The sequence below is a fragment of the Malaya genurostris genome, chromosome 1 (assembly GCF_030247185.1).
Source record: "Malaya genurostris strain Urasoe2022 chromosome 1, Malgen_1.1, whole genome shotgun sequence".
Lineage (NCBI taxonomy): Eukaryota > Metazoa > Arthropoda > Insecta > Diptera > Culicidae > Malaya > Malaya genurostris.
The window spans coordinates 62,531,547-62,652,547 of NC_080570.1; the positions used below are offsets into that span (position 1 = coordinate 62,531,547).

The following is a 121,001-nucleotide window of genomic DNA, read 5'->3' on the forward strand; positions in this document are numbered from 1 at the left end:
CGTATTACGTTTAATACTATTGAACCTGTCTGAAAAAGAGTATGCAGTATTCTCTTTTCTCTCAAATATAGGCAATTCGTTCAAATAATTCATCGGTAGTATAAGTGATTCAAGCACACTATCGCTGGTGAACCATTCATCATCAAAGAATACTGTTGAATTTGAATGTAAAAATAATTTATATCATTAAAGTATTTAAGCATAAAAAAGTTAAATTTAGAAGGTTTCACGCTGCTGTAGAATAGACTGTCCACGTCATCTTTCACTACCAGTAGCTATAATTCATGTTTTTGAGTCAGTTAGAGCTTGTACGGAATAAGGAAAGTTTCGTAATGAATGGGCACTGTACTGAAGGATATTTCTCTCATTTCGGAAGATGATAAGCTTGATCGATAATGTTGCGCAATACGGTTTGATTCAATGCGTGTGCTGTTTAAAGCAAGCAGGAAGCACTTGCAAGCACTGGTGGACATTCATGAATCAGAATTAAAAATTAGAGGGTTGTATTCAAGACACGACCGAGCACAATAACATTAAAAATGGAACGTTTCTAGGGTCTTCATAATAAATACAAAAATAAAGATGATAATGATGAAACTAAAAACTTTTTCAATTGACTAATTACAAACTTTCTCTAGTTGAGGCGCTTAGATTGTTAGCGAATGATAAAATTGACAATTAGATTCTTTCTTGATAATTAATTATATTCAATTTTGATCATGTAAAATCGCAAGTAAACTTACCTTTAGTTTATCTTTGATACTATATGATATTGCATCTAATTGTACTGTATATGTGAGCCTGTGGAACTCATTTATACTACCAAACCGAGGAGGCCGCTTTTAGATAAGTTTCAGAATTTAATTTTGAATCTTTTGAAGCGTTTAATTCCTGGTGGGACAACAACTTGTTCAGTCACATATAATGAAGAAGAAGTATCTATGATTATCATCATAACACAACTTTATACTGAATCCATTTTCGCGCCACCGTTTTGTTCGTATGGGAATGGAGATTTAAGTATGCAAACCGATCCGTTGACAAATTAAAACATTTTTAAGCTTACAATTTTGAAGCTATGGAATCATTTAAATGAGGGAAACCCATTAACAAATCATCGAGGAACAAGCGCTGCAAATTAGATCCGAATTAGATCTAGTGCCGTTAATACTAAATTAGCCTGATAGTTACCAGAGAACCAAAATAAAATACTCAATTCAAATAAATTTTTCAATGGAATGCAATTGAAATATTCAAATGACGTTATCTCATAAGTTTAAGTTGAATGTTTCTGAATCGATTGGTTGTTGAATTATATGAATCCATCAACAAATGACTGAGGTATGAGCATTCAAAATTATGGCAGAAAAATGTTACGCGATTAGTTTTGCATGTTTTAATTTGACACCCAACCTCGGGAAGCGAAGTGTAAGGCATTTTTAATGGCAAAATCGACCAACAATTTGCTAAATACATGGGATGTTTCAAAAGAACCGATAACCACGCTGATTCGGTTCTTCAATAGCTAGATGATATATAAGATATTCAAGCGAACACGAAGCGGTGTTGCGCTGATAGCAGGAAATATCACCAACGCATAATGCAAAAGCGACAATCCAGCAAGTGAACGCATATACAATCCAGTCATCAGCTCACTGGACGAGCTACTTGTTTCATTCGCAGTCAAACATCAACTAGGCAAAGAAATATTATGCAGCCTATATTTATAGATTTCTCTTCATACTACGCAGAACGATGCGGTGTTTTTTATGCATGACGCAAAGCCTCCTATGCCGAACAAGAAGTTGACGTCATTTTGTACAGCAGGGATTGGTGGATGAAAACATAGGTCGATTCCAACCATTTTTTCAATGGTATGCTATTGAAATACTGAAACGACGTCGTCATACATGTTTAAGTTAAAAGTTTCCGAATCGATTGGTTGTTAAATTATAACAATCCATCAACAAATGACCGAGTTATTAACGTTCAAAATTATGACACAAAAAGGTTACGCGGCTATTTTTGAAACTTTTATTTGACACCCGGCCCCGTATAGTGAAGAGTAAGGCATTTTTAATGCCAAAATAATTTATCTGCCGTATGAACATTTAGCAGTACTTAAAACTAAAATTAGCGGCAGTGGGATTGATATTATTTATAATCTCTCATTGGCTCTCTTATCATACTGAGCACTTTTTACTTCAATGTTGGTCCCTTTGAGGAACGATTTTTGCTTTTTGTAGCCATAGACATCACAACAATACTGATACTATTAAAGCTCAAACAAAAGTGCGAATGCGAGCGAAGTTTGATCAATATACACCGAATGTGAAAGGGAAACAAAAAAGAGCTTTTCATATTTAGGTTCATTCGTTCTTCAAGTCGTGGCTGCTTACGATGCAGAACGAACGATATTCGCTCGTAGCTTCGCCTTGTAATGGTGAAGAGAATGAGCAACTAATACCACTTCTATACGCTCACCTTCCACGTCCAGTAGTGCGTTAATTCACAAACACAAACAAATGTGAACCAAATGCATCAGACCAGAAGTGGATGATGAATGGTTCAGTTGCTAGCAGAGATGGCATTTCACCAGAGAGATACACGCTAGAGTCAGATTTTTGCCACACCGAGGATGAAAAAAACGAAGCACCGCACAAAGCGGAAAGCGCACTTCTTCTCAGTGTCGAATAGACAGCATTTGAGTGTGTGCTTGTGGTTAAAGCAGCTGGCGCGAGTGAAACACATTCTCTTCGCATGAATCGCTCACACGCGCTCTCGTTTAAATACACCCAAGTGACCACTGGCGCGTGATGTTGAGCGAACACTTCTGTGAACTTCAATTAATAGAGAGTAGATCTGGCCTTGCTATGAAAAATTTGCAAGGAAAACCGAAAATTTTACGATAAATTGTTTTATTTTGCTGATTTTGCGTGTCCACGCTTCATCTACGCAAACCATACAGCAGAGTGCTCACCGGCGTGTACACCTCTGTGAAAGTATCTGCACCACCTCAGAGAATTTATTAGCTAATGCTCTAGCACTTTGGTGCGATTCAGTGGAAGAGGTAAAAGGAAATGAACAAACGCACTCATGATGCGTGTACACTTTACACAACAGTGGTGTATAAATGTGAAAGAGAAGAGCTCTCGTTGAAGTTGTCAGTGCGAGGGGAGAAATTTTGCTTGCTCTTCGTCACACAGAGGAGATAGACATCTCTGGTTGCTAGTACATTCATGAACCAAGAAGCGTATGAAGGATATTCACTCTAATTCGGTTCATTCGTTTTCCAAGCACTGTTGATATCACTATTCTGTTTGAAAGTCGAAAGTTTCGGGTATCATTTCATGCAAAGAGTTGAGTGATGAACGTGGACACGGCTTGGTAATTAATAGAAGAGAAAGTAAACAAAGAGAAACTGTCACTTGCTTATACGCCCTTTTGAAAAATTAACCGAGAATTCTTGTTTTTTAATGACCCTCACACTCCCCCGCACCAAAGAGCTCACGTTCGGATTCCCCTGGTAACGCCAGAATTCCGACAAAAGTCTGCACAACCGTTTCAGGCAGAGAATTTCGCCTAGCGGTTATTATCGGTTCTGTTTCTGTCGGATTCTTGCATACAAGATTGGAAGAACCGTTTTGAATCGGTTCTACATTTTCCGCGTCTTGTTTTCTTTTTTTCATTAAAAAGTACATATGACAAGCAATAAGTTTTTGCCCTTCCTATATACTAATTATGGAAAATGTTACTGCCAATAACATTGCTTTCTCACTACCAAACATACCCATATTTCAATCTCATTTACCTCGTCTCAAGTTTCGTTTTTTGTATGTACATGCTGGATTGACGAATATCAAATGAAGTAGAATAAAAAAAAAGAAAAAAGAGTGAAATAAACAAGACAACGTACGGGGAAATAATGACGCAATTTCGCTTGAACAATTTTGACAGCAGCCGGAATGCAGCCAGCTAGAGATGTCGTAATATCGATCGATTAATCGAATAATCGAGTAAAGGCACAGTTAATCGAATGAAATTTAATCGATTGAATTCTTTCAGATAATCGCAGTAATCGATTAATTTCCTACGATTATTGGTTCGATTAGTATTGTGAATTTCAGCTTAGCATAGAATGCGACGAAATCGTCGCAGAATAGTGAAATAATGAAGGTCAGAATCACAGATACCAAGTTGCAGATTTTATGTGAATTTGATGAATTTTCTTTCTTAGCGAACTATGCAGTTTTGCAGACTTTTTAGAGGTTTTCGAAGTTTTTTCAGACAGTAATCTAATCTAGATCGATTAGAAAAAAAAATCGCATGATGAACCAAGGGCAATTACAGATTCAACATGCAATTTTCTTTTACGACAAGAATTATTTATTTGTTCATTTGAAGCCTCAATGAGTATATGTATAATTTTTAGTTAAAATCGAAAGTGTTTCAAGTAAAGCAGTAGGTAAACACAAATAATAAGTATTCTTGTATAATTATTCTAGTTATAAAAAGTTTGGCATTGTAACGGTCAATTTAAAAGTTATGTTTGTGACTTGGGGTCTCGAAGAGGATGAATTGATGCGAAAGACAGGTTCGCTTCGCAGTCTTTGCTAACCGCCAGTGAAAATTACAATACAATAAAATGAAAGAAATGACTCCAGTTTCACTTATGTTCATTATAATCTTTGTTCATGAGTTGAGAAGTTTTAATAGATGCCATATGCACAAATTTTCATTGTACACAGTTATCAAAAACTGCACAAAATTCTGTTAATTTTTTTTATTCTAATAGATAATCTCAGGTTCATCAAAATTATTTACACTGCTTTTTTATCAAAAATATTGACATTTCTTTATTTATATTACTAATCGCACAATATTTTTAATAAAATTAAACCAAAATTGTTTTGAATCATTTACCTATAAATCGTCTGCTTAAAAATTTTAAACCTGAGATAATTCAAGTTTCCTGAATTGACATTCTTAAAGCTTTAGTTCTATGCTGTCACATTCACCTTTTCGAAGGATATGATATGTCACATAAACCTTTGCGTTACTCAAAACTATGATTTTAACAGTATTTTACTATTTAAACGATGAGAATAGTAAATTAGGTTTGCTACATAGGATAGGATTCGCAACAAACAAACAAATGTATGTAAATAATGTATATTGTTTCGGGTGATTTTTTGTTTTTCTTAGTTTGTTCTTGTTTGAAAGAGCCATATTTTGATTAAAAGCTATTATATACTTATTTCCTAGTTTATATTACTAGTTTTTGAGTTTATATACCTCAAATTGGTTTATTGATTTCTAGTAATCTTAGTGTACGAGGACCGAGAGCTTAATTAAGTAATTTAAACTTCATTCAGAAAAAAACAGTATAATGAAAACGATGAAACGGTTAGTTGCTCATCAAACATCAAATCAATAGATTCAAACTCGAATGTTATAACTTCAATCGAGGACATGGTTGCTCCAAACAAATTGTGCTTATTACAAAAATATGTCGTGTTTGTTTTAAAGTCACTAAGCACCCTGCCACTTACTTGAAGATCTGTTATGTACTGGCTGAGTGTATATCATCACCCTCATTCTTGTTTACGTCCGTATCCGCAATACGACGAACGGGTACTTTCGAACGAATACGAATAAGCCATTCTTGTTTTCACTCGAATGAATTCGAACGCGACTCGTTTGCCACAAAATATTCAAATATCAGTAAACTTCTTAAAATAAATGCTAAGCCTTGATGTAATCAGTCCAATTCATGTGATTAACCATATGCGAAACGCTAGAATGTATGCCATTTTAGTTTCAAACGAAACGTGTGTTCGAACATCATTCGTACGAACGAAATGTCCCATTCCCGTTTACGGACGAATAGACGAAATGCCGTGGTTTCGATTCGTCAGTTTCATGTTGCGAATCAACGATTCGAACACATTGAAAAAAGTTTAACCGATCTCTAACAAAATTATTTTCGAATCTAAAGGTGATTTGTAATCAAATCATAAATTTGTGTTTTGCATAAATCATTTAAAAAGCATAGCAGTATAGTAAAATGCTGTTTTTTTTGTGGGGAGCCTTTGAATATATGCGAGGTTCAAAGTTTTTACGCATCAATTTTGCATCTATTAAGTACTTTATGGAAAATACGCCATGGGTAAACATGCTTTATTTTATATTAAATGCATGATTTTACCAATGAAATAAATATGTAGGCTATCGAAAACATGACAAAATTGCAAGAAAAATGCAACATATTTTTCGCAGATACTACTGATCGGACTGATATTTCAAATGCTTTTTTTTTGCTTTGCACGAAGTTTAATTTGAAAATTTCATTTACCGACTTGAATAAAATTGGTCCTGAGTACGATATTTATTTATTATGTAGCATTCGTCACTTCCTTGATGCTTGGAATCTTCCTTAAAAAACTACCTGCGCTACCGATCCTTCTTTTGCACAGGAATCGCGTACGTACACGTTCGAGTGAAAACAAGAATGGCTTGTTCGCATTCGTTCGAAAGCATGTGTTCGTCGTATGATCGATACGGACGTAAGCAAACATGATGATACAAAATCAGTGAAAAAAACAAGTCAAATAACAAATGATATCAAAGATTTTTATTTACAACTCAAATCTGTACCAGAACTGATAGTTTAAAGTTGGATGGGCGTTGTTTTTATGCATGTACGATGTTTAAAAGTGTAATTGATTCGAACGTAAACGGGAATACGAATTTGCTATACTTTCGAACGTATCGCATACGGCCGTAAACAAGAATGAGGGTGCATAACAGTAATCGAAGAAGAAAAGTTCTCCCTTTCGTTTGGTCGTTAATAATATGCTCTATTTTGAATAGTTCGCCTGCATTTCTTCAAAGAAAATTTTGCCATGTGACTTATTGGTGTTTATAAAAACGAGACCAATATTGGATTCAAATTAGAATATCTATTCATTCTAATTACTAGGCATTTGTTTAATTTTTGTGCGTGAAATAAGTAAGTTGTTTCGAAAACAATCTGGCACCACTTGAAACAACAAATCGACTTAAACAAAATTGACAATCGAACGTAGAACTAATTTCACCTGACGCGCCATCTAAGTTTCATTATTTGAACATTTCTTAAGATTGATTTTTTCTTATATAATTTCAATTATTTTGTAGAATTCTAGGACCTGTTATAAAACTGTTTTTTTAATGTAAGAAAATTTATTTTCTTTCGTTTCGTGTAATCATTTTTACCTTTTTTATATATATAAAAAATAGGTATAGAATTCGCTCAAACTTTCGAAAAATTTTCCGAGGCCTGGAGGGCCGAATGTCATATACCAATCGATTCAGCTCGACGAACTGAGCAAATGTCTGTGTGTGTGTGTATGTGTGTGTGTCTGTATGTGTGTTGTCAACTAAGAGGTCGAGATCTCAGAGATGGCTGGACCGATTTTGATCAAACTAGTCGCAAATGAAAGGTCTCCCCGTCACTCAGAACGCTATTGAATGGTTTTGAGATCGGATGTTTACTTTTTGAGTTATACGAAGTTTTATGTCAAAATTTTCAGTTTTTTGACAGTATCTGTCACATTTGACCTTGAAAAAAGAATATGTTTCCAGACTTAGATTTCGCTCGGTAATACCTATCCAACAAGCCATAGATTGTTAAAATCCGTCCATTTTTAACGGAGATATCGATATTTTTGTGTAAGCCTCATTCCAGTAGAAGGAATTTTGAGCGCTGTATGAAAAGGCAATGCTTGGGAGCAACATGAAACACGATTTTTTATACTGTTACATATAATTGTTTCTAAGTACCAAAAAGACTGTGTACAGCATCCTTTTTTATGACAATTTGCCTCGGACCAATTTTAGCTCGGTTCATTTTTGGCAACATAATCTTTCGAATATGGCATATGTAAACCAGATGATACCAGCATTATCGAGTTGGAAGTAATTCCATAATTATATTGATTTAAACTATTTACAGCAATAAATGCTGGAAGAACATGACTTCCATATACCATACGACTCAGTTCGTCGAGATCAGCAAATGCGTGTGTGACAAATAATTTCACTCAATTTTCTCGGAGATGGTTAAACCGTTTTCTACAATCTCAGATTCATATGAAAAGTCGTATACTCCCAAACAAGGTTCCTGAATTACGTTTGGATCCGACTTCTGATTGCGGAACCACAGGATGATATGTGAAACGAAATTAAAATAATGCAATTAATTTTTCTCGTAGATGGCTGAACCGATCTAAGATTCAAATGAAATCTAAGAATCATCTATGATTCAAATGAGAGGTCTTGAAATCCTATAAAACCTCTTACTTTTTAGTCAGATTCGACTTCTGGTTTAGAAAATGCAGGGTGATTAGTATAAAAATGTCCATTTCCCATAAATTAATCAGGTTTATCGGGTTTGCAGATTTGGATAGTCGATTACCAAATAAATTTATTTCAGTTTGAGCGGTATTCGTTTTTGGATTCGGAATGTACCCCCAAATTTTAATTCGCACTACAATTTCTCAAACATGTCTACACACTGCTCAGGTGAATTTAACTGATTTCGGCTACACCGATTTTAGAATTCCGGTTCCAGTATCGAATCGATTCTCAAAGCTCAATCATTTTCTCAAAAAAGACCAAATCGAACTTCAAACACAGATATTACAGGACTTAAGGTCCCATACAAAATTGGTGAATTTTATCCGATTCTGGAATTACAGATGATGAGTTTATAAATTTCATGTAAATTGTTTGGCGTAATAATTTATGGCCATTCGAATCATTTTGGGCTATTCTAATTCCCGAATACCGGCTCTGGAAGTACCATAAATAATGACGAAAAACTCTAAAGTGGAACTTACTTCGACATCTCATAGAATGTTCAATCGATTGTCACACGCTAAGATTGAAATTCGATATGTTTTGCAGTTTCGGCATTACAGGGTAATGAGTGATTAAAATCTCAATTTGCCGTTTAAAACGACGATAATTAAAATAATGTCATGAGAACTAAAACACCGAAGAATATCCATGCAAAAACACATGCGTATTGACAAAAAAAGGTATCATCTCACTGCTAGGTGGATTAATCACGTTTTGTTTTTATAGGATGATATGTTGATAGGTAGAAATTGATTTTTCTCACACTAAAATAAACTTTTCGCTTGAAAAAATGACGCTGTATGTAAGTTATAAAGGATTTTACAAGAGAAAATTTGTTTTCCCCTGTATTTTGACAGCTAATATTGCAATCATCATCCTCGCACACGTACGCATCTAGCAGTGAAACACAACGTTAGATCGCCCATCAAATTTAGTCATGCTTAATCGCAAGCTAATCGATTAATCGAGTAATTCTGTACGATATATCAAGCAAATCGATTAGTTTGAAAAGTTGTATTCGATTATTTACTAATCGAGTATTTCAAAAAACGCGACATCCCTACAGCCAGCCTTCGGACGGTTGCCAGAATTCTTCACAAGCGGAAAACAACTGTCCAACTCCTGGGCAGAGATGCCAGGTAAAATTAACCCTCCAAAGCAAGTGTTAAATTTTATAAGTATGACAAGAAAAACCAAGCAAGAAGCTCGACGCAATTTAAAAAGTCTGTAAATTGGACGGCTGTATATAAAGGTTTCAAAAACCTGTAAAAAGTCTGCAAAATTGCAGTCTCTTTACAAAAGAAATCGGCCAATTTACATGCAAATCTGCAACCTGGCACCTGTGATTCCCGCGCTCATTATTTGGCTTTGGCTTGCGGCGATTCCGTCGCATTCTATGGTACGCTGAAAACCACAATAAAAATATTTCAAATGTTTTTTCCGGATAATGGTCATTTGTCAACACCTACTGCGAGGAGTAATTTCTGAAGTGTTTAAATCAGCCAGATGAAAGATAAAACATTTCGTTTTTGATTACTGTTATAACTGACTACCAGTGAGCGCCAAGTCATTCAGAATATTTCTTTAAAATGAATTCTGACAGATGGATCATTGGCCGTTTCCAGAATAAAAACCCCAGATTTAATTATTTCCCGTAGATATCTGGAGAAATAATGCAAAATCCGTAGATTTCAAGAGGTTCATCCGTAGATCCGTAGAAGAGGCAGAAATCCGTAGATCTACGGATAAATCCGTAGGGTTGGCATCGCTGCTTATGTAATCGCACACTTCAAACACTTTCGTACCGTCTACTACGTAAACTTGGATTTTATATTCAATGTTGTTAAGGAGCAAGACTCTTTGCAAGCGTATGAGTAATGTCAACAATGTGTGCGTAAAAACAAATCTCGGCGCTTCTTTTCCTGATTTTAAATATTTTAAATATAAATCTTCCATATGGTTAAAAAATAAACCAATCAGTCATTCTGATTAAAATTGCAATTCAAGAAATGTGAAAAGCTTAGTCGAAAACTCTTCCGTTTTCCTTGAAACTGCTAGAGAAAAATTATTTCAGTTTCAGCTTACTTCCACTAACACATTTGATTAGCAACAAACACATTCTTGTATGGATTTTCTCTTGCAGAAATTATTGCGATATAAAGATTTACGTACCTACTATTGGTAATCCCGCAAAATAGGAACCTTTAATTGACCATGCGAAAGGCAATGGATAAGGAGTGTTGTCGTAAAACTATGTATTTTTTCGGGAAACTGCTTTTGTAACAGAAAATATTTAGTTTTGTTTGATTTGTGTAGAGCAATCGAATACAAATGGATTGAAGCAGTGTTGCTACCTTTTTTATTAGGGAATTAAAATCTACATTCATAGCAATTTTTCATCAAACGTTGGTGAACAATTGATCAAAACTGATATTTCATCCAAAAAGTCAGGCCTAACATTCATTTGAGAATAAATTATTGTTAAAAAAGATTGTTCGAAACTCAATCGTGCAATTCATAACTGGTTGCTTTGCATATATGAATACATAGACATGACATACGTATCAAATAAAATGTACGTAATACACAAATTACCAACACAAGTAAACTTGGTTTACTCTTGATCCTTAACCGAAGCAAATGATCATGCTCATGTCCAAGCTTAGTATACATTGAGTTGCAGTATTTGTTAAGTTGTTTTTTTTTATACTGGGTATGCAGTAAAATATTGTCAAATTTACAGACGACGCAAATCCACATAAGCCTAAATTCCTAAGCACTTAATTAGTCTGGGGACGAGTTTAGCGTGACGGGTTAGTGGATGCTTTCATGCAGACACACAGGTTCGATTCCCAACCCCGAGAATAGAGTTAGGAGTTTTTTTGGCCCGAAGAGGCGAATGACCTTAAGGTTAAAACCTCTATAATCTAAACAAACAAAAACTTAATTCGTGAAAAGACTGAAATTTACTATAATGAATCAAATATGTGTCAATCATAACCCAGTAATTTTTGACGTTCGAATCTGTCTCAGAAGACGTATATTTATACGATTTTTTCTAGGAGTTTATATCTCATTCCAGCTAACAGGCAAAGTTGTTGAGAAATAATGGAAACACTGAGCAGAATATGAAAACGTTAACCCTATAATCCATTAACCGAGTGAAGATACTGCTTCCTACTTTATATTGTTCGCTTCGTTTTCTACTCCCCAGTGCCTAGCGCTGTTCAACTGTTTCTTAAGTTGCTCTAGCAGTAAAATTCGAAATGATGTTCCCAATTTATCCGCAGTGTCAGTAGGTTTGTCTGGATACAAGCGTGCGAGCGCATAAAAGCTTTTAAAAACAACTGGCGGAACCATAGTGTTCAAATTTATTTGAAAATTCTGCACCGACACCGGATGTTTATATTGTAGAAACTAGAACCTAAAAGGATTACCAGCGACACGAAGCTATCGTCATTATCTGGCACTATAAAAAGAAACAATCGTCTCCCAATGGAACAAATTCGATGAGCTCATTCCCGTCCACTCGACGCCGGACTACGCAAAAGTGCTTTTCTCTGTAAAACGGTGGACTTACCTCATCGACGAACTCGAAATCGCCATCCCCGTATTTGTTCGGCTTCTTTTTGGCATCCGCCACGAACGTTCCAACGATGGCCAGAAGCAGAAGCAGAAGCTTCAACGTGAAGCTTAATCGGCCCATGATGTGGGTGGAGAGGGGTTGGCGGTTCTGGTGTTGTTCTGATCGAGATGGGATTCGCAAAACTTTTCAATAAATCCAAATTGGAATGCAGGTTACACTCTCACACGAACACCGTTGGATCCACAGCACACCAATTGTCCACTTGCAAAATTACAGAACGGTATCCACAAAACTAGAGAAGATTTATTCCAACTAGTTACGAAACTCCTGACAACACTGATTCGCACAACGCTCGTGAAAACTTTTCGTCTGTCACTATTCCAGACAAGATGCAGACTGCGGGAAACTTTCCCGATTGCAGATCTTCACTAGGCTTCTATGATCACTTTGAGAAATCCTGAAAAATACACAAATTTTCAACAATTCACTATTTAATTTTGAACTCACAACTTGGCTTTATTTTAGCCAAAAGAAAGTCCAAAAAATTCCACCAGATTACAGTAGAGAAATACCACCACGGAATAACGCACCCTGATGCGAAGAACGCAGACGAACTTCCGACACCGTGAAACGCACGATTCCAATTGAAGTGGTCCGTTGCGGCCTTTTCGGATAGGAAAAAGGGCTACTGTTCGTGTTATCCAACCGTAGTAAACTTCGGTTTCGGTTCGTCCTTTGATTCGAGTAGGGGCGAAGAAATGGCGTGTGGTCATGCGCATTACAGGGAAAACATTGCATGTCCTTGAGCAAGGGGGCCGAGGTGGTTGGTGATGCTGTCAACATTACTCGATGGGTGGTGATTTCTATCCAGCAAGGTAAGTGGGCTTTAAGGAAAGAGCCGATTGAAAGCAGGAGAACGGTTTAAATTTGCCGTTGTTTTGGTTTTGGTTCACAATAGTTAAAAAACTGAAATCGTAGCGTGTAGTGATGAGCAGCAATTATAAAACCATTTCATCCCCTGGCGATAAGGGAAGGCTGACGTTCAGCAAAGGAATGTAAAGCCTCACCCGAAGTATTCAGCATTTCATAGTTCCAAGAGGATGAAGGCATGCAGCCCAAGATGTTTTAGAGAAAGCACGTTTGTCGTGCTGTAAGGAAAAACGTTTAACGGAAGTCCTCCGTTGGTCCAATACGTGATGATCCTTGGTCAACTGATCTCGGCGGGCGACGACGGGCGGGACGACCGTGATGTGATGAACATGGTACCCAGATGATGCAGCAACTCGGCCTATTTATAACGGAGGCCTGCGGAGAGTGGTACATGTGCACTTGGATCATCACGAGTGTCTAACGCGAAGTCGAGTGGGATTTTTCACTTGATCGGTCTTTCCCGCCAAACCCTGCCGATACGTGGGTAGTGGCGTCGTAATTGGTGTCTTTGGTTTTGCCAACACTGACCGTCTATTCAACTCGCGGCGTACGACTCAAGGAAACGGCAACCACACTGATCCCAACTCGACTCATCGAACAGAAACTCACGTTCGTGTGGATCTTCTGCACATTTAAGATCCTTTTGGATCAACTTTATGGATGGCTTTTCAAACGCACTGTCAATTCTTGCCTGTGACTCGCTGCTGCGATCTTCACTCTTCCGGGTGTGAAAAATACTAGCTGCCGCGCAAAGGTTTTCCCGCGGTTTTATCTGCTTGCAGTCCGTTTTCCACCCCAATCCCACCGCCACCTTCAAAGCAGGTCACCCCGCATTTTATGCTGCGATGATGACGACGATGACAGTGTGTGGACAGATAACGGTTACAATGATTTATCGTTTGTGTTTCAGGTTGGTGTCTTGGATTATATATGTATCTACTACACTTGTTTCCTTTTATTGTATTAATATGTTATATAATTTGATATGTGAATTGTATTGAACAACTAGCTGACCCATCGAACTTCGTCTCGCTTGAAATTTTTTTTTAATTTATGTTTTCGGACAGTAAAATTGTCTAACGTTAATGTTTTATTCTATTATTTTAACGATTACTTGGCCTACAATAAATGAATTGCGACAAATTCATATTCAACACATTGAACTCGGCCTGAAGAAGAAATATCATAAAAAATTATTGTGAACGCGTTAAAAGCTATTGTAACAAAAAAATTAAACAAATGCACCATCTCATCCTTTGAGTCAAACTAATGGGTGGAGTAGAACCCCACTTTCAAACTTGAAGGGTGGAGTATAGATGACCAAATTTATACTTTAAATTGATTCCGCAAATGTACAAAAGCTGCCCTCGCAACTTCTTGTTTGTAATTGCATATTAAAGCCTTATTGTAGACTGATTTAATGGCAAATCCTTGGGATTATCGGAGGAAATAAAATTGTTTTGAGCAGTTTTCCATAAATTGGTTCACCGCTAGTCTGGTGATGATACTTAGTTGTGTTTTATGAATGTTCGAAGAATGGCAATCATGGTATCAGTTTTCGATTGACAATTTAGCAATAAAAAGAGACATTCATCTTGGACACTCGAAAGTTCAAATTACCATTTTATTAAATATTGTGTCCAATAACTTTTACAGAATGCTTAATTCGTTTAATAATTGTATCAATACCGTCTCATTAGTCGAATCACCACATAATTTTACTTAGTATCCAAAATTAACGAATGGCGTTGAGTTCGGTCCTGAGAATCAATATTATAATAAATTATTTAGAAAAATGAGCAATTCTTCTGTTCTAGCGGAGTGAACATGATGACTGATTCTACAATTTTTCTTCTTATCGTGCAAACTAATGCATAAAACAATAACACCAACTAATGGTTTTTACATACCACAACTTCTCCTTTATGTATGATATTCACGATTAGCATTTGGTAATTCGTTAGGAGAATGGAATGATTTGGTTCAAGCAGCTTACAAATGTCATGAATAGCATTCTGAGCAGTTTTTAAGTCATCCAACCTTGAAAAATTACCCGAAATGGTTGAACGAACTTCAGCATACTGAATGCAAAGAAAATCTTTTTTTTTTTGTTTCGATTATAGAGGTTTCAAACTTAAGATCATTCGCCTCTTCGAGCCAGGAAAATTTTATGACCCTATGTTCGGGGTTGGGAATCGAACCCAGATGTACTGCGTGAAAGGCATCGACTTACCCATCACGCTATCTCCGTCCCTGTATTTGACCTCATTATTATAGCTAGAACAGCCATATGCGTTCCACTATTAAGACATTTGGCATAAGCTATAAAGAACGTGTTTCAAAATGACGAATCTTCTGGATCAAGCATGCATGTGAAGTCTCCACCCAAAACTACTCGTTGCGCGCCAAACGATTTTCCAACGATCTAGTATTCTTTTCTTCAACGGCGAAATACTGAGCATCTCGTTGCGCGCCAAACATCAATCGTAGATCTAGTACTCACTGACAACGGAAAATTCCATTGTCCATACAAATCAACACTATGGATTTTCCCACTTTTCCAACTAATCAAACAAAAAAAGATTCATGTAAATCTGTCCATCCGTTCTTAAGTGATGCGATTACAAAGAATGATCTCTGCATTTATATATATATATATATATATATATATATATATATATATATATATATATATATATATATATATATATATATATATATATATATATATATATATATATATATATATATATATATATATATATATATATATATATATATATATATATATATATATATATATATATATATATATATATATATATATATATATATATATATATATATATATATATATATATATATATATATATATATATATATATATATATAACAGTTCGGCTGAAAAGTTCGTATCGTTTAATAGAAACACACATTTTTTGCCAAAATTCGTTTTTATTATTCAACATAATTGCCATCAGATGCGATACAGCGATTATAGCGATCTTCCAACTTTTCGATACCATTTTTGTAGTACGATTTGTCCTTTGCCTCAAAATAGGCCTCAGTTTCAGCGATTACCTCTTCATTGCTTCTAAATTTTTTACCAGCGAGCATTCTCTTGAGGTCTGAAAACAGGAAAAAGTCACTGGGGGCCAAATCTGGAGAATACGGTGGATGAGGGAGCAATTCGAAGCCCAATTCGTTCAATTTCAGCATGGTTTTTCGTTGTTGTTTTTGATCGATTGTGAGCTCACGCGGCACCCATTTTGCACAATGCTTTCTCATATCTAAATATTCCCCCCACCCCCCCCCCCCCGCTGCCCAATATTTTGGCAACTGAAATGTTTATTAGAAAATTTGCTAGGAATATCTTATGATATAAAACTTTTTTCAGTTATCCCCGTAGTTCGTCTCCGGAATCTTTCACATTTCTTAACTAAGTTACTAAAAATTTTAAACGAATTTACTATAATGTGAAATGTGCTATACTGTACCACTTCCGAATATTGGTTATTACTGGAATAGTAGGGAAAATGTTTGTGATTTTTACATGGTTGCTTTTTATTTGCTCTAAGCTTTCCGATTCCTTTATTTCTGTTTATTTATTTCTGTTTATTTCTGTTTATTTATTTCGTCAAGCAAATGTAGACTACATATAAATTGTTTACAATGTTCACTTACATACTACACATTATTTCTACGACAAAGCTTAGATTTGATTTAATTTTTTGACATAGTAAGGTCAAGATGTTCGCAGTATTGATTGTAATGGCGCATTATTCGATTGACTGGACTGTATTTTGCATAATTTGTTCTAGTGTTTCTTTCTAAAAATAATTTCCTGGTTCGTAATTGACGGCTAGGTGTATAAAAATTTAGTTGCGATAATAAAGAAGGTGATTGAATGCGTTGAGAAATAATGTCGCTGATAAAATAAAGCATTGCAAGGTCGCGGCGTTCTTTAAGTGTTTGTATATTGATGAGCATGCAGCGTGCTTCATATGATGGTAGAGGAAATGCTGTCCAGTTTAATTTACGAAGTGCATATAAAAGAAATTGTTTTTGAATAGATTCGATGCGTTCTTCGTGAATAATATTGTATGGATTCCATACTAGGCTGCAATATTCCAAAATAGGTCTGACATATGTAGTGTATAATAATTTAATTGTGTATGGATCCTGAAAGTTATGACTGAAGCGTTTAATAAAGCCCAGCATGCTATTAGCTTTATTGATTATGGTATTGTAGTGTTCCACAAAAGTGAGCTTGGAGTCTAAGATTACGCCTAAATCTCTTACAATTTTACATTTTTCTACAAGTTGATTTCCTAGATGTATGTTTATAGGTATAGTTTCATTTTTCCTACTGAAAGTTATTGAGTTACATTTTTTTACATTGAGTTGGAGTAGACTTTTGCAGCACCAAATGTGGAATAGATTGATTTCGTTCTGGAATATTACAGCGTCGTTGATATTTTTAATTTCCATGAAGAGTTTCATGTCGTCTGCATATATAAGCACTTTCAGATTTTTTAGTATGAAGGAAATGTCGTTTATATGTAAAATGAAAAGGAGAGGCCCTAAGTGAGAACCCTGAGGTACGCCAGAAGTTACATTAATTGGTTCAGACAGTATGTTTTGGAAGCGGACTACCTGTACACGATTCGTTAAGTATGATTTGAGCCATTCAAGAAGAGTATGTTTTATGCCATATTTTTGTAGTTTGTGTGGAAGTAAAGGTATGTCAATACGGTCGAAGGCTTTGCTAAAGTCAGTGTAAAGAGTTTCTACGTAGTTGCCAGCGTCCATTGCATTCAGTGTGAATGTCATAAATTCTAAGAGATTTGTTGTAGTTGAGCGGCCTTTAAAAAAGCCATGTTGTTTGTTTGTTATTACATTTTTAAGTTGATGAAAAAGTTTTTCGTTTACAATTTTTTCAAATAATTTTGGAATGCATGAGATAATGGCTATTCCACGGTAGTTCCGAATGTTAGATTTTGCACCAGATTTAAATATTGGTACAAGAAAGGAAGATTTCCATGCTTTAGGGAAAGTACATTTATTAAGTGATAAGTTAAAAAGTAGTTGTAGTGGTAGTGTAAGTTCTTCAGCAAGATTTTTTAAAAATATTGGTGGTATGCTGTCAGGTCCAGGCCCTTTTGAGGCGTCTAAGTTTTTCAGTGCTGTCGAAATATCATGTTCTGATAGATAGTTTACAGAGATAGAGTTGGAAAATGCAGGTATGAAAGAGAAGTATTCACGGTCACGGTCAGTTTCTGAATAAGATGTATATACTTCTTGGAAAAAATTTGCAAAGTGATTGCAGATTTCTGTACTATTTTTCCCTACATGTTCGTCGAGGTGCATTTGAGATGGAAAATTGTTGCTTTTTAGTTTAGTTTTTGTGTAGTTAAAAAAGTTCTTAGGGCAAGTCTTTATTTCGTTTTCAATTTTGCGGTTGTATTCTTCGTGTGCTGTGTTAATGGCTATTTTGAGTTGATTGCATAGATTTAAGTAATTTTGAAGATGGGCGTCACTTTTTTCTTGTTTGTAAGTTTTGTGTGCTTTTTGTTTCCTATTTTTCAAATGTTTTAGTTGTGAATTGAACCATACAGGTAATTTGCTGTTATGATTTTTTCTTCTTCTTTTCATGGGCAAAGTTTCGGATAATATTTTGTTTATAATGTGATAGAATTTGTTTAAAATGCTTTATATATTGAAAAGTTTAATGATCTGTTGTAATAATTTTTTATGCCCCCCTAATATTTCATCGAATTTGTTGCCCCTGACCGTCAGAGTATTGCATTTTTGCTCGAAAGTGCAAAATCAGAGCAATCCATGCCACCAGTGTTTTTCAATAAAAAACGACATCAGTTATTAAAGGAATTATATTGTGTCCAAAGAATAACAGGTCACACCTATTTGTTTTCAAATAAACAGTACATATCTGTAGAATACTTATCCTACGGGTAAAATAACAAATATAATTTTAATATATCTGTTGTATCAGCGTTCAGAATACTAAATTCTTTCAATGTAACTGCGCTTTACTATGAACTATTTATCTAGATATTATGTAACATTCAATTAGTGTGTTCATGGCAATGACTACCTGTGAATAAAAGATAAAGGTATCTTCTGAGAAAGAGCTGGTCTCTTCTTCGATTGGACATTAAGCAAACAACATGTTTTATTTAACAACTACCGAAACACCCCCAAAAAGTTCTTTCAAGATAATTATTGTTTCGGACATTACAATATCTACAATCGTATTGAACATAAGAATCATAAGATAAGATCGTTTCGGCGTTACTGCGATCGACACTAAGGTCAATCTTCGGATGCCGAGTATTCAAAGCAAACTCACCAGACACCCAATTTTTGACAATTTCTTAGTAGGAATTGAAGTGCTGCTGGGTAAAGTCGCAGTTTCCTGCCAAACGCTTTGATCGTACCTTGGACCCGTTTTACTTTGTGTGCAGGGTGCATTGTCGTGTAACAAAATTACCTTGCGTAACTTCAAATTGATCATTTGTTGCCTGTAGCGCGTAGTATTTATAGTTTCAATAGGTTTCGCCAAACACAGAGCATCGCTTTCTTGCCGAATTGATCAGGTTTTGCAGTCGACGTTGATGGTTCATGGTTGTCCCTGATTAATCCATGATTTTTCTGTTTGGGGTTCTCTAAATGAATCCATTTTTCATTGTCACTAACAATTTGTAATTGTAATTGATCAGCCCATATCCTGGCAGAGCAGTATCCACCCGTCTTTTTGATTGGGGTTCTCTTATAGCTGGTTGTGAAACTGCTAAAACCTGACTGTTGATATGCACTAGACCATATAGCACGCTGGCTTCCTCCACCAGCAGGCGTAGCTCTGAGTCAGTCCCTCTGATTTCAGATACATTAGGTTAGGGATAGTGGAGATAAATAGGGAAATATAGCATTTATAATTTTACTAACTACTATGTTGAAAATAAAAATAAAACGCTAAACAAAATTTAATGTATTTAAACGAGCAGTCATGTTACCTAATGAGTGCTGATATTCCGAACTGTGACTTTCCATTTGAATATTACGTTGTTCATCCCATCCGCTTTTTTCCGTTTTGTTATTCTGAAATTATATACTATTATTTCTTGTTCTACTGTAATTTATATGATTTCACTTTGTTCTTCAAGTAAGATTGAACTTGATAGAGATGTTTAGAATTGAATAAGTTGTGTTTTGTTTAGGTGAACGAATGAGTTCTTAGATTCTAGTTAGATAGGTACAAGTTAGTTCGTTCCCTTTTCTCATAATGGAAAGAACGTTTCGGAAAAGTGAAACAAAATTATTCTTTTAGAGTGCAATTTATTTTCAACATTGTTTCCATCGTGAGTGAACTCTTTCGCAACTGAATTCTTTGATAAATCGAGCTAAAAATATTGTGAAATGATGTTGTTTGTTCGGGATATTTTCGTTACTTTCAGGCCAAATAATACCATTTTCCATATGGACATTTTAGTACTTATTTTAGGGTAATGTAGTGCCACTTGTCATCTGAAAATAAAAAGAAAATACAAGATCTAACATATTGGACAGGCCTTTTCGGATACAACACCTCTTGATTGGTGTTAACGGTGTTACTAAGTGTATATTTTTTACAATCCAAACTACTTGCTAATAACTAAGCAAAGAAAGTCAAACATTATAACTGTATTGCAAATTACTACATAATAAATATAAATCTACTGGAAGGTAAGCAGTAAAAGGCAACAGAATATGCAGTTGAATCCATCGTTCATCAGAAGATTAAACTACAGAATATTCCGGTCAGCGCGTTGTCTACAGCTTGGAGTAGGCATTCTCTTGGCGGAAGTGCCATTTGTGAACTGCGCGTTGGATAGGTGGAAAAAATAAAACAGTAATAACAGTAAAACTACTAAAACAATCAACTGAATGAAGGGAGTGAACGAATGTTGTTTGAATCTACTCATTAGTTGTTTAATGGAGATGGAGGTGAAGAGAGAACAAGGGTACTTACTGCTATCACTGAGAGGCTGCGATTCTCCACTGTTTGAGCTCTTAGCAAGTACTTCTAAACCCGCATCCGCAGCAACGAGGTATGGCGAACCCTCAACTGCTGTATTTAAACTGTTGAAAAACATGTTACTTCAAGTACAGTTATTTAATTTATGATTTGACGCTCAACTCACCATGAAATGCCAGTGTCTTCGATTTCCTTGCTAATCAGGGCTTGCCAGAATTTATGGGTCTCTTCTACAACCTTCGTCGCGAAAGCCGCATCCTTGGCCTCTCCGTTAAATGCGAACTGGTTTTCCGGTTTGCCATCAGGAATCTTGTAAATTTTGAACCACTCGACAGTTGCCTTCAACAGTCCCGGGAATACCTTTTCTACGTCACCGATATCATTTACCTGGGCGGCAAGTGGATCATTCACATCGATCGAAATTATTTTCCAGTCAGTTTCGCCTTCGTCGATTAGCGCAACTGTACCGAGAATTTTAACTTGTATCACGTCACCTCGTTTTGCCACACGAGAGCCGATCTCGAGAACGTCGATTGGATCGTTGTCGCCCTTACAGCCGGTATTCGGATCCAGGTGATCCGGATTTTCCCACGTCTGCGGAAACGCTCCATAGTTCCAAATGTAACCATGGTGTGGAAAGCAGTTGGCAACGAACCGAAGTTTGCCCTTTTTGACATCCTGTTTGATGGGATTCAATCCTTCGCCGAGACTGATCTCCATTTTGGCGTTGGTCCAACGGGGCACCTCTACGACCATGTTCAGTGTGGTCTTGGCATCGTTTGCGTACAGTGGAATGTCGTGCAGTGGCGATACAGCCTGACCGTCGGTGGTTTCTGAAATGATTCACGCATTTTAGAATTTAGCAATCATGTTGTAATTTTGTGGAATAGAAATTATTTCTGTACTACAGAAACAAGAAGGGCCAATAGCCATGCACGGAGTTTTGAGAATCTACGACGTAAATTTACCTCCATTCATTGACAGAGAAGCTCATTTACTAGTCATTGAAATTATTCATGTATTATATTGTGTAAGCGAATAATGATACCATGGAGCAATAAATTTATTATTGCACAAAAACTATTCGTTCAATTAATTTCTGCGAAATAAACAGCACTACATAAATTATTAGAAATAATTTCACGCTTGTTTATAAACGAAGTTTTTTGCAGAGAAAGCAATGATTGCTCGATATGTTTCGATATATAGAAACATTCATTTCAATACGTCAAATCCGGCTTCATCATCATGTAGTTGAGTGTTTTGAATGGTATGCGTGCTCAGAACACTTTGCCATTCGAGTCTACTTGAAGCACGAACATCGCGGAAACATTGATGCTGTGCAAGATCTGATTTCTGTTGACTGTTGACGAATATAGCTATGAAATGGAAAACTACGAAAAAGTAGCATTCTCGTTGTGCCAAAAAATGGTGCATGTAAATTAGTTCTGATCTCAATTTCGAAGATTTTTTTTACGTTTTTTGCATTGTTTGTCTAAACAACGATTTGAAAGTTTAAGCACACATCACCCTATAATCCCGGAACCAAATGAAACTCGGGTGTTTTGTATTAGAATATTAAAACTACAATTTAAAATATGCTTATGGTACTGCAAGGCCTCTTTAAATCTAATCATCTATAAAAATCGAAGTTTTTCACCACGGTTTGCGAATCTTTCGGAACCGGAAACTGAAAACTGATACAACTGAAGTGAGATTTTATGGTCATGTGCTAACACAAGAAATTTGTAAATGTTTAACATATGAAATTTAAATTTCTACATTAATCATCAGGTAATTCCGGAACTGAAAGTCCGATCAAGATAAATTTTAAGAATTTTCCAAGGTGTCCTGAGAGTTTTTGTTTAAACTACAGTTTGGGAAAATCGACATGAAAAAAAAAAATTCAGAAGAATCTGATGAAGTGTGGGGACCAAACTATGGGCTGCAGAAAATTAAAAAAATGCTTTTGTTTTAATCTTGAAATAGCAGACAAGGCTTTTCATTTGCATTTTAGTTTGTGAAAATCGGTCAAGTTATCTTCTAGTTGTATTTTGGAAAGATAATCGGTGAAGCAAAGTAAATTTTTGTGGCCATCTCAGCCACTAGTAGGATTCAAAAATGAAATAGACTTTTTAGCTAAGTTTAGAAGATTGTCTTTCATTTTTTACTAATCGGATCTGTACTCTATCCACGGTTATTCCGGTGCTCCACAAGAGAACGATATTGAACAACCCCTGGTCCATGCTATGACCTATGCAGTGAAAAGCCTCTGAGAATGCCATGTGAGTTACGTTTTGGAACCTTCAGCCGTTACTTCTGATACGTTCCAGTTTTTAACACTCATGAGTGTAAGCCCAAAACCGAAAGTCGAATTTAAAAGCAATATATAGAGCTACAGTTCAGACCAAAAGTTACACAATAAACAACATTTTTCAAGTTAATTTTTGCCTTTCTCATACAGAAAGGTTAGGCAATCACTGTGAAAACCAACTTTTGAACCGAGGCTTGGAGGACCAAGTGTCATACACCGTTCGACTCAGTTCGTAGAGTACGCAAAATGTCTGTATGTGCGCGTATGTATGTATGTAACATTTTTTTGCACTCACTTTTCTCAGAGATGGCTGAACCGATTTTTATGAACTTAGAATCAAATGAAAGGTCTTGTAGCCACATACAAAGTTCCTGATTTTTATTCGATTCCCACTGCCGGTTCCGGCATTACAGGGTGATATGCGAAAAAAATAAAAATGAAAGGTATAATTATCCCATACAAAGTTCCTGAATTTTATTTCGATACGACTTCCGGTTCCAGAATTACAGGGTGATTAGTGTAAAAATTCCTTTTTTAAATTATTTCTTCAATTTTCTCAAAGATGACGTAACGGATTTCAGCAAACTTAACATCAAATGAAATGTCTCATGGTCCTATAAAAACTTTCAAATTTCATCCGGATCCGACTTCCGGTTCCGGATTTATAGGGTAGTGTGTTGAAAATTTGATACCGTCACTCAAAGCGGCGATACAAAAAACTTAAACAAAAATTTTTAACTGTCCTCGAATCTATCCCAATCGGTAGCCATTGTCAGTAGACGGCTGAACAAATTGATTTCGGCTTATCTGATTCTCGGTTTTCGATTAACGACCGAATATTGTGACAATAGACCTAAAAATGGATCCCAGTCACTTTTTTTCGAAATTAATCACACATTTACGTACGAGAACATGAGAGATATAAAAAAGGCATCATTACACCACTAGGTGAATTAAAACATCACTGAGCCACCACCATGTTTAACAGTTGGCACGATACATTGAGGTATATAGCTTTCATTGACTTTGGGGCGAACGTATTGTTGTCGATGATTTTACATTATTTACAGGACGAAGAAAAGGTTTTTAGACGACTATTCGACCGATCCTACTTTTTTCTCGAAGCCGGCATTTGACAGTAGTTAATGAAAGCGTTGAATCCAAACACTCACTAATTTCGACACGAATATCTGAAGCGGATTTGCGTCGATCATCTTTACTAATAGCATAAATCTTGCCAATCCTCTATGTTGTTTTCCCAGTCGATCAGACCTTTTTCGGTCTGTGTTTACGTCAGTTTCTTGATGGCGCTCTATTGCTTTTAGAACTGCACCCAGGCTTCAGTATTTATCGGTATGAATACCCTTGTTTTTTCAAAATGATGATTTGAGCTCGTTTTTCTGCCGAATTTTTTGTTCGTTTTGCCATTTTACGCAGTAAGTAACTAATATTTATACTGAAGCACTAGCAAATATAAGCAACCGTTCAACAACTGTCAAGTATATTAATTTTAGGTTATGTTGTCTTAATCGAGGTCGCAATCGATCGGGAAGGGTTAAACAGCGAGAAATTCACAAATAATACCCTAACTATACACACAAATAGTCAAAACTAAAGAAAATCGTTTAAAGTAACATTTTTATGTTTTTTATGTTCTAAATTTATTCAATTTCTATAAAATAGACATAAAATGTCTGTACAAGGTTGAATACAAATAACTCAAGTGAATAAAGGGACTTGATTATAAAAAATAAACAAGTAAACTTGAAGAATGTTGTTTTTTTGATGTGGAACACCTCTTTGTTTTCTATTTAGTGGTGCAAATCAGAAACTCAAGGAAAAATACACGTAGAAATGAAGTCAGGTTTTGAACACTTACAGCTCAGTATATTTTGTATGAATTATTAATATTGTTTCATTATTTGATTGGAAATATTTCTGCGATTCGATTTGAATGTATCAAGTCACGTATTTTCAATTATAAATGATTGAAACTTTGATTAGTATCGAGCAGTGTCCTGTTTTGTCTGCTAAAAATCTCAGGCATACTGGGTATCCTTGCCATAGACGACGATTTTGAAGGAGTAAGCGATATAACAGAGGGAAAGCATCGCTCTGATTGGTAAAATTATCAAAAATTATCTTGCAGATAGTTTCTCTGAATAATGCACTTTCAGAAAGATTTACTATTCCTGTTGGTGTACCCCAAGGAAGTATCCTAGGTCCCATCCTATACGACATTTTTACATCAGACATCCCACCTCTTCCGGGTGGTGTTCTGTCATAATTTGCTGATGATACTGCCATTCTTTACAAAGGTCGTGTCATTAATGCTCTGAGGAATAAACTACAGACAGGTCTGGACGCTCTAACTGAACATTTTACAAGCTGGAAAATTGTGATCAATGCAGCAAAAACTCAGGTCATCTTGTTTCCACATTCAAGATCTCCAAAACTTGTTCCATCAGACGAATGTGTATTTTCCAGTGAAATTTATTTATTTATTTGAATCAACAGACATAATTTAGTCCAAATGATTATTTCTTAGTATATATAAAAAATTAGATCGTATGGCACGGCGTGGCAGATGGAAATCAAATCCTGATGAAACTCTGTTGAAGAACCGCTGCATTCCTGTAATAGCACCGTTAATTCCATAATTAGTGCGACGAAATGGTAAGCGAAGGAACAAACTGTTACGAAGAACACGTGATCGAACGTTGAGGTTGATTTCGCTAAGAAGTGCGGGGCAATCGATCCTTTCAGTTAAAATATCAGATATTGTCATTGCTCGTGATAAATCATGTCGAACATGCAGTGTGTCAATTCCAATTAACATCGCTCGACTTTCATAATTCGGGAGCTATTGTGGATTATTCCAAGGCAACCGGCGCAGTGCAAAGCGAATAAATCTGCGTTGTATCGATTCGATCCGATTGACACCGTTGAGGTAGTAAGGGTTCCATACCACTGAGTAATATTCAAGAATAGAGCGTATCAGCGAACAGTAAACAGTTTTCAGGCAGTAAATATCATTGAAATTTTTGGTTATCCGTATTACAAATCCCAAGCATCGGGAAGCTTTTGCAACTATGTAGCTAACATGTTGCTTAAACGTCAGTTGCTCATCGAGGAAGATGCCAAGATCTTTCACACATGTCGTCCTTTCAATTGGAGTGTCACCAATGCAGTATTCAAATCGAACTGGATTTTTCGTTCGTGTGAATGTTATGATCAAACATTTCTGGGGATTTAGAATCATTCGATTGATCTCACACCAGTCAGCAAAAATTAACAGTTGGCGTTGCAGGAACACAGCATCATCTATTTTCCGGATTATGTTATACATTTTTAGATCATCAGCAAATGAAAGCCGCGGACCTTCCAGGACAAAATTCACATCGTTGAAGTACAGCAAGAATATCAGTGGTCCTAGATGACTGCCTTGTGGAATTCCGGAGGAAGCGTGATGGAAGGAGTGATGAGGTCATCCAATGGTCCGACGAAGTTATCTATCTAGGACTCACCTTTGACAGACATCTGATATTCAGGTCACATGTTGACAAAATCGTTCAAAAATGCAGCTTACTCATCAGGTCTCTGTATTCGCTGATTTGTAGAACATCTAAACTGTGCCTGAAGAACCAGATGGCTGAATCATCTACCCCGCAATTGAATACGCAGTCCCTGTTTGGCGGGGTTGTGCACGAACACACAAACTTAGGCTTCAGCGCATTCAAAGTAAGATCTTAAAGATGATTCTAAAAATAACTACTTGCATACAAAACTTGAACACAAGCTTGGCGAAGATAGGCTTAAATATTAAAATCGTATCGCAAGTACGTACAAAGATATAATTGCATACATTTGGGATATTGGTGTAATTTCGTCGGCTATAAAACAAACAATGTTTGGTGCTGATTCCTAATCAAGATCAATCTAAGCAGACTCTCGTGCAATTGCGAATTCAAAAGTGTGACGATTGATTGAACTGTTTGATTGAAGATCATTAGAAATTTTGGTTGCCTTGTTCCACATCAATGGCTCGAACAACCACCTGGGGCTGATCCTTGTAGTTTTTTTGGTGTATTCAAACTTTTGGCCTGCACTGTATAAGATTATTCGTTTAAATCTAAGCTTGTTTTCGGTTCTTCCATTTCTCAGAAAATTGATAGCACATTTTTTTTCGTTTTTGGCAGTACTTTTACGTACCGCATAAAAAAACCGCATAACTCTGAAACTTCGCATAAAAAAACCCGCAGAAGGGAAACCGCATAACTCTGAAAATTCGCATAAAAAAAACCGCATAACTCTGAAACTTCGCATAAAAAAACCGCATAACTCTGAAAATTCGCATAGAAGTCGCGCAAAAAAACCGCATAAAAAAGACAAAACACGTCTACACCAGCCGCTACAAGACAGAATGTAAACAATGAATACAGCTGAAAATTTCACCATACATTAGGGACATATGTACCAACACAAAAAAAAAAATTTTTGACCACCGGACTCTCCAGACGCGCGCAATTAAAAAATTCCGGGAACTTTTTAAACAGACCTCGTACATCGTGGAATTAAGGGGGCGGGTATAGGGACTGTGCAGAGGGGTGGAGCATACGAGCTTGCGACGAAAGCGCCGCGCGTTGCGCAAATTAGAACTAGAACGACTGTAAACAAACGGGCAGCGGTAGGCGAGTGAATGCAATTATTAGCATTTCTATTGAAATACGGCTGATTATAAGTTAATATTGTGCGGTTACATTAGTTGCACGATTAGGATAATATCAATAAGTGTGTTCCGGGCATTGAGGATCAGAAGAATACTATCTACGAAGTAGCTGTGTTGTTAAATATTACTCCGAAATGCCGGCCTGTTGTGTTGTTGGCTGTTCCAACAGTCGTAAAAATTCATCAGGCCAAATATTTTACAATTTCCCGAAAATTTCTTATAAACAGCCACAGAGGATCTTGTGGGTGAAAGCTGTGAAAAGAATAAAGTAAGTGCAATGCATTACGAGTGATCTAATGTAATGGTCAGTGTTTAATAAATATCAATTTGTTCACTAATTTTACAGTGAAGATGGGACTCCTTGGCAACCGTCGAAAACATCTGTCATTTGCAGTGCACATTTTGTGGGAGGTCGAAAGTCAGATCATCCTCATAGTCCTAGTTTTATTCCGAAAATATTTCCTTCGGCTTACAGAAAAAAAGAAACATCGAAAAAAGCATTAGACAACTCCAAAGACAGGTGAGAAACTGGAGAATAATTAATTTTTGAATTTAGGCTAAGAAACATAAATTTATAGCCAAAAAACTGTCTATTTCAAAGATTTGTGTTTTATTGTCTGTTTTTCACGTCAAGCTTTCAAAATAATTGTATTGTCTTTGCATGTAGAATATATGTACTGTTTGGCTTTGTATGTTTCAGGAGGATAAATCGAAAGTTCAGAGGAAATTTATTTTTAATAATATGCTTTGGTGTATTTTCAGATTTCAACGCATTTTATCAAGGGAAATAAATGATTTTGTCTCAAAAAAGCTCGAGATCTTGAACCATGATCCAGAATTAAGGATCATGGAACCAGTACCAAGTACATTTGACGTGGATATGGAATGGAATAAGAAAGATAGCAGTTCTTCAGAACAGGCCAAGGACCAGGCGATTCAATGCAATATTTTTTCTATATACGAAGAAAAACATACTACAGTTTTAATGTGCAATCGAATGCGATATGATTACGACTGCGAGGCTGAGACACAAACCTTTTTACCATCCAAAATTATAACTCCTAGAACACTAGTGACTGAAGATAAATCATGTGGTGGAACTGTCCAATATTGTGATGCACGAGTTGGTCCAGATCCGCTAGATCCTGAAGATGTATCCGTACTTGAGTGCAACAACGGATTTCATGGATATCGGACACTAAAAAAAGACAAAGATGCTATTGATCTTACCGGTTTAAACATGGAAACCTTTTCATTCCTACTTTCATTTTTCAACAATCCTAACATGAGTAAATTTTCGAAACAAAATTGGCTATTGATTTTTTTGATGAAGATGAAGCTGGGGATTACTTTCTCAGCCCTTGCGATTTTGTTCAGTGCTCATCGGACAACGGTTTCGCGGATATTTTACTCCGTCTTAGACCAGTTATCGTGTAGCTGTAAAGAGTTTGTCCAATGGCCTCCAAAAGCAACCATTCAAGCTCTCATGCCACAATCATTCAAGGACTACAACCCGGACATTAGAGTAATCATAGATTGTACAGAAATTCCTGTCGAGCAACCAGCTGATATATCGTCCAGAGTATTTTTATTCTCTCAGTACAAAAAAGGTTTTCGAGTTAAAATTCTGGTAGGTTGTACGCCAAACGGATTGATTAGTTTTGTTTCGTCGGCTTATGGAGGGCGTGCGACAGACTCTCAAATAACCACTCAAAGTAATTTTTTGGATAAGTTAGAACTAGGAGACGTTGTTTTAGCAGACAAAGGATTTCCTCAAATTAAATCATTGATGGATCAATCACAGAAAGGAGTTCTAGTTGTTATGCCTCCATTCCTTCATGACGACTGTTTTTCAACTGAAGACGTTGAAGAGACCCAAACTATCGCTAGTGTACGCATTCATGTGGAGAGAATTATTCAGAGAATAAAAACCTTCAAGATATTATCGAAGCTTTCTATCCAAATGCTTCCTTTTGCGAATGAGATTATTTTTATGTGCTGTGCATTAGTAAATTTACAGGCAAACATTATAAAGCATGAAGCCTCCGAATAGAAACTTATTTTTCTCGACGTATACTTGAATATATGCATTGTAATGGATAGAATCAATATATTTATGAATGAATAAACATAGATAATTGCACATCATTTTATTCACAAATAGACAGCCATTGTTTTACATATGTGATTTTTATTATTGAGGAAACGAGCAACTACTGAAAAGAGAACTTCATTTATATTTATGTGTATCTTTATACAACGCAGGTAAATAATACTGTACATAAAAATTTTGCAGTTTAGGAATAAGAACGGACAAAAATTCATCATCGCGACGTACTTCTACGTTCAAATTTCCTTTGGGAGAGTATAAAAATAAATCGCAAATCCACGTGTTCGAAATGTACATCTGCAATTGTACTTGTGTGTAGTACTGATGATTTTTACGTAGATAAATTTCATTGTCAACAATATCTAAATATTTCACCCCGAAAGACATGCGTCTTTCGTCGAAAATAGACTGATCTTTACAATTAATTGGGCATTTTATTTCAAGTACTTTCTCAACTAAACCACTTTCCTTTCCGATTACAACGCCATCGAGCGAAGCACAAAGCCACGGTTCATATTCTGAAACTAGAACTCCTATTTCAAAAATGATATAATTATTATTTTGTTTTCGATAAAGATTCAAAGCTATTTTTTCATTTTGTGAGCCATACATTAAATTTGGGTGATCAACTGTTTTAGAATTAATCAAATCCTTTGCAAGATTATGAGCGGGTTTTCTCGAAGTGCGAACCTTTATTTTGTGTGCTTTCTCGCTGGCACTAATTCTTAGCTTTCGGGCAGCGAACCAAAGGCTAGTAGCATTTCCATCAGCCTGAGTTCTTGTTGAAACACACAATTCAAAAATTTGATCACTCCTTAGAACTACTGAACTCTCATAATATTGTTTTAGATCTGGAGAGGGAAAATCTATATTTAATTTGCCGTAACAGTTGCCCTCTGTGAACATATTTATTAGTTCCCAAATACAGCATTTAACTCCTTCTAAATCATTGTCAGGCCTTTTCATCCTTCTAGCACTATTACTATTATTATTAACAGATTTAGATATTTCAAAATTTTTAATAATAGTATCGCGCAACGGACCTACAAGATTTTTTACTTTCTGTTCAGTTAATGGAATTATCGGAGAATCTACAAATCCTCCCTTTTTTCGGGGAAATAACGTTGAGATTGGAATGGGTTTCGCATACAAAATGTTACCCAAACGTCGGGCAGAGGGAAGACCCCATTCCTGTTCTAAAGAAGTTTTTGTTTCGCTGCGATTCGCATTCACATAATAAATTAGCGCGTAAATGTGCTTACATTTAGCCAACTTTCTGGTAACACAAGTGCAGGAAGCATTCGTTAAACGGCGTTCTTTGTTAATCTGTAAAAAAATTATCATTTATTATTGAATTCAAAATCTAATCTAAGAGAAATAGAAACTATTATTGAAGAAAAATCTGATGTTGATGAACTGTATCATATTGGAATACTATTAAAACGTGCTATGATATAGTTATTATAAAACATAATGTCGAATTTTATTTTATTGTTCGAATATATACTTACAGCAAGTTCCACATAGTACGGATCAGACATTACAGATGTTTGTCGAACTACAAAACCGCTTATAAAAATTCCATTTTCTTTCCTGGCCTCCTGAACCCTTCCTACATGTTCCGTGTGTAATAATATACCTTTTTCAATCGTTGACGCTTTGAAGTGAATATCATAACTTATTGCAGAAAATCCCGTTCTCAGCACTACACTCATGTTTACTATTAAAAATGATTAACAACTAAACAGTATGCTTCGTTCTTTCTAAACGTTATTTATTGTTTTACTTTGTTTTGCAAATGGAAACTGGATACATCGCCTGCAGTCACAGTCACATTTTTGAACAAGCTGAGTTATAAAACTATAACTTTGTTGGTTTAAAACAGATCTCCCGACCTTTCGTGTTTGTTTGTAACTTTTCGGTGTAGTCGAGATGTTTCGTCTTGCCGTCAACGGCGGCGCCACTTGTCGCTCTGCACAGTCCCTATAGCGTGATGGGTAAGTCGATGCCCTTTCACGCAATCCACTCGATCTCAGGGTTCGATTCCCATCCCCGCACATAGGGTCAGAAAATTTTTCTGGCCCGAAGAGGCGAATGACCTTAAGGTTAAACCCGCTATAATCGAAAAAAACATCGTCGAATTCTTCAGTAACGCGGAAAATGAACAATTTGTGAAATACTACAGTCAAAACTGACTACAGACTGTTTGCTCAAAACCATTCTGTTGATATTACACCAATTAGTCAAATTATTCAACTGCTCTTGTAGGAATTCTGCGTCAGCTGTGGACTTGATGATATGAAATAATTTGAAGTCATCGGCGAACGATAGTTTCATACACTTGATCGAAAAATTTAGATCGTTGAAATAAAGTAAATAGAGAAATGGTCGAAAGTGACTTCCTTGAAGAATTCCAGAGGTAACTGCGAATGGTGAGGTTGTACAGACTTCTACTTTCACTTTCATTTCGCGACCAGTATGAGTGAAGCCAATTCAAAAATGATTCCTTAAATCACAGTCTACTAAACTTGGAGATCGTTATGTGATGATTAATCTTGTCGAATGCAGCGGAGAAACCGGTGTAGATAGAATCTACTCGTAGTCGTGATTGTAATGAACGTATGATGAAGGATGTATAGGATACTAAGTTTGTAGACGTCGAACGGTTAGGCATGAAACCATGTTGAGTCTCAGATATACAGTTAGAGCAATTATGTGTTATAAAATCCAGAACTATAAATTCAAACAACTTAGATACGGCGGACAAAGCTGCTAATTATATCGGACCCAGCACTAGATGTACGTTTTAACTTGGCACATACTGATCTCAAAGTAGCAGTCGAGATAATAGGAACACATCCAATTGAGAATGGAGAGGGACATTATTAGCTGCCAGAAATTTTCTTGATCAGTTGGGCGTAATTCAAAGAAAACACTACTAAAATGTTCGCGAAACAAATCGCCAATTACAAGCGTGGAATCTAAGTATGGAAAAATTGCTCATTGGATCTCTGATAAAACCAAGTGGCCATTTTTGTCACTTATGCATATACCCATAAATAAGTATGCAACAAGAAATACATACATAATCAATCATAAATAAGCCTATTTTGTAATTTGAGGGACCCTCCTGAAATGAAAAACTGAATACGGGCCTGAATTAAAAAAATATATTTTATCGAGTACATCACTTCAAAGATTATATCTCCGAAAATTGACATGTCAGCCATACGATCTTCGAAATCGACCCAAAACCCAATTTCAGTATAGAATTAGCATAAAATGACTGATATCGGTTAATCCATATACAAGAAAATTGAGCGCTAATGAATTTTGACGTTTACGTCACTTTTGCCAATATATCACCGGAACCGTAAGTAACAGCCATTTGCACTACAACCCTGTTCAATGAACCAAACGTATTTTTAAAATGAACCTAGTTTTGTTGAAATCGATTCAGCCATCTCCGAGCGAATTAAGCGGAGATAAAGTGCGTTTTGTTGGTTACGGCACTTATACAATTACTAGCTGACCCGTCGAACTTCGTTTCTTCCTGAAATTATTATTTTAGTTCATGTTTTCGGACAGCAGAATTGTTAAACTGATTACTAAACCTACAATCCACGGAATTCGACATACATTCGCTTTAGCTCAAAAAAGAAGTATCACCAAAAATTAATGTGAAAATATGAAATACTTCTGTTAAGCAAAAATTGAGCAGATGCACAGATTGTTATCTCATCTTTTGAATCAATGCACTGAACAGAGACTCCACTTAATGGCTTCGACATAAAGGATATAAGGTATCACGTTTTCTCTTCCAGATGTGATTCTTGCTTTCGATAATCGATAGAAATGCTCACTAACCAGAATTTTGTATAGATAAACTAAAAATAATGTCGAAGAGTTTCTCTTCTAGAGTTGTTCATTCGATAGAGTACGATATATTTACAATTTGTATTTAGCCTAAGTAACCTTTTGGTTCGTAAAAAAGATTTAGCTTAAGTTGAATACAAAGCATTCTGAACAGTCCATTTTAAGGAATTACTCATACGTGAATGTTCACCCGACAGAACAAACTTTGAACCAGTTCCTTATACAACTTTTAAGCAGCGAGAAAGTTTTCTCAGAACTTGTTCTTTACGTTCAAGTTGCCAAAAAGTACCACTGCACTACTTTAGAGTTCAAATAAAGTGAATATTTTCAGGTACTGTGGAACTTTTGATTACTTGGAGAGACGACGCTTAAATTTAAATTTGATATTGATCTTACCAATTTGAACATTCTGCACAGAATATGAAATATAAAATGGAAATCTCAATTCGTTATGGTAATCATCTTGAACATTGATATATAATCACCACCTATTGTGTGCGCTTAGTCTAATCTAAACCATTATACAGAAAAATGCAAGCAAAATCTCTTAGTTTGACCTTAGCGCATTTTGATTTGTTCAACTCGCGCCCTCGATGACCAATACTATTCACCTGAATCCATTGAACACAATTTATAAACCGGTAAATGATATCAGAACATTTTCTCTTGTCTACAGCGGTTTTCTAGTACAGTCATGCACTCCGTCATTGAATCATTTGGCAAAGCTGACAAATTTGACACTTCGTAGCGCAATAATATTAGATTAGATGTAGAAAATCAAAACTGCTTATCAATTTTAATGATTATTGAAGAAAAATATCATTATAATGCTCTATGATAGTGGCCCCAACCTTTTTATATCGCGGACAACAGGATAAAGTATATAAAATCGATGGTTTACCAAAACGCAAACAGGCAGCGTACAATTTACCATCCGAAAAAATCTCTAAATTCACACTACACTCATAACGGTTATTGATGGTAATAGAAAAGTTAAACGGATGAGAAAATGACGTTCAAATTGAAATGGCATTGTAGTTGGCATCGTTGGAATGAAAACTTTTTTTCTTCTAATTTGCTATTCAAAATTGTTATCTCGACATTTGCGATTAACTTTTAAACTTTTTATTTTTTTCTGTACTTGTTCCTCTATTGTCTGCACTTTATTTTGGCGCCCTTACCTAATTGAACATGTGATTCGAATTAAAGAAACATGTGAATCAAGTAGGCTCAGTGAAATTTTAGCACAAATCAGCTCGTTTGGCGCCAAACGGTTTTATTAATAATCTAGAAATCATATATTGCTTTCCAGCGGCCATCAGCATTGCATAACTCGATACGCGCAAAACAATCATTGGAGATCTAGCATGCATTGAATGGAAAATTTCCAATTCTAAACGAATCAATTTTCTAGTTTTTCTTTACTTTCCCGAAAGATTTTCCTAAACTATAGCCTAAAACCTCCGCATAAACGTCACCTTTCGAACAAAAAAAAAATCATTTGAAAATCGGCCCACGCATACCAAAGAATATTAGCAACAACACTTTTTTCGCTATTATATACAATTATATCTCCGGAATAAAAAGTCACAGCCATTTGATTTTCCAACTTGATCAATGATCCAATAGTGGTTTTCAAACAAGCCTAAGGTTGTTTAAATCGTTTCAATGATTTTCGAGAAAAGTACCAAAAAAAATTCATTAAAAAGTGCACTCACATTTTCCGATCTCGTCGAGCTGAGTTGAATGGTATATAGCACTATGGGTCTCAGAAACTCCTAATGTCGGAGAAAGACAAAAAAATATCTATTGTAGGTACCGATTCTTATTTTAGAGGCAGACCAAGAAAAAGTCATTTAGAAAGAGGGTGCTGTCTCCGGAAGAAATTTTAATTATAATCGATCTTATCAACATTTGCAGACACGAAAATATATCGAGCGGTGGTATGATATTACTGTCAACAACGACCATGTTTAACGATGTAATCAACGGTACCCTTATCTATTCTGTTCCTGGTAAAAACTATACATAGCATAGCAATGTAAGTAACTGTAATTAGCTTTAGATTGTATACAGGATGGAGTTAGGGTGAAAGTACTATGTAAATCTAGTTGTACAGCAATGTTCTACAGTGGTGAATATTAGTTTAATAGTTTTTATTAATTTTAACTTTAAAATTATGATCTGTGGCTGTATGGTAATTCAAATGTAGCAGTATGTATCTTGTGCTTCGTGCTCTATCAAATCGCATAACTAGAAAGTCACACATGAAGCGAGAAAATCGCATATGAGCAGTTCATAAGTAACGTCAAATTTCTGGAGAATTGTTTCCGACTAATTACATAGGAATTAATCTATTCGTCGCTTAATTCATTCGAAGAATTCCGTTATTATCTTTTGTAACGAATATAATCTAAGAAACTTTATCTTGACAAGCTTACCAAGAACTACGTAAACTGTGGTTCAGCATTGACTTTGGATTCCCTCATAGATTTTGTGAAATAGATAATAGAAAATGATGGATTTGATTCTGAAACTGCCTGAAGAATCCTCAAATCATTTTACGAAATTGTGAAAAATGTACCAAACTTTTAGTACATTAAACTGTGATAGCAGATCATGGTTTGAATATATGGGCAGAATAAAAAAACTTGGATGATTAAGGAACCTATGGTAAGGTTTAGCGAAATGCATATATGCCACATTTCTTTTTTTGAGAAAAATTGAAAACATTTCTCCTATGGATAATTGCAGTGAAAAATAAACAAGCAAATTAAGCTACTTTTGCTGGACGTCCGAAGATAGCTTAGAGTGCGGACGCTCCCTCACTCAATTTGATTAAATTACCAGATAAGCTAGCATCGTCAATCAGAACAGGAAGGTACTACACTCGTTGATAAGGTGTTCTGTGGCCGAAGGTCACCTCTTTTGATTGTATTAGGCGACACTGTAAAACACGCAACCAACTGATAAAGATGTATGCGTTCTGAACGTGCGACACGTGCAAGTAAACACTTTCATGTTTATCATAGCGCTTTCTTTAATGAATGTTTTTTTTATCAATTTACTAAATATCATCATTCATTGATTCTCTTAACCCATTGACAAAATACGTCAATAAATTGTACAAACACAGATTACTGATGTTGCATCATTAAAAATGCACGATTCACACGATACAAATAATCTTTCGTTACTTTGTAGATACAGTACATAATGTACAATTTTACACGTATACGGAAAAGTGCGTATTTCGCCTTAACATAAGTACCGGACTGATCATGCTCTATCTGAAAATTTTCTGCAAATAGTGAGCATAAACTTAAAGAATGGAAGAGAAAATAATTTGACCCCGAAAATACTAGCATTATTCAAAGTTGACAAAAGCTGTATGTATCGAGTGAATTGAGCTTGACATTCACCGACGAATGTTGTGTTTTGAGGTTATGCAATATAGCAGTTTGTTACTTCCTAATACTATTTACTGCAATAATCTAATCACATTACTGCTTAATGAATCTCGCCCATTTGAACGGTTTAAACAGGATAATTCACTACCCTCCCTGGTCACTACTGACGTAAGCATGTTTGATACTCACTGAAAAAAAGTCGATAATCGGTCGAATTCTGAGCACCTCGTTCGACAACCTGATACTTCCTGGTGCCGGTCATTTTAATGCAAGAGCTTCCCGTGACGGCTATCGTTGACCGAAATCCTCGAACAAGTTGCACACTACCGGTAAAAACACGACTCGGTGCGTTCCAAACTGGTGATAACTTTTCACCAAAGAACGAGCTACGAAAATGTCTCGCACGCGCGGCTGCTGTCGTTGACGAAACCGAAAACCGAAGTACCTTTTGCTGTTGACACGGTGTCAAAAGAAGTGCCGTCCGGCGGCAACCAACACACCACGATGAATACATGTTTTGCACTGCCTTTTGTTTGTTGGTGGTGGTGTCTATTTTCATTCGTTTCGACGCTCGCGAGCAGCGTTGCCCGGATGCCTGATTATTCTCGCTGAGTCAGACACTCTAACTTACCAGATCTTTCACCAGATTCTACGAATTTTACAAGATTTTAAAAATTTTCCCAAATTTCGTTCGATCTTTTCGCGTTTGGCCTCAAAGCGATAGATGGTGAGACCTTTTTGTCAAAATTTTCTTGTATATAGTACACCCAGACACATCAAGATAAATTTTTGTGTCAGAGATATATTTTTAAAAATGACCTGGCAACGCAGCTTGCGAGCATACGTTGCGTTTGAGCGAGGGGTGCACCAAATGTGCTCATTACCGTGTTGCGTTGAAAATTTATTTAAGGGCACAGATGTACACTGCGAGAATTTGAAGCACATGCGAAATGTGGGTTCAGAACATATGATAACGGCCAAGCTTCTGTTAGCACTCACTTTGAATCAGCATCTTCCTTCTTGCAGACAAACGATGACCAATTGAGTACTAAATTTAGTAACGGATGAAAAACAAAACTTGGATTTTTCATTTACAGCCATTGTTATAAAAAGATTAGTTTTTACAGCTTCCGTTGAATGCATATTCGAGAAAAAATAGTCTCATTGTTACATTATGATACAGAATGAATACAGTTCATCAAAAATAAAAGTTGGATCAGTAATTGGCATATTGTCGCAAAACTGAAATGTAGAGGCGCTGCTTGTTTAGAGATGATACTTTCAGCAAGAGCTCTCAAATCGGCAGGAAAATGTCTAATTACTCCACCATTTCAACGATTTCTTATGAAAACGGGCAAATTCATTCGAAAAATCATAGTAGAAGTTGAAGAAAAAAGTTTTTACTCTGAGGTGGTAATGTTGATCTTAATTTATTGAGCGAAAATTAACATTTATTGAGAATTGAGCATTATACTTGGTTCAATACCATTTTGCAAATGCCCACACGTAGAGAAATAGAACACATTAGATTCTAATATATTAAGTCTTCGAATCAACTTCAAGCAATTGTTTGAATCAAATGAAGTTATGTTTGAATTCAAACCGATTTCGGTTATTCTTTCAAGAAGAAAATTATTTTGAAGAATACCACAGTATTATACATGATAGTATGATTGATATGAGAAAGGCATCATTACACCACTAGGTGGATTAAAACAGGTTTTTAACTAGCGGTTATTTCGACATTGGTAACCTTAATGTCACTTCTGATTTGACAGAAACTTAGTTTTATCCTTCTGCTGAACGAAAATGATTTGGTATACGCTTGAGGAAAACGTGAAAATAGTGCAGTTTCATTTTGAAAATCATGCTAATGTTGCGGAATGTGTTTGCCAAAAAATCATCTTCTCGGATGAGGTACATTTTCATCTCGGCGGGTATGTTAATAAGCTAAATTGTCGCATCTGGGGGACGGAAAATCCGGAGAAGCCGATGCATCCTCAGAGAGAGACGGTTTGGTGCGGATTCAGGTCTGGCGGTATCATTGGGCCATTTTTCTTCAAAAATGAGGCAGGAGTCGCCACCACGGTCAATGGCGAGCGCTACCGCGCCATGATTAGCGGTTGGTTCTTCCCGTTACTTGAAGAGGAAGACTTGGACAACATTCGGTTTCAACAAGACGGCGCTCCGTGCCACACAGCCAACGCTATGATCGATCTTCTGCGCACAGTCTTCGAAGATCGAATTATCAGTCGAAATTCGGATGTCGTTTAGCCGCCTCGGAGCTGTGATTTGACGCCGTTAGACTATTATCTTTGGGGGGCTGTCAAAGATAAGTGTTATGTGGACAAGCCAGAGACAATTCAAGCCTTAAAGGACAACATTCGTGCAGCCATAGCTGAAATAAAGCTGCATACAATCGAAAATGTACATACTAAAAAACTGGACCGACCGTATGGCGTACTGCAAGGCCAACCGAGGCAGCCATTTGAATGAAATTATATTCCATAATTAACCGGAAGGATTGTACTTTAATATGAAAAAATAAAGTTTGAAATCAAATGAACCGTTTGTGTTTTATTGCATGTTTAAAAAAACGTTACATGGCGAACCCTGTATCTTTGAATTCAAAGTGAAATGTAATAAAATTTAAAATAAATTTTTCTGCGTGCAGAAATAGCAAATAAAGTATCCAAAATAAATAGTACTCGATCGCTATACATTCTAGTACTCGAGAAATCAACATTACACTAGTTTCTGTTTAAAAAATGTTGATCCGAAAAAACCTAACCTTACCCAATATCACACATTTCCGAAGATTTTCCATGTTTAATCGTAGTTTACACTAAAAAAAGTAGTAGTGATCACTTTAAAATCGATTTTCTTCTACTCCGAGGGTACTTTTATTGCTGATATCTATTTGTACTTTTGAATAAACGATAAAAATGTTGCAAATCACTACGGCCGATATGAAAATTTCCTAAAGAATCCTGCTTTCCTTGGTTCCATTTTTCATTGGCAGGTGTCGCTACCGGAAAATCAGCTTTGCGACAATGTGCCAATCGTGAACCAGTGAACTTGTAATACAATCGTTTTATGGGTTACTTCGTTAATTGCACGTAAACTAGAGATTTTTGGATCGATTCTCTCACAATAACGTGCCGGTTTACCTGAAATGCAATAGAAAGTTTTTTTGGGACATCAAGTGGAGGTAATTTTTACAATTTGAGTGTCGCGATGAGTGGAGCCCGAAACGTTGAGCCCCCCACGTAATCGGTGTTTGATGGATGTGGGGTTACTTTCATCGGGTACTGGCTACGGCTTAATGAAGACATTTGATTCTAGAATTTTTATTTCAACATGCTTTGGAAAATTATAATATCTTGATCAAAAATAATCTTAAAATTATACAGACAAACACATTTTTAGAATATCTACTGAAACTTTGTAGTATATGCTCTGTACATCGTCGTCTCCTTATTTTGCCCCGGGAGCCAAATTTCCTCGGTACGCCACTGTATACAAATCTAATACACGCTCTTTGAACATAACTCATAGTTTGAGTTGCGATTACTCAAATTCATAAATTTTAACAATATGTCAATATTTGAGTATGGATTTGAGTAAAGTGAACTCATTGCCTTGAATTCTCTCGCATTTATTCATACATTAGAGTAAGCGTTGAGTTTTTAAACATTTGAGTGAAAAAAATACTTCTTGCAGTTTAGAGCGTTTTCATTCTCAGAATTTTCTTATCGGAATAAAGAATGCAAGAATACGTCGTTTTCCATTGCCGTTTCTAGATCCGGTTTTGAAAACATGAATCAACGTCAATCATCGATGTTTTGTGGTTTCAATTATGCTTAGTGAAAAGCCCAACATAAGGATATCAAAATAATTCAAAATTTGGCTCCAACCCGTTCAAAAAGAAACGGGTTTGAATCACTATTTTGCGCATTCAAAAGAAAGAAGATTAACTTTGTATATGAAAATAACGAAGAAAAGTTTCTTCAATTTTGAGAACCAGGAACTCAAATTTTGAGTTGAACTTACTCAAATTTTGAACAAAATATTTTTTTATTATTTTGAGTAAAAATTACTCATGTTTTGACAATTTCGTCCCTTATATAAAAAATGAGTAGATAGCTGGTAACTCAAGTTTAGAGTACGTGCACTTTTTATGAATTTGAGTGATGTGTCACTCAATTTTGAGTTATGTTCAATGAGGGTGTAGGAAATTATGCATCCTTTCATATTGTATTGCAACTCTTAGAACGATACCAAAATTGTTGTGATATTACATCTTGAACCCGGGTTCGAGTCCTGTCCTAGCATTGACCATGCAATAGTCCTATACACTTATGAGTCGGCTGCGAAGTCTGTTGAAACAGAAGGTTAAGTTCCGCATCGGAATGTAGTACTCTGACTAGACTGTGACGTAGACTGTGGATCAACATTGACTTTCGATTCCCACATAGATTTTGTGGAATAGATTATAAAAACCCTTCTTAATCCACCTAGAGGTGTGATAATGCCTTTCTCTTTCTTCAAAGCAGTCTCATGAATTTTTTATCATTTTATTAAAAAAATTCTGACACTGATTGATTCGAGTGGTTCACGAGAGCATGCTTCAGTGTTTATGTTACATACTCGGTATCGTTTTTCCAATCAAGCGCTTGGCATTTACGTTGCCTATTTATATGATAAGAGTGATGCTAATCTAAAAAATCTGTTTTCATCCACCTAGTAGTGTAATGTCATATCAATCATACTATCATATATAATACTGTGGTATTCTTCAAAATAATTTTTTTCGATTCTCAAAAGAATAACCGCAATCGGTTTGTTTGACCGTCTACTGATAAAAACTATCAATTGAAAAAGATTTTAGGTCGATCTAGAAATTTTTATAAGGTTTTTCCCCATTTTCAGTGATGGTATACAATTTTTAACCCACTTTACCCTATATTTCCGGATCCGGAAGTCGGATCCGCATGAAATTCAGCAATTACGCATGGGACCACAAGACCTTTCATTTGAATCTAAGTTTGTGAAAATCGGTTCAGGCATCTCTGAGAAAAGTTAGTGCACTTATTTTCACAATTTTTTGCACTTTTTACCCCATAAATCCGGAACCGGAAGTCGGATCCAAACAATATTCAGGAATTTTGTATGGGACCACAAGACCTTTCATTTGAATCTAAGTTTGTGAAAATCGGTTCAGCCATCTCCGAGAAAAGTTAGTGCAAAAAACGTTACATACACAGAAAAAAATAATGAAATTTACACGACATGTAAATCAATAGTGCTATTAAATAGACATCAGTTGAATCGAGAATCTGATTTAAAATCATGATTGATGTAAAATTGAATAGGAATACATTGATTTATCAATAAACAATACTGTATGTTTCAACAATCACTTAGTTTAGCTTTTAAAGTACATTGAATAATGAAGAAATGTGAAGTAACTTTAAATTCAATTGCCTGCTCCAAATATGTGCATGGAAATTGATGTAAATTCACAAAATATTTTTATCTGTGTACACATACACACACAGACATTTTGCGTACTCGACGAACTGAGTCGAATGGTATATGACACTCGGCCCTCCGGGCCTCGGTTCAAAAGTCGGTTTTCACAGTGATTGCATAACCTTTCTATATGAGAAAGGCAAAAAGGTTGACGAGATGAATTTGATTCTGAAACTGGCTGAAGGTTTGATCTTATTCTTAAATTTCATTTTCATTTAAATCTAATAATACAGAATTTAAACAGTATGAGCAAGTAAAAATATCTGTAATACAGATAATTCCGTATAAATGGCATCCCGGTCCGGCAGTAGCGATCCTACACTTAGAGAAAAAATAGAAATAACCAAATTTTGGTTTCACACAATGATTTATCTTGTTGAAATAGTGACAAAAGAAACTTTGGTTTGATTTTGAAAATATTGTTGCTTGAAACTACGAAAAAAGGTAATTAATTTTTTCAAACACATTATCTTAAGCGTACCTGTCAATTTATTAACAACCAATTTACTGTAAACTTAATTTGAAAAAATTGTTTGTAACGAACAAACTTGTGGCATAGTTAATATTTGTAGTGCTTTAATTTTGAAAACTTTTTAGTTGAAATAAATGATAAGATAGTACCTTAAAATGATAAGGCATTTCAACTTTCGCTTTTGTATGTAAAAATTTTGTATTTTTTGTTTGTTAAAAAAATGATTTCTTTTAATTTAATTTCCAAGGTAATTTTTCAAACTACTTTTATTTCGAGTTAAATTCATTTTCTTGTATTCTAATGATTTCAACGTACTATTCTATCGGCATTCTAAATTTTCAATTCGATCGACCCACGAATTATTCTTATACCACGATCGAGCCCTGGTATATTCATTCTTATTACATCTAATGTTTGATACTCTATTAGTCCGGTCAAGACTCTGCAGCAAATACTAAAGAAACGTGTTTTTTAGTGATATCACTACTTATCCATACTTACACTTGAATTGTCAAAAAGAGCAGTAAAAAAAGACGGTAAAAAAACCTAATTAGCCTTTTAGGTTCTGATTTCGTCTCTGCAGTAGCTTTTTCGCAGTTTCCATTCCCTAGTTGTATTTGTTAGATACTTGAAGACTGTCCCAGAAAGTATGGACGCACTTTGGTTTCGCTGTAAATAATTCACAAGTGTAAGATATTCAAATTTTTTTCGATATACTGATAATATTAGACTACAACAACAGAATTTTATTCTCAACATTTGCCACTTAGCCATTGTAGACTAGCTGGCGCACCTTCTTGCGAACGTTCCTCATTAAATTACGTACAGACTTCTTGGCGACAAGTTTTGACATTTTTTCCAATCTTTTTCGAACTGTTGAATGGTTTCGGCTGCCGAGACATGTTTCCTAAGATGTGCCTCCGTTAATGCCCAAAATTTCGCAATTGGTCGAAATTGTGGGCAATTTGGTGGATTCGTGTCTTTTGGGACGAAAGTGACATTTTTGGTAGTATACAATTCTACCGTTGATTTTGAGTAGTGACAAGAAGCAAGATCTGGCCAGAAGACAACAGGATCCTTGTGGCTTCGAATCATGGGTAGAAGTCGTTTTTGTAAACATTCCTTGATGTATATTTCGCTGTTCATTGAAGCAGTGGTGATGAAGGGTTTCGAAATCTTACCGCAGCTACAAATTGTTTGCCAGACCATAGCTTTCTTACCAAACTTTTCGACTTCAGTCGATGTCTCGGACTGGTTCAACACTTGCCTTTCTCGCACCGTATAATGTTGTGGTCTCGGCAAGGATTTGTAATCGAGTTTCACGTAGGTTTCGTCGTCCATGATTATGCAGTTCAAATTTCCAGCAAGAATCGTATTGTACAGCTTTCGAACCCTCGGCCTGATCGATGCTTCTTGTTTCGGACTAGGTTTTGGTTGTTTCGGCTTCTTATAGGTTCGAAGATTCAAACGTTCTTTAGCACGAAGAACATTTACTTCGAAGTGCCCACTTTTTTGGCCACAACCCGAACTGAAACCTCCCTCTTTTGCTCGAACGCTTTCAGTATACGTTTATCCAACTGAGGGTTAGCAGGACCTTTTTTCGATCCGTTTTCGGTTTCTCCTCAAAGGTGTTATCCTCACCGAACTTCCTGATTGCATTTCGCACGGCTTTTTCACTTACTTCTTCCATTTTTAAAAGTCCACGCATTTCGAAACAAACTAATGAAAACGAATAAACAACTGCACAAGTGGTTAGAGATGAGTGTAAACAATAGGACGCAGCCATAAAAATTGACAGATTCAGAACCATTGCGAAATGGCAGCGGTTTTTGGTTGCGTCCATACTTTCTGGGACAGTCTTTACCTTACCTATCGAATTAGTTTTGTGGTGTTTTTGCTGTATCTAGCAAACGTCTCCATGTAGCTCGATTCATGGCCGCTCTTTGCCAGCCTCTCAAAGCCCGAATACTTCGGGATTCTACTTGATCGATCCGCTTCCTTGTCAGATACTGATTATATTTTAGATTATTTTAGTCAAAGGAATCTTCGGAATTGAAAATGTTTTGCCCATCTCAGACTAGTATTCGTTTAATCTCCAATAAGTTACACTTTTTCAAAATATCACTTTTCCCTGTGTTTCGGGAAATCAACGTAGATAAAAATTACTATTGATAAATAATAATTTGAACGATTTATATTCTTTCTATTTCTATATCTTACCTATTCTAAAAGACAGATAGATGAATTTTAGTTGGGATTGCAACAGTCATAGTTTATAGTATGATAGAGACATTGTCGGTAGTGCGTGGGAAAGTTAGATAGCGCTCCGAAATACGGAGGTTCTGAATTCATCTTAGAGTTTATCAGTAGAAACCAGAAGTCTGTAGATGAGACCTACCACCACGGTGACTAATAGTAGAACCGCGTTCCGGCAGGTCGTAGCAGAAGCGTCGGCTCCCGAATACGAGGGATCGGGAATGTTTCGCGTTTTATTCATCATCCAATAGAAAGCATCCATCTTCTGTTTTCGCTTTAGTTCATCGCCAACCAGTTGCCGGATACGGGCGTTGTAGTCGTTAATCCATTTGACCTACGAAGAAACGGAAGTTATAGGTACTAGTCAGAGTGCAGGTTCAAGTATGTTTAAACTAACCTCGGTTGTGCTTAACATCTCACTATCAATCAATTTGGGCTCGAACGGAGCCAGCGTGACATCTTGAAAGGTGAAGAATTTATGTCCAGACGGATGAACTGTTCCCGTATCCTGAACTTCCAGAACATTCTCCAATCGAATACCAAATTCGGATGGAATGTAGTAACCCGGGTCTACGAAAAACGAGGCTGGTAATCAAGTATTTGAAGGATGAAAATGTTTCTATTAGCTTACCGTATGCGAAGAAATAGCCTTCACGGAAGGTGTAACGCTGCTTTGCCGTATGAGTGGAACTTATGGGAGCTGTAAGATGCCAAAGTTGATATTAATGGTGTTCTGCTAAATCGATGAGGAAACATACATTCATGCACAGAAAGATATGAGCCAATCCCGTGCCCCGATCCGTAAGGGAACGCATTCCTATTTCCATGAACAGGTCCTCTAGCTAGAGCGTCTAGCTCAGTTGGCTTCAAGTTCTCCGGGAAGCTAGTCATGGACATGTGTATCATCCCAATCAGAACATTAGTATACGCTTCTATGTGGCCTGGTTTTGGATCTCCTAAATGAATGGTTCTGGTAACATCAGTAGTGCCATCTTGATACTGACCACCGGAATCGATAATGATCGTGTTGTCGTCGCCGATAACGTGGTCCGTAAGATTATTTATTGCGTAGTGAGGATCACCACTGTTGGGACCAAACGCAACAACCGTTCTGAACGATGTACCTTCCGAAAGATCTTGAATTTTTTTACTACGATCGATTTCTCGTGCAAACGATTGTTCCGTAAAGTCATCTCCTGCGATAAACTGAAAAAAACGATCTGTAAGATGTATTGTGTCCGCACTGCAGCACTGTGATATTCGAACCCGTTTTTCCAGATAGCTCATTGCTTCACAAAACGCAGCGGCATCTCGAATGTGAGCTCGTTTCATACCCTGTCTCTCTACTTCATTTTTCTGAGCCCGAAGAAAAATTATAGGCGACGGTTTGTTCAAGACTGTTTCTCGAGGCACAACCGAGTAGATAGCTTCCGATGCTCCCATGTCGAAAACGATCGTCGACGGAACAAGGATACGCTTCCAATGCTGCGAAAATGTTCGCAAATCTCGCCAAACATCCTCGTAGTCTTTAACTCTGAAAGTAACCTAATTAATAGGAGCTGTGAGTGAAATATACTTTGGAAGAAACTTACTGAACACAGTACTCATTGTGGCAGTTGTGCGATTTGAGATGATTGATCAATCCCGTTGTGATATGAGTTCTGTTAGTATAAAGAACGATCTCCCGATTACTAACAATCAGATAAGCTTTGAACACTGGAGTGTACGGGATGTCGCTACCTCGTAAGTTCAGAACATATGCCACTTCGGTGAGCGATGTAACGATCATAGCATCACAGCGAAGTGAGGTCAGATTGGAACGAAGTTTGTTGACTTTGCCATCCCAACGTTCTCCGGCGAAACGTACCGGATGTACTTTGATGGAGTTCGATTTGGGTGCCGGTCGTTGAGAACCCCAAACCAAATCAACTAGATTACGATTAACCTTGATGAGTTTGATCGAGTGAAGATTCAGCTGACGTTCCAAGCTATGCCAGAGAGAATGTGGAACAAGTTGCGGATCGGCACCAACTCGAGATTCCGGCGATAGTTCGTTCTAGAAAGAGATTGATTTCATGATTCGGAGTAACAACTAAGGCATTCAGAGTTTCTAACAGCAATCCATTCTCTAACGGCCGCATGTTCCTCGTTGTGGAAAATCTTCCAGTTGCAATTCACTTCATGTTCTGCTTGCTGGTAAAGTGATCGGTCGATCCACAAAGCAGCGGACCTAGTGGTAACCACTGCAAGCCCAAGGCCAGAGAAACCTGTCAGAAATTTTAACCGTTGATCCGACTCCATCAGTTGATCAGACATGTGCTCATCAAACGAAGTGATCACGTAGGCGTCCACTTCTGTCGACTGGGTTGACGACCTGGTGCGCATTTCGTTACGCAACGCTGTCAGTCGGTGGTGCAGAGTGATGTTATCTTGTACCTTGAAATGATCGAAAGATATATATTTATCTCGAAAGGAAAGTGATCAACTACTGATTCATCCCAGGGACTACCTTTTCACGGTTAGGGCTAAGACATTTGATTCGGTGAGCAGATCTGAGCTGGTTGGCCACTACCGTTGGGATTACTGCCAAAAGAATTGAAGCTGAAAATATAAACAAAACGATCGTTCCGTCAACAGCTAGAAATAATGAGTCATTTCGGAAGCAATTGTCATCGGCGGAAAGATATCATCTGAGGAGCCAGTCATCAATAAATGCACTATGGTTGATCACATTGGTTTCATTGTTTACAATCAAAGCTGGTGACGGAGCTGATGGGCGTGTTCGTTCCGATACAGATTCGCATTTATATACCGAGGCCGGGATGCAGCATGCTCAGAATTCCTAGCACGTGCTGCGCATTTGCGAATTAATCACGATGTGCGCGGTGTGAAATTGGCATCGTATCCAACACCGGTGCGGTCTTGAATTATAAATATTTGCCAATGTGGGGAGTAGAAGATTTAACTTGAGTTCAAATGTGTGCCGAATTTGGTGGATTACAATTATCTGTACACTTTAATTTTATTTTTCTTACATTCGTAGCAATGTCTGAACCATCAATAAGTGCTGTTCTTTCTCATCGTGTAGAAAAATTAAGTGAGAACAGGAATCGACGCTGCGCTAACATATGGAGACTAATAAATTAACCGCAAAAACTGATTCCAAGATCAATGCCAATGAGCACCGTCGGAATGTCGTATATGTGGAGATATAAATATTCAGCCACCTTGGTGGTGGTTTCCTCGACCAATATAAAACTGCACGTAAAGGGTTTATTCATCGCCTCGGTGTCATCATGTGACATTTAACTGGATTATAAAGCGATGAGTTTGCGAGGCATGCGATGCGATGATGCGATGATCGTGCGAGGCACGAGGTTTTCGCAAATCGTAGCGAAATTCGTTAACCACAGTCAAAATGTCTTTTGATACTTTATCAAAGTTGGCTCTGTTGCTATACGAGACAATTGAATAACACTTATTTTTTTGACGGATCTCGTTCAGAAAAATTCTTCCTATGCACATGTTTACGTTGCATTTGAACGGAGCATAATCATATGATTCTTTAGACATATTCGAAATTAAGATTTCCCGCGAGTGGCTAGGAAATAAAAAGTGTTTTCATGAGTGGTGTCAGCGGATCAAACGATGACGACAGCTGGCGGTTTCGTGTCATGCTGGAATGATACCCCACTGGCACCATTCTAACGGATATTTTTACGTTCGGATCCGAACAACAGAAGTCCGTTCACAGACCGGACCGTCACTCCGGTCCGGTGAAACATAAACAATCGCTGAAATTGTTTACATGTGAGTTGAGCCGCGCATGGTTGAGAAATTCCACTGAAAGAGAAGCGGACAAACATATTTGCCGACCGACCATTTGATGGAGTTAAAAAACCACATTATTTCCATTAGCTTGATTATGCCGTAAAGAAGCGCCGACCATTAGGAAGCATCTTTCACAGCGTAGTAACCGGAAACAACCTTGTAATCGATCCATCGCGGGACTTCGGATATGGATCGATTCTCCATCCGGAGTATGGAGGTGTGAAATGTTTTGAAAACTCCATTAGTGAAAATTGAATCTCAAAATGGCGCATTTTCATTCGTTCAATACCATTTGGGAGTGTTATTTGAATGTGATATATCGTTCATTATCCAATCAATAGAATAATGCTCCGTTGCTCAATGTAAACAGCACCCAGGATTGGCAAACCAATGTAACGTGATTTATGAAACATAATTCTGAAACACCGACTAGCAACCATGAGTTATCTCATCGAAATTGTAGGTCATCTCTCTGCTGCTATTCTCCCACGAGTACGAGAAATGCTGACTGGCGCCAGTGATCCTTGTGTCGTAAAAACCGTCTGTTGGCCTTTTCCGTATCCTTTTTCTATCCAGTCGGTCTGGGGTGCTACCAAAAGTCACAAATGACACCACAGACAGCAGAGATAGTTCTGGGTTGGCTTTGGATCTGGGGTGTGGGAAAGTGTCCCATTTTAAGCAGTTGCTTTATCGGTGACTTGCCCATTCACCATTCATTGATTTTATGACGGATTTGAAACCCAGCTGAATTTCGGTGTCAACGAAACAAGTTGGTAAATATGGGGAAACAGTCTACAGTTCAGAAAATTGCATACTATTGGTACATTAAATGAAGAAGTCACACTCTCTTTGAACATAACTCATGGTTTGAGTGGCGATTACTCAAATTCATAAACTGGAACAATATGTCAAAATTTGAGTATGGATTTGAGTAAAATAAACTCGTTGCCATGAGTTCTCTCGCATTTATTCTTACATTAGAACAAAGACATCATATTAACAAGATATCCAGCTCTCACATTTCCCGAACAAATCATTGGCAACATCCTTTTTTGCGGGCATGTCGCCCTCAGGCAGACCCTGTCAGCTTGGAGCGAAGTCAATCTTCAGTTCAACAACGCCATCGCACGGTATCACATTCAACATATCATGTCAATTGTATGGGCGCGCAACCCTGCTATTTTGGCGCGCACGAATTTGACATTTTTCTTCTCTACTTCTATGTGTAAGATTCGATGCGGGCTCGTCTGGGGGCGACATGCTCGCAAAAAAGGATGTTGCCAATGATTTGTTCGGGAAATGTGAGAGCTGGATATCTTGTTAATAAGATGTCTTTGCCTCAGGTGAATCCGCATCGAATCTCATATATAGAAGTAGGGGAGAGAAATGTCAAATTCGTGCGCGCCAAAATAGCAGGGCTGCGCACCCATACAATTGACATGATATGTTGAATGTGATGCCGTTGTTGAACTGAAGATTGATTTCGCTCCAAGCTGACAGGGTCTGATTAGAGTAAGCGTTGAGTTTTCAAACATTTGAGTGAAAAAAATACTTCTTGCAGTTCAGTGCGTTTTCATTCTCGGAATATTCTTATCGAAATAAAGAATGCAAGAATACGTCGTTTTCCATTGCCGTTTCTAGATCCGGTTTTGAAAACATGAATCAACGTCAATCATTGATGTTTTGTGGTTTCAATTATGCTTGGTGAAAAGAGCAACATAAGGATATCGAAATAATTCAATTTTCACTCCAAACCGTTCGAAAGGAAACGGTTTTGAATCATTTTTTTGCGCATTCAAAAGCAAGAAGAATAACTTTGTATATGAAAATTATCAAAGAAAAATTTCTTCATTTTGAGAGCAAGGAACTAAAATTTTGGGTTGAACTTACTCAAATTTTGAACAAAATATTTTTTTTCTTATTTTGAGTAAAAATTACTCAAGTTTTGACAATTTCGTCCCTAAACGCATGAATGCACTTTTTATGAATTTGAGTGATGTGTCACTCAATTTTGAGTTATGTTCAATGAGAGTACAGGTTCTGGAAATATAAGTTAACTTCTTATATATTTAATATATTAACAACATTGGTCAAAGCCGGGGTAAAATAAATGACATAAAAAAATAACAACATTAAATTTCCCGATTTTCGATTTACTTGTATGTAGTATGTAATTAAGTTTGTTTTGATTTTTTATAGCTAATAGACTTCAAAACAACAGTAAACGCAATTAAAAGTAATGCGGTAGCTGAAATTAATAGTTAATTTTGCGAATCGGTTATTAATTAAATGTGCATTTTCTAGCTGATCTGCCAATTGAGTTTACATCTTAATTTATAATTTCATCTTTTTCTTTTTTCTCTAGCTATTTTTAGTAGTTGAAAAATCCATAACGATTAGAAATTTTTCGCGAAAAAATATTTTAAATTTTACGAAAGAATTCTAATTCTCTTGGTTGCTAGAAGTAAATCTGTTTAGTTGGAGTTCGAAAAAGTTCGTCGTGATCGGAAAAATTATGTGAGTTTTGCGACAAAAATATGCACTTGGTTTTCTCGGAGATTTATGATCCTACGTTTACACACTAAGTTTCATTTGAAGTGTTTCATGACCCCATAGAACGCAATTGATTTTATACTGGACCCATGGTTTGAGTTGCGATTACTTAAATTCATAAACTGGTACAATATGTCAAAATTTGAGTATGAATTTGAGTAAAATTTACGCAGACCATGAGTTCTCTCGCATTTATTCATACATTAGAGTAAGCGTTAAGCGGCCCTTACACGAGAATTATTAATATCATTTATAATGGCGACCCTTACAAGATCATTAAAAGTGTCATTACTAAAAAGTAATGTCAGCAGTAATGATGAATTTTCACCGCTGTAAGGGCCGCTGATGATTACAAAAGTAATGACACTCCAAATTTGTAATTTGTACTTTTTAGTAATGACACTTTTAATGATCGTGTACGGGCCGCTTTAAGCTTTCAAACATTTCTCGGATAATTTTTCAAAAGGGCGTATACGCAAGTAACAGTTTCTCTTTGTTTACTTTCTCTTCTATTAATTACCAAGCGGTTTCCACTTTTATCACTTAACTCTTTACATGAAATGGTACCCGAAACTTTCGACTCTCAAACAGGATAGTGATATCAAAGAAAATCTTTTTAATCACATCACAATAATCGAAAGAGAGAGTGATTAAAGAGAAACTGTCACTTGCGTATACGCCCTAATGAAAAATCAACCGAGATTTTAGTGAAAAAAATACTTCTTGCAGTTCACTGCGTTTTCATTAGCGGCCATTACACGATCATAGAAAGTGTCATTACTAAAAAGTAATATTATTTTTAATGTACGTGTAAGGGCAGTAATGATGAATTTTCCATACAAATTTGAAATTTCATTTCTTATTTATCATTAAAAATGACAATAATAATTTTCGTGTAAGGGCCGCTATTGTCGAAATATTCTAATCGAATTCAGGAATGCAAGAATACGTCGTTTTTCATTACCGTTTATAGATCCGGGTTTTGAAACCAGGAATCATCAATCATAGTTGCATTCAATAAAAATTTTGTGGTTTCAATTATGCTAAGTAAGACGTCCAACATAAGGATATAAAAACCATTCAATTTTGACTCCGAACCGGTCAAAAGGAAATGGTATTGAATCACTTATTTGCGCTTCCCATTTAAAAGAAAGAAGAATGACTTAAACTAGAAATCCATGTATCTAAACAAGAAGAATTTCTTTATTTTGACTGCAAGCGACTAAAATTTTGAGTTAAACTCACTCAAACTTTTGAATTTTTTTTCTTGTTTTGAGTAAAAAATACTTAAAATTTGACAGCTTAGTCTCTTAACTAAAAAATGAGTAGATAGATGGTAACTAAGGCTTAGAGTACGTGCACTTTTTATGAATTTGAATGGTGCGTCACTGAATTTTGAGTTATGTTCATTGAGGGTACAGGGTTATTGCATGTTTATTTTAATTTGAGTCCGTGTTAATGAAAATGTAAACAAACTACCGTCAGCTGTCAAAGATGAATTTTATTCATCACGAGTGCATTTGTGATGTCATCTTGTAAAACTTAATAAGTAGAAAAATTAGCGATATCGCAACCGGGTGGGAAGCAGTGATGCCAGATAGTTGTAGTGTCATTTCCGTAGATTGACATTTCTCTGGAAACTAGCGGTGCCAAGCCGGAAATGTTTAAGACAAAATAGTTTCCGTAGTTTTCCGTAGAAAACTCAAATATCCAAGGCTTCCTGCAGAAAAAAAAACATATTTCCTTAGATTTTTTACTACGGAACCGTAGATCCGTAGAAGATTTCTCAATCCGACACAGTTCGAAAATACCTTTTAATTTTACATCATATAAGATGCACATAAATGGAGCGTCGTATTTCACACAAATTTATTGTCAAGAACATGTTAAATGTATAATTTGAAAATTACATGGCATGAATCGATTGAAATAAAAACAAAAAATCGATAGCAACAGCGCGACTTGAATCGAGTAAAATTAAATCACAAAGCATGCCAGCAAATCGGCTGAACCATCGAAGCACAATAATTGATAGATTCCCGATCAGATGCACATAACAAAATCATAACACAAGTACATCAACAGTTGATATGTATAACAATTTGTGTTATTTTGAGATATTTAACGAATAACAAAATAAGTTATGACGTTTTATTTTCATTTGCAAGACTCATGATGAAGTTCATTTATTGAAAAAATGAGTTCTTCCGCAGCTTTATATCGAAATATAATGATCAGAATGTCAATAAACGAAAAGAAGAAATCAGATCACTAAATCAATTATTCATTTAATGAAAAAAATCATTCAACAATTTTGGATTGAAACTATGCTAAAAGTTGGGATATAGTTTTCTGTGTTAAATTTGCTATCTAATTTCTTACAACTATTGTTATAAATTTCTTCCTTCGGACTTCCGGAAGTCAAATTAAATAATAATTGTGATACAAACGTTCTAAAATCTGTAACGATTTGGTTCCCGCTAGAGTTTTTTTGGTATGATTTTTGTTATTTTAACAGCTTACCAGCCAAAAATATTTCTAAATTTGTTACAAAATAGTTCTGAAATAAATAACTCCAGTTGTTATAATTTTGTTATTACCATCTGATCGGGTTTAAATCCATACAGCGACACTTGGTAGCCGAGTGCTCGTTACACTCGCAGCCTGTAAAATTCTGTACGAATGCAGTATTGCATTATTTGATAAGTTAAGTAGTTATGAATAGTATCCCAGACAAGATTATATAATTCGCGTTACGATTTTGGAGCCAAGTCTCGGAAGCCACTTTAACGTCTTCGACGTTGAACTGTTTTCTTTACTACAGGGCTATTCCCATCGTATTCGCAGTGTTTTATTTAGTATCAGACAAAATCGTTAATAGGGCGGGAATTGTGCGATATAACTATATCTGAACAGGTATAAGAAATAGTGAAATATTTCACAGACTAATGAACATTCATTGTGTAAAAACAATGTTTGGTGATACTACAAGATTTTAGATTCAACATGGCGTCAAAAACAGAGCAAGTGTGAAAAGTACTGTTCTTAAATCTTTCAATACACGTTTGACAACAACCAGGTAGGCTGGGAACGGAACAAAAACGCACCTCAGGAACCACAAGAAAAATTAAAATGTCTCCAATTTTTGTGAATACCTCCAAGCACCGGCAAGGTATACAATCGTTCAGAAGGAAAACTGTATCGAACCGTAATGATAAACAGAATGTGACGAGCAAGTTTAATCACCCAATATTTGACGATGTTAAAAATGTCTAAAGAAGCGATTGTTACCATTCATATGCAGCCATAACCAGTGCGGTAAAATTTCATGTTCAATCGAAAATTATAAGGTGAAAATGAAATTTTTATGGTCGCTGACCATCAGCATATCCTTACTAATTCATTTGACTTTTGCTGCCATTTTCAAGTGAAGATCCCATAATTCATCGTCAGTAGAATAATCCTACCTAGTCATTTGAAGTTTTGCTTGCTTAGTTTCAAGTGCCAAGTAGTCTAGCTGCTTCACTGCCTTCGCCCTTGGTAGTAAGCAAGTTCGAACGAATAGAATTATAAATGGAGTAAAGTATTAAAAATAAAAACTGAAGGAGGAAACAATTAATTTATGTGTATTCTGTAATTGATATTTCAGCTACCTGGTTTGTCTTTCATCTATTATGTTGAACCAATCCGAATGTTTACATGAACCTCATTTGAACGCCACTCTCACATTATTGAACGAGATATTTTGTTACTTCAAGAGATCAGCTGACGGTGGTGAAACTAAGCCTCGATTGAAGAGAAACGAGTGATGAACTGAATGCTGCCCGTTCGAGCCGTCAGCAAACATTGTGTGTGTCAGAGAGTGAAGTTTACTGCAGTAGAGACATCGTCAATGTGTTCCACATTCAGTTTCAATTGAATTGAATGAAGTTTTACTGCACTGGCCATGACGTTCTCTCGCTAATCTGGCCTAATTTGGTAGCTTGTCATTACGCCAAAGATGTTCTGAAATGCAAATGGAGTCCATGTTGTACCGAAAGAGAAGAATTCACCTAACTGTTCGGAGTTGCGACCTATCGAGCGGTATTGGACTCTCGCGAAGAGAGAACTCTCTCAATTTAACAACAATTATAGAAAAATTTCGAAAATCTAGGACAAAAGCAGCTAAATCGGTTGCAGAGAAAACTGCACAGGTAAGAAGGACAATCCGTTCGCGAACTGTTCAAAAGAACAAGTTCTTTTGGAAATATGAGACTGATGAGGCTCGATGATCAATTGGAACTCAATCGAGCCCCCAGTAACTCCATCTATTCGTGTTTTGCATCACTGCTATATATAACTGCTTGAAATGTTCAACACTCTTTATCCTGTAGCTCCAGAACTGGAAGACGGACCCAGATGAAATTAAGATGTTTTGTATAGTATCATAAGACCTTTCATTTGATTCTAAGTTTGTAAAATCGGCCACGCCATCTCTGAGAAAAGTGGGTAAGTTATTTGAAATTGGAATTTTTACAGTAATCACCGTGTAATTCCGGAACCGGAGTCGGATCAAGATAAAGTTCAGGAATTTTCTTTGGGTTCATAAGACCTTTCATTCGAATATAATTTTGTGAAAATCGGTTTAGCCATCTCCGAAAAAAATTGAGAATTTACTTTGCTGAAAAAACGATTATTTTTAGAGAATGTGTTTAGTTGGCGAATATCATGGACACAAACCAGCAATATTTCAATCCAGTACGAAATTCTCATTGACAACTAATTCTGTTATTAAAATCAGAACATTTGGTTCTATTTATCTATCACTGAAAGACCGCACAAAAAAAAAACAAAAATTAAATTGGTCTTATTAAGAAGTTTATTAGCCAAAAACTCATGAGAAGTGGCAAAGCAAAACAATCCATTAAAAAGGTAAAAAGGACAGTCTTATTGAAACTGCTTGCAAATTGTTTTGATGTGTTTCGCACGATATATCTATATACAAATTTCTTAACCGATTTTTAAAAATAAAGTAAACTCTCAGTGGAAATAGAATTTATTAAGAATTTGTGCGCATTTGAAGCGATTATGCGTAATAATGTTTTTACGCGAAACAGTGAAGTGGGTCTTGAATGTAGGACTCTAATTGTATATATATTCGGTTTATGCTTTCCGAGTGCTCAAAGTTTTCAGTGAGAAAGCCGATTTCGCAAAGTCGAATGAAGAAAACAGCGATTTAGAAGAAAAATTTTTAAAAAGAAGTTTATGTCTTTTCCTCCAATATAACATCGTATTTATACCTGCCAATATAAAAAAGACAACCGCGACTGAGAAATTCTTTTCGGTAGTTGTGTGCCATCTAGTGGCTAGAGTCAAAACGGTGTTAACGTTTATTCGGTGACAATGCGTCAAATAGCTGCAAATTGCAGAAGCCAATTCAACCATATATGTTAGTCGTAAACAACGTATTATTTCTCTAATTCAACTAAAAAATTAGTTGAATGGAAATGAAGTGTGTCTTAGCTGAGAAATGATAGCACGTTATTTTGGTGAATTCAACAAAAAAAAATAGCCATTTCAACAAATATTTTATTATTATTAAGGATATAAGAATTAGAAAATCTAAATTAGCAAAAATAAGATTTTTTAGTTGTCTCAAAAAATAACTAACTGAAATCAGAAAATCAACTAATTTTTTCGCCAAAATGCTGATTTCGGTCTTTCCGTGTTCAGAATTTGTGCGCAATTGAAGCGATTGTGTGTAATAATGTTTTTACGCGAAACAGTGAAGTGAGTTTCGAATGTTGCACTCTAATTTTATATGTCAAATGAAGTTTTTTGTATCTTACAACCTTTCGGGCTACGCCGTCCGGTGTACTACTTGTATTCGGTTTTTGTTTTCCGATTGCTCAAAGTTTTCAGTAAGAGAGTCGATATCGCGAAGTCGAGTGAAGAAAACAGCGATTTAGAAGAATATAGAAATATAGAAAAGACAACCGCGACTGAAATGTTTTTTTCGGTGACAGTGCGCCAAATAGCTGCGAATTGCAGTAACCAATTCAACCATTTATGTTGGTAGAAAACAACGTTTTATTGGAAATGGAGTGCTGAGAAATAACAGCACCTGTGCTGAGAAATGACAGCACCTTCAATTGGTGAATTCAACTAAAATAATAGCAATTTCAACAAACATTTGATTATTATTAAGGGAATTAGAAATAAAAAATCTAATTCAGCAAAAATAAGATTTTTTTAGTTCTCTCAAAAATTAACTAACTAAAATCAGAAAATCAACTTATTTTTTCGCCAAAATGCTGATTTCGGTCTTTCAGTGTGGGACTGCAAGACCTTTCATTTGAATCGAAGTTTGTGAAAATCGGTTCAGCTATCTGCGAGAAAATTTGGTGCACTTATTTTCTTATTTTTTGCACATTCTTCCCCGTAATTCCGAAACTGGAAGTCGGATCCAAACAATATTCAAAAATTTCATATGGAACCACAATACCTTAAGTTTGAATCTAAGTTCATGAGAATCGGTTCAGCCATCTCCGAGAAAAGTTAATGCAAAAAAACTTTACATGCACTCTTGTGACCTCCGGGCCTCGGTTTAAAAGTCGGTTTTCACAGTGATTGCAAAACTTTTGATAAAGAATAAATGCGGTTTATCGATTGCATCACTTTTACGATCATGTCTCCGAAATCGGAAGTATCAATCACCTGATTTATTAACTTGATATCCAATGGTTTCCAAATGAGTCTAAGCATTTTGAAATCGGTTCGGCCATCTTCGAGAAAATTGATCGTATACAATGGATGAAACGTGGATTCATCAATATACGCCCTAGTCAAATCGCATCTGCATCTGAAAACTCAAACATCGACAAGTGAAGGTTATAGTATGTGTACTTTGGAACGCAAATGGAATTTTGTTCAATAATTTGCGATTGATTGATTTCTGGTGAAACGATTGATAGTCAATAGAATGTAGCGTTAGAAAACGAAGATACTTTTTTCAGGATAACGCACCGTATCACGTCGTTACGGAGGCTAAATTCCCATTCGAATTGTTATTGCATTCGTCATACTGGCCAGATTCTCTCCCCAGAGACTATTTCCTGTTCTTAGATCAAAAACAGAAGTTTGCCAGAAAGAGATTTGCTTCAAATGATGAGGTCATCGTTGAGATTGAAGTTTTTTGTTGAAGCTATATTTTTTTCATTACTTAACATGTTTTTTTTCTGTGTATATTATTTAATTGAAAGCTGAAACTTTTGTGTTTTTGCGTTGGTCGAAAATAGATCACCAAACTAGCGTATTTAAAACAACTAAATGATTAGTTGTATATCAAAGCAATTAGACAATTTTTTTCTAAACCAGTGAAAATATATTGAATCTTGGTTATTACAAACTAGGGCCAATCAACCAGTTGCTATTGTCTCTATATAAATGAACCAATCATTGCATTAATCTAGTATTTGTTTAATTGGGTTCCTAAACAATATTTGGAATGATACTTTTTCAATAAGATTAGAATACGAACTTTAAGGTGTGTCCCTATTGATGTTTTACCAATCTCAAGTGATCTGTGTTTTCGAGCAGAAGTAGTTATTTTCAAATTTGAAGAGATGGCATCAATAAAGGTTTTTTGAGTTTTTCTACACTCAGAACGAAACTTCAAACTAAGGTTGCTTCTATCCACTTAAAACAACGACAGCCGCATGAATTCGTAAACATATACAAACAGACTAAGCCAAGTCACTTAATCGCTTGCCTAATTTATATCGATGCTCGCCATTTCTTTACCGCGCCACTCAGCTCAAGTGTGTTTTTATTACGAAACTCGTGAGCCAGTGAGAAGTGTACTAGCAAAACAATTTTAATTTAACGAGTGTGCACTGGCCTGGTAGGTAATTGGTAAACAAACCGATGGCCCGTAACGTCATTTGTGTGTGTTTGTGTGCGTGTGTATGTACCGCCATCCGATCGCCCCCTAATGGGCTGAACTTGAACTTGAGGCAAATGCAAACGGATCGACGCACGAGTCGTTCGTCGCCCCACGCATCACCGTTGACACATGCCTCGGCGCTTCCGTTCGCGTTCTGGGTAGCGATCAAAGCGAACCGTTATCATATAGCGAAAGCCGCGCCAAACTTTGAACCCACGTTTGATCCCGCCAGAGTACGCGCAGCATACTCGTGTAGCATTCTACACACCCATGAGTATCTTGCGGTTCTAGAAACGGTTGGACGCGGTTGGCGGCTATCTATCTATCTATCTATCTTACTCCGCAAAAGTGGGATGCCGTTGATCTTGATTTCAAACAGGACCGAGGTCGTTCCGCTGGAGAATAATTTAATAACGATAACGAGTTCTTTCGAAGATTTTTATTGCGAATTAGAAACAGATCACGACCCACAGTGTCGGAAAAGAGCAGTGTATTGAATTTTTCAATCAAATTTACGTTCGCATGAGAATATTTCAAGAAAATGACTACCAAAGAAAATTGACTCAGAATGCTGCTTTCAAACATCTGTGATTTGAACTGAGATGAATTCTGTTATGTAATACCGGAAGCATGCATAAGTTACTGTTCGTGGCCGGTTGTATTAACCGCCAAAATCAAAACAACACGTTTTGTTATGGAAACATGATTTTTTTTCTAACGCATATCGAACTGGCAAATCTAAAACCGAAACCTCAATAAAAGGCTGACTTGCACCGAACAACAAGCCCTCCCCCAATAAGCGAGTCCGACCGAATTGCGGATAGTGTTTCGAGTATACATAGTATACTCCTATCCATTTAAAACACGTGATGACGCATTTCAGGGTGTGGAAACTGCGCAAAATTTTCCCGCTGGTTTAAACATTTTCCGATTCGTGCAACATATGAAGATCTCGAATAGCGCATCGAACGATTAGCCAGATGATCGGATCGAAGAGGGGCTCGCATGATTAGGCGAGGGAAATGACGTACATTTTGGTACATTTTTTATGAATAGTTTTAAGGTATAGAATATGAAATAAAATGGTTGAAACATATAATATAAAGATGAATGAGTGAGATTTTCTCGGACAATGAAATTTATATGGACCAGTGTACATAGAAAAATAACTCATGAATCTTTGAACCCGGCAACATAACTTTTGTTCCATATCAACGAAAATATGTTCATCAATTTATGAAAAAAAAATTCAGTAGTATAAGATGACCACAAATAACTCGAAATTGCTTTTCTTCTAAAATGTTTGGTATCAACCATTATTACAGAGAAAAAATCTTTTTTAGAACCAGGCTTAGTACTCAGCTCCAGATACAAAACTTCTACAAATGCTAGAATCAGTGCAGAATTCAGTTCCAGAATCCAGAGTCAAAATTCTGTTCCAGGTCTAGAATCCATGTTCACAACCAAACCAACTTATGAGAAAGATTATCGATAATTGTTGAACATTTGGAAGTATGACGTCATCCAGTCATGTCTCTGACATTACCCACCCGTATTTTTTTCTTGATATTTTGTCTTGTATCAGTAAATGCTCTTATCTATTAGCTTTTTGATGATTTATCAAATATTCAAACATTGTTAAATTTACAGATTTTAGTTGCATCAAGCCTATAATAAATTACAACACCTCTACTCATACCCTTACACAACTTAACGAGCCGTACAAAATGTAGCTTAACCCTTAAATTCATGATTTTTTATTTTTCTATAAAAAAAATGTTAGAAGTAAGTTAGAACGGTTATTAAAAGACTACAATTATTGCTTTTAACTTAATATTACGTTTTCGCAAATTGACAAAATTATGCGTTCACGTATAAAATAAAATAAATTGGGATATATTGCGTGTTGAAAAATACAGACACTTTTACTTTTTGCTGCGCTCAAAACAAATGTTAATTGCGTGAAAACCAACACAAAAGTTTTTTATGACTTTTTTATGGTATCATAAATTGAAGAGCATCAATCGAAAAGTTGAGTGGATTGAATATTTATGAGGTAAAATCGATCTATTTCGTGGTTGAATACCGGATGCAGAAATTCGTCAGAAAATTTGCGCGATCTTTTCTTTTTGTTACCTAAACTTTTTATAAAGACTGTCCCAGAAAGTATGGACGCAACAAAAAACCACTGCCATTTCGCAATGGTTCAGAATCTGTCAATTTTTATGGCTGCGTCCTGTCGTTTACACTCTTCTCTAACCACTTGTGCAGTTGTTTATTTGTTTTCATTAGTTTGTTTCGAAATGCGTGGACTTTCAGCAGAACAACGTCGAAACATTGTGTTCAAATGGTGCACAGAACGCGGACTGTTACTGAGAAAGATAGCAAAAATGGAAGGAGTAAGTGAAAAAGCCGTGCGAAATGCAACCAGGAAGTTCGGTGAGGATAACACCTTTGAGGATAAATCGAAAATGGGTCGAAAAAAAGGTCCTGCTAACCCTCAGTTGGATAAACGTATACTGAAGGCGTTCGAGCAAAAGAAGAAGGTTTCAGTTTGGGATGTGACCAAAAAAGTGGGCACTTCGAAGTCAAATGTTCTTCGTGCTAAAGAACGTTTGAATCTTCGAACCTATAAGAAGCAGAAACAACCAAAACGTAGTCTGAAACAAGCAGCATCGATCAGGCCGAGGGTTCGAAAGTTGTACATTACGATTCTTGCTGGAAATTTGAACTGCATAATCATGGATGACGAAACCTACGTGAAACTCGATCACAAATCCTTGCCGGGACTACAATATTATACGGTGCGAGAAGGGCAAGTGTTAAACCAGTCCGAGACATCGATTGAAGTCGAAAAATTTGGTAAGAAAGCTATGGTCTGGCAAGCAATTTGTAGCTGCGGTAAGATTTCGAAGCCCTTCATCACCACTGCTTCAATGAACAGCGAAATATACATTAAGGAATGTTTACAAAAACGACTTCTACCCATGATTCGAAGCCACAAGGATCCTGTTGTCTTCTGGCCAGATCTTGCTTCTTGCCACTACTCGAAATCAACGGTAGACTGGTATACTACCAAAAATGTCACTTTTGTCCCAACAGACATGAATCCACCATATTGCGCACAACTTCGACCAATTCAGGAATTTTGGGCATTAACGAAGGCACATCTTAGGATACATGTCTCGGCAGCCGAAACCATTCAACAGTTCGAAAAGATTGGAAAAAAGTGTCAAAACTTGTCGCCAAGAAGTCTGTACGGAATTTAATGAGGAACGTTCGCAAGAGGGTGCGCCAGCCAGTCTACAATGGCTATGTAGCAAATGTTGAAAATAATATTCTGTTGTTGTAGTCTAATATTATCAGTATATCGAATAAAATTTGAATATCTAACACTAGTGAATTATTTACAGCAAAATCAAAGTGCGTCCATACTTTCTGGGACAGTCTTTATTACCTGGCATATCTGGTGATATGAAGCACGTGGACAACTTGACGGCTTCAATACATCTGTCATATAAATAAAAACTTTGGTTCTCTGCTTCTGTTAGCCATGGCGACTCAAAACAAATCGTCCAAGTCAAGGATAATGAACTTTAACGCACTGATTAATGCCATTAAACGCCACGGATCGACCGAAATTAGCTCTGCGCCTAATTCGTATTACTGTTTTTGAATTAGTTGATTATAACAACATAATTTCCAAAATAACTATTAAATTAGTTGAAATTCAGAATTTACTTTACTGAAAAAAACTCTTGTTTTTAGAGAATGTGTTTAGTTGGCGAATATCCTGGACTCAAACCAGCAATATTTCAATCCAACACAAAATCTCATTGACAACTAATTTTGTGATTAAAATCAGAAGATTTTACTCTTTTTATCTATCACCATCATTGCTAAAAGACAGTACAAAGAAAACAAAAAAGAAACTGGTTTTATTAACAAGTTTTTTAGCCAAAAACTCATGAGAAGTATCAAAGCAAAACAATCCATTAAAAATCTAAAAAGGACAGTCTTGTTGAACCTTTTACTCACTAAACCAACGACGGGGCCGGCAAATCTTTTATTTTTCCCTGGGTGTCAAATTTCCTCGGTATGCCACTAGTGGAAAGTGTATTTATTCAGAATTTGTGCGCATTTGATGCGATTGTGCGTAATAATGTTTTCACGTTGAACAGTCAAATGAGTTTCAAATGTTGCATGTTGCGAATGGTTTTTGTATATGTAAAACGATTTTTACTTGTTTTATCCCACCTTCCGGGCTACGCCATCTGGTGTACTACTTGTATTCGGTTTTAGTTTTCCGAGTGCTCAAAGGTTTCAGTAAGAGTTTTCGATTTCGCGAAGTCAAATGAAGAAAACAGCGATTTAGAAGAATTTTTAAAAAGCAGTTTATGTTTCGTTTATGTCTTTTTCTCCAATACAACATCGTATTTATACCTGCCAATATAGAAAAGACTACCGCGACTGAAAAATTCTTTTCGGTAGTAGTGTGCCATCTAGTGGCTAGTAGTCAATACTGTGTTAACGTTTTTTCGGTGACAGTGAGCCATTTAGCTGCAGATTACAGAAGCCAATTCAACCATTCATGTTGGTTGAAAACAACATTTAATATTTTAATTCAAGACCGGCCAAATCAACTCCAAAGGTGCACCATTCAAATCATTGGCCAAGAGAGCCAAGGCGAAGTCACCATCAGACAATGAAGACTTTTGTTTTTTTTTCTTTGAATAATGGCAGTCTTTACTTATATTTTTCCATTTTCAGCGAAATTTCTTGGGGTGCCGATAACCGAACACCTTTTTTGAAATGGCCAAAATTTGTCACTTTACTAAATTGATAATAAAGTTTTTTCTATCGATTGAATCAATTTAGTTTCTTATTCAGTTGTTAGATAGGGACTCTAGCTTTCCATTGATGCATATCTGTCCGCATAATGTGCACTTAGTCAGAAGTTATAAGCTTAAAAGAAAAGGGTACCGGTAACCGAACACTCTCCCCTATAATTTCGTTGTAGATGTGTGTATAAAACTGTCTATCAAACAGAGGATTATTATAAGTGTTTTCCAAATAGACTGTACTTTGTAAATAATCAGCATGGAAGCCAAAAGAAGGGAAAAAATGTGCACAGTTATTTGGAAAATCCATTGTGGTCTGCATCTAGGCTATCTAAACAGCTGAAATTGCCCAGAATTACCATATGGCGCGTTATCAAACGATAAAAGAAACATTGACGACGCTTCGGTAGCCTCAAGCCAATCGTCGGAGTGGAACTGTCGACCGGAAACTGCGTGGTAAGATTTTGAAGACGATTAAGAGGAATCCTAATCTGTCGGACCGTGATTTGGCCAGAAAATTCGGTGCTTCCCATAGTACCGTGAGGAGAGCTCGACTCCGGGAAGGAATCAAGTCGCATCGAGCTAGCAAACAGCCAAATCGGACCATAAAACAAAATAGTGTGGTCAAAATTCGTGCTCGGAAACTATATGACCAGGTGCTGACCAAGTTCGACGGGTGTCTTCTGATGGACGATGAAATCTATGTCAATGATGACTTCGGGCAAATCCCAGGTCAAAAATTTTACTTGGCAACGGCTCGGGGGATGTTCCAGTCAAATTTAAATTTGTTTTCGCCGACAATTTTGCAAGAAAATTTATGATTTGGCAGGGCATTTGCAGCTGGGCAATAAAATAAAAGTTTTCGTTACAACTAAGACAATGACATCGGAACTATACCAAAAAGAGTGTCTCCAAAAACAATTTTTGCCGGTCATTCGATCCCACGACCATCCCGTAATGTTTTGGCCAGAATGGCAAGCTGTATAGGTATGCATAGAAAGGGGTCCAGTTTGTTCCGAAAAACCTTAACCCAACCAACTGCCCCCAGTTCCGCCCTATTGAGAAATACTGGGCAATCATGAAGAGGGGACTCAAGGCAAAAGGAAAGGTTGTCAAAGACATCAATCAGATGACGACCTGGTGGAATAAGATAGCTAAAACGATGGACGAAGAAGGTGTGCGCCGCCTAATGAGTCGTGTTACAGAAAAAATTCAAGAATTCCTTCGAAACCGTGACGAATAATTTTATTCGTATTTTTTCTTAAAAGTATGAAGAAAACGCTACATTTGAATAAAAAAAAATAAATAACTGAAATACAGGCAAATGTCTTTGTTCCAATTCTACCTGAAGCAAGCTTTAAGTTTGTGAAAATCGGTCAAACTTTCTCTGAGAAAAGCGAGTAGGTAATTTAAAATTTTAATTCTTACACTAGTCACCTTACGATTCGGGAACTAGAAATCGGGTCCAGTTGAAATTCAGCAGTTTCATAAAGGACCATAAGACCATTCAGTTGAATCTAGGTTTGTGAAACTCGGTCACGCCATCTCTGAGGAAAGTTAGTACACATATTTTCATTTTTTGAACATTTTACCACATTACTCCGGAACCGGAAGTCAGATCATCACAAGATTCAGGAATTTAGCATGGAACCTAAAGAGCTTGCATTTGAACCTAAGTCTGTTAAAATCGGTTTAGTCATTTCCAAAATAAGTTAATGCACTTATTTTCACAATTTTTCGCACATTTTACCCCATAATTCAGGAACCGGAAGTCGGATTCAAAAATATTGAGGAATTTTGTATGGGATCCCAAGACATGACACTCTCCGGGTCTCGGTTTTCACAGTGATTGCATAACCACAACTCATATAGAAAGAAAAAGGCAAAAAGTTATGTTCTTTCAACAATTATTCCTGTAAGCAGTTCAAATCAATACAATTATGATATACCTTATGATCGAAAAAGAACCGGAATTTTCATTTTAAAATTCCCGCGCTTGTCCAATCGGTAAACTTTTATTCTCTCAACGTTGTCAACACTTTTATACACATTCTGTCAAATTTTGACGCATATCGTACCATTAGTTTTTGTTTGGCGTCTATACAAAGAAGTTGAAAATTTTTCGTGTGGCGATTTTTATAATGGATGAAAATTTAGAACAACGTGCGTGTATCAAATTTGGTGTTGCAAATGGTTTTGAGTGTTCCGAAACGTTGAAAATGTTAGAATGGTGAATCGTGTCTATGAAAAACACAGGCATACGAGTGGTATAAACGCTTCAAAGGTGGTCGTACAAGCTTGGATCATGATGAGATCCCTGGCCGCCCAACAACATCTGTTACTGAAGAAAACATTGAATCGGCGAAGCAAATCGTGTTGCAAAATCGTTCTGTTCCGAATAGAGAGATTGCTGTGTTGTTGGGCATCTCTTATGGATCAGCCGAACACATTTCAACTGATGTTTTGGGTTTGAAACGCGTCGCTTCTCGGCTGGTGCCAAAAAAGCTGAATTTCATTCCAAAACACAGCGTTGGTTGTGTCTCAGTTTTTGGCCAAAAACTCAACCAAGCACCGTACTCTCCATATATGGCCCCGTGTGACTTTTTGCTCTTCCCCAGACTCAAATTGCCATTGCGGGGAACGCGTTTTGGACCATAGAGACCATAAAATAGAATTCGCTGCGTGAACTAAAGGCCATACCTTCGGCGGCCTATAAAACTTGTATGGAAAATTAGATCAAGCGTTGGCATGCATGTATTGCTGCAGGAAGAGAGTACTTTGAAGGCGATAATAAAGAAATTTATTAAAAATTGAAATTTTGCGTTTTTTAATAAAATTCGGGTTCGTTTTTGATCATAAGGTATGTCATATTTGAACGATTATGTTGCCAAAAACTAACCGTGCTAAAATAGAAATGAGGCCAAATGTCATGAAAAAGGGTGCTTTTGGATGCTTAGAAACAAAATTGTGCTTCACTTTTCTCCCAAACATTGCTTTATCGTGCAGAGCCCACTCGTTCACTTATGACAAAATTGAAATTGACATTTTTACACTAGTCACTCTGAATTTCTGGAAGGTTGGGTTTTAATAAACATCAGTGGAAATGTGGAAATCGGTTCATCCATCGTCGAGAAAAGTGAGTGATATTATTTTCATTTTTTAACTTATATCACTCTGTGATTCCGGAACTGGAAGTAATATTCAGATGAAACTCTGGAGCTTAGTATGAAATCATAAGAATCCTAGTTTGAACACCGATCCAGTCATCTTCGAAAAAATTGAGTGACATTGTTTGTCACACACACACACACACACACACACACACACACACACACACACACACACACACACACACACACACACACACACACACACACACACACACACACACACACACACACACACACACACACACACACACACACACACACACACACACACACACACACACACATTGCCATTTGCTGATCTCGATGAACTGATTCAAATGGTATATGGCACTTATTTCTCCAGGTTTTGGAGTGATTTTATAGTTCCAGAGAATATGTGAGAATGGAGAAAACATTATTCATTGCATACAAGTTAAAATTTATTTCCAAAATCTGATTAAATTGGATTTTTTTCTGATCCGAAAGTCCATTGAGGTCACAATCGGGAAATTTGAAAACTGAAAACATGAAAAATACTTTCGTTTGATATTTGTTGTGATTTCTTGACTGTTATTCATCATTTTATCGTGTACAAATTGCACGAAACTGAATATAGAATAGTTTTAAAGTTCCATCAGCTCGAAAATCGAAATTTATCGTTGAGTTGTCAATCCAATTTTCAATTTAAGTAATAATGATTAACAAAGATTTGCATGTGGTGTAAACTTAATTGTTTTTCCGATTAGGATAACAAGTCATTTCTTTTCACTTTATTTCCACAACGAAATTTACATATTTTTTGACAAGGGTGTGTTTTAAACCCGTTCACCACGAATCGATTTTTACTCCTACCCTGGCACCAGTTCATTGAATTTAGACATTTACATCACCATTTCCACCATCTACACATCAAATAGCACTAATTTCCGCGCCTTTTCTTCCAACGAGCATTTCGGATCTCACCTAGCAGGAAAACTGTTGCCAATTTCCACGTCACCGTAGTTTGCAAAACGAGTTTCTGCATTTCACTTAAAAAAAAAAAACGCGAACTTGTTAGATCATATTTTCCGCACAGCAACACGTCATTCGCTGGATGCTCTTGATTACGACAGCCGTAAATTTATTAAAACGTACTACGTATTTTTGCGATCGATCTGTAATAGAGATTATCGACGCTCGATCGTTCGTTGGCTCGACGATTTTTATTGTCCCATCAACTTGTTTAAAATAGTAAACAGACTAATTAAATGTTGTTTAAAAGAGTCACACGCGTCGCGGTACAACAGATCTGTGTCCGATCTTTGGCGCCAATAGACCGAGAGGCGGTTTGGGTGTGGATTTCGAATCCACAGTCAGACTGGTCTGCGACAACGCAAACCAAAGCGCGTCCAAATCGTAGCAAAATCGGAACTAGACTGAGAGGAAGAACCGCGATTTCAAAGTCAGAGTCAGTCAAAGCAGCAGCCAGGGTGTAGCGCGTGCAGGTCTGAGTGAATACCACATACACCTAAGCATGCAATAGAGCTGGGTCGTACGCTTATTGGCATCGAGTTAGCATCAGCCAATATCGGCGGCGACCATCGGCGCAGGAGGAACGGTGGCGGTGTGTTCTAGTTTCATCTATTTTATTTTTTTGGATCTCTTCCGTCGGAACTGGGTAGTGGCTACAGTAATGGTTCTAATACCGTGGGAGGAACTTCTCATATTTGATTGATGATTTATGGCGTCGGTGGAGACGCATGCTGTTTTATGTTGTTGTAATGCGCGCGGAAATCGGCCGTGATGCTCCATTTGGAGTAAACAGTTCTCGGTTGAAGTTTTCATTGGACTGGAATTCTGTTTTGAACACTTCATAGTTTGATGTATGTTATTTCTTCCGGAAGTATATGTGTTTGGGCACAATAAGAGCAATTCTCTTTCCATTAGCATCCAATGAAATGCTTCATTTTTGTTATGTCGTTTTAATGGGAAAACAACTTTACAATGAATTAATATTTGGAAGCAGAATTTTAAACTTGAACATATAATTTATTTGATTATTTGATAAAGTAATAGTAAGCGATTAACATTATTTATGACATGTCCAGAAGCATGATCCAGTACCTATTTTAGGTAATATGTAAAATATTTGAAATTCTATATTCTTACACCAACGTACAAATCGGTTAGGCTCATTCCTTTAGCAACACAAAATACACGCAGGGAAAAATATGGTGAAGACTGTCTCAGAAAGTATGGACGCAACCAAAAACCGCTGCCATTTGGCAATGGTTCAGAATCTGTCAATTTTTATGGCTGGCTGTCCTGTTGTTTACACTCTTCTCTAGCCACTTGTGCAGTTGTTTATTCGTTTTCATTAGTTTCGAAATGCGTGGACTTTCAGCAGAACAACGTCGAAAAATGGTGTACAAATGGTGCTCAGAACGCGGACTGTCACTGAGAAAAAATGCAGGAGTAAGTGAAAAAGCCGTGCGAAATGCACCTTTGAGGATAAACCGAAAACGGGTCGAAAAAAAGATACTGCTAACCCTCAGTTGGATAAACGTATACTGAAGGCGTTCGAGCAAAAGAAGAAGGTTTCAGTTCGGGATGTGGCCAAAAAAGTGGGCACTTCGAAGTCAAATGTTCTTCGTGCTAAAGAACGTTTGAATCTTCGAACCTAGAAGAAGCAGAAACAACCAAAACGTAGTCCGAAACAAGAAGCTACGATCAGGCCGAGGGTTCGAAAGCTGTACAATACGATTCTTGCTGGAAAAATGAACTGCATAATCATGGACGACGAAACCTACGTGAAACTCGATTACAAATCCTTGCCGGGACCACAATATTATACGGTGCGAGAAGGGCAAGTGTCAAACTAGTCCGAGACATCGATTAAAGTCGAGAAATTTGGTGAGAAAGCTATGGTCTGGCAAGCAATTTGTAGCTGCGGTAAGATTTCGAAACCCTTCATCACCACTGCTTCAATGAACAGCGAAATATACATCAAGGAATGTTTACAAAAACGACTTGTACCCATGATTCGAAGCCACAAGAATCCTGTTGTCTTCGGGTCAGATCTTGCTCCTGCTTGGAAGAATTTTGAGTATCCGAAAGATCGCACAGCTGTTAATTTTTTTTAGGGTTTGTATTTCTTTTCGCGTAAAAAAATCAAAATACACCCAAACCTCCATTTACGTAAGAATGTAAATATCGGGGGTTCGTAAATCGAATTGTGACGTAGAAAAGTTTGTGTTATTTGGAATTTTCAACGTAAAAAAAGTTTGCCTTGTGTACACCGAAACCTCCATTTACGAACTAAACAGGGGTCAATAAAAAGAGGTAGTTTGTAAAAATAGTTTACGTTATTTGGGATTTGATTCGTAAAAATAGTTTACGTTATTTGGGATTTGGTTCGTAAAAAAAATTTTGTGTGATGAATGTGGAAACTGCCCATCACAAGGCTATTTTCGAAACGGATGTGAAGAGTAAGTGCAAGAAAATGAAGTTTGCGCTCGTTTTAAAAATCCAAGATGGCGGCTTCCGGTTTATTGATATTACTCCTACAATATGGGTATTTTCGGAATGGGATTGATAAGTAGATATTCAAGATGGCGACTTCCGGTTTTGGATATACCTTGGAAGCCCTTTCAATATGGATATTTCCGGAACGGAATTGATGAGTAAATGTCGAAAAGCAAAATTTGAGGTGGTTCTGAAATTCAAGATGGCGACTTCCGGTTTTTGATATACCTTGGAAACCCTTTCGATATGGATATTTCCGGAACGGGATTGATGAGTAGATGTCGAAAAGCGGAATTTGAGGTGGTTATGAAATTCAAGATGGCGACTTCCGGTTTCTTGATATTCCTTGAAACCCCTTACAGTATGGGTATTTTCGAAAAGGATTTGATGTGGTCTCATAAAAACGATGTTTGTGATCGTACTGAATCCAAGATTATCACTTCCGGTCTATTGATATTCGTTGAAAATACTCACAATATGGATATTTTCAGTACAGAATTGGTGTGTAGGTACCAAAAAAGGAAGATGTTTGTGACCGTTTTTAAATCTAATTCATTCCGAAAATATCCATATTGTAAGGGTTTTCAAGAAATATCAATCAACCGGAAGTCGTCATCTTGAATTACAGAACCACCTCAAACATCGTTTTCCGACATTTACTCATCAATCCCGTTCTGAATTTACTCACATTGTAAGGGTTTTCAAAGAATATCAAGTAACCGGAAGTCGCCATCTTGGATTAAAAACCACCTCAAAGATCGTTTTCCGACATCTACTCAACAAACCTGTTCCAAAAATACCCATACTGTAAGGGTTTGCAAGGAATATCAATCAACCGGAAGTCGCCATCTTGGATTTTAAACCACCTCAAAGATCGTTTTCCGACATCTGCTGATCAAACGCGTTCCAAAAATACCCCTACTGTAAGGGTTTTTAAGGAATATTCAACCGGAAGTCGCCATCTTGGATTAAAAGCCACCTCAAAGATCGTTTTCCGACATCTACTGATCAAACCCGTTCCAAAAATACCCATACTGTAAGGGTTTTTCAGGAATATCAATCAACCGGAAGTCGCCATCTTGGATTCAAAACCACCTCAAACATCGTTTTCCGACATCTACTGATCAAACCCGTTCCAAAAATACCCATATTGTAGGGGTTTTCAAGGAATATCAATCAACCGGAGCTCGCCATCTTGGATTCAAAACAAAGGGTTTTCGAGCAAAATCAATAAACCGGAAGCCACCATCTTGGATTCAGAACCACCTCAAACATCGTTTTTCGACATCTACCCATCAAACTCGTCCCAAAAATACCCATATTATAGTAATTTCCATAGAATATAGATGAGCCGGAAATGGTTTTCATTGTATGCAAAAACCTATTTTTACGTAGTAGCTTCGTAAAAAAAGATTACGTTATTTGGCATTTTGTTCGTAAAAAAAGTTTACGTAACCGGAGGTTTGGGTGTACTATGAAATAGTTATTTCCAGAAAGCCAACGAATTACGGTTATTTAGGAGTTTGGCTAAAAGACATTTTTGAGTTTTTTACAATTTGAACTGCTCTGAACTGATGAGTCGAAGACGAATTGTAAAGAATGGTGAAATCGATTATGTGTCCAAAGTTTCCTTCGGGACGTCAGAAAAAAACATTGTGCCTCTGCGCAATATAAAAAAGTATTTTGCAAATAGCGTTAACTTTACGTCTGCTTAGCGGTTCAAATTGAACTGTCTAAGTTTTTGCACAAAGCAGTTCAATTTGAACTGCTTTGCACTGACGAGTCGAAGACGAAACGTAAAGAATAGAGATTACGGTTCCTAAATTTCGATCTTTAATTATTCATTTGTTTTTACGAATATCTCTTCGGTAGAGTTACCAGAAAATTAACAGGTGGATTGCAGTTTTCGTTTATTTCTACAATTTGAAATCATATTGAAATCAAAACTCAATTTCAATCCACCTTGTGGTGTTTGTAATGGCCCGTTTGTCGTCAAATTTCACAAGAAAAATCAATGCTCTCAGCATCTTAGGGCTAAGACAGTGTGCCTTATTAAATTTCTCGTGGAATAAAGAAAAAGAGAAATCGATGCAATTCTTACTCCGGAGATTTGAATTTCGGAGTACACTGAGGTATTCTTTCACGCGGTTTTTATGCGGTTTTCTACGCCACCACGAGGATTCTCGGGTTTTCTTGTTGCATGCATGAAACGTTGAGATTTGGTGTTATCACGATTTTTTTTAAACCACCTCTATGACACCAGATCTCGACTTTCATGTATTTCTAAGACATTCGGCATCAAAAAAAATTTTGATCTCAGAAATCTCAACATTTTTCATTTTGTTGTCATTCTTTTTGAAATATTTGTTTTTTGAGATTACATCAGATCTCGACTTAACATGCATTTCTAAAACATTTGGCATAAAAAAAATCGTTAATTTTTTCCTAGGCTTTGTATGATGAGCTACAGGGCGCAGAAGACGCAGAAGCAGTTGGTAGGATGACAAAATACCAATACGATACAGACGCACAATTCAATGATTGTCTGGTTACAGGGTGAAACACACACTTTCTGCGCCCAAGTGACAAACTCTCTGGTGATCTTGCAATAGAAGATATTCGTATCTTTTGTTGCAAATTGAAACAAAATACTACATGGAATTAAAAGTCTCGGGCCTCTCACAGAGAAGACGCGAATAGTTTTGTACCGAGTAGAGAACAAGCCTCTAGATGGCCCAATACCAAATGTCATGACAATCTATCCACTAGTGTTTGAATAACAGCTGATCGTGTCAAACGAGCTCTAGTTGACATCAAGCTATGAAAAAAGACAGAAGTTTCGTGTCCTGATAAAACAGCAATTGAATGATTTGCGGTACGGTTTGGTCCACCATCACCCGTATTCTCCAGCCCCCAGCGACTATTATCTATTTCCAAACCTGAAAAGGTTTCTCCAGGGAGAGAAATTTTCGTCAAATGCCGAGGTCATTGCAGAAACGGAAGCCTATTTTAAGGTCTGGGACAGTTTTTTTGCCTTTCTCATATAGGAAGGTTATGCAATCACTTGAAAACCCGACTAGTGAAAATTGGCCCGGAGGGCCAAGTGTCATATACCATTTGACTCAGTTCATCGAGCTGAGCAATGTCTGTGTGTGTGTATGTGTCAAATAATCTCACTAGGTTTTCTCGGAGATGGCTGAACCGATTTTGACAAACTTAGATTCAAATGAAAGGTCTCGTGGTCCCATACGAAATTCCTGAATTTATCAGGATCCGACTTCCGGCTCCGGAGTTATAGGGTAAAGTGTGTTCAATATTGTACCCCATCACTTAATCCGGCGAAACAAAAAACGTCAAAAATTTTCTAAACTGGTCTCAAAACTACACAAATCGATAGTCATTATCAGTAGGCAACTAAACAAACCGATTCCGGCTATCCTGGTTCCCGGTATCCGGTTCCAGAAGTACCGGAAATAGTGGTCATATATACCAAAATGGATCTCACTCACTTTTCTCAGCGATGGTTTAACCGATTTCCACAAACTTAGATTCAAATGAAAGGTCTTCTGGTGCGGAATTCCTGAATTTCAATCGAATCAGACTTACGGTTCCAGACACGGAAAGACCGAAATCAGCATTTTGGCGAAAAAATTAGTTGATTTTCTGATTTTGAGACAACTAAAAAAATCTTACCTTTGCTAATTTAGATTTTCTAATTCTAGTTCCCTTAATAATAATAAAATATTTGTTGAAATGGCTATTTTTTTAGTTGAATTCACCAATTAAACGTGCTGTCATTTCTTAGCTAAGGCACACTTTATATCCATTCAACTAATATTTTAGTTGAATTAGAGAAATAAAACGTTGTTTTCAACCAACATGAATGGTTGAATTGGTTTCTGCAATTCGCAGCTATATGGCGCTCTGTCACCGAAAAAACGTTAACACCGTAATGACTACTAGCCACTAAATGGCACACTACTATAGAAAAAAATTTCAGTCGCGGTTATCTTTTCTATATTGGCAGGTATAAATACAATGTTGTATTGGAGAAAAAGACATAAGCGAAACATAAACTTCTTTTTGAAAATTTTTCTTCTAAATCACTGTTTTCTTCATTCGACTTCGCGAAATCGACTCACTCACTGAAAACTTTGAGCACTCGGAAAAAAAAAACCGAATACAAGTAGAACACCGGACGGCATAGTCGGAAGATTGAAAGATACAAAATACTTTATTTGACATATACAATTAGAGTGCAACATTCGAAACTCACTTCACTGTTCCGCGTAAAAACATTATTACCCACAAGCGCTTCAATTGCGCTCAAATTCTGAATAAATACACTTTCCACTAACAGTTTACGTCATTTTTACATATCGATTTGGAAATTTATATATGGATATATCGTAACACATGCGAAAAACATCTAAACAATTTGCAAGCAGTTTCAACAAGACTGTCACTTTTAGCTTTTTAATGGATTGTTTTGCTTTGACACTTCTCATGAGTTTTTGGCTAATAAACTTGTTAATAAAACCAATTTCATTTATGCTTTCTTTGTGCTGTCCTTCAGTAATGACGGTGATAGAAAAATAGAAACAAATTTTCTGATTTTAATAACGAAATTAGTTGTCAATGAGAATTTCGTGTTGGATTGAAATATTGCTGGTTTGTGTCCAGAATATTCGCCAACTAAACACATTCTCTAAAAATAAGAGATTTTTTCAGCAAAGTAAATTCTCAATTTTAACTAATTTTATAGTTATTTTTAAAATTTTGTTGTTAAAATCAACTAATTCAAAAATAGTAATACGAATTAGGCGCAGAGCTAATTTCGGTCGTTCCGTGGAGTTATAGGGTAAAATGTGTTCAATATTGTACATCGTCACTTAAACTGGTGGAAAAACCGTAAAAAATGTTATAAACTGGACTCTAAACCGTTATTCGTTATTTGGTCCTACCAAAAATTACTGCATATTTTCGGATGCGACAAACATTTAAATCGTAATGTAGAGTGCGTACTAGTAGAGTTTGTATGTCATGTTAGTTGGTGGCCGTACGAACCGACTTTGATTGTACCGGTTCTCGGGTTCCGGTGCCGGAAGTGCATATAATAGTGAACCCACTTCGTTTTCTTAAGGATGACTTACGCAATCAAAGCACTGTTTTATTCTGTATGTTATGCACAAACAATCTCTTGGTTTCTTTCAAAAATCGAAGAGAATAATTTTGAATTGAATACCACAGTATTATATACATGAGAAAGGCATCATTACACCACTAGGTGGATTAAAACAGGTTTTGTATGTTAGTATTCGATTCATAAAAAAACCCTGCATTTTGTTCGAATCTTCAAGCAAAATCTGAAAATTATCACCATCGCTTAGTTCAAAGCTCGCCACTCGGGCAGCGCAGCGCAGCTATCGCAAAAGAGTTGGTTGGATTCTTCAATAAGTGACATCAATTTGATCTTCAAACTTGATAGTAGCTTCCAAACGAGCCTAGGACAAAAATCAAATTCTGTGTTTCAAATCTAAACTTTACAACATGAATTTTTCGAATGACTTATTGTTAACAACAGAATTAAAAATCAAAACATCAGCTTTCGTCTTATAATTATTATTGTTGCGATAGTAGAAAACAAAGGTAGCTGTTTATGTTCATGACGTTATGTGAGAACAATCCCAAACACCGTCTATTCAACCCCATGCAATGAACCCAATGCCTGAGCACGTGAGGGAAGCTCCGGCGGTACTTAAAGTCACGTTTGAAATTAATCCTCCCTTCTTCAGTCAGTCTCTTGCTTGCAATGAAATTTCCCAATCCTGTCGAGTCAATGTAAAATAGCTGACATTTTCATCTTTCAGTCTCACATGTTTCAATTTGCCATACTTTGTACGGAGGAACTGTGTTTGCTCAGTTTGGAGAGACACTTTTTCAAGGATTTTTGTTTTGTTTCTTAATTTCAGGAAACAAAAGAATCTAGGATCTTGTTCTCTTTTCAAATTATAAGCTGATGAAAAAAATCCTCGCTCGTGACGACGGTACTGCTTCACTTCACATGCAGCGACTGCGGTGAGAAAAGCAATCAGCAAGTGAAACTAGGCTTTGTAGCTGACGGCTGCTCATAGAACACGTAATGAAACCAAAAAAACCTCACAAGCGAAGAGTCCTCAAGGCGCGCATAGAGTGGATAGAGGTAAGGGTTTTACCAGTGAGGTGTAAAGTCACCAAACAATTGGGTTTTCTTCGTGTTCCTCTTTTCGACGCTTCCTCGGTGTTATGATTCTATGCGCTATGGGGTTTGCTTTTGCTTTAACATTAGCGATGATTAGGAGGCCTATTTTCTGCCTGGGAACACATTCGTCGTCTGACAGTTTGAATTGGCTGTCTCTGTTTATCCGCCGTTGAAGGCTGGCGAAGAAATCAGAGCACTGTCAGGCCTACGGGTAAGCAAAATGTATGGGATGATAAAGAACGAGGACAAAATCTCGATGTGTTGTATTCTTCACTGTATGAGACTGTAAAACAGGTTACTTTTTATGTTTTCATTATGTTTTGTTCCAGTTTTTACCCTAAAGGTAGCTATGCTGCGCAGCAGGCGGCTTTTCTGTTAAGTTTTCAAAATTGTTTTGTATGCCGGATGAAAATCATAGATACATGAGTGTTTTGACGAAAGAGATTTAATAAAAGATAATTTCCAGAGAGTTTCGTTGAGAGGATTCTCTCTTCTTCTATGTTCAAGCTATGCCATGACTCGTTCTGTTCGAGAAAGGTAGGTGCCAGGAACTGACCAACTTCACATAGTTTGCTGACATAAAAAAATATGATATTATATTTTCCCGTGTATTCATCAAAGTTGGTGTAAGTGTTGACCGTGAATCAGTAGTACACACTCGCCTCAGAAGCAATTGTAGAATTACTATTATTTCGATCTTGTATTGTTCTATTCTATTCTAGTAATTTTTCCCCTATAAAACATCCTCCACTGCTCTATGATCAGCGGCAATAGGAGCGAGATTTATTTGGTGAATCCAACCAACATGTCAGATGTTTATTACTAGTATTAAGATCATACTACTGTGGGAAAAAATAGTAAAACTTTGTTCACAATTTTAAAATTCTTTATTTATTCTTCCAATTCTATTTCGTGTCCCGTTGGATTACTTTAAAAATCCTCCCGACCCACCAATACACTTGTGCCAACGTTTTTTCCAATCCTCGAAACAGTTGTTAAAAGAAATTTCCGGAATTGTTATTGTGGTTGTCAGCCCATAATTCCGGTTTCTTTTTACGAATAGCTTCGCGCAAGTGACGCATAACACTCAAATAGTATTCCTTGTTGACAGTTTGGCCAGAATTCCGGATGCATCGCACCTCGATAATCATAATCAGTTGATGTTGATGACCGTCCTGGACGTAGTTCGTCGTCAACGCGTTCACGATCCTTATTGAACAACAAAAACAAATAAGAAAAAACACTTGCTCGCCACATGCAATTATCACCGAAGACCTTTTGCAACATTCAGAACGTTTCAGCACCAGAAATTTGATTCCGCACACAAAATTTAATAGAACTTCTTTGTTGAATAATTTCACCTCATTGTAAAAATCTCCGATTGCACTTTTAATACTTCAAAACGACAGACGTATACTAAACACTCATGAATATTTTGACGTGACACTTGGAACAGATGTCACTGACAGTCATACCAACCTAGAAAAAAAATTTCGACGAATAAGGTTGCCGCGTGAAATTTAATTCAAAAGTATTACTACTTTTTGCAAACAGTAGTATGTATAGGGAAACAGAACCAATCCTACGAGTACTTGACATCTAATGACACATGTTAATTGTGCATCGCATCACGTCACCATTTCTCGATGGTTTGAGAAATTGACAATTTTTGTAAAGAGAAAAGATTCCGTAACTTACGAAACGATGCGCGAAGATGATTCCTCTACTTATTCAATAAGTGAAACCAGGTGCAGCGACTATGGGAGGGTAAAGCACTTTGAACCCCCCCAAAAGATTTATTGGAGTGGCCATGCCCCCCCCAATATTTTGGAAACTGGAACAAATTTTAGAAAATTTGCTAGAAATATCTTGTGATATAATACTCCTATAGAAAGGTTATGCAATCACTGTGAAAACCGACTTTTGAACCGAGGCCCGGAGGGCCGAGTGTCATATAAAATTCGACTCAGTTCGTCGAGTACGCAAAATGTCTGTGTGTGTATGTGCGTATGTGTGTATGTAACGTTTTTTTGTCCTAACTTCTCTCGGAGATGGCTGAACCGATTTTCACAAACTTAGATTCAAACGAAAGGTCCTGTAGTCCCATACGTAATTCCTGAATTTCATCCAAATCCGATTTCAGGGATATAGGTTAAAGTGTGTTAAAAATTTTATACCATCACTGAAAAGGGCGAAAACCCGTGAAAAAAATTCTAAATTGCCCTAAAATCTTCTCCAATTGATAGTTTGTATCAGTAGACGGTCAAACAAACTGATTTCGGTTATTCTTTTAAGAATCGAAGAAAATTATTTTGAAGAATACCACAGTATTATATATGATAGTATGATTGATATGAGAAAGGCATCATTACACCACTAGGTGGATAAAAACAGGTTTTTCTTTTATCCGTCATTCGTCTCCGTAATTGTTCATATTTCTTAACTTATTTACTGCAATGTGAAATGTTGTATACTTTACCATTTTCGAATATTGGTTATTACTGGAATAGTAAGGAAAATGTTTGTGATCGTGTCAAAACATTCGGAAGAGAAACTAAACTTTCTTACTTAGTTGCTTTTTATTTCTGTAACCTCTCTGTTTCCTTTATAAAAATGTTTTATATTATGCAAAATTCAATGATTTGTAGTAATAATTCTTTGAATAGCCCCTCCTCCCAATATATCGTGAATCTTGCCGCCCCTGAGTGAAACTAAAAACTACGTGTCACTTTTAAATGTTACTCTTACTGCTTATTTTTAGGCGGTCGCGTTGAAAAGCTTAGCTTAGTTGACCGCACGTGAATTTCCCTTGATTGATGAGAAACCAGTTGAAATCGCATATTGAACCAAATGCATGATACTTGGAGAGTCGTAGATCATGCTCAACGTGCAACCTAAACTAACTTAGAATATGGACTGATCAATAACGTAGATGGCTACGCCCATGCAGGTCAATGTGGGAAGGGAAGGTATGTTAGTTCAACGATTGTTGCTACTAGTGACCGAGGAATTCTCTGCATCACCACAAGCGTCACAGGAAAGGAGTGGTGTTACTGGGGCAAGGAAATGGTCAGGATTTATCTTGATAGGTCATGTGATCTACTTATTACTGATAATGTTACCATGTGTCTATTGCTCTGGGTAGCCGGCTACCGAGAATACGTTGCAATTTTATCACAAAACGCGATTAATATGTGCCTCCTACTAAAATACGATTTTTTTCCGAAACGTGCAAAACTCCGGAGAGTCGGATGTCGGGAGGTTCGCTATCAATTCACGTATCTAATTCATTGTTTTCTGTTTGTTTTTGCAAGACAGCCGTAACACTGGCAAGATATCACTCGATCGTCATCAATCGAACACCAACGTCTTACAAAGTAATGTCGATATCTACTCTGTACCAAAAAAAAGGCGGGTGGGTAATGTCAGAGACATAACTGGATGTCGTGAATACGAAAACAAATGACATGTTCCTTAACACTTCCGAATATCAAATAGTTGATCAATTGTATGAATTATGCAAGCATTCCCCTTTTCCACATTTTTCGCAAAAACAAAGAAGGCTTCACTTGATCTCGATTACTGTGAATTTCACACAGCGAAAAGTGCAAGAATCTAACCAAACTGTTCTACATTTGCACTAAACTGAGGATATTTTCTTTCGATTTGCGAACAACACATCCTAATAGTTCTTCAGAAAACTTTTAGAGCCATTAGAACGGCTGATTTTTTATAATGCTTTCCAACGATGCTTATTCATCCATCGAAATGACTGGCAGCTGTGACGTAATCACTCTTATCGGAAGCGAAACTAGCTTTGCAAACGGCACAAAATACATCTGCTCGCATTGGCGATAGAATCCAAACTGATTAGATTTTTGTTAGGAGCTTTCTTTTACGTGATTTCGTTTGTAGCATTTTCACTAATGGGCGGTCCTAACGGCTATAAAAATAGTCGCATACAGAATATTAATGTCGATTATTTTATTTCGCATTTGCAAATTTATTGAAAAAAAAAACTATCAATATGCTGTAGGGATTCATTTCCAGCATTCAGAAGGGACAAATTGCGTAATTCTCTACGATATTAAACTCGGAACATTTTTCGCAAAAAAAAGCTTCACTTGATCTCGATTACTGTGAATTTCACACAGCGAAAAGTGCACAAATCTAACCAAATTGTTCTTGATTTGCACTAAACTGAGGATAATTACCTGCGGTTTGCGAAAAACAAATCCTAATAGTTCTTTAGAAAAATTTTAGAGCCATTAGAACGGCTGATTTTTTATAATGCTCTCCAACGTTGCTTTTTCATCCATCGAAATGACTGGCAGCTGTGACGTAATCGCTCTTGTCGAAAGCGAAACTAGCTGTGCAGACGACACAAAACACATCTGCTCGCAGTGGCGATAGAATCCAAACTGATTCAATTTTTGTTAAGAGTTTCCTTTATGTGATTTCGTTTGTAGCTTTTTCACTAATGGGCGGTCCTAACGGCTATAAAAATAGCCGCATACAGAATTTTTATGTCGATTATTTCATTTCGGATTTGCATAATTTATTGAAAAAAAACTATCAATATGCTGTAGGGATTCATTTCCAGCATTCAGAAGGGTCAAATTGCGTAATTCTCTACGATATTAAACTCGGAACATTTTTCGCAAAAAAAGGCTTCACTTGATCTCGATTACTGTGAATTTCACACAGCGAAAAGTGCACAAATCTAACCAAATTGTTCTTGATTTGCACTAAACTGAGGATAATTACCTGCGATTTGCGAAAAACAAATCCTAATAGTTCTTTAGAAAAATTTTAGAGCCATTAGAACGGCTGATTTTTTATAATGCTCTCCAACGTTGCTTTTTCATCCATCGAAATGACTGGCAGCTGTGACGTAATCGCTCTTGTCGAAAGCGAAACTAGCTGTGCAGACGACACAAAACACATCTGCTCGCAGTGGCGATAGAATCCAAACTGATTCAATTTTTGTTAAGAGATTTCCTTTTATTTGATTTCGTTTGTAGCTTTTCCACTAATGGGCGGTCCTAACGGCTATAAAAATAGCCGCATACAGAATTTTTATGTCGATTATTTCATTTCGGATTTGCAAAATTTTTTGAAAAAAACTATCAATATGCTGTAGGGATTAATTTCCAGCATTCAGAAGGGTCAAATTGCGGAATTCTCTACGATATTAAACTCGGAACATTTTTCTCAAAAAAAAGGCTTCACTTGATCTCGATTACTGTGAATTTCACACAGCGAAAAGTGCACAAATCTAACCAAATTGTTCTTGATTTGCACTAAACTGAGGATAATTACCTGCGATTTGCGAAAAACAAATCCTAATAGTTCTTTAGAAAAATTTTAGAGCCATTAGAACGGCTGATTTTTTATAATGCTCTCCAACGTTGCTTTTTCATCCATCGAAATGACTGGCAGCTGTGACGTAATCGCTCTTGTCGAAAGCGAAACTAGCTGTGCAGACGACACAAAACACATCTGCTCGCAGTGGCGATAGAATCCAAACTGATTCAATTTTTGTTAAGAGATTTCCTTTTATGTGATTTCGTTTGTAGCTTTTTCACTAATGGGCGGTCCTAACGGCTATAAAAATAGCCGCATATAGAATTTCAATGTCGATTATTTCATTTCGGATTTGCATAATTTATTGAAAGAGACTATCAATATGCTGTAGGGATTCGTTTCTAGCATTCAGAAGGACCAAATTGAGGAACTCACTACGATATTCACCACTTTTGGAAACATTTTTCTTGAACGATTTGTTGTACAGCAGCAGCTATTTTCTTCTCTTCCTCAGAACGCGTTCTGATTGGCTGGTGTTGACATGGGTCAAATGAGATAGGTTTTTCAATAGTGTACTATTGAAATACTTCAATGCTCTTGCTATACACGTTTAAGTTGAAAAATTTCGATTCTATTGGTAGTTAGATTATATAAATCCTTCCACAGATCACTGAGCTATGAGCTTTCAAAATACGAGAAAGGCAAACGCGCCATATGAATTATCCTCTTTGATACTCGTTTATACCAAACATTTCAGAAAAGTTTAATTTTGAACTATTTGAGATTATGTCACACAACTGAAAATTTTATCATAAAATTGTGATCATATTTCCGATGGCATGTAGCAAAAATTATGTTGATTCGTTAGATACAACAAGAGATATTCACGATCAAAAACTTATCACTCTCTCAGAGGGTAAATTTTGAAAAGGCACCCCATAGTAAAGTAAGTCGTATTCACGACAAAAGGCGGGTGGGTAATGTCACAGATTTAACTGGAGGACGTGAATACGAATAAAACTGACATGTTTCTTTCTCACTTCCGGATAAAGATAATCATTCGTATTAGATTGTGTATATTTTGCAACTTTCATTGCTTCGCTTCCAGAATTTTAACAAGGCATCTATACTACAGTACGACTAATTAACGGCAAACATATTCTACCATACAATTAAATGACACGGAACAAATACAGTTTTGTAGATTTAGATACTCAGTAGATATAAACTTCTTCAAATTCTTTTGGATATACTTTGGTGGTTTTAAAAAATCGCTTTGCGTAATTTGTCCAATGTTTAGAACTGTTAAAATTCAAGAACTAATATAGACATCTGGGGCACGCTCCGAATTCAGCTGCAAATCGAGATAAAAAACTCAGCTCATAAATCTAGTTCTAGAAGTAAGGAACTGAAGTTATTTATAGAATTTTCTGAATTGCGTTATAGAACTAAATTCTAAACTTGAATTCCAAGTCTTAATAAAGGAACTGAATTCAGTTCCAGCATCTAGTTCCAGAAATCTTGTTCTGAATTCTGGAAATGAATGCTGAAACTGAATTGATTAATTTAATTCTGAAACTTAATTTAGGAATTTAACTCTGGTTTTGAATTCAGTTTTTGAATGAAGGTTCGGTGTTCAGACCTAATATTTAGTTTCAGAATCTAAAACTCATATCCTGATTTTTTTGTTTATTAATGCTGATGATAAAATCCTAAATCATATCTCTGGATTGATTCGAATCTCTGAATAAGGAACTAAATTTGAAACCAGTTTCAAAATCCAGATTCATAGTTAAAATTCTGAACCTGTAATCTGGAACTGAATTTTGAAATAGAAGTATGAAACTAAATTTGGAACTTAAAATTAACTTCAGAATTCAGGTGGACCAGAATCTACGTTTACCACCTCATTATTACTGATGTTGGTGAAAAAATTTCAGCACGATATTCAGTTCCGTCTGACTTACTAGAAAAAATAACAATCCTCGGTCAAGAAAGTTTTTGAATTATTTATGGGTTGAAAACTGTTGAAAATTTATTCACAAATTCCTGATTATATTTCTGATAGCATGGAGAAAAAATTATGTTGTTGCGTTAAGTATAACAAGAGATATTCACGATCAAAAACTTATCACTCTCACAGAGGGTAAATTTTGAAAAGGCGCCCCATAGTAAAGTAAGTCGTATTCACGACAAAAAAAAAACAAATGGATCCTCCTCACAGCCCAATCCATATTTACATCCTTCCCTGTTAAGCACGGTCGCAACAAAATAGCTGCACGGTTATAAGAGCAAATTCAGCAGCTGAATGTACTATATGAGCGATCTATAATAGAACTAAAACTGAAACAAACGTATCCCCAGCCAGCCGTTCTAGATATATTTATTAAAACAGTTCTACTGTCAAGTATCAAACTGGTATACACAGCCGTTTTATTTTTTTGTATTTTTGAAACACGAATAAAACGCTGCTGGTGCAGCCAGTTTTTCTTGTTATAATTCTCAGATTCAAATTTTTAAGCTGACATAACCTATGCATCTAGAACTGGAACACTCCTAAACACGCCCTAAGCTTCACGAGCGCATCCTATACTTAGCGTCCAACCCGAAGAAAAATAGATCAAACGTTCCCCGAACAATCGATGGAGTCTAGCCTAGCCCGATTTTTAGTAAGGAGAAATATAACAAGACTGTAAATAAGAAAAGATATCTCTAAGGAACGATCTCACCAGTATCCTGCTTCTCCCATTCGCATTACTGTAAACAACGCGAGATTACACATCACTACGGAATAAATAAAAGAAAAGAAAAAACACTCGCGGATGGGTTTGCTGCAGATCAATTTTTGATTTCCAGTTTGAATCACACGATTTACTTGTAAATTTTCAAACATTCTAACTAAATCGTGTAACACCGACAATGATATGCAGATGGTGCTTCGATCGGTTGACGTCGTTTAATTTTGGGTGGTAAATTCGCATCGGGTGACGTCGTTTAACTCTGATCAGTAAATTTGCAGTTTCCGTCGCTTGCGCATTTCTTAGTTTCGCGAATCAGCAATATTCAATAAATAACACTTTTCACTTATCAACACACACTTGTGTGTGCATCACTTCACTATTAGTTGTTTGATACACATTGTAATTAGACTTTTTCCAGGGCAGCACCTAGGCACCGTATCATACTCCCAGTGATGCCAACTTTCTTCTCGATGCGTTGATAAGAAAAATACTAGAAACAAATACTTTAAGCCGTGTTATCTTTTGCATTTGTTTTATGATTTTCTAAAATTTAAATGAAGGATATTAAAACTTTCAGCATCTTCAACCTTATCAAAACCTTTTCAACGCTTAATTAATGATGACTCGGCTATCGATAATACATTTATCACATACTTTTGCAAGCTAATAGTAAAGTTTTTGCCTAAAAATAATCGGAATTTTAAACTCAAAATATCGAAAAACTGTCGATGGACACAACTATCTTTTTTGTAGCACAGAACACGCGTGAATCGTTTCTAGTGTCATTATCAAACTTGCTCAATTTGGTCTGTAATTTGATCATGAATCGTCGTTTGGTCTATAAATTAATCATGAATGGACGGACGCTGGCAAAGTTAGAGGAAGATCCACTTTTTTATCGAAAAATTGTGTTCAGCGACGAAGCTCATTTCTGGTTGAATGGATACGTCAACAAGCAAAATATCCGCATCTGGAATGAAGACCAGCCAGAAGCATTGCAAGAGCTACCAATGCATCTAAAAAAAGTCACTGTTCGGTGTGGTTTATGGGCTGGTGGAATTATTCGTGAAATACCGGCGATTTATTGGAGAGAGTGTGCCAAACTATGACGTGGGCCATCTAAAGCGGAGCCGCGGTCAACATTTGCATGAAATCATCTTCGCTGATCGCTTTGTCGATTCCAATAAAGATTTCATCAGTTTTCTCAAGTTTTTTGGTCTTTTTATGAATTATTGTCTACAAAATCTTGAATAAAAGTCCATGTCCTATACCAAAATACCAACAACCTCAATGTCTTCTTTTGACGTTATACTTTCAACTAGTAGGCACTATACTTCGGCCAAAGCGAGTCGATTTCAATACTACCGATTCAACTTTCGTGTGACACTTTCTACTGATGAACATGTGTGAGTGATCATGAAAATTCTCTCAATTTTGTCACGCCTCTTTCGAGGAGCAGTTATGCTTTGCCAGATCCTGTGATGCTCTCGCAGCATCAGTTGTTCTCGACCGGTCGGTTCCCGCGCATCGCTCGTTCTGGCGTATTTTGCTTGTGCGGTGTTCTTCTTCAGTGGTATCATTTTTCCACTCTAACCCAAGGAGGGTTCAGGACTGAGGAGGTTGTGCCTGTGTGTAACATTCCAAACCGTCCGTAGGTGTGTGGTAGGAGACCCCCTTCGGTGCGTGCTGTTTCACTGGCTGGTGAACACATAGTAATATCGGTTTTCTAACTGCCGGCAAAGTGTGGGTGCTGAATCCTGAACGAGAATTCTTCACGGCCTTCACGGTTCGGCTACGATGAGCCTTCTTCGGCTAGATTTGCTTGTGATTTGCTGCCTGATCGCAGTGAACCTGTGTAAGTGTTTCCAAGGCGATAGCCGCCGGATTCCCATTCTAGAGATATGAATATGTGATGGGGCGACGTACCGTTGTTGGTCGGTCATTGATTCGCTCGGAGGATGCTTTGATGAATGAAAGTGAACGTAGAAAATATGTGCCGATAAGAGACAGGACGCGCGCCAAGACGCGATGCGTATCGTGGTGATTATTTTAATTTCGCTTATAATACGGCAGTTATCTGCCGGGCAAAGTTTACAGCGGGAAAACGGGATTGGGGTGTGCTGAAGTTTTGTACTGAATCAATGTTTGTTCTGTGTGTTGTTTTCTTCAGGCGTATCGCAGCAAGCCGTCCCGACCATTGCATCCATCAGTCCGGAACAGATAAAGGATATTGGAGAGATCGTTTCACTGGAGTGCGATATCAACAATGTGGGCAAGTTTACCGTTGGATGGCAGAAAAGCAACCGGGAGCGGTCGCAAAATGTTAACACCATTTCGTTGGGTCCAACATTGGCCGTCGCCGAGGAACGGTTCAATCTGAGTGTCGACAAAGAGAATAATACAATGAAATACAAATTGACGGTAGGTGCAAATATTACTAGCAACCCTAAAATACGGCAGCACGCATCCCTATGGATTAAATGTCAAGAACAACCTATCATTTATGCATTTTAATAACTTCATCACAATGGCTACATATTTCCCCCTATAGGGCACATATCGTAGTTCAATTCCCACTGGGACTCATTCCGAACCAGACAGAAATCTAATTAGCAGCCCTTTTGTAACTGCATTTGCACGCTCCCGATGCTCATGCTTCCGTATCCTTTCGTTCCAGATCAGTGACATCGTCAACACAGATGCCGGTTTATACGAATGCCAGATTCAGGTGAATAGTACCAACAAAGTGACGGCGACGGTGGAGCTTCAGGTGCGTCACCCACCTATTCTACTGGATAATCTTGCTGCTACGACCGTTACCAAGGCAGAAGGAGAGGACGTTAAGCTTACCTGTTCAGCCGAAGGATATCCCCGTCCGTCGATTACCTGGAAGCGAGAGTACAATACGATTCTTCCGATCGGTGGTCAAGTTTTCAACGGAAATGTCCTCTCGCTGTCATCACTGACCAAGGAAGACCGCGGCACGTACCTCTGTCTCGCCGATAATGGCGTAGGAAGACCAGATTCAAGAACCATCAATTTGGAGGTCGAATTTTCTCCAGTCATCTCAATTCCTCGACCAAAGGTCGCTCAGGCTACGGAGTACGACATCGAGCTGGAGTGCGTAGTGCAAGCGTTCCCGTCGCCATCGATTTCATGGTTCAAGAATGGTCATCCAATTCACAATGGCGGTTCTTATAGGTGAGTTTTGTACTTTCGAGATGACTGGTGAGCTGGTCGGCAACTAAACGTGGTTACATTTTTTTAGTATTTCCCAAACTGGTCAACCGGATGATGTGACAACGTCGGTGGTCAAGATTAGTTCTGTCGAAAGTTCACACTACGGTGACTATATCTGCAAAGCTTCCAACAAAATAGGCCACGCGGAAGCGAGACTGAACCTTTATGGTAAGCGGTAGTTTCCGCTCAGTGTGTATATGTTTTTGAAATTTATTTAATTATTATAGTTTCGTTTTTTCGTTTCTTTTAGAATCGGTTATCCCAGTATCCTATTGAATTGTTTGTTTAGTTTAGTAATCTTTTGTTGCGTGATGTATTTGCTTTATAATTTTCTTCACACAAAAAAGGTATGTTTCATTTCTACTGTAAAAGCAATTTCTTACGAATTGATCAAAGGATATTATTTTTTCCGCAGAGCAAAGTCTTCCCAACATCAACTTCTCCGGTTTGAAATGGTCCAGCTCTGCTCGTACCCTCGCCAGTCATCTCGGAATCCTAATGGTGACTGCGTTGCTTGCGACGCTTTTGTGAATAAGAAAGCTCCGGAGTTAACAGTCCATTCCGGGACCGTAAATCCACAGATCAGCTAGGAACGAAGCAACAACAATCGACGCAAGTGCAAAGTTTTACACACATCAACAAAAACGAACAATCTTTCGTAACATATTACAATAGGCATAATCCGCGAGATCATCTCGTACCGACATATCCTCTGTTTTGGGTGAATTTATCAAACACATAGAAGATTTTGACATATAGAATTAGGATTGAAAATGAACCGTTTTAGAAATCCTGTACAAATGAAACGTAACAAGACTTATGGTGACAAAAAATAGATTATAAACAAGTGCAAAATTTCATCGTTAGTGTTAAGGAAATTACTAATTATATTTCGATCCCTGTGTGGAAATAAAAGGCTTTGACAATTCCAGTACATAGTCTTAATTTATTTGTGACGGAAATAAAGCACATTTGACGATTGGTTGAAACTCAAAGCATTGCTTTTTTACATGAATTCTGTATAACACCGGATGGCCTTTTCAATCGAATTCGTATACTTTGTCGCAACAGTTGAATCGTGCTAACTTTGAACGTATTCGTACATAGGATTAAAAAATCATTCCTTCGTAATATCGAATAATGTTTTCGTTTTGTCTCAAAGGTGCAAATTAATTTTTTTTAATCTGCAATTGGTTTCGTTCAGCTTAGTAGGAATCTCATGAAAATAATAGTTACCCTCATGCTTGATTCAATTCAGTACCAACATACGACAAAAGCACATAGTACGATAGGCCCTTGCGAAAATTGCTTCTATCTAAACGTTCTAATCGATTATTGTGTATTTGGAAAACAATTTCTAACATTCGCAAGGGCCTGTAGTACGATATGCTCCAACTACATGTTGGTACCGAAATAATCAGTCATTCGTATAACAAAGCTGATGCAGCAGAAGAGTAATTCTAGTCGAAATATAAGGATAAATCAAGACGTAATCATTTACTACCAAAGCTCATGTTTCCTGAAAGTGGGAACAGAACGAGAACACCTCGAAAGCTTAAGCAAGGACACAAACCTGCATAGCGAGAAAAACCAAGCTTTTGTACTGTTATCCAAATCTCCCGACAATGTGGGTTAAACATTAGGACTGAATGATTTCGTTTTTACTTGAACTGGTAACAAAAGAACAGACTTGCAGGTAACGATTTTTTAATGTGTAAAGATACAAAAATGTGTAAGGTATCTATCTTATCTATCACAAAAATAATCGTTGGAGTTAAATCTATTTAATATAGGGAATAGTTATCTCATTAGTAGGGGAATGTCCTCTAGGTTGGACCACTTTTTGAATATTTCTTGTATCTTTTGTTTATATTGGCATAAAAGCTGAAAGTTTTTACCGTCATCAGAAACTTCTAACTAGAGTGAGTTGCAGCGCATAATAGAAAAACTACAAGGATCAGCCCCATGGGATTGTTCGAGCCGTTGATGTGGAACAAGGCAACCAAAATTTCTAATGATCTACAATCAAAAAGTTCAATCAATCCGAACCAACACCGAACATCATTTGTCTTGATTTGCATTTGTTTTATGACCGACGCAATTACACCATTATCCCAAATATATGCAATTATATCTTTGTACATACTTGCGAATTCGATAATTAAGCATCTCTTCGCCAAGCTTGTGTTCAAGTTTTTTATGCAAGCAGTTTTTTAGCGTTAGGTTTCTCTACCATTCTGCGATTTCGGTTGAAGCGATAAACTATTTCTCATTATCAATCGAGCTCATCTAATATAAATTAGAAATTAATCTTAAGCACTCAAAATTTATCCAGAGGTAGTTGACAAATTCTCATGGGGAAACGACATAACATGGAATTCCGAGCTTGCATGGCACAAGATCAGAGTATACCAATTAAGGGCTGAGGCCAGTGTGTTTTAGGGCGTTTTAAAGGGCTATTTTCACGCTTCAAATCTGATTTTCTCAGAAACGACGAATATAAAAAAAACCCAACAGACAATCTCTTAGAAATGTAGTTTAGATTATTCTGTGAAAATTTCAGAATGAATGTTTGACTTTAGCGGTCGGGAAAGCCTTTTTTCTGAAGGAAGAGTTGCATAGCTGAAAACAGAAACTTTCAACTTGTTCATTGAAAATCTCCCCTTCAAAAGCATCAAAAATCTATCCTGACAATGTCTAGATAATTTAGTTTAGATGCGATTAGTGCATAAAAACATATATGTTGTCGCGATAAAAATTAAGTGAATGTTATTTGTGTAATGGTAAGTACGTTTCTATGGCGGCACCATTTCTGCCTGGTAACGTAACGAAACATGAGAGAGAAATAAAATCGGCTCATCAAGGCTGCCAAACAAGCGGTAGCTTTATTGGATTTTATGTGATGTAGTCAAACTTGTAACCGAAAATATCAAAACTTTCTTGGCAACCCGGCCACATCGAGAGTCATTTTACACATTTACGAGACAGCATGAAGAGAAATGTAATACGCACAGCGAGCGACACGGTTTTACGCTAACAACTGGCATCAGCCCTTGAAGCTTCAAATCGTTCTATGTCACGGTTTTGTCTTGCTGTCTAGCAACAACCTACCTCTAGCATGCTAGGAATAGGACTGAAACGTTAGCTTTAATTTCGCTTCTATTTATAGATTCGCGTGCTTCCAACAGCTTCGCTTTTGCATCGATTGACCAATCAGAGCGATGCTCTCTCTTTGATACATCGCTTACTCCTTCAAAACCGTCGACTATGGCAGGGAAATCCGGTAAGCTGGAGATTTTTTGAAGACAAAATAGGACATTGCTAGCTATTAATCATCATTTCAATGATATACAATTCAAAATGCATGGCTATGAACATTCAAATCAATACGTAGAAATATTTCCTATCAAATGATGAAATAATATTATTAATTGATACAAAACAGACTGAGCTGTAAGTGTTTAAAACCTGACCACATTTCTACGTGTAGTTTGTGATTTGCACCCCTAATAAAGATGTGTTCCACATCAAAAAAAAGTTATTAACAAAAATAAAAAAAATGAAAAAGTAGTATAGGTTGGGCCACTAGTGATTGTGGACGAAATATGTACTACACTAATTTTAACACATGGATCAATAAGTCCCGAGATTAACAATGGAAACAACATTTTTTTGCAAATTTTTTTTTATTCATCAACATAATCACCTTTTAGGGTGATACAATGGTTCCAACGTTTTTCCAATTTTTCAATACCATGTTTTCCAAATTTATCTTTCGCTTCAAAATAAGTTTCAGTTTCAGCGATGACCTCCTCATTTGAGCCAAATCTTTTTCCCTGGAGCATTTTTTTAAGATCCGAAAAGAGCCAGTAGTCACTGGGGGCTAAATCTGGCGAGTATGGGGGGTGGGGAAGCAGATTAAAGCCCAATTCGTTCAATTTCGCCATTGTTTTCATCGACTTGTGGCAGGGTGCATTGCAGCAATCGCGGCACCCACTTGGAAAAAACCTTCTTCATGCTCAATTTTTCACGAAGGATAGTAAATACACTTCCATATGATATCTGTGTCATCTCAGCAATCTCACGGAGCTTCACTTTACGATCTTTCATTATAATTTTTTTCACATCACTCACATTTTCCGGTGTAACGGCTTCCACAGGTCTACCCGAGCGTTCCGCGTCATTTGTGTCGGTACGACCACGTTCAAACTCGGCGAACCACCGACAAATCGTTGCTTTTGATGGACAAGAGTCCGGATAACATTTTTCAATCCATTGTTTCGCTTGCACGATGTTTTTACCCATTAAAAAACAATGTTTTATCAAAACAAGAAACTCGGTTTTTTCCATTTTTTTAAACAAACTACAAAACGACTTTACTCCAACCTCGATAACTCAGCTGTTTCTGGTCGGATCGACTTAAAATTTTGACCCGTTTCAAGCAAAGGTTAGTACTCTAGAAAGACGTGGTTACTGGTTTACTACGAGCGCCATCTCTGCTTTAGTCTCGGGACTTATTGATCCATGTGTTATTTACATTCTTCCTCAGTGTATCGGTTTTATAAGTTTATTGAAAGAATGCTGCAGTGAAGTTCATTTCATACAAACGTAATTAGGTAGAAAACATAAGCAGATAAGCCACAAAAGGAACAAAAATTGAGAAGGAAAAAAAAGGTAACAGAAACTGGAAGAGGTAAACTGTGTTCTATGTTTGTTTTTATCTTGGATACGGGTAGTAACTGGAAAACCCAAGAAGATCTATTCCCTTGGTCTCGGTTTAATAAAGAGGGTTAAATTATGCAATCTTCTAAAGTGAACGTCGAACAAGTTAATATAGACGTAGAAACAGGTCTAAATAACTGTAATCTTTCTATTTCTCAAATTAATGACGCCAGAACTATTGTAGCTGGTGTCATTAAAAATACTTCATTGAAAATCAACAAAATATGGGTGATAAAGAACTAGTGAAACAGTTGCGCAAAAAGCCTGCATTTTATGTTAAGGCTGATAAGGGAAACAAAGTGGTAATTATGGACAAAGAAGATTATGACAATCTGATAACCCAAAAAATCAATAAACGCCCTTATAGGAAACAAAGAGCCGACCCCCATCTAGAAATTATCAAGAAAGTAGATAAACTTCTTGTGAATGCAATCCAAACTTCGTTATCAATCTCAGTAGTCTCAAAGTTTCTAACCCTTCTTTATCCAAAATCATAAATACTACCAAAGGTTAATAAACGAATTAAGAGAAATCATTTCTTTAGTGTGTGCCCCAACTCAGAAAATCTTCAAATGGCTAGTAAAAGAATTCCAATCTATGCCAAAAAAATTCTTCAGTAAATGATGGTATCTTTCGATGTAACCGCCTTATTCCCAAGTGTCCCGGTGAAGGACTCAACCAATCGGTTGGAAGATTGGTTACTTCAACAAAATAGTAGTAGTTTATGGAAATGCAATGTAAACGTAAAGTCTTATCTTAACCTAGTTCGACTTTGCATGGATGTAAAATATTTCAAATTCAGAGGTGAATTTTAAAAACAATTGCAAGGGGCACCAATTGGTAATCCGCTCTCCTCGTTTTTATGCGAATTATTTACTTCTTAGAAATTATTTAATGCTCTACATAAACATATTAAATTCACCTATGAGGAAGAGGAAGACAACAGTTTACCTTTTTGCCTTTCTCTATAGAAAGGTATTAGAATTGCTGGAAAAACCGACTTTCGAACGGAGCCTCGGAGACCCATAGTGTTATATACCATTCGACTCAGTTCGACGAGATCGGAAAATGTCTGTGTGTGTGTGCACTTTTCGAAGATATTTGAACGCGCTCAATTTTCTCAGAGATGGCTGAACTGATTTTAACAAACTTGGGCTCGTTTGAAAGCTTGATCAAGTTCGAAGATCAAATGGCTGTGACTTTTGGTTCCGGAGATATGATGGTATATGTGACGTAACCGACAAAACACGTTGATTTTTATCGCTCTTATATATTTAAGGGTGCCAAAATTTTGGGATCACCTCTATTTTCGTTAAGCTCTAGTGCTCAAAAGTTTAAGCACCTCGAAAAAAACCTTCATGCAAAATTTGAGCTAAATCGGACATGCTTAAGGGGTGCTGCCCGGTGTAAAAAAAAAGCACCATAGCACAGTGGTTCAAAAGCACAATTTCACGCTCTTAATTGATAACTCATAGGATCGTGGTTTTTGAGGTACAGTATCTTCAGAAAAGTTGCTCAGAATGATAGACGCCATCTTTTGGCAAACTTTATTTATGTTATTAATCCCCCTAAAAGTGAGATAAAAATTTTGTTTTAGCTCAGGGCCAACATAGGGGTTAAGTTACTTCGACAAAGTTGTGCAGAAAGTTATTTCAAACAAGTTTGCTGAAGGTACTCTTCCCGTAACTTGAGTTTAATTCAAGATATAATATATTTACTGAAAAGGGTTTCCAAAAACCAGTTTTTGTAATAAGACATATATATTTTCAATTTATATGAGTTTTTCATGTTATACAAAGTTTTTCGTCTTTAAAAACTACACAACTTTCTCGAACATACTATGCTGCTATCATTTCAGTTTAATGAAATAGAGCAATTTTTCATGTTTTTTTACATAAAATTCTAACTTGTCTATTATCAAAAGGCGCAGGAAGGTGCAGATGAGACTACTTACATATTAAACTGCTTCAAAAGAGCTTTCATACCGTGGTTGAATTACTCGTCTGCGATCGTCTGCAGACGAGATATGTTCTTTTCAAATATCCTTGTCCTTGACATTTGCAATGATGAAGTTTATTGTATATCAGATCAGAGTTCAGTATATATTCGTTACCATGGAAACTCCCACAATAAAAGGTTTTTATAGACATCAAAGTCTACAAATAGAAAAGTTTAGTAATAATTACAGACGGTTTTTTTTTAAAGTAACTGTCCGACGTTTTTTAAAAGTGAGATAAAAAGCCACGACTTTGAAAAAAAGCAATTATCATGTCGAATTACGTTATGTCATTTTTTGATAAGTTTTTTTCTCTAGAAAAGCTCTGCGGATAAATATCCTCTATTAAAGTGGAGATCGATAAACGCTTGCTAAATTGTACTGTTCATAATGATTAAGAAGTTTCTTTTATACAGATGTCGGGGGTATTATACACGCGAGCAATCCAGATCACTTACGAATCGGGATCCCACGAATTGGTAATTAGTTTCATTGGATCCTTTGGTTACAAATATTCTTAAATGGCCAAAACAGTCCAAGAAGAATCTGTTGAACGATGCTAAGAGTCTTTTAGCTGGTTAAGAACATTGTCAGCTATCATAAAATAAATACAAATAACTAAAAAAAGAGTTTTGATCATACTTTTCTCTACCAGAAGATGACATTAGTTCGATTTGATGAAGACTTTTTTAAAAGTCGTGACAAAACAGTTACTAAACTATTCAATTTATAGACTTCAATGTGCACAAAAAAATAATATTTTGTGGCAAGTACCATATTACTGAAATCTGATCTGAAATACAATGAACCTTATCATTGCAAATGTCAAGGACAAGGATATTTGAAAAGAACATATCTCGTCTGCAGACGATCGCAGAGAAGTAATTCAACCACGGTATGAAAGCTCTTTTGAAGCAGATTAATATGTAAGTAGTCTCATCTGCACCTTCCTGCGCCTTTTGATAATAGACAAGTTAGAATTTTATGTAAAAAAACATGAAAAATTGCTCTATTTCATTAAACTGAAATGATAGCAGCATAGTATGTTCGAGAAAGTTGTGTAGTTTTTAAAGATAAAAAACTTTGTATAACATGAAAAACTCATATAAATTGAAAATATATATGTCTTCTTACAAAAACTGGTTTTTGGAAACCCTTTTCAGAAAATACATTATATCATGAATTAAACTCAAGTTACGGGAAGAGTACCTTCAGCAAACTTGTTTGAAATAACTTTCTGCACAACTTTGTCGAAGTAACTTAGCCCCTATGTTGGCCCTGAGCTAAAATAAAATTTTTATCTCACTTTTAGGGGGATTAATCACATAAACAAAATTTGCCGCAAGATGGCGTCTATCATTCTGAGCAACTTTTCTGAAGATACTGTACCTAAAAAACCACGATCCTATGAGTTATCAATTAAGAGCGTGAAATTCTGGGGACGGGTATAGCGTGATGGGATAGTCGATGCCTTTAACGCAGCCCGCCTGGGTTCGATTCCCAACCCCGCACATAGGGTCAGAAAGTTTTTCTGGTCCGAAGAGGCGAATGACCTAAGATGTTAAAGTCTCTATAATCGAAACAAAAAAAAAAAAAAAAGAGCGTGAAATTGCGCTTTTGAACCACTGTGCATAGGGGGGAGAAATTAGTATGAAATTTCCAAAATCGAACTTTTTTTTTATGCCGAAACTCTTAAAACTGCATGAAACATCGAAATTTAGTGTTATCTAAAAAAAATCAACTTCCTGGAATTTTCATATTTTTTCTAAGTCCCAAAAAGTCGATTTTTTCAAAAATTTTTTTTTTAGAGATGACATTAAATCTCGACGTTTCATGCAATTCTAAGCCTTTTTGGCATCAAAATTTTTTTTTCGATTTCGAAAATTTCATGTACTCCCCCCTATGGTCATTTTTCAAGATATATGAAAATTCCACTAAGTGGACTGAGAAGGCTTTTTTTAGATTAGCATCACTGTTCTCATACAAATAGGCAACACAAATGTCAAGCACTAGTTTGGAAAAATGATGCTGACTGTGTGACATAAACACTGAAGCATGCTTTTGTGAACTACTTGAATCAATCTGAATCAATTGGTGTCAAAATTAGTGTCCAAAATTATTCAATGAAGGTATGAAATATATTTTCATGAGACTGTTATGAAAAAAGAGAAAGGCATTATCACACCACTAGGTGGATTAAGAAGGATTTTAGATATTCTTATTTGCAGGGAGCAAATTCGAAATATATAGGAAGCCAACCAATACGGACCGTGTCATTCCAAATACTTCTAATCATTCCCATCAACACAAAATAGCAGCATTCAACCATATGATTCACATAATATTCTAATTGCCCTAAGAAAAAAAGGTGCAATAAAAGAGAAAAACTTTATTTTCGAAATTGGAAAGTTCAATGGATATTCAGAGCATACAATTCGAACCATCTTCGATAAAAAATTAAAAACAATCACTTACAGAACTACTTGTAGAAATTATTGCGAAATAAAATACCTTTAATTTAACTCGTGAAAGGCAATGGATATGGAAGGTTGTTGTAAAACTATTTATTTTTCCCGGAGAACTGCTTTTTAACAAAAATGTTTAGTTTTGTTAATTTCGTGTAGAGCGATATAATACAAATGCATTGAAGTAGCTAACTTCTTTTATTAGGGAATTGCAATCTACATTCATAAAATGTAAACAATTTTCCATCAAACATTGATGAAAAATTGATCAAAACTGATATTTTATCCAAAAAGTCAAGGCCAACATTCGTTTTAGAACAAATTATTGAAAGAAAAGATTATTTCAAACTTGGTATACACAGAAAGAAATAATGAAATTTACACGACCTGTAAATCAATAGTAACATGGAATAGACATGGGTTGAATTGAAATTTTGATTGAAAACTTCCATCGGTGTAAATCGGATTGCATTGAATTTTCAATGAATATAACCGTATATTTCAATTAACGCTTAGTTTGCGATTAAATTATATTGAAACCTACAGAATTGCAAAGTAATTTTATGTTTAACTACCTGCTCCAAATATGTGCATGAAAATAGATGTAAATTCACAAAATATTTTTATCTGTGTACATTTTATCCTTATACCGAACAGACAGTAAACTTTTTGCTGATCATTTCAGTAATAACTGACGTTTGTCAAATTTGAGATTACCGCAATTCGCCGATTTGCGTTTGTTTACCGAGTACTCGGCGGTGCAAATCTCGGCAATGATTTTACCGAGACTCACAGAGAAAAAATAGTGTGTAAGTGCCAAGCACAATTAATTGGAAACCACTCCATTGCATGATGTTATAGGCCAATTATGCTCTATTAAACATTAACAATATTCTGATCTTAGAAATAACAGACCTTTGTTGAAAAGGATAAAGATTGAGCATTGTGCCTAGCAGGTTTCGGGCATTATCACGGAACAATAATTCGCTTAGGTTGTGCGGACTATCTAATATTAAGTTATTTCTGCCAATTCTCGAAATAGTTAAGTTGGATTTCTTGAACACATTTTCCAGTTTGAAAAGGCTATTGAACCAATACGTTCAATATGTGTTCAAGCAGTTTGAAGAGGAAGTAACGTAAAGATTTATGTTTTACACGGTACATCGCCGTACCAAACCTGCTAGTAAGCGAAGACCAACAGACAGAGATGACAAAACCCCTTCTGAACCAAACTTCACGCTGCGATTTGTCATAATTTCGTCAATTTCACGCATGTTGCACCTGCATTGCGTATCGTTGCCTAGAGTGCATGTTTGACGGAACATTTCCCCTTTCATGCTGTGTTTCTCTCTCTAATTTGACGAAATTGTTTGCAGACACTGGAAATCAAATTTGTGAATAGTTTCACGGGAACCGAGTTTTCTTCCTTTTCTTAGAGCGGATGGTTAGCTGAACCGTGACATGTCAGCGAGTTTCGGTTGATGCGATCGAAAGTAAAATGTTTCTGCTGTTTGAAGCCGTTGGTTAGTTTCTGCTGGAACGTTGACATCACTAGACTTACGTTATCAAGAATCGCAAAACTAGTTTTCGCTACCCATCATCATCATGGCAGAGCATCTTCTGCAACGCTTTGCTAACATGGGAAGTTCCACTACAGCCGGACCGCCTTCTTCAATGGCGACTCTTAACCAGCGAGTTCATCATGAACCCTTTGTCAAATATCCGGTGTATGGTCCCGGTTCCGGGCCGGACGTTTACGAAGAGGACGGAGACTTCTGGCATGGTGGAAGTAGCCCTGGATTCTTCCCCGGCGGTCCCCCTGTACCGCCACCCTTTCCATTTCGAGTTCCCCATGCCAAGTTCGGCAAGCCCCGCTTCAAAGGAGCATCGGTGGCGGTATTAACCTTTATCGGGTTTTTATTCTTTCTCAGTGTACTGCAGAATTATATCCGGGACTATTCAACGAACAACACACCAACGGTGAGTAAACGATGCATTCCATCGGAAAACGCAACCGCACCAATTTGTCAAGCTTTTCAATTCTAAAAAGGTCATCGTTCTCTCATCCGGAGCTACCAAAGAGAACCAGCAGCAGTATCCTTTTCTGCAAAAAACCGATTCGCACCTGAGCGAGGAAGAACCAGATCATCAGTACCTGAATTACAAGAAGACCTCGGCTCACGGCAAACGCCCGAAAAATCAGAAACGACACTCGCCGTTGGATGTTGCACCTGAAGTTCCATCGAAGCAGACGTCGTTTTCCGATCTGATCAGTGTCAGTGATCTGAAGTAGAAGTTAAATTTATATGCATGTCTGCTTTTCTAGTTCAAAAATTGGGTTCGTTTTGGCAGATGAAATTTAAACGATTGTTATAAATTGACATGTGAGGTTTTACAAACTATGGTTGAGTCAATCCAGAAAGTTTAGTGTCACAAATTCAACAAAAAATGTATCAGAATATTCAATCTTTTATTTTACGATTTTCGCTGTGTAGAGTAAATTATTTATAGACCATGATTTTCAAAATGTAAATTTCGAATAGTTGGATGATAAACTGATATTTATATTCCTGAGTAGAAAAAATAATTTTTGGTTTAAGCCACCATATTTCTTCTCCCTAAAGAAAATTGGAATAGCAGGTCATATTTTAAATAATAGAATGATTTATTTATTTGTGCGTTTTTACGGTTAGATAAATTTGTAGAATATTTCAAAATAAACAAAACAAAACTACGATGATTTTGGTTTTAGTAAATCATAATTCATCCGTGGTTGTCAAAAAGGGAGTCGACTAAGTCCTCACAAGTTCCTATCTCGTGCCTCCCCGAGCGTTTATGATGATATTTCGACGTGAACATTTCAAAAGGGCCTTAAAACAATTGACAGATTCGCTTTGTTTACTTTCTCTTTCGATTATATCTGCGTTATTACGCAATTGTTCGTTGCATGTATGATACTATTACAAAGCTGGAGATATTTTCTTTCATTCTATATGCAAATTTGGTAAGTGGACGTGAAAATTTAGGTGTTATTAACAGAAGAGAAAGTAAACAAAGAGAATATCTCATTGGTTTATGTGCCCTTATGAAATGTTCTCGTCGATTTGGTCAATAGAATGGCGTCGACTGGGTGTTATCGCTTTCTGTGTTAGTAGCAAAATGAGAGGGTATGAACCGTGTCTTGAGTGTAATAGCCTATTTGAAAAGGCGAAATCAAATAAAACTCTTTCCAATAGGTATTCTGGAAGTATTTCGACGTGACGTTGAATTGATGAAGTACATTTGATGATATTGTTTGGATTTGGCTCTAATTTACCTGGATTATTTGCCAACTTAAGGGACGGGTAGGGTCTAACACTTTTGAAAAAGCATTTATTTTTTTCTTTATATTTTCTTGTAGTAAAATATTTCAAGAATATTCTGTGAAATTTTCAAGCCTATCGGAACGAAACTCTGGAAGCTATGGGCCTTTACTTTTGTTTATCTCATACTGCGAAGGGACAAGAGCTTGACGCACAGGCCCAAGACTTCTGGTTCGATTGACTTAAAAACTAGACAAAACATTCTTGAAATGTTTCATTATAATAAATTATAGAAGAAAAAGTATGATTTTTTGAAAATATTAGACCCTACGGACTCCCTTGAGTAATAAATTGTTTCCATTGATTTTATAGACAAAACACTTTAAACGCTTTTTGCTCGAAAGCAGGTTTTGAAAGTCCGTGTCCATCGTCATTCAAAAACTACTGAACCATTTTTTTCAAATTTTGCACACACTTTCTACATATAAAAAACCAGACCCCAGACGTTTTCCTTTTCATTGTTTGTTACTTTGGGGAGGTTTTATAGCTTCAAAACGGCGGTTTTTTTCGTGAAAAATCGTAGTTTTCACTTTGAACAACCACCAAAAATTAAAAAATTTAAAAAAATCAAAGAAGAACGTTGGGGTCTAGAAAAACTTCTACTCTAACTATGCTGCGTTCATTTGTTCACTTCTGGTTAGTCTGCGCTGAGATACAGTGGACACCGCAAATCATGATTTTTTAGAAGCGTTCCCGAAAATACCTCTTCACCGACTTATTTCTCAATATTTTTCCACTAAAAAATTACAAAATGCTGTTCGAATGATGCTTTTTGTCATGCAAAACATTTCAATTTATTTTGTTTAACGATAATTTTGAAAAAAATCGCAAAAATGATGATTTTATTCATCATTTAGACTGTTAATTTCAAGCTGGAATATGATTGTTTAAAATAAATTTCTCCATCCAACATCAACATTTATATCTATTTGATTCGAAACATGATTCTACACAAATAGAAAATTTTTAGATGCACATAAAAGGAGCGTCGCGATTCATTTATATTCACAATTCAGAACATGTAAAGATAGGTCATATCATTAACTTCCCAAATAATTTAGCTGAAGTTTACATCGATACAGACTCAAAGTATTGTGTCATCACCGAATAAATTATGGCATGCCTGAATTTACGTCAGGCGTAAATTTCATTTTTCTGAGAGTTTCTAAGCTTTACCTTTATATCAATAAAAAACCTTTATATCAAGGTTATGTACAAAATGCAGTAATTCAAACATTCGATCTCATATTAATGATAGAGGTTACGACTCTAGATTCTAAATACAAGTAATTATATTCTTCTCTTAAAATTTTCACTGATTTGTAAAAAAAAATATAGTTTAAATATGTATTATTTTGAATAGCGCATGCGTTATTATAAACGGATGCTTTCATTATTTCCTGTACTTTCGTTGTGTGACAATGGTCTTATTGTTAGGATTTTTATTATTATTATTATATGCCTTTTATTTAGTCCAAATGTCAATCTATATTTTTGTTCTCAGGAGTTGATATCGTGCTTTGTAAGGGCACAGTTTCAGTTTCAGCGAGTTAATGTAATTCGTATTCACGTCAATTCGGTTATGCCTTTGACATCACCCACCCGCTGTTCATCCATTTAACGTTTACTTCACAGTAACCAAAAGCTATAATAATCAAAGTCTAGTTTCTCAAATGAAAATTGTGTTCAGTTGCATTACATAGCGATATATTTCAAAGAGACTAAAAATAAAACAATATATGTTGGAATAGCCATTTCAGTTCAAATAACTGAATAATTGGTTGAAACATCTGATACACTTTTTGCTTTCTTGCATATTCAGTGAATTCGAACATCGGCTGGATCTCGCACGAAAGCTAACGATTGCGTTTCGAAATAGATTAACGTTTACATTGTGTATCGCTAGTGCAAAAGAGTGAAGCGATATCAAAACAAGAAGGACGACAAATGGTCGATGCTTTCGGGACGGGGATAGCGTGATAGGTTAGTTGATGTCTGGGCTCGTCTCCCAACCAGAAAGTAGCTCTTTAGCACACTATTAGGGATGTCGTAATATCGATCGATTAATCGAGTAATCGAATAATAACTCAGATAATCGAGTAATTTCTAATCGATTAGATTGAAACCAATATTCGATTATTAAACTAATCGAATAGTTTGAAAAATTCAATAACAACAATCGAATAATTAATCGAGTAATCGAATAATAACCCAGATAATCGATTAAAATTTAATCGAATAATTTAAAAATTATACTCGATTATAGCATAATCGAGTAATAAAAAAAATCCGACATCCCTACACACTATCGGGATGACGTCAGCCCAATAACGCCTTGTTTTGATATCTCCTAACTCTTCTGCGTTAGCGATACACAATGAAAATGCTAATCTTGATCGAAACGCAATCATACCCAGTAAATCCGAACATCGGACGCATCGTGCACGAAAGCTTTTGATTGCGTTTCGAGCTTACATAGTGTATCGGTAGAACAAAAGAGTGAAGATATACCAAAGCAGAGAGCGGATGTCTGACACTCAGGAGAGATGCGATATATCAGGGTTTGGATTTCCAACCCCGAACATAGGGCAAGAGTTTTTCTGGCCCTAAAGAGGCGAACGACCTTAAGGGTAAAGCCTCTATGATCAAAACAATACAGTGTTTAACACTCCTTCACACACAAGGCGAGACGGCGGCTCGAAAATGCGAAATTGTTTGATATTCCTTCGCTCTGTTTCTCTAGCGATACATAATGTAAAAATAAAGCTTTCTTAGGTCGACGCGGTTGATGCAAATGGTGCAGAATTGTCCGATGACGGGCCGATCGAAGCGCTACGATCGGCCCCATATCGTGCTCAATCGGTCCGATAATCGGGCCGATGATCGGACCGATGCGGGTCGACAAAATCCACCGGGTATGCATGCAGGTTGACGCGGTTAATGGAAATGGTGCAAAATTGTCCGATCGCAGCGCTAGCGTACATATTGAGCTCAACCGGTCTGATAATCGGACCAATGATGCACGACAAAGTTCACTGGGAAATGACACATCATTGAAACGTTTCTTCTCCGTTTGAAATATATGTCATTGCTGAATTGTAACGTTTCAGTACCCAAATATGGCGTGTGTGTCATTGCTTGATGTAATTTTCAAGCTGCCAGCATGATAAATCAATGTTGATAGTTTAGATTAAACAACAATCGATTAGTTGTACCAAATTTTAATCAATCAATTTCAGAAAAAAAACCTTTTTAGTTGTTTTGCGATCGCGGGCTTTTAAGTGTGGAAACATCATTTTCTGTAACCCGCAGTCACACAGCAAGTCATGAAATATTCATTTTATCTTGAGTACAATATGTGAACTAGGGGATTGATCGACAAATGGTGAGTTTCCATTTACAAGGCCTCATCTCATGCCTCAAAGTTTGGCTGATGATAACCGGCGTCGACTGAGTGCTAACACCTTCCGCGGTAGTAGCAGAATGAGAGGATGCGAGCGAGCAAGAGTACTGTAGCTCTTATGTGAATGTGATCTATCGGTGATAAGTGTGTCACGATTACACAATTAAAACGCACCATCTGATCATTGCCTCCAAAGCAACATATGGCACAAGCGATTGAGAACAACTATGGTTGATGTGTGGTTGTAAATTATCATTCATATTGCGATACCACGTGATCACGTGGTATACACATTCGATGACCGCCATTAATCGGTGCATCATCACAGCAATCGTTTGTTAGAATGTGAAAATACTGTCTTTCGATTATTGGTTCTATTTAAGGTCAGAGGTAAGATTAAATGACACACAGAACGTGTTGGATGATTCTGCAGAACACGGATTTACACAGTTGATTACTCACGGATACGGTTTTCCGGATAAACTGACACGGTTGGTCAAAACAACGATGGAGAGAGTGCTGTGTTACGCCCGAGTATCTGGAAAGCACTTCAGTCCCTTGGAATCTCGGAGACGGCTACGACAAAGTGGTATCTCCAGTGAGTTGTTTAATTGTGCTTTAGATGGTGTGATTCGAAAAGCCAGGTAAGACACGAATGGTACGATCTTTCGAATGTCTGTACTTTGGCTTCGTTGGCGACGTTGGTATTGTGAAACGTAATTTGGAGATGATTATGGGAACATACATCGGGCTGAAAACCGTAGTTAGGTTTTTCGAATTGGATATAAAAGTGTCCAAAATAAATATATGAGAAGTAGAGGCGTCGATATCGAGCTGGTCGACGAGTTCGTGTGTTCGGGATCCGCCGAAACTGATACCAGCAAAGCAATACAGAAGCCTATTCATGACCATTTGTGAAATATCCATTAGACCAGTTGTTTTCTATGGCCACGGGACCTGGACTATGCTGACGCGTCCTTAGTCCTTTGGAAAGAAATTTGCTGTGGACCATCTTTGGCGGATTGCAGATGGAAGTCATGTTGCTTGAATATCGCAAATATAACGAACACCAATGAGTATAGTAGTATTACTAGTAATAGCAATACTAAAATACTACTAGCAGTACTACCGAACTACTTGACATATTTGAAGAAGGGTTTGCACACTCTCATTCTGCTACTAACGCAGAAAGTGATAGTACCCAGTCGATGCCGTTTTTTTGACCAATCGTCATCGCAAAAAAACACGCGGGAAGCACACGTGATATCGGATATCTCTCTGATCTGCTATCTTATTTTTTTATATCGTTTATTTATACCCGGCTTTAACCAAGGTGCGGTCGTTCGCCGGGTTATCTGCTATCTTCATTCGTTTGGCTTAAAGAGTAATATGAAAATTGAGTCTTGAGTTTTAACGTCGCTATAGCAGAAGCGTTGCTCCTTTTCTATTTTTGCTAATAGTTGGCTCGACAAATGAGATGATCGTGGGTACTTCATGGCTGCTCGGCCATCCATGGAAGTTGACCATCAACTTCCCTCTCTGAGCAGCCTAGATAGCCGTGTAGTGTCGGTAGCGGTTTCCCAACTGGCTAAGAATAACGCTACGGTCCACCTGTACCGGTGGTATAAGTCCACCAAACAGGTAAGCCGTGTGGCATCCGGCGGAATTATTTTTTACCAAGAATTGATCCACTGGTTTCCTGTTCCATGTCGTAAAAGGCCACAAAAATAGGAACTCCTAAGTCAAGGTGTATTTCCGTGCCGATGGCTGAATGGCTGCAGGAGGTTAAACATTGCAGTCGTGAACGGAATATCTTGGGGTGTTCCCTTACTGTGTTAAGCGAAGCTCTGGCACAGTGGACGACTTCTTTCTTCGCAACTCGTGGGTTTTAAATGATAATAACATTTAAAAAAATCCTTACATGGTTCGCTATAGGCGATTATAAGCCAATATATTTGGTTTCTTGTAGTTGTTGTACGGTTGGTGCTGGAGGTGGAATGTTCGTTACTCTAATTTATAATGGTTAGAGTGGCACAAATCAATCTTCAGCATAGACGTACAGCAACTATGAATCTATCAAGACTTCTTCAAGAAGGTAAAGCTTCTATAGCTTTGGTTCAAGAACCATATTTCCAAAAGGGAAACTTCTACGTTGGAAAATTGTTAAACCCAGTCTTTGTTGCCTTCAACAAGATCGGTATGACTAATCCACGTGAAATGCCTCGAGCATGCATACTTGCAAATAGTGCTCTCGATGTTTCTCTCATATCGGAGCTCACAACTCGGGATATTTGTGCTGTCACAGTTGGTATGACTATTGATGGCATAGACAGGAAATATGTCTATTGTTCGGCATATTTACCGCATAACCAACCTTCGCCAAGCGATGACTTCAAAAAGGTTGTATCATACTGCTGCAAGAGTGATATACCGCTTGTAATCGACAGTGACATAAATGCTCACCATATCATTTGGGGCAGCACAGATATAAATTCGAGAGGCTCTGATATGATGGAATTCGTGAGCAGTACAAACCTGCACATAGTCAATGCAGGAAACCGCCCAACTTTTGCGAGATCTGGAAGAGAGGAGGTTTTGGACGTAACTCTCTGCTCTGATAGAATTGCGCATGAGTTGGTGAATTGGCTCGTCTCCGATGAGCTCGAACCTTCGTTGTCTGATCATAAGTACATATTCTTTGATCATTCAAACGTTAAATTTGATATTATCACATATCGTAATCCCAAATCTACAAACTGGGACCTCTATGAAGAGGGCTTGGCGACTAGATTTTACGGGTACCAACCAACAATTGAAATCCCAATTGATTTGGAAAATGTTGTCGACGAGACAAATTCACTCATAGTTGCAGCATATGAAGAGGCTTGTCCACTTCGGATTGTGCGAGCTACTAGAGGAACTCCTTGGTGGAATGCTGAACTTGCTAGACTTAGGAAACTATGCAGAAGAGCTTGGAACCACCGACGCAGAGATGGGTCGGAGGCATTCGTGTTGGCTCGAAGGGCTTACAAAAATGCTCTTCGATCGTCTGAGCGAAGTGGTTGGAAAAGCCTCTGCACAAATATCTCTAGTCTCAACGAGGCTAGCAGATTAAATAAGTTACTTTCGAAGTCTAAGGACTTTAATGTCAGTTTCTTAAGAATTTCAGATGGTGAACACTTGTCTGATGAAAGTGATGTACTTCACTGCCTTTTTAACACTCACTTTCCAGGATGTATGGATCCATCACCGACAGCTCTTCCCGAGACTTTTTCAGGTAGTTACGATTCTTGGGCCCTTGCTCGAAGCGTTGTGACGATTGAATCGGTCAAATGGGCAGTTGAGAGTTTTGCTCCGTACAAATCTCCTGGAAAGGATGGAGTTTTCCCAGTGTTACTGCAGAAAGGGTATGAACATTTCAAACATGTTTTGAAGAAAATACTTACTTTAAGTCTTGCGACTGGATATATTCCAAGAGCCTGGCAGGAAATAATTGTCAAATTTATTCCCAAAGGCGGTCGCGACACTTATGAGGAAGCGAAGAGTTTCAGGCCTATCAGTCTTAGCTCATTTCTTCTTAAAACAGTGGAACGCATAGTCGATCACTATATCAGGAATGTTAGTCTGGGCGTGCATCCACTACATGGAATGCAACATGCTTACCAGCGTGGAAAGTCCACTACAACCCTGTTACATGATGTTGTGTACAACATTGAAAAAGCTTTCTCACAAAAGCAATCTTGCTTGGGAGTTTTCCTAGATATTGAAGTCGCCTTTGATAACGTGTCTTTCAATTCAATTCTGGAAGCAGCCCGTGGTCTTGGCATACCTTCAAGTATCACAAATTGGATACACGCAATGCTTAGCAATCGACTTCTTTGTTCATCGCTTCGGCAAGCAGAGATTAGAAAGCTGAGTGTCCGTGGGTGTCCTCAAGGTGGTGTACTATCCCCACTTTTATGGAACCTAGTCGCTGATGGTTTGTTAAGGAAACTTAATAACCTTGGATTTCCGACTTATGGTTTTGCCGACGATTATCATATATTGATGACCGGTATAAGCATTAACACTCTCTTTGATTTAATGCAGCAAGCCCTGCGATCTGTTGAACAATGGTGTTTTCAGGTTGGATTGTCTGTAAATCCGGGCAAAACATCAATGGTGCTGTTCACTCATCGTAGGATAATCACAGGAGCTCGTCCGTTACAGTTCTTCGGTTCAGAGGTCACTGTGGTCGATCAAGTTAAATACGTCGGGGTTATTCTTGACTCAAAACTGAATTCGTCTGCTCACATTGACTTCAGGATTAAGAGAGCTTGTATGGCTTTCGGCCAATGCAGACGAGCTTTTGGAAAATCATGGGGACTCAAACCCAGATATATTCATTGGATCTACACAACTATTGTTAGACCAATTTTAGCATATGGTTGTCTTGTATGGTGGCAGAAAGGAGAAGTCGCGACAGTTCAGTCAAAGCTAAATCATCTCCAAAGGATGGTCCTAATGGCGATGACAGGAGCATTCACGACAACTCCTACTGCTGCTCTAGAGGCGCTACTGTGCATTAAACCACTACATGTGTTCCTAAATCAAGAAGCATTATCTTGTGCATACCGTCTTAGGGTTACAGGGCTTTGGAACAGTAACCCATTAGATTATGCTACCAGCCACACTCGCTTGTGGTCTCAAATGGTTACATGGGATGAGTATTTACTCGCTCCTAGTGACCTAACTCTCACATGCAGTTTTCCTTTCAAAACATTCCATGTGAGCTATCCTCTTCGTGAGGAATGGTTGTCTGGTTGTCTGGAACGACAACTTGATGAACACATAGTTTGTTATACGGACGGTTCTCTGTTGAATGGTCGTGCTGGTGCTGGTGTCTACTGTCGTGAAATGAGGCTGGAGCAGTCTCTTTCACTTGGTAGATACTGTACTGTGTTCCAAGCAGAAATCTACGCGATTCTGTGTGGAGTACAATCGGCACTTCAGCAGAGGATCTGTGGTAAACGAATTTATTTTTGTTCCGACAGTCAGGCAGCCTTAAAAGCACTCAGTTCGAATGACTCACGGTCGAATCTAGCGATCGCATGTCGAACTCAAATTGAAGACCTCAGCATTCCAAATGCTGTTTACTTCTTATGGGTACCCGACCATTCTGGTATTACTGGAAATGAATGGGCTGATGAGTTGGCTAGAGCTGGTGCAACGAATGATTTCGTTGGTCCTGAACCAGCTTTACCACTTTCAACTAGTTGGATAAAGCACAAGATTCGTTCTTGGGCTGCATCCAAACATGCCAGCTACTGGCGCAGCTTGCAAACTTGCGCTCAGACAAAAGCATTTCTACCAGATTTAAATCTGAAAATGTCAAAGTGTCTACTGCATTTCTCCAAGCAACATTGCAGTATTCTGGTCAGAGCTCTGACTGGACATTGCAAACTCAATTATCACATGGCTACTATTCAACGTGCTGAGTATTATTCGTGTGATTTATGTGAAAGCGATTATGGTACTTCATATCATCTGATATGTAACTGTCCCGCATTGACGCAGCTACGTATCCGGGTTTTTGGTTCTCCATACATGGTTGAGTCTGTGTATGCGGAGATAAAATTGAAGGATATTCTCTCGTTTCTCACCCAATGTGGTCCTGGAGTGAATGAATCCCTTCTGTATTCACCTTAAATAGGGTTTAGCAGATTGTTTGGCATCCTTTAGGGGGTGCCGAATTTACTTCTGCTCGTACATACTGCGAATCGTTCTGCATTCTTCCGGGAGTTCAGAATGGTGTCGCTTTTGTAAGATCTCTAAATCCTCTCGGGGGTTGGAGGTTTTATTAACAGCAGACTGTTCGGGACCTCGTAGAGGTTCAGAATTTACTTCTGCTTCCACTAAATGTGATCCTCAGCAGATTGTTCGGCATCCCTTAGGGGTGCAGAATTTACTTCTGCTTTTATGTGTTTTTGTGTCGTCAATTTTTCCCATCCTCCTAGTCCAACCCTTACCATTTCCTTTCAATCCTTCCCTCTTATATATCGGGAAAATGATGCTAAAAACAAATTGATGGCAAGGCACAAATCTCCAAATATCAAGGGGAACGTGCCATTTGAGCCAATTTGTTCTGATTCCTGATTCCTGAATATGAAAATTGAGTCTTGAGTTTTAACGTCGCTATAGCAGAAGCGTTGCTCCTTTTCTATTTTCGCTAATAGTTGGCTCGACAAATGAGATGATCGTGGGTACAGTTATCCTTACAGCTTACCGCACATAAATAAATGATTCAAATGAAAGCTACGAGATATGTCAAATGAACTAAATGCAAATAAGTATAAAATTATTTTTATTGACGGGATATTATCAGGTTTTACAAAAAAATCAGTTAGCAAGTTGCTTTTAAAAAATGTCGAATTACCTCAATAAATAATTCCCCGCATTGTTCGCATCAAGTAGAAGAAAAAAGAATATTTGCAATTGGTTTCGATTAACTTGAATGTGCTTTCGTTTTACTTCGCGTTCAATGTTCTCATATGAATAAAATATGATTCTTCGAAATTGTTTTTTTTTCAACTATCGTTGCACTGTTGATTGATTTATTTATTGGCCTTTCGAAAAGGCATATATTCATCTTAATTAATATTTAAATGTTGATTGTAGAACGCGAGAGTTGGCGTAATTACATTGTCGATAATTGATTCCAAGTTTCGCATACATACAGAAGGATTTTATTTTCGGCTGGCTGGTAACTGGTAGCTGAAGCAGTTAATTTTATTGCATTTATGTAAAACTTGCCTGCATCAGAGCTGACGTCAAAAGAATTCTTTGTTACAATTCAAATGGTAAAGAGTAGCCATTTTGTTATAGTAATGTTCTAGCTGACCGACTTGATTCAACCTGTTTAATAACTAAATAATGTGGACTCATTGACTATGACAAGACGACGTTTATTGAATCGAAGTGTTGACGTACTGTTTGTTCCTAAATAAAAACCTTTCTCAATCCACCTAGTGGTATAATGGTACCTTTCTCGTATTACATATTTTTCCAAAAATATCATTAGAAGATTCTGCGAAGAAATTTTTTTCAATCTTGTATAAAATAAGAAATTTACTTTGGGTATGAATTAACATAACCTTTTCATTTTGTCAACAGTTATGTCAAGTTAATAAGAATTTTCCTTTATTTTGCATCGTCACACTAAATGATTAACACATTTTACCCCCTATAGATTTAAAGGAACTTTAATTTGAACCTAAGTTTGTGGAAATCGATCAAATCATCTCTGAGAAAATTGAGTAGGTTTCGTTTTAGAGTTTTTGTTCACTACATACATTTATTTGCACTACGGTCGTCAAATGGTGAGATAACTAAGTCCTCACAAGTCCCTATCTCATGCCTCCCCGAGCGTCTGCGATGACATTTGGTCAATAGAACGGCGTCGACTTGGTGCTATCGCCTTCTGCGTTAGTAGCAGAATGAAAGGGTGCGAAATGGCTTGTAGGTTGAAGCGCATCCTAAAGTGCAGTGTTTATCATAGTATATTACAACATATAATTCTGTTGTTTATTACATCATGTATTATTATTATTATTTTTCTTATTATTATTATTATTATTATTATTATTATTATTATTATTATTATTATTATTATTATTATTATTATTATTATTATTATTATTATTATTATTATTATTATTATTATTATTATTATTATTATTATTATTATTATTATTATTATTATTATTATTATTATTATTATTATTATTAGCAGGACGTAACTTACACTGAGACATTAACTGTTATATTGTATCATAGCATATTATTTCATATATTATCGTCTTAAACTATTTTATGTTTTTATATACTATGTTGTATGGTATTATACTGCATTGCATTATATCATATTATATTGTATTATATTATATTATATTATATTATATTATGTTATATTATATTGTATTCTATTCTATTATGTTATATTGTATTGCATTATGTTGTATTATATTATATTATATTATTGGGTTTATTATGAGTAGTACTACGTACCTCTGCGTTTCCTTATAAGTTATCATTTTTAAAGTAACTTTTAACTAAATATCAAGGTCGTCACAAGGTGAGCTTGGTCCTCACTGGTTCCTGTTTCATGCCTACACGTGTGTCTTTGGTGACAATTGGTCGATGGAATGCGTTGATGGCAGAATGAGAGGATGAAAAATGACATATAAATTGAAGTAATATAATATCATAGCATATCGCAACATATCATTTTATTCATTCTATTATTTATTATATAATTCATTGTACTATATTATATTGTTTTTTATTATTATTTTCATTATTATATTTATTGTTATTATTATTAATTTGTCATCAATAATAATAACATATATTATTTTTATAGATGTGGATATTATTATTGTTATTAGAAGAGAAATATTCTACTTCCTGCAGTATTGCGAAGATGGAAGAGCATAACTGACACTCTACCTTAACTGTTATTTTATATATTGTTTTATAATATATTATATTATTTTGTATGACATTGTATTATATTAAATTAAATTATAGTATATTATATTATATTATGTTATATTATATTATTTTGTAATCTATTATATCATTTTATGTTATATAATTTCATTACACTATATTTCATTGTATTTATCAATATAAAAAATTTTGCACGGGGCCGTAAAGGGGAGGAAGCATCAGGGATGAGTCATATCGGGGCTACTGTAAGTCTACCCGCATCCACTGGCAAGTCCTTGAACTGATGGTGGCTTCACTTCACATCACATCACATCACTACATACATTTATTTGCACTACATCACATTTAAGATAACACATAATCAACAATAGTACGCCGCTCTCCATCCTCGATCACGCTAAATACTCGCCAGATCACGTTCTACCTGCTCCACCCATCTTGTCACCAGTTTAACAGGGTTGTTGTCCGGCATTCTTGCAACATGCCATGTCCATCACATTCTTCCGGCTTTGGCCACCTTCTGGATGCTGGGTTCGCCGTAGAGTGAAGCGAGCTCGTGGTTCATTCTTCGCCGCCACACGTCGTTCTCCTGCACAACGCCGAAGATCGTCCTTAGCACGCGTCGTTCGAAAACTCCAAGTACTTGCAGGTCCTCCTCGAGCATGATCCATGCTTCGTGTCCGTAGAGGATCACCGGTGTGGGAGTGAATCTTTTTTGACCGCAGATTCTTTTGGAGCCCGTAGTAGGCACGACTTCCACTGATGAAGCGTCTTCGTATTTCACGACTCACATTGTGGTCAGTCGTTAGTAAGGATCCGAGGTAAACAAATTTTTCCACTACCTCGAAGGTATCCCCGTCTATTGTTACTTTACTTCGTAGACAAATCCTGTCGTGCTCGGTTTCGCCTACTAGCATGTACTTTGTTTTCGACACGTTCACCACCAGTCCAACCTATGCTGCTTCGCGTTCCAGGCGATTGTACAACTCTGCCACCGTTTCAAAGTTTCTCGCGATAATGTCCATGTCATCCGCAAAGCACACAAATTGACTGGATTTCGTGAAAATCGTATCGCGGCTGTTAAGCCCGGCTCGTCGCATTACTCCTTCCAAGGCGATGATGAATAGTAGGCATGAGAGTCCATCACCTTGTCGTAGTCCTCGGCGAGATCCGAATGAACTGGATAGTTCACCCGAGATCCTTACGCAGTTTTGCACACCGTCCATCGTCGCTTTGATCATTCTAGTCAACTTCCCAGGAAAGCTGTTCTCGTCCATAGCTCTATGCGGTCGATTCCATCGTATGCTGCCTTGAAGTCGATAAACAGGTGATGCGATGAGACCTGGTATTCACGGCATTTTTGGAGGATTTGCCGCACGGTGAAGATCTGCTCCGTTGTCGATCGGCCATCGACGAAGCCGGCTTGATAACTTCCCACAAATTCATTCGTTTTAGGTGATAGACGACGGAAGATGACCTGGGATAACACTTTGTAGACGGCATTCAGAGTTGTGATCGCTCGGAAGTTCTCGCATTCCAAATGGAAGCCTTTCTTGTGAATGGGGCAAATTACCCCTTCCTTCCCAGATCCTGACTATTAATCGGTACAAACACGTGGCCAACTTTTCTGGGCTCATCTGGATGAGTTCAGCTGCGATGCCATCCTTACCAGCTGCTTTGTTGGTTTTGAGCTGGTGCATGGCATCCTTAGCTTCCCTCAATGTGGGAGCTGGATCATTTCCGTCTTCTGCTGCACTGAAGTAGTCGTTTCTCCCGTCATCTTGAACCCCCATGCCTACGTTCTCCGCGCCGTTCAGGTGCTCATCGAAGTGCTGTTTCCACCTTTTAATCACCTCACGTCCATCCGTTAAGAGGCTCCCGTCCTTATCCCTGCAAATTTCGGCTCGCGACACAGGGTCGTTGCGGGATTTGTTGAGCTTCTTGTAGAATTTCCATGTTTCTTGAGAGCGGTACAGCATTTCCATTTCCTCGCACTTCGCTTCTTCCAGGTGGCGTTTTTTTCTCCCGAAAGATGCGGGTCTGCTCTTTCCGCTTCTGTTTGTATCACTCCAAGTCCTGCCGGGTTCCATGCTGTAGCATTACCGCCCGCGTTGCGTTCTTCTCCTCCAAAATCACTCTGCACTCTTCGTCGAACCATTCGTTCCGTCGACTCCTTTCCACGTACCCGACGGTGCACTTGGCTGCGTTGTTTATGGCTACTTTTACTGTACTCCAGCAGTCTTCTAGGGGAGCCACATCGAGATCACCCTCGTCTGGCAACGCTGCCTCGAGATTCTGCGCGTATGCTGAGGCGACATCCGGTTGCTTCAATCGCTCTATGTTGTACCGTGGCGGTAGTAGGTACCGTGCATTGTTGATGACGGAGAGTTTTGGGCGCAGTTTTACCATCACCACGGCCAGTGGTCAGAGTCGACGTTAGCGCCACGATAGGTCCTGATGTCGATAATGTCGGAGAAGAGCCTTCCATCAATCAGACCGTGGTCGATTTGCGATTCCGTTTGCTGTGGTGATCTCCAGGTGTAACGATAAGGGAGGCTATGTTGGAAGAAAGTGCTATGAACGGCCATGTTTTTGGAGGCGGCAAAATCGATGAGTCGTAAGCCGTTTTCGTTTGTCAGCTGGTGGGCGCTGAGCTTTCCAATCGTCGGTCTGAACTCCTCCTATTGGCCTACCTGAGCGTTTAGATCTCTTATGATGATCTTGACGTCGTGGCTTGGGCAACAGTCGTACTCGCGTTCGAGCTGCGCGTAAAATGCGTCCTTGTCATCATTAGTGCGTGTGGAGTGAGGGCTGTGCATGTTGATTATGCCAAAGTTGAAGAAACGGCCCTTGATCCTCAACCTGTACATTCTTTCGTCGATCGGCCACCAACCGATCACGCGCCTCTGCATATCACCCATCACGATCAAAGCTGGTCCCAGCTCGCGTGTATTTCCGCAGCTCTGGTAGATGGTATGATCACCTCTAAACGTTCGCACCATAGATCCTATCCAACACACCTCCTGCAGCGCTACGATGCCGAACCCGCGGTCCTTCAGTAGATCGGCGAGTATGCGGGTGCTCCCGATGAAGTTGAGAGATCGGCAGTTCCACGTACCGAGCTTCCAATCGAAAGTCCTTTTTCGTCGCAGGGGTCGTTGCCATTGGTCTCGATTTGTATTACTCTCTTGCTGATTTTCCGTTGCAATAGTTTTTTACGGCTGGCTCGCAGGGCCGGGCACCAACCCTCTAAATTTTCGAAGGACCATAGTGCACAGTTGAGCTTAGAGTCCTTCACTGGCACTCGGACGTCGATCAGCCGTCCCTAACATGGGGAACAGACGCTGTCGTGAGCCGCTCATAACCTGAAGAACAGACGCTCAGGCTTGCAGAAGCAAGCCCCCCCCCATTCCTGTCAGCCTACGACCAAAGTTCCCACCTCGGTTGGTTACCCGATCTTCCTTAAGGTTGCTCGCAGCCCAGCCGGTTCCGCGGGGAGGTAGGGATAGGAGTTATTGGAAGTGGCTGATGACCTTAATGGTTTATGTGTTGCGCGTTACCCAGCCTTTACCAACCATCACTATTTGATCACTATTTTCGGTATTTCTGGAACCGGAAACTTGGAACCAGTATAGCTGTTGTTTAGTAGTTTAGTTAATAATATACCCTACAAATTGAATCAGTTTTGAGTCAAATCTAGAAGAATTTTACCCTTTTTTGCAACGTCACTCTAAATGACGGTGCGCAATTTTAAATATATTTTACCCTATGATGAAATTCAATAGTAACCTATGAAACTATAAGATTTTTTATTTTATGAGTGACATTATCAGACTTTGCTCAGCTCAATGAACTGTGTTGAATGATACAGAACATCAAATTTCGCTAGCCAATTTGTCAAGTGATTGCATAAACTTTCGATATGAGAAAAGCAATGAGTGTACTTGTATAGAAAACCATCGGAGAACGGAGCAAAGCCAATGGTGTTTTCTTCTTCCGTACCGGACGTACCGACGCATACCAGTTTTGCATCATCATTTTGAATGGGGATTTTAATGTTTTGACACTTATCGCCCCATAATTCCTGAACCGGAGGTCGGATTTGGATAACTTTTTCGTCGACTTTTTAAAGAATTTGCATCTTAGCTTGTGAAAATCGTTAAAAAAATTTTCGAGAAAATTGAGTGCGTATTTCTTTTATAAACTTGCACATATTTCCTTCTAATTCTGGAACCAGAAGTCGGATCCAAATGAAATTCAAATAAATTATATGAAACCACAAGGCCTTTCATTTGAATCTAAGTTTGTGAAAATCGATCACGCCATCTCTGAGAAACGCGTGTGAGCGGAAATTCTATCGGGATAAAATTTAATAGCAGTTTATGGGACCATAACACCTTTTATTTGAATCTTAGTTTGTGAAAATAGGTTCCGCCATCTCTGAGAAAATTGAGTGACATAATTTATCACATACACACATATATGCTCACGCAAACACATACAAACACACATATATCTCGTTGAGCTGAGTCGAATGGTATATAACACAATGGCTTTGATCAAAAGTTGGTTTTACCAGTAATTGTATTACCCTTCTATGTGAAAAGGCAAAACGAATCGTTAAAGAAGAATCATTCTCCATCGCAGGCTTTCCCAGATCACGGAGAGAATTTCTGAATGTTTAATAACATGGATCGACGGATCATCCACCGTATGGCCCTGATTTGGTACCCAATGACTGCTAACTGGTCCATGTTTTTCGAGGCCTGAAGAAGCGATCAATTCATTCGAGATGCCAGTTTTAGCGATTCCTTCTCTGAAGAGTGCTTTAGAAATTGGTTCGATTGTATGCAAGAGTGTATTGATTTTCGCGCAGCTACTAGTGATAAAAAAGCCTTATTTTTAGTTGTACATTTCAAAACTTTTCTTGGGGCATCCCTTTTAAAATCACTGAATGCTGTTCACCTTGAAAACCTTCGTCAGCCAGTCATTTGAACGGTATTACAAACACAATGGAATCAGTGGAAGAGAAGTTATAATCTGTCTGAAATGTATGATTTATTGCAGTAGCTACACACCGGTTCAATGTCTGCTGATGTCAGATTCAAGCACCCGGAATCCAAGACTCAGTAACAGTGTAAAATGAAACGACGGAACAACGGAAATCAGTTTTCGGCAAAAAGGGTTTATTCTCCTGAGTGTTCCATCATTATGGCTGAGAGTAGCTGGAGAAAATATATTGCGTGTAAATTTATTTTAGTTTCTCTCGACGGTGATAAAAACGGAACACTACTGAGTCCTGACAGCACCAACGTCATGACCAACCGACCAGGCGACGTTCATTGCCATTTACGCGGATCCGACTGAAGCTAGGCTAAGGGAAACTAAATCTGCACTAAAAACTCAAATATTGTTTGTAAAATTCGAGTTTCATTTTAAACTAGACACGCTATTTATTTCCCTAGCAGAACACACTATACAAGATTACATTTCCCGGTCTACCTTTACGTTTCCCTCAAATTTTCATTTTCCTCGTTTGAATACGTGTTAGAACAGGTCAAAAGCATCGAACCGTAGGGATACAGTGTTCGATGGTGGTTCACAAAAATGTTTCGCTTCATAGGGTAGTTGTTCTCAAATCATGACCTATTACATGATGATGGAACATAGAATAAGACACTGCTAATCCACACTCTGCGAAATCGAACGAACCAAGCAACAGAAATAATGGATCGAAAACTCAAACAAATACCCTACCAGCTATGCAAGTGACATGCGGCCATTCTCTAGTGGACGAACACATGAAGTAATGTCGCACCTTCCAACCCCTTTGTACAACGACGATGCCGCAGGGTGACAGAGCGAATAGCGTAACGGAAACCAAGCTCGGACACCTCGGGATGACATTTTCGGTGAGTAATTAACGTGGTTTGGTGTGTGTGAGTACCTGAATGATGGGAGGATTTCCTCTAATTTGCATTTTCTGGTGGATCTTAGAGTTTTCATTCAATTTTACGTTAGATTTTAACCACATTAAACTACTCTCAGGCAATACAATATTGTTCTGTGCATATTACTTTTTCACTTTTTACTCAAATCTTCAACTTTCATTTTCGATTTTGTAAGCTTCACTATACACTTTTAGTTTATCAAGTCGTTGATTGTAACTTGTGTACGACGCATTTATAGACAGTCCTATCCGTCTCGCTTTGGCTTTCAGTCCTATGTTTCTTTCCATCCTTCAGTTAAGTATCGCACTATCAACATTGTCAGCGAAATAAAAAACTGTACAGACTTCCGAGGATCATGTCACTCGTTTCAATCCTCGCTTCTCGGATCAAACCTTCCAAAGTAATATTAAACGAGAGATAAACTTTTTGGTTTCATTTAAGAAAGTTATTTTGAAGAATCCCACATAAATAAATGTGAGAATAATAGTAATATAAGATACACCGTAAAGTGATTTGAAATCGGTTTAGTTATTATTAATTTCTTCTTGCTTATCAACCTATCAGGAACCTATCAAAATGCTTACAAATGCTAATTTAGGCTCCGACGCTCTGTTGTAATAGAACAACATTACACAATTTTCAGAAAACGAAGTTAAACTTATGATGAGTATAGGTGAAAAGCAATACACATATAAAACTTCAATCACTGATTGATCAAACAAGTTTTCATTCGAATCGTTGCACGCTCTGGAGTAGTGCCTCGTGCGGAAATTCGATATATACACATATGTCCAACCTTAACCTCACGCACTAGTGTACAACTCCTGTGCATGATTTTCAGGTTTGTAGGAAGCTTGGGTACAATCCCGCATAAAAGTATAAAATAAACGTTTGCGCACGTAAAATTGTACACAAATTCTACGCGATGCATGTTTTCTTGAAAACTGGCAAACGATTTACCAAGCGTTTGGCTTTGGAACGAAAGGTTAGAATTGGAACAAATCAAAATGAATACTCCCAAAAAATGGATAAGCCGGTGGTTTTCATTATTGAGAAAAAAAATCAATCTCTCTGGGCGAAATGGTACTCGCAAAGTACACTATTTAAAAAAAATAAGAAAAAAGGCAAATGGTACCTATATTGATTCCAAGAGAAGATGGAGAAACGTTACCGCGGACATATCGGAGAATATCGTTCGGATCCTTTTGGTGGGTGTACTACAGAAAATTCGAGAATTTTACTGAAGGAAGGATTATGTGGTTCGGATGAATTAAAGGTAAGTTTTGCTTGCTACTATTATTCTGGTGTTCGAAATTTAAACGTGTGCTCGCTTTTGTCATTTGAAACTGCATAAATTTCCGGCTTAATTGGAAGTGTTAATTGTGTTACTTTTTATTTATTTATTTTTTCTTCAAGCAAATGTAGACTACATATAAATAATATAAAATGTTATCAGGTGTACAACTTTGCTGCCGCCGTTTTCCGATAGGTGGCTGTACCGGCTGAGGCTGGTCAAAATACATAGATGATAATGCCTTTAAAGTGAGTGTGTACAGTGCCTAATGAATTGTCATCGCCGTTCCAGTGACAGTTGTTCTTGTTTTCGTATTATTCACACTCGAAAA

General features: G+C 37.2%; 6 protein-coding genes across 11 annotated transcripts in view; 2 read left to right on the forward strand and 4 right to left on the reverse strand.

Annotated features, from left to right (window-relative positions):
- LOC131440256 (proteoglycan Cow) overlaps window positions 1-12,712 on the reverse strand; it is a 446,450-nt gene extending 433,738 nt beyond the window's left edge. For 2 of the 4 annotated variants that reach the window (XM_058611374.1, XM_058611371.1), the window contains exons 1-2: window positions 12,580-12,712; window positions 11,984-12,446 (exon numbers count right to left, since the gene is read on the reverse strand). In XM_058611374.1, coding sequence (XP_058467357.1) covers window positions 11,984-12,109 — 126 coding nt within the window. In that variant the 5' untranslated portion in view covers window positions 12,110-12,446; window positions 12,580-12,712. Of the gene's footprint in view, window positions 1-11,983 lie in introns of all 4 variants that reach the window. The other 2 variants (XM_058611373.1, XM_058611372.1) reach the window with 2 other exon arrangements.
- A 7,543-nt stretch (window positions 12,713-20,255) lies between these two features.
- LOC131440260 (inorganic pyrophosphatase) lies at window positions 20,256-37,913 on the reverse strand. 2 transcript variants are annotated; one of them, XM_058611378.1, is made up of 4 exons: window positions 37,583-37,909; window positions 21,121-21,787; window positions 20,949-21,058; window positions 20,256-20,464 (listed from the first exon to the last, which is right to left on the reverse strand). In XM_058611378.1, the coding sequence occupies exons 1-4, from the start codon at window positions 37,905-37,907 to the stop codon at window positions 20,433-20,435; spliced, it is 1,134 nt and encodes a 377-aa protein (XP_058467361.1). In that variant the 5' UTR covers window positions 37,908-37,909; the 3' UTR covers window positions 20,256-20,432. The 2 variants fall into 2 exon arrangements, with proteins under 2 accessions (XP_058467361.1, XP_058467360.1); XM_058611377.1 differs by lacking the exon at window positions 20,256-20,464 and adding an exon at window positions 20,539-20,796 and having other exon boundaries at window positions 37,583-37,913.
- On the reverse strand, window positions 21,800-31,518 carry LOC131440258 (uncharacterized). The gene has a single exon (XM_058611376.1). The coding sequence runs from the start codon at window positions 31,449-31,451 to the stop codon at window positions 30,228-30,230; it is 1,224 nt and encodes a 407-aa protein (XP_058467359.1). The 5' UTR covers window positions 31,452-31,518; the 3' UTR covers window positions 21,800-30,227.
- Window positions 37,914-45,576: 7,663 nt separating the features above from the next.
- On the reverse strand, window positions 45,577-69,359 carry LOC131440261 (xaa-Pro aminopeptidase ApepP). Its single transcript, XM_058611379.1, has 9 exons — window positions 68,918-69,359; window positions 48,166-48,257; window positions 47,772-48,092; window positions 47,249-47,712; window positions 46,923-47,190; window positions 46,415-46,862; window positions 46,288-46,356; window positions 46,054-46,226; window positions 45,577-45,990 (listed from the first exon to the last, which is right to left on the reverse strand). Exons 1-9 carry the CDS (start codon window positions 68,976-68,978, stop codon window positions 45,754-45,756), a joined length of 2,133 nt encoding a protein of 710 aa, XP_058467362.1. The 5' UTR covers window positions 68,979-69,359; the 3' UTR covers window positions 45,577-45,753.
- A 17,881-nt stretch (window positions 69,360-87,240) lies between these two features.
- Window positions 87,241-89,918, forward strand: LOC131440262 (lachesin-like). 2 transcript variants are annotated; one of them, XR_009231363.1, is made up of 6 exons: window positions 87,241-87,602; window positions 87,918-88,168; window positions 88,425-88,948; window positions 89,016-89,155; window positions 89,238-89,334; window positions 89,403-89,918. XR_009231363.1 is itself a non-coding variant. In XM_058611380.1 (5 exons), exons 1-5 carry the CDS (start codon window positions 87,545-87,547, stop codon window positions 89,516-89,518), a joined length of 1,089 nt encoding a protein of 362 aa, XP_058467363.1. In that variant the 5' UTR covers window positions 87,241-87,544; the 3' UTR covers window positions 89,519-89,918. The 2 variants fall into 2 exon arrangements, 1 of the variants encoding a protein (XP_058467363.1); XM_058611380.1 differs by lacking the exon at window positions 89,238-89,334.
- A 9,857-nt stretch (window positions 89,919-99,775) lies between these two features.
- On the forward strand, window positions 99,776-100,554 carry LOC131428776 (uncharacterized). Its single transcript, XM_058592822.1, has 2 exons — window positions 99,776-100,150; window positions 100,221-100,554. Exons 1-2 carry the CDS (start codon window positions 99,776-99,778, stop codon window positions 100,461-100,463), a joined length of 618 nt encoding a protein of 205 aa, XP_058448805.1. The 3' UTR covers window positions 100,464-100,554.
- Window positions 100,555-121,001: the final 20,447 nt, after the last annotated feature.

Excerpts from the sequence above, each read along its gene's own strand:
- LOC131440262 (XM_058611380.1), top strand. The coding sequence starts at position 87,545 with ATGAGCCTTCTTCGGCTAGATTTGCTTGTGATTTGCTGCCTGATCGCA. Across the intron at positions 87,603-87,917 it reads CCTGATCGCAGTGAACCTGT|GCGTATCGCAGCAAGCCGTC; the intron begins GTAAGTGTTTCC and ends TGTTTTCTTCAG. Across the intron at positions 89,156-89,402 it reads AGCGAGACTGAACCTTTATG|AGCAAAGTCTTCCCAACATC; the intron begins GTAAGCGGTAGT and ends TTTTTTCCGCAG.
- LOC131440261 (XM_058611379.1), bottom strand. The coding sequence starts at position 68,978 with ATGCAGAAACTCGTTTTGCAAACTACGGTGACGTGGAAATTGGCAACA. Across the intron at positions 47,713-47,771 it reads CCGTTAGAGAATGGATTGCT|AACGAACTATCGCCGGAATC; the intron begins GTTAGAAACTCT and ends ATCTCTTTCTAG. Across the intron at positions 45,991-46,053 it reads AGATGTTAAGCACAACCGAG|GTCAAATGGATTAACGACTA; the intron begins GTTAGTTTAAAC and ends GTTTCTTCGTAG.
- LOC131428776 (XM_058592822.1), top strand. The coding sequence starts at position 99,776 with ATGGCAGAGCATCTTCTGCAACGCTTTGCTAACATGGGAAGTTCCACT. Across the intron at positions 100,151-100,220 it reads CAACGAACAACACACCAACG|GTCATCGTTCTCTCATCCGG; the intron begins GTGAGTAAACGA and ends AATTCTAAAAAG.
- LOC131440260 (XM_058611377.1), bottom strand. The coding sequence starts at position 37,907 with ATGTATTCATCGTGGTGTGTTGGTTGCCGCCGGACGGCACTTCTTTTG. Across the intron at positions 21,788-37,582 it reads CGATTATCGACTTTTTTTCA|AAACCACCGACGGTCAGGCT; the intron begins GTGAGTATCAAA and ends GAATCATTTCAG. Across the intron at positions 20,797-20,948 it reads GCAGCCTCTCAGTGATAGCA|TTCACAAATGGCACTTCCGC; the intron begins GTAAGTACCCTT and ends TCCAACGCGCAG.
- LOC131440258 (XM_058611376.1), bottom strand. The coding sequence starts at position 31,451 with ATGATAATTTTTTTACAGATTAACAAAGAACGCCGTTTAACGAATGCT.